We start from the raw sequence: 144,179 nt of genomic DNA, 5'->3' as shown, positions 1-144,179 counted from the left end.
CTGACGCAGCACGACCAGCTGGCTCAGAATGATCACTGGGCGGGTCACAAAAGAATGTGAGACCCACCAGTCGATCTAGTGGCAAAATGTTGAACTTATTTAAATCCAAATTAAGTTCTTCTACCCTGCCACCTTCATCTTCCACTGACCAACCTGAGGATCTCCCAAAAGATTCCTCAGGATCTCTAAAAGGGTTATTAAAATTGCGTCTTTTTAGGCCAACCTTACTACCCAGGGATACTAGTACCCAAGCTCAGCCTTCTGAGACCTCAAAACAGGTTTCAGAAGAAGGTCAAATGGGAAACTTACAAGCAACCATCTCCAAAACTTCTTTAGGAGGAGATGGTGAAGACTTAAGTGTGTCAGCCCAACACACATTAGAAGTTGAGTCTGCACGTGCACCCCCTATAACTTCACAAATCTTACACTCTGTACATGCACAAACTTTTGATGTTTCTCAGGTGATACCCAGAGAAATGGAGGTTTCAACTTCTACGGCCAATGAAGGGATTCTTGGTGACAGCACAAGGATTACTGAGGCGACCCCGGTATCGACTGAAGAAGTACCACCCTTGACTGGTAACGATGCACCTGTTGCTGCAGCTGCTGAACCAGGTGCTGGTTCAGATTCTGGGAATCTGGACCAGAGCATATCTGATCAGATAGTAAATATCTGGGATGACGATGAGCTACCTCAGGGAAACCTTGAGGACTTTGAATTTGATGAGGATCTTCTGAGGGAGAATCATTCGGATTCTGAGCCACCCCTCAACCTTGTAAATCAACCTATGCCTCAACCTCCTTTAATCCAACAAGACATTCCCCTCAATCCCCAAAATATCATTGATCTTGATCCTCCTTATCAACGACCACCAATTTCACACCAACATCCTTTGTTTCCCGAAGGTTTAACTCCTGCCTTTGTCACCTCACCAAGATTTGAACCACCACTCCAATACCTTCACCCCCAAATTCACAATATTCCACCAAGAAGAAACTTTGATCTGCCAGAAGATCATGAGAAAGAGTTGGACTCGGACACTGAATCTGAGAGTCCTTCAGATATGATATTGGAGAAAACTCTGGCAGATATTCGAACTCCACCCTTTGTTGCTTCTGTTTCTATTCAACCTCCTCCACCATTGAGTATTGAAACTCAGTTAGAGAAATCTCATACCGAAGTCCAAAACCTACTTCTTCAGGTTGAGGGCTTATCCAAATCTCTAACTGCCAACACCAAGTCCGTGGCTGATCTGAAGGGTGCCTAAGTCTTTATGGGCACCGAATTTACAAAAATTGCTGGTAATGAAGGATTGGTGGCTGGGAAGCTTCATGAGTTGGTTTCTATGTGCAATAGATTAAGTGGGGCGATTGGTGAAGCCTTCAAACTGACCAAGAGGGATGTTCAGAATTCTGTTGTTGCCAATCTGACATCCTCTATGCATATGATGAAACAATCATTCTTGGCAGTTGAAAAGGAAGTGGCTGAGTTGGTGAAGAAGCCAAGCTTGGATGAGAAATCACTTGGTATTTCGGTTGGTGAGAAGGTGACTGAGACACTGAAATCTGTATTCTCTCAAGAAATCATCTCTCAGATTTCAGTGTCAGTGGCAGAGAAGGTTAAAGAGGAGGTCATATTGCTGGTTTCTGAACTCTCCAAAGAAACAAATGACAAGCTTGACAAGGCAATTACCGAAATGAAGAACTCTCTGTCCAGCCTTGACCAAAATGTTCAGAGCCAGTCGAAACAACTTGATGAAATTTTGGCCCTGCTCAAGAAAGAACCTGAAGTCGTTGCTCCTCCTCCTTCCTCACTCTCTGAAGATGATAAGAAATTGTTAAAGGATCTTCTGGAGCATGAGAAGCTAAACCTGAATTCTACTTTCAGATTAAGAGCTCAGTTTGCCACCATGTCAAAAGGCATTTCTAACAGCATTACACAACAAAATTGGGAACCTCTGCAGGGCATGCAGAAGGCCATTGACTTATATGCTAAAATGCCTGCGGAGATTCCCAAAGGGGGAAGTGATGTGCCAATTGGTCTGCTTGCCAGCTCTCAGGAATTAATTGAAGCGACCGAGAGGCAATCTGAGTCTGAGGGGGAACATCTGAAGAAGCAATCTGAGCCACAGCCATCTGAGCCTACAAAGAAAGATAAAGGAAAAGCTCAGATGGTTGAAGAACCAAAAAAGAAAGGCTCTAAGGATTCTGGATTTGTAGTTGGTGAAATTGTTGATGAACATGGTTATCCATTGCCCGATCTGACTGCCGATGGCAAAAAGCTTGTGGCCCTTCAGAAGCAAGTCTCCAACCAGTTCATCATGTGGAGAGAAAATAAGGAAAGGGAAAGAGCACAACACTTGGCAATGGGTACCATTGATCTGCTTGATGTTGCAGCTCTTGGATTGACAGTTGAACGTTATCAGAAAATCAAGAATGATCCAAGAGTGCAGAAAGCTCTGGGAGAAATGGTTGAGCATGAGTATGGAATGCAATACTCACCTCTTGAACAAAAGCTAGACCATCTCACCTTCAGGTTGTCCAATGAGGACTTGGTGAAAAATAGAAAGAAGGAGATGGAGATAAAGAAGAAAGAAATTATGGCTGAAGTTCAGAAAGTTGAGAGGCAACTGAACAAGCCACCCCAAAAGCCAAAGCTTACTGGCCCAAGATCATCAAGGAAACATGCTCGTGATTCTGACCTTTCGACCTTCATACCAATTTCTGAAGACACTGTTCAGATTCATAATAAACATGAGAAAGATCAATATGAGTATTACATGAAACACAGGTCTAATCCTGCAAAGATTCTGGATGTTGAGGTTGTCAAAGAATATGGTTTGAAGTTGTTTGATTTAATTGTAAGGAGAGAAGGAAGGGCAGAAGAAGAATATAAGCAAGTGTCTGTGCATGAGTTTGGGATCTCTGAGCATAGAGAGATGATACATGCTCTGAAGGGGCCAAAGTCTCACCTGATTGGTGCCTGGATGCTGAAGATCCAACAAAAAATGAAGGCCAAGGTGGAGATGGAAGAAAGAATCTTTGGGAAAGTTGGTTCACCAAAGAGGAAGGCTACTGATGCACCTTCTGGCTCAAGGCCTGCAAAGAAGTAGTCTTGTCTATATTGTAAATATTTGTACTTGTAAATATTTTTCATTTCATCATGTACTTGTAACTGAACATCATCTCAGTATCTTTTATATAGTTGCAAGTTACAACATATCGATAGAAAATAGTTTAAGTTAGAAAAACAACAAGATAATTTCTTAAGGCATAAATGATCTATAAGATGTCCTTAGAGATATTTTACAACTTAAACAAAATCTTGCATTTTTAGACTTACAAACTTGTATAGATAGAAATCTAAAATGCATGTACTATTTTAGAACAAATAGGGGGAATTTGTTAGGTCGAAAATCGACTAAGTATGATTTGTTCAAAATAGTTGAAGTTCAGTGAATGAAACTTGCTCAGGATTCTGAACTCATTCAGAATAAAGCTCACTGAAGCTTCACTTCAGTTTCAGAATCAACCAACACTGAAGACGTTCAGACTAAAGTCAAAGACTGAAGACTGAAGAAGAAGATCATTTCAGAAGCAGAGCTCAGAGAAGATCTTATCTGAAGGTGAAACTGAAGAGGCTCAGTGTAAAAGTATTTACAACACTTTTACACTGATTACGACGAAGTCTTTTTGCAGGCTTTAAACTACCTTTACCCAGTTAATAACTTTATACCTGGGATTGGGATAGTTTTGGCAAAAGGTTGGGAATAAAGTATGTCAAGTCACATCAAAGAAACTTACATACTTTACCTTAAACAAACATGTTATGGATTTGTCCAACAAATCAATAAATACACCCAACCATATTTGTACGACATTTGCCATGTCATCAAGACATGTTTGCCTATAAATATAAGACTTCTCACACTTGCAAAAATGCTTGGAACTTTGGCATTTGCAACGTGTGATACTTACTCTAAGTATTCTTATGAGTAACTCCTCATTGATTAGATCATTTGTATTTCTAGGTTGTTTAGATATTTTCACAACTGTGATTATCTTTTTTCCGCAACAACCTTTGTATTTTGTTTATAGCAATAAATAAAATACTTGGAAAAATACATCTTGACTCATTGTCATAATACTTGATTATATTTAGTATTTATATAGTTTCAAGTAATTGTTCTTAATTATCTTACTTGTTCATATCCATCATCTGGATCGTGATTCTTAACTAGTCTTCATCTAGATTAGAATCACTTGTCAGTCGGGTTACTTGATATAACTATCATTATTATCATATTCGTATTATATCTTGTTCTTGATTAACATCTTGTGTAGGTGGACTCACACTAATATTTATCCAATAGAACAATAACTAATATATATCTAATAAAATATAAAATAAAAACAAATATATTTCATCTACCAATAAACTAAAACAGGGTTGACATGTTCTTGAAACGACACTTGGCGTAATCCTTGATCGACATGTGTCCTTTTAATTTATTTATTTTGTTAGATTAGTTTTTTTTAGTTGTATATAAATTCAACTTTCTTATTAGACTTAGAATTAAACTCTAACTATTAGCTTATTAATATAAAAGACGTTATAACCTTATTTGATTGATCGCTTTCTTATTAATAAATTGTCTCTTTTTCTTTCTCAATTCTTCACCTCCTATTACTTATATTAATTATAATAAGTTATTAATGTGAAGACTTAAAAAATTTGAGTTTACGATCTAAAATCACAAGGCTATTTGTCATCATCCACTATGCTTATAAGTTCCAATTTTGATGTGCTCAAAAACTTTAAGGTAAATCCAAAATTCTAATTACACATATGTTATATTTATCAACATTGTTTATTATATATAGCTTCTATCATTGATTTACTTTAACAACAATTTATTTCATACTCACGAATCATGTATAAGGCATATTCAGATTTATTTATGATACAATCTATATAGCTACCGTACATCGTACAGGTATTAGGACTATTATAACATATAACGCTGTCATATTATAATTAAAATATTATAAATATCTTTCATCTAAAGATAAAATATTAATTCTTATAGTGTAAAATAAGAAAGTAATACACCATGTGAAATAATAAAGCAAATAAAATTATAGTGACCTATTATGATTTTTTAATGTTCAAATATCGCTAAATATGTCACAATTTACAATTTAGATTGACATATTATATTTTGTAATATTCAAATATCGATAAGTATGTCACAATAAAAAACTTTGATGATCATTTTTTTAATGTAATTTCAATATAAAACTCAAAGTGTTGATATATAAATCAATTTTTTATTACTCAAAATAGTATATTAATTTATAAATTTTAATAAATTAACATCTAAAATTGATAACGTTGTAAGCCCCGTGTACTAAACACAGGCCTAAAATCTAGTGTGTTTATATATATACTAGGTCTTTTACCCGCACGATGTGCGGCTAACTAAAATATCGTTAATGGAATATACATAAGAAAACAAATCTAGCTAGATGTGGATATTGATAATTAGTAAAAGTATTTGTGTTAATTTATACAACCGTATCATTCGTTGGCCCTTGTATTTCATATTATAGTTAGCAACAAAACTGGTCAACAAAAACATTAAATAACATGCATTGAGTTTGGACTGGGCTACATAAATTATAAAGAACAATTACAACATATTTTTAGATAAAATATGTAACAACCATGGAACAATTATAACATACTTTTAAACAATATGTTTTATTGTATGTTTGTCAAAATGGTAAATATCACGCATCAAGTTTAATAAATTGTGAAGCACCAAAATAGACACAACCAATTACATACACAATAATCTAAAAGCAAACCAATACTTATTCTAGTAAAATTAAAAAATTGGTAAATAAAATATCTAACTCTAATGTAAAATATACATATGCAATCAAAAGTAGTTATCGGTAAAAATGTACAGTGTCAAAAAACAATTTTTTTCCTAAAATAAATAATTTTAAGATCTATATAACATTTGAAAATTAGGTAAGTCGTAATTTTTATAAAAATATTAAAATAATTAAATTTAAAGAAAGATAAATATTATAAAAAAAATATGAAGATGTCACATACGATAACATCTTATGTAGCAATGTTTTAAGATAGTTTGGAATTCAAGAGGATTTTAAAAGGCTAGGAATCCTACTGTTTACCCGCACAATATCCGGTAGTTTTAAATAATATATATAAACGCTTTTGATATGATAATGGGTTTAATCAATGGATGCCAAACATACTGTTACTTTGGTATATGGTTGTCCCATAAAATTTTTTAATTGATATATATTCTTTAAAAAACTTTGTTTAATTGTTGTATAATCTCAACATAGGGTGGCGACTTCAGCCTCGTTTGCTGCCACAGATTAATGAGGGTGAGATTTTGCATTTGTAAATTAATATATATGATGTTAGGATTAGAATATATTTATTAGAAAAATCATGGCCAAATACATACCTTTTCTTGTTGCAATAAGCGGATAACTAAATAAATAATAACACCATAAGACATAATTCTCTTGTGTGCATATAGACAAACATCCAAAATCACGATGTATACATGTGATACACCACCTAAATACATCATATTTAAAACCCCCAAAATGTTAAAATATAAATATATAGAATTCAAGATCTTAACAATAACATATATATAAAAAAGAATGGTTCGTATTGAGATATAAATAATTAACGAATAACATCAAACTAAAACGCATAACCAAAATAGATCACTTATAATTAATGGAAATTGGAATGGGAAATAAAAAAGAAAAATCATAGAAGATATTGAAAGGAGGAAAAAACCATGAAAAAAACAGATTATATTTAGGCTTAATAAAAATAGGAGAAGGATTTGAAATTAAATAAAAATTTGATTAGTAAACTAAAAGCCTTAGTTAGTAAAGAATAAAGATGAGAGAAGGTTTAGAAATATAGAAAATCACGATTTGCAAATCTCATGCCAAATCATAAATATATGTATTATTGCCTTATTGGATTAGAGGATCTAACATTCGTACAATATAAAATAGATTAGTTTTATTTCAATTTTTTTATTATTATATACATAATAAATAAATTAAATATTGTCAAAAAAATTTATGAAAATGACATGTAGGATAAATCTTATGTGGCATTCTCTAAAGAGAGGTTAAATTAAGATGGATGGCTTAAAAACATTCGTTGGCCCTTGTATTTCATATTATGGTTAGCAACAAAACTGGTCAACAAAAACATTAAATAACATGCATTGAGTTTGGACTCGGCTACATAAATTATAAAGAACGATTACAACATATTTTTAGATAAAATATGTAACAACCATGGAACAATTATAACATACTTTTAAACAATATGTTTTATTGTATTTTTGTCAAAATGGTAAATATCACGCATCAAGTTTAATAAATTGTGAAGCACCAAAAAAGACACAACCAATTACATACACAATAATCTAAAAGCAAACCAATACTTATTCTAGTAAAATTATAAAATTGGTAAATAAAATATCTAACTCTAATGTAAAATATACATATGCAATCCGAAGTAGCTATAACACCCCGACTAAGGCAGAAAACTCGGGATGTAAGATAAAGCACACGCGCACATGGATGTTACATAGGAATACTAAATGAGTGCATAGAATAGGCATAAATAGTCGTTTACATAGTCAAACAAGCATAACAGAAGTCATCCCACATACGTTCAATCGAGCATTCAAATAAAGATAAGATAAGTTCCCACGCAGGGGAAACGGATAGACATATTGCCAACAATCATAAACAAAAGCATGCAAACTCCAAATCCTAGCCTGCAGTCTGCTAAGAGTCCCATGCTACCTGACCTAGCCACGATTAGCTTGAATACCTGAAAGGAATACTTAAACGTTTCAACACAAAGGTTGGTGAGTTCATAGGTTTGAGTTCATAAATAAGATGTATAAAAACGTTTTATGCCGTCAATAGAATTCGAGAGTAAAGTAGTATAATGTGGCTAGAGACCAACTTGCACATAAGTAAGTGTTTGTATAGAATCGTGCACACACAGTCATCAACATGACTGACAAGTATGTATAAAACGAGCACAGACGAGCACACACAATCCTCAACAGGACCGGCTGATATGTATAAGCGAGCACACACAATCCTCAACAGGACCGGCTGATATGTAATAAGCGAGCACACACAATCCTCAACAGGACCGGCTGATATGTAATAAGCGAGCACACACAATGCTCAACAGGACCGGCTGATATGTAACAAGTAGTCAGATAGTAGTAAAAGAAGTTACGGCATATATAAAAACATATGTAGAATTCTTTTCACCCCAAAACATAAGTAAAGAAAAAGGGGCTACGAAGACTCACAGTGATCTGGTACAAGCACAAATTATAAGCACAGAGATAAATAGGTTGTATCTATCGGAGTCCAAGTACGTCTTGATGTAAACCTAATCACAAGTCATTGATCATAATTAAGCACACGTATTGGTTCTTGTGATTAATTTATCATTGGAGTGTTCATGATGAACTGATGATTTGGTCCTTAAAGATCTTTGAACGTTTTGACTTCAAAAAGAATTTGAATGGACTTTAAGTACTTGAATTGGACTCGTTTTGTACGTCTTTGAACTCACACATATGTAATTATAATGATAATGTGTTAAACATGTCTTTAATAATGATCTTTAGACTTATGAACTTTATTTAATTGTTTATGGAACTTGTACTTTAATGATTAAGTTATATGAACATGATCGTTTAGTTTTCTAGATGTACAAGATCGTATTGAGGCACATGAATTGTTAAGAATATGGATTTAGATGAACTAAGATCGTTTTAGAGTACAAATTGGGTCAAAATTGTTCTAGGGTTACTAGCCAAGATCGTCCTAGGTTTAAGTACAAGTTCGTCCCCCTTGGCTTGGTTCAAGATCGTCCCTCTGGCTTGGTTCAAGATCGTCCCTCTGGTTGGTTCAAGATCGTCCCTCTAGCTTGGTTCAAGATCGTCCTAGGGGAGTACTCAAGATCGTTTCAAGTATCAACAAGGTTCAAGGTCGTTTCAACTGCAAGCTAGGTCAAGATCGTTTCATTATGCAAACTCAAGATCGTTTTGGTAGACTTAGCTCAGGATCGTTTTACATTTTGAGAACGAGGACAAGGTCTTTCATTATTCATGAACACAAGTTGAGCGAAACCGATCTTAGAAGATCAGTTACCCAGAAGTGTATCAACACAACAACACACAACACAATTACCACACGAGATCAAACGATCAAACACGAAAGGGAACAAGAAGGCTGCCCTAGGACGACCTTGATGATCAAGATCGTCCTAGTGCCAAGATCGTTCCAGGCACCAAACAAGTTGAACGAGTACGAGAACTAAAGGTAGGTCTAGTTTGATTCCGGGACCTGCTTAGACATAACACTAGTACGTTTATACGCAATAATACTATCCCATAACACCTTTACTGATTACAAGATCCAATATAGCCTAAACAAGTCGTGGCACTCAAGAACAAGTTGTACCTTTGTTTTCAAAAATGGGTTTTGTAGATTTAAGCATGTTATGACCCAAATTTGTTCACAAAAAGGTTACTAAACACATTTAGACACAAACCCATTAGCTATTAACACGTTTTTCATTCAAAAATTGGACCAAATCATCACAAACATAAACTTGAAAAGTACACTTTTAATTTGATCAAAAACTCAAAATTTGTTGTTGTTACCTGAGATTTGATGTTAGAAATATGTTTTGATTATCACAAGGAAGCTAAAAGTACAAATAATTTTGGTTTAACAACCCAAAAACAAAAGATGAATTTTGTGTGTGTGAATGGAGGCTACAAGTGTGTGTTTTAGAGAGAGAGGGGTGAGATGAAGAAGATGAAGGAATGAGTTTCTCTCACTAAGTTCTTCTATTTATAGTTTTACAATAATAATGATTTTAATAAATGTAGGGACTATTTGTGAATATTTTAGGGCTAGAACTTTCATAAATACGATCGTTTGCGACTCAAAATCTAGTATTTTATCATAATAAATTATGAACTCGTCTCATAATTCAAAGTCTAGATCAAATTGACCTTCATATGAACACATATCTTAAGTCTAAAGCACGTCAAGAACTTAGATAAATTTTGAGAAACTTATTTACTACATTTCTAAGGCGGTTGTTACATTCTTCCCTACTTAAAGGAATTTCGTCCCGAAATTCGGATTACACTTCATGTTTCATGTTTCGATTGCACACCAAGTTTACAGGCATTAAGTTTCAAGTACGTAATCACACACAAATAACAAGTAGCATGCTTCACATTGAGTTTCAAGTATTATATCGCATAACAAGTGTCAAGTGTTAAGTTAGGAGCTAAGCTCTTAGGTTTTCTCACTAGTTTGAGGTATCGGGTTAAGCGAAAAGGTGTGGATACTTAAGCTTCATTTGATTTTCTTGTTCCCAAGTGAATTCTGGGCCTCTACGGGAGTTCCAACGAACTTTCACAATGGTATACTTATGTCTCTTGAGCTTTTTGACTTCTCATTCCAGAATTTCAACGGGTTCTTCTTTGAAACTTAAATTACTATCTACTCGTATCTCGTTCAAAGGGACATAGGTTGTTTCATCGGCTAGACACTTCTTGAGGTTCGATACGTGGAAAACATCGTGTACGTTACATAACTCTTGGGGAAGTTTCAAACGGTAAGCTACTGCACCAATGCATTCTACAATCTCAAACGGTCCAACATATCTTGGAGCTAGTTTTCCCCTCCTAATGAATCTGACTACGCCCTTCCAAGGCGAAACTTTAAGCATCACTCAATCACCAACCTGAAACTCTAAAGGTTTCCTTCGGTTGTCTGCATATTTCTTTTGTCTGTCTCTTGCTTTCAGAAGATTCTCCTTTATTTGAGCAACTCTTTCGGTAGTTTCGAGAATGATCTCTGGACCTATTAACTGCATGTCTCCGACTTCGTGCCATGCAAGCGGGGATCGACATTTTCTCCCATACAAAACCTCAAAAGGCGGACACCCAATACTTGCATGATAGCTATTGTTATATGAGAATTCCACTAGTGGGAGGTGAGTATCCCAACTTCCTCCAAAGTCTATGACACAGGCTCTTAGCATGTCTTCTAATGTCTGAATCATTCTCTCACTCTGTCCGTCTGTCTGCGGATGGTAGGCTGTGCTCATATCGATTCGCGTTCCCAAGGCTCGTTGCAGCGATTTCCAAAATCCTGAGGTAAATCGACTATCCCTATCACTAATGATAGATACTAGAACGCCGTGTTTAGCTACAATCTCCTTAAGATACAGACGCGCATACTACTCCATTGAGTAATCTTCACGTATGGGTATGAAATGCGCTGACTTGGTCAGTTGATCTACCACCACCCATATTGCATCCTTACCACTACTCTTTCTTGGTAACTTCGTAACAAAATCTATAGTAATCTTTTCCCACTTCCAACTTGGCAGCTCTGGTTGTGTTAGCAGTCCTCCTGGCTTCTTATATAATATAAATAAATGTTTATTAGAATATCTTATAATTGTCTACTATTTTTTTTTTATATAATATATCTGAACTAAAATACCTGATAATATATTGCGCATAATACTAAAATATGTAAGTAGAATATCTTCGGTAAAAGTTGATAAATATGTGAAGTAAATATATTATATATATACATATATATCTTTTGGTCCGGTCCGGTTTTTGACGGTTTACGTTTTGCTCAAACCGTAACCGGACCAAGGAACACGGTTTTTCAAATATTAAAACGTCAGACCAGGCTTTAACAACTCAATCCGACCAAACCAATCCAAGTACCTCGGTTTCGTCCGGTTTCGACGGTTTGACGGTTTGATGAACACCCCTACTTTCAAGTTTATTATTTTAATCATTTATTTAAGATTCAAATATGAAAAAAACTATCACCACCAAGACACATTTAGATTGTATGGTTTATAAGTTTGTTTCTTTAGTTTTTACAAAATGACGATATAAATAAAACATGTTTATTTAGTGTAATAGTAAAATGTTCAGAAAGACATAATATTTTCGTTATTATACAAAATCATTGATCAGATTATTAAATTTAGGGTTTATGTTTTTTCTATGGCTACTTATTTAAAAATGGACCGGTATAATATGGGTGTAGCCCTTAGTCCAATAGGTGTAACCTGTTCAGGGGAGCTTCGCCCTTATCGGGCGGAGCCATCAAGAAAATATATAAAAGGGTTGGAAGCTGAACGTATTTGAAAATGATTTGAATTTGATGAACGACGATCCGAAGTTGGTGGTGGTTGGATACGATACATCCTCCAGGTTGGTGGTGGTGAGGGTGGTGGGGAAGAAGGCTAGTAGTGGTGGTGGTGGCAGATTGAGGTGTTCAAACGATGATGCTAATGGTGGGGGTAAGAGGATTTGAAGAAGAAGAGGGGGGGGGGGGGGGGAATGTGTGGCTCATAATTGTTTTCGAGTCCTCTTGAAAATAAAAGTACTCAGATTATCTTTTTTCTTCTGTTAATATATGTGTGTGTTCCCATTAACAAAAAATAATAATATAATGTAATGATTTATACAACATCCATCATTCTCAATACCATGTAATATTGGAATATAACAAAAAATAGTAATATGTTTTTCTTTCTGACAAAACAATGACAAAATTTGACACAACACATAAAAGTCATTGCTTGAAAAATTTTGGTTTAGTTTTTTTTTTTTTAAACTCTATAATTTTTAATAGGGAAATGATTAATCCCTCAAATTAAATAGCTTAAAGTCCTCTTAATTATGAGATGATGACATGTGAAAAAAATCAGAGTGAAAAAAGAATTAATGGATACCATATGTCACCTTCTTATAATTTTAGAAAGATTTTTATGTTAATGTTTAGGAGGATCTATTATTTTCTTTCCAAATAACAATTTAATTGTTCACTTATAAAATGTCAAGAAAATATATTATTCATAATCAAAACACAATGGTGAAACAATATAAATGACAAAGATAGGAAGAAATATAAATCCGGGTTACACTATATAAGACTATATGTAAAAGTTATGTTTATTATTATTATTTTTATCATGCTTATGTTGATAAAATAATTGGAGTTGAAAATTTCTTTCAATTACTAACATTGTTACGTTTTAATAATTTACCTTTATAAATATATAACATTATGATTTTATGTTTGTTATATTTAATATACGTGCCGTTTGTCATATGCAAAGATAAAAATCTAATGTACTTATGTGGTCATAGTTATCTTTTTGTCATTTACTCGTACTATTTAGTAATAATGTATGTATTTCCCGTGTAATACACGAGATAAACGTGATAAAAAAATTGAATAATACCATAATTAGTAGTTATAGATTAGACATGGTGAAATATATTAGCCGACCTACACGTGGTTCGATGGCTTTAAAAATTTAACTTGAAACCGTAAGTCATGTGTTCGAGGTCAGCATATTTATAAATTTTAAAGTTGTTATATACATATATGGTATGTTGAAATATAATAGCATTATTAATTTATTCATAAACAAATATTTTTACATTAAAGACGGTTAGTAAGATACGTATGTTATAAGTTTGTATAATGAGGATGTCTGCTGAAAAAAAAAGTAATATTGCTAATAAAAAATAATTTTTATCGTAAATGGTTCGAAAGATATATTTGTTATATCTTTCTACAATGACGATGTAAATTTAGATATTGATAAAACATTTTTATTTAGTGTGACAATAAAATTCTCAAAAAAAACTATATATATATAATCTCTTTTTTTACACAAAATCAACTATTTAAGGGATAATGCAGAAAATTGAAAGCACCTTTCAACCAATTCACAAAAATAGCACTGACCTTTAAAGGTTTTACTTTTTAGCAATGAACTTTGATCTCTTATTGGATTAATCCAACACCAACGACGGCAGTGTTGGAGGTGGAGGTGCTTTCTTCTTCGAATTCTTTAACTAATTTAAAAACCGACGACGGTTTGTTCGAGTTCGAGCTAACCTCTAAACCTCTGCCATATGGATCTATGTCCTCTGCTCATGAACTCTTCTTAAATGGCCAAATATGGCCTATGAAACTCTCGTCTCACCTTGAACATCCTCGGGATCTTCCTCCCGGCGAAAAACGATGACATTTAATTATAGTAAAAAAAATGCCCATGTCATCAGGTACGCGTGTCAAATGTTACTATTTTCGGCGATAAATGAAAGGTCATTGCTAAAAAATAAAACTTTTAAAGGTCACACGCGTGTCAAATGTTACTATTATGTCACTGCTACAGTTATCTCAATATGTAATTACTAACTTTAAACAACTGTATGTATCCATCCAATAAAGCAACATATAATTCGCAGTAATGTTACATTACTAACTTTAAACTACATTATGTATATTTTTTTGGATGTGTTTTCGTTTAGAACGACATGATATATTACTCATACTTTTAAATTACATGAATATCTGAAATGGAACTTAGGATTTTTGAAAAAAACTCCTTATTAATCATCTTTTACAAATGTGGTAGGTGTGATTCGAAGTCATGATGATCTTGTTAAAGTCAAAGACTTTATCAATTAGAAATCAACCCTATTAATTTTATCTTAATTTATAATATCATTAATTTAATCCAAAGGTGCAATTCGATATTTGAAATTTGATAGCATAGCCCTTTGACCGTACAAAATAGTTATAGTAAGATATAATTACATTACATATATTAGATTAATTATATTATATGAAATATATATGTAAGTTTTGGAGTTTATGTATATGATTTGGAAACAATTAATGTTTCTATATAGATGGATCGATATATATAAATTCTTAAAATATTTATGTTATTAATGTTTGTAATTTGATGATGATAATTATGTTATTTTCATCTTGTAAGGAAAGTATTAGGCGTACACCTTTTTTTACCTAATAATTGTTTATACGGATTATTATTTAAGGGGGTTCTTTGTCTAATCATATAAAGTAAAAGTATTAATATTGTCATTTAATAAAGATGAAATAATTAAATTTGATCAAATGGTTATAAATCAAAGATATAGTTCATCTAAGTGTTCTTATTTATTTAGGAATGAATTTAGGACCTTGTTATATATATATTGGTAGATTAAGACCATAGGGCTTCGGCCCTTTTTGCTTTTCTTTCTTTATTATGCAACAAGTCCACGAGACCACCACCGTCACCACTTCTAGCCCAACTTTAATTTGGAATATATTGATGTTAGATGTGGGCTCATGTCATGTCTTCTTTTTGTCTTCTCGGTTTTTAGAGCATTTACAGTGGGTTCGTCCCTACTCGTACTCGGCTAGTTCTCGGAAGAGGGACGAACACACACGGTTAGATGTGACTCATCCCTGGGCTCGTTCTCGGTGATTCGTCTCTCCACAAACGAGTGTTTCACACTTTTTTTTTCCTTTTTACAACGTAACGGTTTGTTTTCAAAATTTAAAAAAGTTTACACTAATGGTCCCTAACGGCCATATTTGATATTTATACGTATTTTACACTTTTGGTCCCTATTTATCATATATATATATAAGGTTTAGTGCGATGGAATGCAACTAACTATGACCAAAAAGTTATAGTGTACACCAACTAACGTTTTTGTTTATTGTATGCATAAATTTAGTAAAAATGTTTATATCATGTAACTTTTGTGACCGACCAATCAAAACCTTACACGTGGCCTGTTTAAAAAAAAATTACACGTGGCAGCTCATATGGGCTGCCACGTATACACATTGCATGATTTAAACATTTTTACTAAGTTTATGCATACAATAAACAAAAACGTTAGTTCATGCACACTATAACTTTTTGAGCATAGTTAGTTTCATTCCGGCGCATTAAACCCATATATATAACACACTCTTCTACACAAACCATTATCATACAAACAATTTATCTATTAAAAAACACACACTTTTTTACACAAATAACACATATTCGCAAAAGAAACATGGCAAATAACATACCAAACATGACCGTTCATGCTGCAAAAATGGGGATGCAGGATCACAAGCTTCAAAATGATGCAAACAGATCTGAAGTTAACAATGTCATTGACAACTTGATTGCCAACAAAGCGGCACTCGCAGCTGAAATTGAACGACGTGAAGCTGCAAAACATGCTCGCAACGCCGTTGAAGTTGAGTACATTATTTATCTTCGGCAGCACATCGACTGGTACACACAACCTATTTTCCAGCTTACGCAACTACTAACACGTTAAACTTCACTATAGACCACGCATTATACTGGCAAGGTGCTATCGGTGGTGGTCGTTCTGATGATTATCTGACCGACCCTGGGGAGGAGTACGCATCTCCGCAACCTAGCGACCGTGACGGGTCTCCTGAACGCTATCGGTACATTCATCGCAATGACGGCGACAGTACTGTGGACTCGGACTACTTTGATTGTTAGTCTTATGTATTGTGTTAGTATTAAGTGTGTTTATTAGTAACATGTTAGTGTTAAGTGTGTTTATGTTTTTATTGATCACATATTCGTATTATGTAGTAATGTTTTATTTTATTGTATTGTGTGTTATTTATTAATGAAATTTTTAATTGTGTTTTTATTAAAAAATTGAAGTTGTATAAGTTAGAGGGTTAAAAGTGTATAAATTAAATAGATGGTAGAATATTGGGTTGAAAAGGTAAAGCTAAATAAATAGTGGGTCCTAGACTAGTTCTGGCATTGTGGGTGTTTTAGGGGATTAGTCCTTGGTTAGTCCTTTGGCTGATGTGGAGCTGACAGGAACTAGTCCTTGGAGAATGAGTGTCACCCACTGTGAATGCTCTTATTGTACACGAACACCACCACCTAGTCTTCGTAGTAGCTTCGTCCGAGTTCAATTATATTAATTTTAATTCAGTCTCATCATCATTCATGTTATATACCTATAATAACAAAATAAATTATTAAGTAGAAAGACATTGAGGAAAAAAAGGATCCATCTCGTGGAACAATTGGTGTAATTTTGAGTTGATGTAATGTTGTTGTGTATAGTTTGTCGTACCACTATTTGGTGTCTACTGACGTTGTGAATAATAGTAAACTTTCCAAAAAAAAAAATTTAAGTACAAAGATCTAAAAATACAATTATTATTTATATATAAAATACTTAAATAGGGTACAGAAAAAGTTTGTGAGCTCGCATTTCAAGACAGCACTAGCAACATGATTAAGAAAAAGTCCTAAGATGGTTCCTCTACTAGCTTTTGGCATGACATATAGCGAGATAGGAAACGCTTAAGTTCGATTCACTCATTTATTCATTTTAGAATTTAAACAATGACAAGTTGTCAACTCTGGTCATCAAGTTGGACATGATATTGGTGGAGACCATTTTGTGCTGGTTGGGCCAAGATTTGCCCGATTATGTCTTCAATGATTTATGTGATGTTAAGATTGAAACAGGATAAGATTAGTAGGCTTGGAACCACCATGGGACGACACTTTCAAAGTCTTTAAATCTTAGACATGCTCTTGGTCGCAAACATCCTACCCATTGAGCAAACACCTATTGTTTGGAACTCTTTATTAGCCATAAAGGTAATTTGTATCGCAGTTGTTAATGTATGACCTAACTTTAAGACTTAATAGGCATTCTAAACGTGCCTCTTTCTTGCCTTGTATGTTCCTCCATCCATCTATGGTTGCCCTTTCCTTCATTTATCTATGCATATCACTGAATCTTATAGTATGGATTCAAAGTCTACAGGGTTTAAGGTCCCCTTTAGTCTTGGGATCTTTGACATCTGTGAGGGGAAGTCTTTCCATGCTAACATACAAATGTTCTTAGGCAGGAGGGAGTACCAGTCGGGTAGAGCTTCAGGTACCTCAAACCCGATCGGGTACACCGTCGCAAGGTCTCGAGTAGCCATCGGGCATGAAAAATCGAGTAGGGAATCGGTTAGTGAAGCCGATCGTCGGGTTCAAAATTGTAACGTTAAAAAGCGTGGGTTCCCCCCCCCCCCTCAACGGCTACATTGACCAGGTTTTTAAAAAATATATATATTTTTTCCCTCCTTTCCTTCTTCTTATATATATATATATATACACCTATATGTATATATTTCTTCTTCACAACTATTTCTTCTTCACCATATACAACCACCATGGAACCACCAAGAGGTAATAAACGAAACTCACCACCACCACCGAACTGGGCACCACCACCACCATCAAATTGGGTACCACCACCAAATCATCATCAAGCACCACCACCACCGAATTGGGCACCACCACCGAATCGGTACTATACACCACCACCACCATCGGCTCACTACTCCCAGACACACCAAAAACAATACTATACACCACAACCTGCTAGTCCAGCCTACGACTACAACATGGCTCCTTCGCCTCACGTCGAACCACACCACTTTGAACTTGCACAATCGAGCGAGTTTCCTGTTTTTGAAGATCTCTCCACTGACGACGTTGTATCTGAAACACCAACTCCAACTCCAACCGCAACTCCAACCGGTTTGTATTATACTTAGACACGTTGAATATACATATATATATACTTATTATATATATACACTTTGTTTTGTAGAAGTGGCCGAAGAAGAAGAAGACGATGAGGTTCAAGAATGTGATGCTCGTGGGAAGAAAAAGTTTGCCGGGAAGAAGCCGCGTGAACTATAGACGGAAGAACAAGAGGTGGCGTTGGCTCAAGCATGGATTCAAATCTCGGAGTGTAAGAAATTTGGGAACGAACAAAAGGCGGAAGGGTTTTGGAAGCGGATTCTTCAACACTATGCTACTACCTTGGGTTCGACTACACGAACCTTTCATAGCCTGACTACAAGTGGAAGGTGATGAATGCGGAGATGGGTAATTTCAACGGGTTGTGGATTTGGATTCAAGCGGTAAAAATATGAACCATTGTTTATGTTCTATATCGTCTTTCCGTTTTGTGTATATTTGGTATATGCGAGTTTCTGTTTATGTTCTATATTTGGATTCAAGCAATGTTTCTGTTTATGTTTATGCGAGTTATATTAACAATACATTTGGTATATATATATATATATGCGAGTTATATATATAGTTGTGGTATATATGCGGTTATATATATAGTTTTGGTATATATGCGATTATATATATAGTTTTGGTATATATGAACCATAGTTTATGTTTCTGTTTTATGTTTATGTAGTTTCGTGCAAAGGGGAGTGGATGCAATTACATGGATATTACGACGACCGCTTTGTCCGATTACTATACCAAAATGGACAAGCATTTTACGCATTTACCGGCGTGGAATGTGGTGAAAGATCATGACAAGTGGAAGCACCAAGAATGTTTCTCTAGTATTGTAGGAATGGGAATCCCGACGTCTAGCGGATCTTCAAAGAGAAAGTCATCGGATTTTGAAGAGGCAAGCAACGACAATGTCCTACCTGACATGATTGAAGACCCCTGCCCGCCCCTGCTGCCAAGAAAGACGGGAAAAAAAAGCAAGCTGCATCATCTTTGAAATGGCGGTTTGGATCAATTAAATCACGATCTAACAACATCTAAGTGTGCAAAATCCACTTATATTCGTCTTTGAGGTTTCTAAATAATTATGAACATATAATCACGAATACACATAGAATAAGAGATAAGAACAGATGTAAAACTCGTGAATATCATTAATCATAAGATTACAATCACCAAATCAGTATACATCTTACTGGCACGGGGTATAGATCTCTACCCCGTGCGATATGAACAAAATCTGTTACAACTAAGATCGTTAACCCTAAATTGTAACCTAAGTCTTGTATATATAGGTTGTCGAATGGGTTGGGCTTCTATCATGTTCGTGGGCTTCGATCTCCTTCACACGAACTGCTGCCTCGTGCTGACGTCATCACGAAGTGATGATGACGTCATCACGACCTTGATGATTTCTTCTTTTCATCATAATCAGCCCTTTGAATTGTATTGCAACGAACAACAATCTATGCACGAAATGTACATCTACAATCTTCCAGCTCGGCGACAAGTGTGGCGGATGAACTCACGAACTACGCACAAAGGAGGACCCGATATATGGAGATAAAGGAGGAGAAAGAAGACTTGGCGAAGCGTTTGATGGCTACATAACTCGAGGGGGAGATGTTCAAGAACCGCCAATGTGAATGGAAGATGTTTAAGGAGCCGCATGATGACATTGTCGACCCCGTTTTGTTGGAATGCATTCTGGAGGAAAAACGCGCCCTCGGTAAAAAAAAAAACGGGTGGACATGTAATTTTAAATTTTTATTTGAAGTATTATGTGTTGAACTATTTATTATTGGGTGGCCATGTAATTTAAAAAAAAAAAACAAGTTTTGAGGTCGAGCATCAACATTCATTATTATTTCCACAACGTCAAAATGTTCAAACTTTTTGTATTTTGGGTTTCGTATGAAACATTTGGTTATTAGTCCTTTTTTAGTAAGAAAGATTCGCATGTATTAAGTATGTGGGATCATCCATAAGATATTTCTTTTTAGCCATACATCACTACTTATTTTTTTTTTTTGATTAATCATGAAAAGACCAACGTACTTTTCTATTTGTATACGCTTACCCATCATACTTTTTTATTGATGAGGTTTACCCACATACTTTTTTTTGTACACGGTTGACCCAAAGTTGACCGGTTTACCTGTGATAGTCGGTAATATTGGTCAACCGTGTACAAAAAAAAAGTATGCGGGTAAACCTCATCAATAAAAAAGTATAATGGGCAACCGTGTACAAATGAGAAAGTAGGTTGGTCTTCCCGTGATTAATCCCTTATTTTTAAGTAATTGTGGTTTGTATTTTTTTTTTTTATAAATTATGAATGTAATGTGTGTTGTGTGTTTTATTTGTTAAATGTTTTAGTATTTATATTTATATAGTTTAATTACATGTAATAAAAAAATGAAATAGAAAATGAAATTGGGTAGGATTGGGTATGTATTGCCAGTGATTTGGGTAAGAATTGGGTAGAATTGGATAGTGCTGAGTTGGAATGTTTTGATTGGAGGATGAATTAGATAGGATTGGGTATCAAAATTGTACTCCCTCCACCCTTATACTTGTTTCATAAGTAGATTGTGTGGAATTCAAACATCCACCTAAAATGTAAAGGGACCGTAAATATTAGCCAAACAATCTAACGAAAAAAACAAAAAGTAAAACACTTCAAGTAAACACAAAAAATGATTCGCTTCCATCAAACAAAACTCTAGTTGCAAAACTCTAGTTGGATCCCCTGCTGTTAGTTTCTCTAACATCCCAACATCAAACAAAATTCACATAACAAAATATATTTACCTTTTATTAGTATAGTATGCCCGGGCACCGTTTAGAACATATCCATATGTGTCGATCAAGTCTATCAACCATCCCTTTTGTCGTCTCCTAAATTTTACTTGGCAAAAGTTTTCCACTCAATTAACAATATGAACTCGATCAACTAATATCAATACCAAGTCAATAAAATACGATAACGTTACCCGATTTTAGTAATAGGCTATTCGTGGTACTAAATGATGCATCATACATTCCATTTTGCATATTTTGCCACATTATATAAATTTCAAAAATCAAAACGTATTAACTTACCTAAAAACCCAATTAAATTCCCAATGATAAAATTATTGAAATCTCGATCTGGGTATAATCATACGGTATTTCAAAGGAAGCAAAACGTGTCTTTACGGAAATCTCAATCATCATTGTCTTATTCATGGAAACTATAACTATATAGAGTAGATTTGTTTGATATTATCAAGTATTATTTATACTTTAGTGATGATAGTTAGCACAATCTTAAAAGTCAAGAATATGAATTTACTAATATAAGGCAAATAAAAAAAAAGAAAAGAAAAGGGGAGGGGGTGTAAGCCAATATCTAGTTATAATGTATATACGAAAATGGGTGTTTATAGTTTAAAGTAAAAATAGATAAACTGATCAGAAAACCCTCAATTGAAATAGATTCAGAAAACTTGCCATTAAACCGGAGAATCTGAAATAGATGCCTTCAAATTTGTAGAAACCTTATGCCCCTGATATCCATTGGCCCAAGTAAGAATGGCTGAGTGAATTTAGTATGCAGATGCATAAACATCCCATAATCAATTTAAGAAAATCGGATCATAATAGCAAACAATCAAATCTATCCGTGATTTCCTGGTAAAGATGACAGTGTTTTGAGTTATGGGAAGCTTCTTAATTATCCCAATCGACCTAGATGACCCAACAACAACATCAATCTTTTCATTTACAACCCTTTCAAGTGTCAACCAAACACGTCTCCAATCATAGGGAAAGAAATTGCCACATATACATTCAAGGGATTCTTGTTAGATATTTTAGTCAACAATTATGTTAGATTAGTGTATATAAGAACTCAAATATTGTATCCTTAAAAATTTTGGTACTTTTTTTGTACATGCTTGACATGCAGTAAACCAAGGCTCATCAGTGCAAAATTCATACTACTCTAGTGTTAAAAAAAGTTTAAAAAAAGAAAGAAAAAAAAGATATTTGCATTGTGTAACCTCAACCCAACCATTTAGCCATCTCGATAAACATCTAACATAAAATTATTTCTTAAATAAACTTTACACCATATCAGAGTAGAAGAAAAAGATAAAGACGCTTACCTCCTCCTCACTCTCTTCAACCCAACTGCATATTCCTAATTCACTCAAAAAGTGGATCAACAACGTAATCCTCTTCATCCTGCAGAACAGTCGCAACATCATTTGGAGTTTGGGCACAACCTCCGAAGTTCACGATTCTTACGATCACTAATAACATTATTAGAAATCCATGATATGAACAAACCTCCTAGTTGTGTACTACTAAAAAGTAATTACACACAAACCATATTATTAAACATAGCCTGCCCTTGTCCGCCCAGTTTGGCACATATGTTAAACATAACAGTATTTGAGAAAACAATGAAAAAATTGTTGGCTCCATTCGGATCATCTCGGGCTCAAATCAAACATGTCCAACGGTGGAGAAGATAATAGTGAGAAGTAGTTGTTCACACGCCAAGGGAATGGCAGAAATTATGAACACAGCTATGGGAATAATAGACGAGGAGGTGGTAATCAGACAAAAGGAAGAGGCCAAGGAAGAGTCATGAGAGATAATAGAAATGAAGATAGTTTCTATAGAAGGAAGAAAAGCCCTGGAGATCAAAACTATGCAAGAAGACAACTTAAAGACGTACAATGTTATAATTGTCAAGATTTTGGACACTTTGCTGCAAATTGTCCAAAACCAAACCATAGAGAAGAAAAAGCAAATCTTGTGTTCGAAGATGACGAACCAACGCTATTGATGGTTACTACTAAGGATGAAAAAGAGACAACATCCTTAAAAGAAGAATAAGTTTTGTATCGTTGTTCGTTCAAGTGAGAACGAGGGACCAATAGTGGCAACAGAGCCAAGGTCGTCAAACCAGAGAGAAGGAGATACCGGCAATTCAAGAGGGATCGCATAAGAGAAGAGAGTGATTCAGGGGAATCAATCAAGAGAGAAGAAAGAGACTAAGAACAAATTGATTCAGGGAATCAATTAAGAAAAGAAACCGAATTTCGATTCAGAAAAATCGAATACAGGGAGAGATACGATTCAAAGATTGAATCAAAGAAAGTATAAGAGAGAAACATACCGGTTGTGCGAAGGAGTAACCGCCGCCCGTGTTGCCGGAGAAGAAAAGTAACCGCCGGCGTGTGCGTGCCAGAGAAGAAAACAGAAGATAGTAACCGTCGATCATTAGCCGAAGAAGTTTGATTACCAAAGAAACCGATTGATTAACCACCACCACTGTTTGATCAGAAGCAGCAAAAAAAACCCTAATTTACGTGTAGAAGAAAGAAGGAAAAACCATAAGCAGTTTTTATTTGGGAATAAGAAGCGTCTTTGGTTTAATAGACCAGAAGTGTGTTTACTTGGGAATAAAAGAAGGCCCGTGTTATTTTGTGGAAATAGAGCCCACCGAAAATAAAAGCCCAACAATATATATCAGGTTTCATCCATTTTACTAAATTTGTGATATTTATTTCATTTATGATTTGTTATTAAGAATTGTTAGGAGAATTGTTGTGGTTAGACAAAAATTTAAGTTCGACTATTGTTAGAAATTTATTGGTTTTAGAAGAAAACCAAATTGAAAGATATGTCGAAGGATAAAAACGAAAACAACAATTCTGTTGTTGCCATACCGTTATCATCCTATCAATATCCAATTCTAAACAATACGAACTATACGTTATGGGCGATAAGAATGAAGAAGATACTTGTGGCAAATGGAATATGGGATATAGTAGAAGGAACGGGTACATCAAAAGAGATCGATATAAAAAAGGATAGTTTTGCATCTGCATATCTATTCCAAGGATTGCCCGAATATTTGCAAATGCAAGTTGCGGGATGTGAAACGGCAAAAGAAATTTGGGATTCATTAAATGTTAGATTTGTTGGGACAAAAGATGTTCAACAAGCGCACTCGCAACAATTGAAATCAGAATTTGAAAGACTCGTGATGAAAGAAGATGAATCAATAGATTCATTTGCCAGAAAATTGATGATTATTACAAAGGCTGCTACATGTGGATTGACATTTGATGAACAAACAAAAGTGCGGAAATTACTAAACGCATTACCAGATAAGTTTATACCAATAGTAGCAACCATTGAAATGGTTGTTGATTTTAAGGAAACAAAATTGGAGGAGGTTATTGGGAAACTTAAGACTTACGGAGAAAGGCTTAAGTTTAGAAAAGAGAGTGGAGAAGACAATAGTGAGAAGTTGTTGTTCACATGCCAAGGGAATGGCAGAAATTATGAACGCAACTATGGGAATAATAGACGAGGAGGTGGTAATCAGACAAAAGGAAGAGGCCAAGGAAGATTCATGAGAGATAATAGAAATGAGGATAGTTTCGATAGATGGAAGAAAAGCCTTGGAGATCAAAATTATCCAAGAAGACAACTTAAGGACGTACAATGTTATAAATGTCAAGATTTTGGACACTTTGCTGGAAATTGTCCAAAACCAAACCATAGAGAAGAAAAAGCAAACCTTGTGTTCGAAGATGACGAACCAACGCTATTAATGGTTACTGCTAAGGATGAAAAAGAGACAGCATCCTTCAAAGAAGAATAAGTTTTGTATCGTTGTTCGTTCAAGTGAGGAACGTGGGACCAACAAAAATGAAGACCTGTACAAACAATGAAGACCTAATCAATGAAAGCTAACCAAACATGCCGACAACATGCATTTTAGTAATAAATCATTCGGTTACTGGAAAGTATAAAGATTTGACTAACAGTAAAAAAAAATGAAAAACTCAAACATGACTATTGATATATCTTGAATAGCCAGTTCGTTTACTAACCTTGGAAAGTTATCTGTCCTGTCATTAACAAACAATCCATGTAGTAGTTCAAAAACAACTTGCCCTTTTGTATGAACTGAGCAACACCAGATGTCAAATCTTGTAATTGCCTATCATAGATGATAGACAAGGCCACCAAAAGTTTTGCAAGGTATAATACATCAACAAAAGTCTCTGCTCGTTGCTAAGTGACCAACACGAGCTCTTTCCATCATTGTAAACATATGAAGAGCTTCTTTTCCAAACTCGTGTGAAGCCAATCTAGGAATTACAGTTGTCCAAGTTATAATACAGCTTTCCTTCATGTTTTCAAGAACCTCAATCGCTTTATGTCCCCTGACTTAGCGTACATGTCAATAAGTGCATTATTAAGAGATACACTTATTCTTAAACTATGATCATGTATATAGTGATGAATTCACTCGCCGGGTTCCAAAGCACCCAACTGAGCACAAGCTGAGAGCGCAGCCAACTAATCATAAGCGGGTCTGCCAAAGTCTGAAACTTTGAGCCTAAACTCTAGGGATACTACACAAGAAAATAACTGAAAGATCCGACCAAAAGTGATTTAGTCCTTTGTCCTTGCACAAGGGTCCTCGCTTTTTGCGGTATCATTTTAGAGTATCTACACGATCAAATCAAACCAGCATTTTTAATAGTCTCGTTACCGTTAATCTACCTAGAATGAGATGCAGTTTAACTTTAATTACACAGTCACTTAAAAAAAAATCCAGGAACTTAGATTAATAACATTAGGGCAAATGCAACTGCTAATTAGTTGAGATATTATCTCAAACACTTGGTGTTCATCAAAAAGAAAACATATCAATAAGTGAATAATTAAGTATATGCGAGATTAAACAGAGCAAGATTTTAAAAAAATAAAAAAATATATAATCAACGATTTCTTTCATACCATTTCAACTTTTAGAAAACTTGTTAACATGGGAGAAAAAATCAGAAACTTTATTCCAACTGATTTTGATCTAAAGCAGCAAAATTACGGATCGTGAACGCAACAACCACTCACCCAACAATCAATCAAACTTTCATGCAAAAGCAACAATCAACAAATTCATCCAACATCTCAATTAAAATAAACATCAAAAATAACAATAGTAAAAGAATGGTACCTTGAATCACTCAAATGAAAAATCTAATTCGTTTTTTATGCCTTTGATAATTTCCAAAAGGGAATCCATAATTAGGAGAAGACTGCTATGTATAAACCGTGAGACAGAGAAAGCATGAAAACACGGGTTGTGGTTTGTGTGAAGTTCGCGTATCATTACTGGATTTTTGGAAGCCATGATCGGAATTTGATTTGAAGTGTGTGCTATATGGTGAGAAGGTGATCGATGGTTTGTTTTTTATAGGAACCAAGGTGGATAGTTATAACTGCCATACGGTTAATAAATTCAAATTCAATATTCAAAATAGGAAAGAGGAGGGAAGAAGCTGTCGCATGGTTATATATCGTTATTAACCGCCTTTATAACTTAACCGTGTGAGGAAATCTGATATACACATGCCACATATATAGGATCTTTAGTTGTAATAATCTTTCCTAAAGCATGTGACATAGAATAGGTTTAGAATAACCCAAGTAGAGATTTATATAGTGTATAGATAGATTTGTTGTTAAAAAATATTTGATTATTTCATACATCACACAAGGACGAGTGCGAGCAATACTAATAGTCCTTATATGAGAGATTAGATTTGAGAAGATTCATGTTTAAGGGGTCGTTCTTGTTTTTTTAGTCATGAATTGCTTATTGTATTAAGTGGTTGAATTTATAAATAATGTTTGTATGTATTAATTAAAAAATACGTAATTGACGGTTAATTTTGTTTAAAAAGTATGAAATTTGACCAAATGCATTAAATTTAATTTCATTTATAAGACAATATTGCATAAACCATTCGTTTTAAAATTCGAATATAGCTTAAAAAAACAATACTAATAGTAATTATGATGTAGTATAATAATTAATTAACTCAAAATAAAATTAAATATCTATAATATAACTAAAAGAGGGAGTTGGGGGTACACTTCCCTTAATCCCCCTCCTTTAGCCTAATACTCTCTCCTTATTACTACTCTATTTTTTTAATATTTATTTAATAAAAAATGACCGACCTTTAATAAAAAAATCTTATTAAAAAATATTTATTATTATTATCTATATATTACTAGATTATTGTCTCGCGTAATACGCGAGTAAGTATATTTTTATACTTATATATATCAAAAATATAATTTTCTTAAGTAGTAGTTAACAAATTAATAATAATTAACGAATTAAAATATTCAATTTCACTTTATTAATATTTGTGTTTTTGACCTTGATAATTTCACAAAAATTTATTATGTTGTTCATTAAGTCTTACTGATTCAATAAATTATTCAATGCCAAAAGTTATTGTTTATCCATGTCATCACAAATATCTTGATGTCATTCGGATTTCAATGTCATATCATAAAAAATATCATACATGACACGTTCTTTAGATGGTGTCAAGACATACAACCTTCTAAACCGAGTTGCAAGATTGCCACCATTAAGCCAATGATCATTCCAGAATCTTGTCTTATTTTCACTCCAACTGATCTTTAATAACATCTTAAGGGGCTAGCAATCGAGTGTGCCTCAGAGAATGAGTAACATATATTTGCCCATATATTATTATCAATTCTTTTACATGGGAACGCAAACTTAGAACCATGAATCACATGAATGATTTTAAACCTCACGGCATCCAAGTTTTGAACCACATGTCATATCCATGCTAAATTTTGAGCCTCCAAACCACCAAAACCTAAACTACCCACATTTTTACCTGACGATTGCCTTCCAATCAATCCATTACATTTCATTTTCCGAGTTTGACCACCTCCCCCTCCTCCCTTTCCCCTTCCACACAAAAAATAAATAAAATGAAATTGTGATATTTATCAATCGAAATAAAGAAAAATAATATATCATAAATACTTTGGATTGCTGAGTTAGAATCCATCATAGGCAACGCATTAGCATTAAGTTTTGATTTTATTCTATAATAACTTTGCAAAATTTATCAAAATATAACCATGGATGGAGTCCGACTCCAATTTTTGTACAATATAAACTTTTTTAAGGGTATATTTATAATTTTATTCCTACAAAATACTAATAAATAAATAATACATACAAATATTGACTTTGTTGTCATAAGTCTCTTCCTTAAAAGTACATCACTTCGTTGGAAATATTAGTCTTAAGATAAACCTCTCTATTGGTAGAGTAAAACTTTTAAGTTGTTTTGATTTTTAATCAAATAGGGGGGAAAAAAGAGGTTGGAAAAATGTTTTTTTTTTGTTTGGGTAAATGTACTATACATTGATAATATAGTTGTATGTAAAAACGTTATTTTTTTTTCCAAATTCTTTTATAATAGTAATCACAATAGTCACACATATTTTCAAGCTAAATTATATATCAATAATTTTGATAATTTATTTTGTTTTGTTTATTAGAGCGCAACTTCTTTGTCACCACATGTTCCAAAATTGCAGATCAATGTTAAAGGTTGATGTTCTCAAAGTTGTCACTCATTTAAACTAAACTCGGCCTTCTCAACACTGTCGTTGATAACTTGACTAAACCGGACATATTATATATATATAATATAATATTGTGATATACAGGGTGTTACGACATTATTAATATTCAGGTTTATTTTATTATGGTTTAAAATATAGCTTACTATTTTTATCAATAAAAAATTGATCTATATATATTAAATGAAACATATCTCACATATTTTAATTTAAATATGTTGTTTTTTTTAATATGATATTAACAATTATTCTATTGGATAAGACATAAGATAAATAGTATTATTTTATTATCATTAAATATATATTAAAGATAAACCTTAATTTATAATTGAAAAAGTATGGACCCTTATATGAGTTTTAACTTTTATTTAGAGTCATTAGATCAAATAATGATGTCATATACCTTATTTAACTTTTTTGGATTTAATCTAACCCTTTAGTCTTTTGATTAGATTAGGAGTCGCGAGAGAAGTATTAGATAAGGAGTAGGTGCGTGAGTCCTCGTTGACCTGAGCGACTTCGATCTAATTTTATTAAATTTAATTTATTATTACTTCCTTATTTAAATTTGTAGACATTAATAATTAATCTTTTTAATGATATAGTTATGAAAACTAACATTTTTATATTTTGCATCACTTTTTATCTATATAATTAATTTTTAATGTTATTACGATAAAATTTTTATTTTTAATGTAATACGTTTATATTAAGTTATATTTTTGTATAGGATTTTTATCATATAACGAATAAAATTTGGTTATAAGGATTTTTGTATATGATTTTTATCATTTTACATTTTTATTAAATCAATGTTTTAAAAACTGGACCGGAATCAAACCGGCCTTCTTAATAAAATTAAAAAACAAATAGGGAGTCTATAGTAAGCTATGACAATTATATATCAAAAAAATAATTGTATGAAAATTGCAATGATATTATGCATAATTTCAAGTTATATTAACACAAATGCAATGTATAGATTGATAATTAAATTGCTTACAAATTTTAGTGTATAACTAAATTATTCGAGCAAAACATTAAAACACAAGTGCAATAAGAATGCAGACATATTCGGATTAATGGAAGACATCCAAAGAAACGAAAATCTTACTTAGCGAGAGATCTAATAGATGACGTATCCATTTTTCAAAACTGTGATTAAATAACACACAAATATATAAGAAACAATGACTGAGGTTTGTCACAAAAGAGAACTTCATGCCTAAAAGCGAACTGTCTGGACACTGTTAAGCGGAATCTAATCAACGACTAATGTAACTTCATGTTTTCCAAGTGGTTTAACTCTTACCTAATTAAATATCTGTCAAGTTATGATATTATAAAAATTTAACATGTTATTAATTATATATGTTTCCTGCGTATTACGCGAGTATTAATCTAGTTAGGATATAAATTAGCTATTAATATAACAATATATTAAAAAAATAATATTAACTATTATTTTATTAGATATATATATAAATATATATTAGCTACTATTTTTGATTTCTTGATTAAAATTATTGGGTAAAAAGTATAAACTTGTGATCGAAAACTAAAAAGTGTAAAATAAATTTATAGGGGTATATATGTATTAGCTATTATTTTTGATATCTTAATTAAAATTATTGGGTAAAAAGTGTAAATTTGTTATGGAAAACAAAAAAAAGTGTAAATTAAATTAAAGGGGTATTTTTTGTATAATCATAATAAGTATAAGTATTTGTATTGACATTTAAGAAAGATAAAATAATTAAATTTGATCTAGCTCTAAATCAAATATGAAATTCATCCATGGAAAACCAAAAAGTGTAAATTAAATTTAAAGGGGGTATTTTTTGTATAATCATAATAAATATAAGTATTAATATTGTCATTTAAGAAAGATAAAATAATTAAATTTGATCTAATGGCTCTAAATCAAAGATGAAATTTATCCAAGGGTTCTTGTTTGTTTAGGAATGAATTTAGCACCTTGTTATATATATATATATAAATATGGTAGATTATCTATATATCTATATATATATACCACCTAGAAAAAACCCTCACATAAAGGTTTTTTATTTATATACTTTGTTCATATTTAATCATTATTATTATTATTATTGTTTAACATTGAATTCTTATGTTATTGCACCAAGAAAAAACTCTCACATAAACGTTTTTTATTTCTATACTTTGTTTATTTATTTATTATTATTATTATTATTATTATTATTTTACATTGAATTCTTATGTTATTGTTATTATTATCTCTTTTAATTTAGCTTGTTGTCAATTTTAGGTTCATTATGGCTTATTATTCAAAAAAAAAAAAAAAACCACATTAGTTCATCTTGACAATTTTAAGCCAACATATGTTGACCATCATCTAATACATAGACTGTTTCGGAGTAGAACAACCTGAACAAAATCAATTGGTATGTATTTTTCCAATTATATACTCTACACTTTTTGTTTTCCTTTTTATTTAACTAAAGTTAAAAATAAAGGAGTAAACTGGAATTAATATTTATATAGAGTTAATTTTCATATGTTTCTTCTTTATCTTTCGTATTGATTAAGTTGTGATATTAGTCATACGATTTTTGTTTCTCATTTTATTTAACTAAAGTTAAAAAAAAATAAGTAAACTGTAATTAATATTTATATAAAATTAATTTTCATATGTTTCTTTTTTAACTTTCATAATTATTAAGTTATGATTTGTCATACAGTTTTTATTTCACACAAGATTTATATATCTTAATATTATAATTTAAGTATTGGAATAAAGATGGTTTGGAAAAACAGACAGGATAAGCACCAATATCAATGCAAAACTTTTGTTTTATTATTGAAGCAAGCATTTTTTTCTTTTCTTAAAAAAAGAAAAATCCGAATTGTAAAACACTACAAAGACCATATTTATGAGTTTCTGATAAATAATCTGTCATAAACACCCAACCCACCAATAAATAAATTAATAATAAAAGGAGAACACACACAGAGAGACGGCGGACAATCAGTCACTGAAATCTGTTTATACGAACACAAAACACAAAGATCTGTTTTCTTTTGTTTTGTGTTTTTGATCTTTTCCAGTTTTTCAGGAGACCCACTTTCTGTTTTTTAATTAATTAAATAAATAAATTGGATAAAGTTAGAGAAGGATGTTTTAGTATATGAATTTGCGAGCTAATTAATCAAAGGAAGTTGGGATCTTCACTTGTTTTTATTCTCGAGCTTTTCTTATGGCGATCTCAGGTAATCAATACCACATAATCACATATATGTATATATATATATTATTTATGTATGTATGTATAGATTCAATTTAACTTTAAGTCTATATATACTGATTTATTACTACTTTTATGTGATTATGTAATTTGGATGACTTGTAGGTATTTAGGTATTAATTAATTGTTGTTATATATTAGTTATTTGATTTGGGTTCTTGTTTCGAGCTGATTCCCTAAAGGATTTGATTAGTTGACCAAATTTGTAATTTAGTAGTTGGCAAGTGATGATTAATTGTGAAAGATGTTGTCATGAATCTTGTGTTTTAGTAGCTTCTTGTTGTGTTGAGAAGGTTTGGTTTGGATTCAAAATCGTCTCTAGAGGAAAACGGATATTGTAGGTAATTACTACTAAATTAGGAAAGAATGAAAGTTGTATATCTGATTAGAAGAAGGGGAGGTTGTTACTATATAAGTGACACAATCATGTTAATAATGCAATGCGGTTTTGTTTGCTTCTTGTGGATAGAGAGTTATTAATGGAGACATGGCACGTGTTAAACGTCGTGTGATCGAGGTATTATATCGATAGATTTTGTGACAAAATGGTTCTTGTCGTCTTGTTGGCATTCCTGTTGTCTGTTTTTGACCTTGCTCGAGTGTTTCTTATATCGTGGTAAGAAAGTTTTACCTGTTTATTTAAGGGAATCAAAACAATGTAGATTAGATTATATGCAATAAAGATTTGAAATAAGTTCATGTTACTCAGTTACTCATATCTAAGTGAAGCCAATATGAGTATATGACAATGGGAATAATATCAAACTATCTGGGACTTTTTGTAGTTACCGTATACATCCTAGATAAATCTAATTAGGTTTGTTCTGTCATTGTGAAACAATTTGTCGTCTTTGGCTTGGCAGTTTTTGTTCTTTTTTGGCTACATGTAATTAATGGTTAAAGTATAACCACAAGGTTCATTTGCGAGACTGTCGTAACATAGTTTCTATGTCATTTATATGTTTGTTGCTTGGAATTTAATAGTGATTTGTGAGGTTCACCTGGTACATTGTTATGGATTTTGTTTGATACCAACTTGTAAAAAAAATAAACACGGTGATACTTGTGATGACTCTGGGTTACCTGCAAACCGCGTGGTTGCCCTGAGCTCATCGGCTCACAAAGCGGGGCGGATACCTAGGTTAACCAAAAAAGAACCTTTAAATATATGAGAACGGCTATAATCATTTTACAGTATCAAGATAGCATCTATAATTATTATTCCCCTATGAATTATGCAAGATCTCTTTTATCCAGTCACATTTATCGAAATTGGTGGTGTATTTATAATGGTTGATGGTTGTTTTCATGGGCTAATATTTCTTTCTTGTTTGTAGGACTGCGTGAAAAGCATAAACAGGAGATCGAGAATTTGACATTAACATCGCAACCTTTCAAAACATTGAAGCTTTTTATTGTGGCTGTTGCTCAATATTTAAGGAGATCATTAGTCTACATTTTGACACATGGTGTTTGGCTTATGATTTTGCTTAGTGTCACTGTTGCAGGGGCAGTCTTGTTTCTTTCTGCAGATGGTCCATATGGAAAGGTACCTCTTTGTATATCAGTCTAAATTTGGAATTCCTTACTTTTTGAATTCTTTTTACCGACTGATCCATTCTATCCAGAATCCTTCTAGTTATTCAGGGACCAAACTATTGATAAGATCATCAAAATTCTGCAGCTGATAATACATATTAGTTTAGGCTGTAAATCATAATTATATTTTCTTGTGATGATTTATTTGTTTGGCACTGCTATTGACGAATATGTGATTTATCTGTTCTTGTAGCATGTTGAAGAGCTTCTTGAATATGCAAGGTTTGGATTGTGGTGGGTGGCACTTGGAGTTGCATCTTCTATTGGTCTTGGTGAGCTCTACTTCATGTCTAATTTCTTTTTAAACTCACATCATAACTATGTGGAATTATAAGCTTGACACACACACACGCCCAAAAAATTTATGTGGAATTATATATCCATGGACTTTTAAATGCTTCCACATCAACCGTCATAGTGTTGTGAGTCTACCCTTCCCCTCTTTGCCTTCTACCCCAAAAGAAAAAGGGTTAACTAATTACTAGTTACCAGAGTAAAACATACAATTTTATGACAAAAAGTATTGCGGAGACAGGATTTGAACCCGTGACCTCAAGGTTATGAGCCTTGCGAGCTACCAAACTGCTCTACCCTGCGCCGAAGAGAAGAACTGAAAACTAATAGACAAGCAAGGAGTGAATGTGCACCCCTCTACCATATCTGTACAAATAGAATAGCCTATTTATACAGAATGGTAAAGAGGCCGTCTACGATCATCGATCATAGAAATGAAATAAAGATATATTTTAATCCTTACCAACTCGATCTTGTCGCCCCTGGCAACTAACAGGCATGAACCATTTCACGAAGTATGTATCCGGATAGTCCAAAGTCTGGATAGTTAGCTCTTGGCCTTCCTGTTGAAAAACGTCGATGAAGGCATGTAGGTGCACTATTCCGCGGTGGGGATTGTAACTTTCCATAAATTTCCCATTTGTCACTCAACGCTCGAACTTTGCTGATTTCTTTTTTTTGAGGATCGACGAATCAAATGATATTTCTGTTCCAATTTTTGCCTCTTCTTTTCCCTCTGAATCAAAATTTTTTTTGCCATACTCGTTAAGTTCCTATTAGTATCCATGATACAAGTCGGATCCTAGATGTAGAAATAGAAGATAAGAAGGTGGATCTCTTCTTCATCGAAAGATTTGAGATTATCGCGGATACAAAACATTCAATAAAAAAAATTAACCAAATTTACCTGATGTAGAGGCAATCAAGAAAGCTGCATAAGTAAATATATAACCTACAGAAAAGTGGGCTAATCCAACCAATCTTGCTTGTACAATGGAAAGTGCCACCGGTTTATCTCTCCAACGAATCAAATTAGCCAAAGGTGTGCATTCATGAGCCCATGCTAAAGTTTCAATCAATTCCTGCCAATAACCTCGCCAGGAAATTAAAAACATAAATCCAGTAGCCCAAACAAGATGTCCAAATAAAAACCCAGACTAATAAAACTATTCACACCAAAAGGATTATATCCATTAATAAGTTGTGAAGAGTTTAACCATAAATAATCTCTTAACCAGCCCATTAAATAAGTGGAAGATTCATTAAACTGTGAAACATTACCTATAAACTTATAAAGTTTACCTATAAACTTATAAAGTTTACAGACATTTTTAATCAGTTGAAGGAAATAAAGTCATCATTGGCAGCAATACTTTTTTCCCCATGACTTACTTCTTCTGCTCATCTTTCATCATATGTTTGTCAGTTTGTGTGTTATAAACACTAACACAACTATCAATTTGTGCATGTATAGTTGTATACACTATACACGCACATACATATATACATATGTTCTATTGAGGACCATATATATACATGATACATATATGGTACGATGTGTGTTAGACATACAAGCGGAAACCTGATTTGGTGACCTTGTATTATATTAATATTTATTTAAACATAGAAACTGATGCTTTCTTATTTCATTTATCTGTTCGATCAGGATCTGGGCTGCACACTTTTGTCCTATATCTGGGTCCCCATATTGCATTCTTCACGTTAAAAGCAATGCAGTGTGGTCGAGTGGATATTAAAAGTGCTTTTTATGATACAATACAATTGAACAGAAGCCCTTCATGGCTTAAGAAGGATTGTTCAGAGTTTGGGCCCTCATTGTTTGCGACCCCAAGTGGTAATCAGGTTCCGCTTACTAGCATATTGCCTCAAGTACAAGTAGAAGCTATTCTCTGGGGCCTTGGAACTGCACTAGGAGAGCTTCCTCCTTATTTTATTTCGAGAGCAGGTATGTCTTCATTGTCTTTTGGTATTTTACTAGATTACTATCACTACTTCCTCTTAATTTCTTGTGTGTGTGTGTGTGCATTACTGCATTTGATATCCTCAATATATTATAGTTGAATCCATGGTCCCTTCGTTGTTAGTTGCTTTCTCTTGCAGTCTTGCTTTTAATTACTCATATTAGGCTTTCTATGTTTTCAGTTATTCTAAATCCCAAAAAAAAAAAAAAAACAAGTGACTTGAAAACATGAAAAAGTGTGGTTGAGAATAACAAGCTACATAGTAGTTTTACTGTCATCTTAGTTATGCGTTGTGAAGCTAGTGTTGTCATCTTAGCAATGCATTTTGAGTGCCCTTTGCTATATTGAAGCTATTTTTGTTATTATAGTTATGCGTTCGCAGGAACAATATTGATTAATTTTCTGGACGTTTATACAATACATCATTTATGGGAAAAACTGTTAATGGCTAGAAAGGCACTTTTTGCAACATCTATTTGTATATTTATATATGGCATGTACACAACAAAACTCTCTGCAGTTGGCCTATCTTGAACTTCTCACTTTAGCTGATTTAGATTTTTTGTCATGATTATTTCTACTTATGGTTGATATATGTTAGAGTGTTAGACCAAAACATTCAAGTATTTACCAAAAAACAACCTGATTAAATGAAATGTATTTTCTTTTATATGAAGCGATAGTAGGCCGGTAGTTGAGATGGTATCTTAAGAGTTCAACATGATAGATGAATATGGATGATTCATGATTCTATATATATGAAAGTTGAGAAAACTATATTTCGTGAGATAGCCATGAACAAATAGGTGATTATGGAGATATAGTTAGGTTGTCAGCGGTTATTGATAGACCTTTGCAAGCCGTTCATCACTAAGCTGACAATTTCTGCAAGTTATTCAACCTGGCTATTTTTTCTTGCTATCTTTATTATTATTGTTATTGTTATTGTTATTGTTATTATTATTATTATTATGCTACATCCACCGTCAATCCTTTGTATTACTTGTGCTTATATTTGCATCTATGGGGTGTCTTGGATTTTCCTTACAAAACTGATTACATGATTTTACCTACTCAAATAATCAGGCATTAAGCCGATATTAAAATACGCTGTGGGGTTGTTTTGGATGTGCTTCTGTTGTTTGAAGGCATAGTCAGATAACCAAGTGTTTGGCAATTCAAACAAGTAAAATAACAAAGTATTTAACAGATGACAATTCATATGTTCTATTGTTGTATAACTATAAGGATAGTTTTTCTCATTATTTGTTATTAACTGAAAACAAAAATTTGTTTAAAGTATGCCAATCTTTTCTCATAGTACGAACAACTAGAAATTCGGATGAAAAAGAATTTAAACTACGGTAACTAAGTGGTTAAATACTTAAATGAGTGTTTTTTACTTCTACATTGTTTCAAAAGTGACAATTATTCTTTGGTTATATGTCTCATAAGGTAAATCTTTTTTGCAGCAAGTATATCAGGTGACAAAATAGACGCTGCAGAAGAACTGGATGAATCCTCATCAGAGAATGGAGTTGCTTCAAACTTGAATCATATGAAGCGTTGGCTCTTGTCGCATGCTCAGTATTTGAACTTTTTTACTATCCTGGTGCTTGCTTCGGTTAGTTTTCATACTTCTATCTGTTTTCAAGCTTTGTTAATTTTATTGATAGATATCGGTTTGTGTTGTCAAACGATGGACGGTGGTTCATGTTTTCGTTAACTATCTTTTATTTTATTTATGAACAGTTAATATACTTAAGAGTTAAGATGAAATCCTATAATTAACTGAGGCAATTTGTAGGTGCCAAATCCTCTATTTGATCTTGCTGGCATTATGTGTGGGCAATTTGGGATTCCATTTTGGGAGTTTTTTCTTGCAACCCTTATTGGGAAGGCAATAGTCAAAACTCACATTCAGGTATATTCCCCTTCTATAAAGCTTGTAGATGTAAAAGTCAGATCTTTTGAGTATTTGACAAAATCTGTTGTCTGGAGGAATTAATAGAAGATATTCCCAAAGTTGACTTTGTTGTGTAAAAAAGTAGGTACTGATTCTGATGTTTAAGTAAAAAAAGTTTAAGATAGTTAAAGAGAAGGGTAAAATTATTATTGTTATATCATCACTAAGGGGTTGGGTATTGTAAAACAAGTATTAAAGTAAAACAAATAAGACAAGATCTTGACCCTTAGATCATGGTTAAATTGATGCACGAAGATTCACGAAACAATTGATGCACAGTGATTTTCACTGATGAAAAACATATTGTTTTACATTTGTTTTACTTTAATACTTGTTTAATTTTACCTAAAACCTCATCACTAAATAGTTGGCTATCTTGTCGCTGGTTTGTAAAACCCTTATAGCTGAAAATTATTAATAACTAATCATTATGACCTCAATCCAAAAAGAGTTAAGATGTTTGATTGCCAGGAAACTGTACGTCTCAAAGTTATATTATCTTGACTGTATTAAATATAAGTTTATAACAAGTATAGAAGTGGCTAGTTTTCTAACTTTAGTATTTTGCTTCAATGTCTAATTGACAAACCTATTGTAGACGGTGTTTATCATCTCAGTCTGCAACAATCAGCTCCTTGACTGGATAGAAAATGAGTTAATATGGATGCTTAGCTTCATCCCTGGCGTGGCTTCTGCCCTGCCTAGCATTGTAGCTAAACTTCACGCAATGAAGGAGAAGTACATGGCTGCCCCACTGCCAGTGACATCAAACGTCAAGGTAAATTGGAGAACTCCTAGTTTATTGCTTCTTTGGTTTCAAAAAAAGCTCTAGATTCTGGCATTCAACTTGATGACACATCTCGAAAACATATAATTTGTGTTGAACCTTCTTATTTTCAGTCTCGCAAGTAGTTTTGTTAGCCAGTAAACACAGATGCACTTATTCCTAACACAACCATCAATATATTCAAAGTACAGACATAGCAGGGACGGTTTGGATCCGTTTGTGAGTAAACTGTATGATATGGGTTATAATTCCATTTAGGCAATAAAGGTTTTAGCTAAGACTATAACAGTTCAGATCAGGTAAATGGATCCAACAGGCTAAAAAGTAGCCTATGAGGTGCTCAAAACGTAATCCCTCTTTCTCTTTCCCTTCCTCCCAACATCGTTTTGTAGCCTTTTGAGCACTACTATTTTATGAACAAAAGGTGAGTTGTTCACAAAAAGTTCTATGATCAGCATCATAAAGGCATACCTATACCATAAGCATCAAATCTATACATTCTTGGACCATCTATCAATTATATGAAGTTCTTTTCTACTTATCTTACTGTGTTTTGTGAATTTATCTTCCCAGGTAAAATCGTGGGATCTATCTTTTGCTTCAGTTTGGAACTCCATTGTATGGCTTATGTTGTTGAACTTTTTCGTCAAGATTGTGAATTCGACCGCACAGAGGTACCTAAAGAAACAGCAGGAAGCTGAAATGGCTATTTTGAAAAAGAAGTTGGATGAGTCACAGGAAAATAGCCATTAGTTGTTTGACGTTTTCTTCTTATTCATCCTAGAGAATAGGTATTTTAGTGACATCCTTCACCTTCCATTGAAGTTGAAGTAAAATCCAAAACAGAGAATCCCTGCTTACATTAACTCATTGATAGAAACAGTTGCAGATTTTTTATACTCTAGTTCTGTTATGTAACGTTTGGAGGGATTGCTGTTTTTGGTGCAAAATATAACCATTGTTGTCTTTTTGAGCCCGTAATTTTATCATATTATATTCTACGTTGGCCATTTGACTAGATTAATTCTGAATGTTACAATATAAGTGTGTGCGTGTGTTTGTATTAATTTTGCTTAGATTACTTGCAATGTGTGTATCAGTGTATGTACACAACATATGATTAAATCACATGGATCCTTGAGCATACCCAAAGTGTATTAATGCATATACAAACTCCGGAGTCCAGAATTGTCTTAATCTTAGATGATTTCCATATTGATCAATAATGGAAACTTATATGCATCAAAACTCCGGAATTGTCCTTTTCATTAATGATTTCCATATTGACTTATACCTGAAAGTTACTATGCACTTCCTTATTTTGTAAGAAAGGAAAATCCAAATCAAAATGGTTGCAGAGAGCCTTACCCGACTGTTTTGCCCCATACTAACCTGATTTAATCGAAGTACTATGCAGCTCCTTGTTTCATACACCATTGGACATGGTCTTGTTTCTATTGGCGGACACCGCCCACACCATTTTTGGTGGAACATGATTAAATAATAATCGATGCCAAGGTCGAATGGCTTATTCATAATAATTACTAGAACGGTACCCGAGTGATACACAAGTGGGGGTGGAGGTGACGGGTGGTGGTGGCGCGTGACGACGGCGGCAGGTGCACACGGTAGTAGTTTAGGTTATGCATGTAATGTGGTTTTAATGAATAGTTAGAAATTTAATTGTTGAAACTTAAAAATTAAACAAAAACCATAATTGCTTTATAAAACCATATCTGCTTGATAATATAAATAAGTATGGTAAGGTTCATGTGATCACTATTTACATATGAAAATAAATAATATTAAATATAACTTGATTCGTTCATGTGTAAATGAATTTGTTTACTTATATCATTCACATATGAATATCAAATTATAATTAAAAGTTTCTCATTTTTCTTCCATTTTAATGATTCTCACATGAACCTTTTCTTTAATAAGTATAAATACATATATACTTCAAGTTCGTATGTGAACGAACTTCAAATAAAGCCTCTACCAACCGTCGACACCTTCCTCACTGCCACATCAGTTTTTTTATCTCTAAATCACCTCTTCCTCACTCACTACCAACCCTACTTCTTCTTCAATTTTTATTTATAATTTAATATATCAAAATAAAAAACACAAACTTAATTTTATTTATAAAAAAAACCATTACATTAATAAAAAAAACACATTACAACTAATGTTCAAACAAACTACATAATTTAAACATTACAAATAAATTAAAACTAGATAAAATTAAACTACATTATTAAAACTACATAAAACTACTCGACGTCCTCATTCTCGTCGGCCTCTTCGTCGTCTTCGACATCGGCATAAAACTTGCTCCCCCACATTTTCTGCAAGAATTTTTGATATGACATGTGAGCCATCAAGTCTTACCTCGAGTGACCCGTTGGAATCAGTTTTGCCAAAAACTTCATCGCATCCCTAATCTGGGCCTATGCCAAAGCTTTCCGTTGCATGCCAACATACGCACTAATAGCTTGGGCCGCTTCCGAACCCGATGACCGGTTAGATGTTGCATCGGACGAACTAGACAACCTACGGCTTACGCCCTAATCGGGTCGTCAGCAAATAACCCTTCAAATGAGGGACCCGTTTCATTTGCAGCCGGGGTCGAACCACGAGGCTTATCATCGGCAGTCAAATCTACTGCCGGAGCCAGTTGCCTACTTGTGAGGCGTTGTTGTTCCAAAAGGTGACCACGTCATGAAGAAGGTCATAGCACCTCTGGTAATGCCAATGTTTCTCCCCTGTCGTTCTCTTGTATAACGCTATGGCCGCGTTAGACACCTGTATGTCATCCGCTCCACTTTGTCGGGCCTGCTCACTAACTCTCTTCAACGCCGCGCCAAAATCCTTAACACCCTTTATTATCTTGTTTCATTTGCCATGTATTTGACTTTTCGTACGGTCGCCGTATCTCGTTTTCTTGTTGAACGTTTCCACAATTTTATTCCAAAACATGGCATCTGATTGATTCCTACCCACGACCGCGTCCTGCGTATATTGCACCCAATATCGTGCCAACAATTCTGTATCGTCATCCTCCCAATTCGTTTTTTATAGCGGTTTCCTGGGCCGCTTTCTTCCCCCCCCCCCCCCCCCCCGCGCACGAATAACCGTTTCGACTTCGAAAGCCATTTGAGCTTGAGCTAACACGAATCGTTGTTGTTCGTTCCAATTATAACCCATAATTGGATTGTAGTTCATGGTGGTATAGAATGGTTGTGAAAATGGGTTCACGCAATAACTTGTGGGAGGACCCATAGGGGGTGGCGGGTTGGAGGAGCCCGTCAATTGGCTTATTTGGCTTTGATTGGTTGATGACATTGCCGGTGCCGGGTACTCGAAAATTTGTTGCCACATATCGACGGAGGTTTGATTTTGGTTAAGGTTTTCATTGTTTCGAGACATGATTTAGGTGAAGAAATTGAAAGATTTGAAAGATGAAAGGATTGTATGTATGTGTGTTGTTTGAAAAATGAAAGTGAAAGGGTTGTTTAAATAAAGAAGGTAAAAAAGAAAAAAAGAACCGTTGGATTCAGATTTAAAATAAAAAAACGTTTTTTTTTTCACTCGGCCACTCGGACCCACTCATGCTCCACTCCACCCGTCGATGGCCTTCGGTGCATGGATGGTTATTGAGGACTAGCCCGTCGACGAGCCTGCTGCCATTGGTGTCCCGGTCGACGAATTTGTCGAAGCCCTGGCAATGACACTGTTGGCACCAGCCAGTATAGATATATACTTCAAGTTCGACGACTGAAATAACATTTGTAGAACAGTTATGTGTTGTTTTCCATGATAAATATATAGTGAAGGTTCATTCCTGACTGTTGGAGAATCACAAATCACTTCTTGTCAAGCTTATATGTTCAGCTATTATACCAATAATGGTCCAAATTAGTGTTATTTTCTTATGCTGATTGAGTTTGTTATATCATCTCACTAAATTGAGCATATGACATTCTTATAGTTGCGTCGTCGACTCATGATCTTCAAGTGTATGGTAAAAAGAATCTAGGATATATATACCTTGTGTTGACTAACAATTGTTAAATTTTGCAATTAAAATACTTTAGATAGTGTTCGCCTGCCAGTGCTATAAACATGTTTCTTTAACTCACACATCAATAATAAACGAAACAAGGGAATTGTATGTATCTTATTGTATATTAATTATTAAGATACATCATATATATATATATATATACTAATTACACTTTGTAACCTTGTATCTCTAAGCATTATAATATCAGTCTAATATTTCCCCACAAGCTAAGGTCGGGTAACGACTCTTAGCTTGGACCGTAAATCAGCAAATCGTTGTGACGAAAATGGCTTGGTGAAAATATCTGCAATATGATCATGTGTAGAAATGAATTGCACAGTGAGTTTTCCATCCGCCACTTTCTCTCTAACAAAGTGAAAATCAATCTCAACATGTTTTGTGCGAGCATGGAATACATGATTTGCAGATAAATATGTGGCACCAAAATTGTCACACCACAAAACTAGAACAGATGCCATAGGAACCTTCAGTTCTCGAAGAAGGGCTTCTAACCAAGAGATAAAGTTAGATCCAAGATGTATAGCATATCCCCTGGTGGACCGACAGTCATCAAAACAACCAGCCCAATCTGCATCCGAGAAGGCATACAGAGATGAATTATGAACATCAGTGTAAGCATGAAGTGTTGTACCAGAAGCCTGTTGGATCAAAAGGCCATAATTCGACGTACAATGAAGATAGTGAAGTATCCGTTTGACAGCAGACCAATGATTCTCAGTAGGAGAATGCATAAACTGACAAACTTTATTAACAACAAATGTAATGTCCGGACGAGAAAGAGTGACATACTGTAGAGCACCGACAAGTTGACGATAACGCACCGGATTATCAAATAAAGGACTGTCGCCAAGAGCCAATTTTAGATCAGTAGTGATGGGTGATGTGACTGGTTTAGCCTGAGATAAACCAGTCCGATGAAGTAACTCCTAAATGTATTTCCGCTGTGAAAGAACCATATCAGACCTCCCTTTAACAACTTCAACACCCAAAAAATAGGATAGAGAGCCCAAATCTTGAATAGCAAAAGTGTGACCCAAGCTGTGAATTACCTGATCAATGGCATGTGGATTGTTTCCTATAAGAAGGATGTCATCGACGTAGACTAACATTTACATGAGAGTGTCTCCTAAACAATAAACGAAAAGGGAAGGATCCGTTTTAGATCCTATAAACCCAAGAGAGTGTAACACCTGAGTAAGCCGAGTGTACCATACACGAGGAGCTTGCTTTAATCCATATAAGGACTTATGAAGTAAACAAACATGATCAGGTCTTTGAGTATCAACAAATCCTTCTGGTTGGCGCAAATAAACTGTCCCGGCCAGGTCCCCATGTAAAAACGCATTTTGAACATCTAATTGTCTAAGTGTCCAGGGTTGTGTCACAACAATAGACAAAACTGTACGAATAGTAGTTGATTTCATAATGGACTAAAAGTCTCATGATAATCCACCACCGGTTGTTGTTTAAATCATTTTGCCACTAGACGTGATTTGTGAAGTGTAATAGCACCTGTTTGATCCTTTTTAAGTTTGTATACCCATTTACAATCAACCACATTTGCATTAGGCACGGGAGGAACAAGAGTCCACGTACCATTACGTATCAAAGCTGCATGATCTTCTACCATAGCACTACGCCACTCAGTATATTTGTTAGCACTTAGCAATATCAAAGGTAGCATGTTCAATATCCGTGGATGTGTGAGAGATATGAGCGGTAGGATCACATGGAACCCGTTGTTTCGGGTTTTGGCGAAGATTAGCAGGTCTGGTACGGGTTGTAGGATTAAATACGGTATGGGTATGCGGTGATGGTGTGGTGACACTTTGTGGTCGGGATGTGGGCTCGATTTGTGTTTGAGTATGTGAAGGGATAACCTGAATAGGTGCAGTTTGTGTTTCAGCACGTGAAGGGACAGGTTGAGCAGGTGCGGTTTGTGTTTGGTTACGGCTAGGTACATCATCTTGAGTGGATAGATTCGGGCGAGCAGAAATAGGTGTAGGTTTAATGGGTGAAGTAAGTATAGATGTAGTAAGTATAGTGATAATAGGTGTAGGGTAGCTGGTGACATATGGATAAGGCGCAAAAGGGGAGGGATGGGAAGTAGGAACTAGTAAGAAAGGAAAAGATTGTTCGTAATATAAAGGCGATCGGTAGTCATGTCAAGACACCGATAACCATGATGAATGGGACTGTACCCAAGAAAGATACAACGGAGAGAACGAAACTCCATCTTATGATGACTATACGGACGAATGTTTGGATAACATTGACATCCAAAAACCTTTAAAAAGGTAAAATTAGGTGGACGATGAAATATATACTCAAAAGGGGATTTTCCAGACACATTACGAGATGAAATTTGGTTTATTAGATAGACTGCTGCTTAAAAGGCAAAGTCACACCCGATTGAGCAAGTAAAGTTAGACCTGTTTCAATGACGTGCCTATGACGGGGCTCAACGATGCCCTTCCGCTCATTAGTATAGGGACAAGAACGACAGTGAATAATGCCGAGAAGAGAGAAAAAAATAGGGAGATTCCTGAACTCACCTCCCTAATCCGTTTGAACGGATTTAAGTTTAGTATTAACCTGTTGTTCAACCATGGCAACAAATTGTTTAAATATGGGAAACACAACCGATTTTTGTGTCAATGGAAAAATCCACATATAGCGAGTAAAATGATCAACACAAAGTAAAAAATACTTATGACCATCACTAGACAAAATATGAGCCAGTCTCGAAACATCACAAAATACTAAATCCAAAATTGCATAGCTTTGAAAGTTAGATGATGACAATGAAAGTTTCGATGATTTCCCTATATGACAAGCATTACAAGAGTTATTCGAACTTTTTTTAGAAACAGGAAGACATTATTTAAAAAGCATAGAATGTAAAAGTTGTGGATGAGGATGCCCAAGTCGTTGATGCCATGTTGTAACAGGGGCACGAACGGCAGTAAAAGCAACTCTGGAGACCAACTGAAATGAAGGAAGATGGATGGTGTATGTAACACCCGTCATTTTAAAACCTGGATTTTAGAAAAACTTTGCCAAACGACGTTTAAACATAGCGGAAAAGAATCACTTAAAAACTAGCTCCTCCGTAACAGATGGTACCTTTCATAAACTGGTGTTACCAAGTGCATCATCGAAACAACATAAATGAAATCCAAGTTATGACACCAACAGAAATGCCAACATTGTTATATAAAACACAAGTCATAAATGAAGTAGCCAAACAACGGCTAAAGGTGAAGTCTAAACATTCAACAATCTATGCTAGTCTTCTTTATTGCATCTACCCCATCTCATCGATCTAATTCTTTCCTAGCTCAGACCTGCTTATCCTGAAGGACACAACATTTTCATAAAAGCAAGTGTTAACTAATAAATTAGCTAAGTAAGATACACACAATTAATAAAACGTTCTTCATTTTACTTTCATAAAACTTCTTCATAATATACTTCTTAAAACATGACCACATTACATATCAACCACAAAAATCGTAAGATAATCTCACCTTTACTTATTCCTACATCCCAACACATTACATATCATATCATCATATACGTACAACTTGGTCAACATGTCACATCTTACATATCTCACATAAACATATCACACTTACATATCTCACATAAACATATCACACGTATACGTATAGCACATGTAGAGTATTTACTCCTAATTGTGCCTATCAACGATTATATCACACATATCAACATATCTTACTTAAAACTCACGTCACATATTCTTATAATCAACTCAATCAACTTAGTTAACTTTATTCTCACGTCTTACATCTTTAATCAACGTGTTCTTTAATCAACTTAATCAAGTTTACATATTACGCACTAGCTTTACAACTAGCATGATTTCCCACATCTTAACTTTTAGGAAAGGCAATGGCATTTCCATAGTATCCCATCATGCTTTTAACATTGGTGGTTAGTCACTCCACCTGGAAATACTAGTTCCACATAACTATACCGCAAAGAGCCACTCAAGCGACCACATACGCACTAGTTTTTCAGCTAGCACGGGTTAAGCTTAACACTTCCCACGTCAATCTCACATATTTAGCTATAGCATTTCCCACGTATTTATATATTTCTTACTTTTTACGCACTAACACTAACGTTAGAACGGTTTCCCATATCTCACATATTACTTTAACTTTAGGTATATTCATTACCTAATAAATACCACATCTACTTTAACGTTTAATCCCACGAATGTGCACAAGTCAAAACATTTCTTATGTGTATCTAGTGAACTAAACATTTCATACATAAGTCTCCCATATAAGCCCGCACATATCAACATTATAGCATATCAACGACATTATCAACAACACATGTCTTAAACATATCATCACAACGTTATTATAAGCATTATACTTGATATGCATATATATAATTCTACTTTAAACATTAACATAACAACATAGGTCTTTTCAACATACATACATTCCTATATAACCTCCCGCATAACCCGGAAAACCCAACACATATAAGATAATCCGATTAAGAGGTTAATGATAGAAAACCACATTTTGTTGTGCCTCCATCGTGAGAAAAGTCATTTATCTTACCTCAATGGAGACTCAACAATCACAATAGAGTTTACCATGCTTGAAAAGTGTTCCCGGAAACCTATGATACAAGAGAGATGGAAATATAAGTCAACTAGACACTTAAACATGCTTATAACCCTTCTGCCAGCTGATATCGCACCCTTCACTTGCAGGCAACTTTTAGACCTTAAGACGACCAAATGAGTCACAACATAGTTCTTAAGAAATGTAGGGAATTCAAATACCTTACCAGAAATATAAAGCTTGACTCTTGAAGTTCACTAATGAGTGATTTATGACGTTTACAAGATAGGCCTGCAGAAATTGTTCGAAATTCAACCACTTTTGCAAATCGACACTTTTCCCTTATCTATGGGAACAATCACCAGAAACTTTATTCATATAGATTTTATAGGACACATAGACCTTTTCAAAAAAATAAGATTCATCTTCTAACTCTTTGTATTGAAAGAGATATGAATTTTGCAATATGACTAAATTTTCAGATCTAATAAACCTTTTGTTTTTCAAACTATTTCAACCATCAAATGGCCATAGCAACCACCACGACCTATGGATCTCATGTACACCCAAGATATGACTCATACGATGATTTCACAAGATCACTTGTTCTAGGTACAAGAGGATACAATAACAATACTTTAGATTACCCGAAAACCCAAGTAATCGATGACGAAACGTAATGAAGTCAACCCTAACCCTTAAGATCCGAATTGATTGGACAAAATCTTACCAAAGAACTTAAATAAAACAATCAAAGAATGATGTTATACCTGTAGGGAAGATAAACGGATCGAAAACCTATGGAAATCACCACCGAAATCACTCGAATCCTTGAAAATCACCTAGGGTTTTGTGTGTAAGAGTTTTCTAGTGTTTGGATCTGATTAAAGGGTGTTAGGGTCGTGAATGGGGACCTATTTATGCTAGAGCAATTTTGAAAATTTTAAGCCCTCGCACTTCTCGACAACTTGTTTTGTCACTTAACTGCTCGTTTAACGCATGTGGGAACACTTAATAACTCTTAAATCCTATCGGGAACACTAAATGACTTTATTAATCATTATCCACTTTAGTTTCATTACTTTAATCACTTTAACATATATTCCACGTTAATCACTTAATTCACACAAACACACGTAAATCACATATTAACTAACGGTCACTAACGATAAGTTTACGGTCAACGTCAAAAATTTTTGGGATGTTACAGTGTAGAGACCATGTTCACTTGGACCCGTCAAGAAGGTGGTGCAAGTAAACTTGTCCTTCACAACAAAAAAGGAATCGTGATATTCAAAGAAGACATGATTATCAGAAAATTTTTTTTGAACAGGGAGTGAATTTCACTTGATTTTGAGGAACATGAAGGATGTCATTTACTGAAAAAGTTTTGTTAGGCGAATAAAAACGTGTTGAACCAGTATGTAAAATGGATAAACCCTCACTGTTGCCAACATGAAGAGACTCCTCACCATAGTACGGCTCGGCAGTGCCAACAGCAGATAGATCTTATGCTACATGACTGTTAGATCCAGTGTCGGGAAGCCACGAAGAGGCCTGAGAATGATAATCGACATGGTTGACAGAAGGTTGTGAACGATAATCAGCATAGTATGGTTGTGATCGATAATCAACATAGTTGGCAGAAGGTTGTGAGCGAGACCTGGCACGGTTTGGGCAATCAGGAGGAGTGTGACCCGGTTTGATTTTTGTTACCCCCAAAACCCGGTTTATTATAATTGGGTTTTCTTCGACCACGGTTGTTTGTAGTGCGACCCTGGCCACGATTGTTTTGATTATAGGAGGTAAAAAAGGCCTCTGATTGTGGGGTGGAGGGTTGTAATCAAAGCCCCAATTTGGAAACAAGTTGAGTCAATGCCTGCAATGTATCAGGTTGTATAGGGCTAGTGACTGGCTGAGTTCCCGTAGCCGAAGTTGCAAAGGATTGGGGTGAAGCAATAACAAGTGCAACAAATTGTTTCATCATGTAATCATAATCCGAAAAAGCTGTTGGATTTTGTCTCCCAAGAATATTGGATTTAAATCCATTATACTCTTCACGAAGATCAAAAATAACTAGCATGACGAGGTCTTTTTCTTTGAATGCTTCCCCAATATTAGCAAGGGCATCAGAATATTCATGTGCCATATCAAGATAAGTAGAAGGGGTTTCATCACCCTTCATCTAAAGTTTTAACAATTGGGCCTTTAGAGTGTATTCCCTAGATGAAGTATGTGGTGCATAAGCACGTTCTAGAGACAACCATAATTCTCGAGAGGTAGTACCTTGAACATAGATGAACGAAGCTTCTAAGATAGTAGAGATAATCAACAAATGAACATGAGCATCATTGGATATCCTAATAGCATAATTCAGGTTTGGCTAAGGTGTTTTTGGTGTATCTTTGTCTTGTGAAGTGGACTGTTCTATCACAGCCAAGGGACACGTGCCATCAACGTAGCCTATCAAGTTGTTTGTGACAAGGAAAAGATGAATCATAGTTTTCCAGAACCCATAGTTGTTAGGGTTTAGGGTGAAAGCAAATTTATGGGAATTGTGAGAGGTTTTCTCAACTGTAGAGAAAGAAGCTATCATGGCCATGATAACTAATTTGGGGTCGGCACTTGTATGTCAGATGGTGGGAAAAAATTGGCGATGATGTGTGGCTAGTTTGTGGCAGTCGAATTAGGGTTAGATAGTGTGGCTCTAATATCACAATAATAAATAAAACAGGGGAATTGTATGTATCTTATTGTATGTTAATTATTTATATATATATATATGTTAATTATTAAAATACATCATCTAGGGTATGATTCATGTAAGAACTATTCACATATTAACATGGGTAATTATAAGTATAACTTGATAGTTCATATGGGAACGAATATGTTCACATATACCATTCACATATGAACATCAAGCTATAATATAGAAGTTCACATGGTTCTTTCAATTCAAATGGTTCTCACATGAACCTTTTCCACATCATCTATATATATATATATATAGGGAAAAGGGAATATAAGGTTGTCCGGCACCTAAGCTTAGGTGTAGAACCCCTCACATACTAATATTTTATTATTTTTTGTTTAATGAATAAATGAAATGCATGGGCCCGCATGATTTATATGGATTAAAAAAACAATATGTGAGTGTTCCACAAACTTAGGTATCTAACAGCCTTATATTCCCATTCTTTTTATGAAGAAAATCAACGACGTATAGTGTATTCATTTATGATAATTTTGTTTCAAGCACTAATGAGAAAAGAAGAACCACCTAATCGAATTTTGATGGGGAGTTAGCAGGAAATGTTTATTTGAACACGACTCACTTTCTCCAACAATTTTTTAAAGGGTTTAATGTGCTGGAATGTAACAAACTATGCCCAAAAGGTAATAGTGTGCACAAACTAACGTTTTTTTTATTGTATGCATAAACTTAATAAAAAAGTTTATATCATGCAACTTTTTGTGACAGACCAATAAAAACCTTACACGTGGCCGGTTCAAAAAAAAATTACACATGACAGTTCATACGGGCTGCCACGTATACACATTGCATGATTTGAACATTTTTACCAAGTTTATGCATACAATTGAAAAAAAAGTTAGTTTGTGCACACTATAACCTTTTGGGCATAGTTTGTTGTATTCCGGCGTACTAATCCTTTTTTAAATTTAACTCTTTTAAGGATAAACGAAAACTGAACTTAAAAGTTTCATTTTAATTAACATGTATGATTAAGTATTAGGTACTTTAAGGTCGTCAAATAGATTTATAAAACTGTAACCTATTTTTTAAAAAATTTTCAGAAAAAGGTAAAGTATTTATGTTTTGATTATTAAAAGGACTATGTTTTTAATTTGTAATAATCGTTAGTTTTTAACGTTAAATATTCGTTAATTGTCAACTTGACATTCCAGATCATAAAAAAAGTCTACGTGACATTTCGTTAAGTCTATGTACCATTTATCTTCGTAATGCACATCCGATCCCCATTTCAATACCCATCCCCGATCACTGATTTTTCTTTCACCATTTTTATACCCATCACAGATTTATATTTATTTCACTGATAAATGATACCTGATTCTTCGAAATGGCGATGTTGTGGTGTCAAAAGTTTAGATCGACCATTTTCTTTAATAACGTGTCCTTTTTTATTGGCGTGACATGTCACGTTTACACTTAACGAACATTTAATATTAAAAACTAATGATGTTACCGCGTACAATTTGAAACATAGTTCCTTTGATAGTCAAAACATAAAATACGTTAACTTTTTAGAAATTTTAAGAATATAGGTTAGTTTTTATGTACTTAAGCCAATAGATTATTCACCACATACTCCAAACACTCGCTGTATCAACAATCTTGCTGTAGCTCTAATACTTGTATTTTGATTTTCATAGCTATCTGTTATATATCCTAAACTGTCATAATTTTTCTTCTCATTATACAGTACGTTTTATCATTTATAAGCGGAGTTTTGGTTACTAACTAAAAGATATTAAAATATATAAATTAAAATGTTCTATAACTTCATACAACTTAAGCTTGAAAACAGACATGAACACTATAGGATCATCAATATGTAAAAGGCAATAATCAGAAAAGCCAATATGATAGATATACAAAATGTTATATGATCTCTTACAACTTATGCTTGGAAACAGACATTAGCAGTACTATAGGATCACCAATATGAACTTAAGAACGCGAAAAACACATGTAATGATTCTTATACTTTAGCACATGCATTTCATTTTATAGATGGAGCTATATGATTAAGAGAAAAGCTCTTTTGCACTTCAACAGCAAGTTCTTCAACACTAAGCTGACATTCCAGTCCTATCTGCACATAACAAATGATTCAAAAGTCACACTTTAGTAAAAAGAAAAAGAATAGAGCAAAATTAGTTTCACAGATTGATACACACAAATTATGTGTAGTCTGCTTGTCTATATATATATAAGTACTATACATAATAGTAGTGAGGCTTCACTTTCTGAAACAAAATGTGTCTTTTTTTTTAATTGTCACGTTAGGCTATGTGCACGGTTTTTAATTTTCTTCTAATCTCAGTGTTGTTGTTGATCCATTTTGATTCACTCATTCACTGTATAAATTTCCATAAGTCCAACATATATGCATATATGGTTGACGTCAATGGATGTTGAATATGTAAACTTGAGTACTTAATTTGTTGATCACCTTCATTAAACATAATCCACATTCTGGCACGTTGTATTCTGAATATATAAAAGTCGCATGCATGAGCTAATTAATTTGTTTAGGTTTATTCTCCAAATTATATGACATACCATGAAGGTCACCAGCAGGTTCTCCATGGCCTCAATCGAAAAAGTATTTACTTCCTAGCTTAATCTTCATTGTTATCAACACGTCATGTATGCAAACTCAAACAAGGTATATATGCCACTCAAAAATTGTAAAAAACCTAAGTATATATGAAGGAGGGGAACCTCACCGTTGAGCGAAACACTTGCCATCCTTCTCTAACGAGAGGATAGAAGTATATAGCCAATGCCTAGCATACAAATTAGTCGTACGGCAATAAGGTAGAAATCAACATAATATACCTTAATGACAAAGGAATAAAGGACTGTGTCCTCCATGCTGCTGATATTTAGATGCAGGATCTCAAAAGAGAGGTTTTCCAATAAATTGATTATCTTCACAACTTGTCCTCGAATTTTTCGTGATACGGTCCTCAAGACAACGTTTGACCCAGACATTTTTGCTTCAACATCAGCGATTGGCGAGTTGCTAGACGCTCCAAGTTCTTTGATACTTTCATGTACAATGATAGATCTTTCGGATTGTGGGGTACTGGGTTGTATTGTTATCGGCTTTGGGCTTGGACCGGGACTAGGACTTATGCTTCTACGTCTTTTCTTGGATTCCAACGACTGTAAAACTACTTGCATTTCTTTGATGAATTCTATTACACCTCCTATGATCGATGCTTGATCACCCTAGAAAAAGAAAAAGACAAAAAATCTATAGATTAACTACAATTGAGACTTTTGGTTCTAATGATAATAAAACTATAAGTTTCATATATATGTGATTATATGTTGTTGGTTAAAACCCTAACCTTTAGTAATTAAATGGTTATGGTTTGAGACATACTTTTTCATACAAGGATTATAATCTTACGATTTTACTTCCTTTCTAGGTATTGCCTTAAAAGATTTATACCACAATATTTACTTTTTTAAGAAAGAAAGTAATCACATGACTTCTTATATACTAAAAACGTATATGCGTGACGCGTTGGCGGACAGGTGTTGGTAGTGGCGACGGCGGCAATTGGTTATGGTGACGGCGGTAATATATAGTGTAGGTTATTGATTTAAAAGGAATATATAATGTAGTTATTTTTGAAGTTATGTGTAGATGATGTAAATTAATGATTTTAATTATTATCGGTATTTTAAGTAGATATTATGAATTTTTATAAATAAATAATTGAAGAGAAAAACATTTTGGGAGTTATCAACTATTTAATTTGGAAAAAAAAAAAAGAGAAAAATTGTTATATAATGTATTATAGATTATAAATAAAGATAGTAAACATTAATCAAAACCATATATACTTTGTCTCCACTAACACTACTTTGTTAGTAACACAACATATGGTTTGTAACATGACAAGAAATTCAGGTTAAAAAGCTTGATTCAATTCGAAAGGGCACAGATCGGGTGTTAAAACTCTAACTAAAGAGAGTAACTTAATTATAGCTGAAGTAGTTACAACTTTATTATCCGGGTTTAGTTAATTTTAAAAGTGTAATTTACCGACCTTTTTAATGTAGAAGCATGGGGTCATAGATCGCAAGACCTTGAGGTGTTCATTCATCTGCCTTCTCCTATTTCTTTCCACGGCTATATGAGACATTTTGCAAACACTAGTTTCTTACATAAATTTTCTTCAATATGTATTTAGGTCAGTTGATACTGCGGCCGAAAGACACACAGCACACACATATAACTCTATTTATATTGATAGATGGATACGGAGATATGTGTATATATATAAGGTATATATGTTTGCGTGTATGGCTTGCGTTTGTGTGCGTAAGTCTACCTGATCAACACAAGTAGTAGTAGCTATAGGTTCTTATAAAATTAATGCTATGTGTTGCACTCTCGTGAGATTAATAAGTTATTTTTTATTTATTTTTACTGCTTCACGTTTTTCTCTCTCTCTTGAATGGGTTTGTGTTGTTTTTGGTGATTCATGTTTATGAGACATGGAAATGTTACGTGCTACCGAGTTTAATTCTTAAATTATAGTTTACTTGTCATGCCGCGAATAATCTGTCATAAACACCCAACCCACCAATAAATAGACTAATTAATAATAATAATAAAAGCACAACACAAATCCATACACACAAATTAAGAGACGGCGGACAAGCACTCACTGATCTTTTTATACGAACACAAAACACAAAGTTCTGTTTTGTTTTGTTTTTCTTGTGTTTTTGATCTGTTCTGGTTTTCAGGAGACTCATTGTCTTTTTTTTTTTTTTTTTTAATTTAGATAACTAAATAAATTAAATAAAGGTAGAGATCGAAGCGTTTTTTTTCATTTTTTTTATACAGTAAATTTCATTAAATGAGACTAACTAGCAAGAGGCTAGAAAGCCAAGAATACAATATCACGATCGAAAGTCAAAACGACACCATTGGTTCCATTGAAATCGAATTAAACTTTTGCTTTACGTTTGATCTAATTATAAGGTTTCATTTCACGCCTTCCAAAAACGACACCATTTGATCCAACTAGCAAGAGAGCGTCTTGATATCCGCACAAAACTTTTGAATGTCTATAGTTTTCCAAGCAAATAAGGTTTCATTTCATGTCTTCCAAATCAACCAACACGTCGTTGAGATAATTCCTTGAATCACTTTACGTTTGGAAACATCCCAGCAAAATAACTAATGAAATTATTTTATAATTTTATGTCTTTCAGCCAAATGTTAGTCACGGGTTCAAACCTATAAAATGCATATTAGGAAGTCATTTTCAATGAGATGGGGCATGGGGGTTTTCTCTAGTATTTAGCCGGTTTTCTCAAGAACGGTAGTGGGACTTCCACTGCCAGTCATGCCCTCGGATTGACTGTGCTGGTGACGTGGTCGATCTCTAACGGACAATGAAAAGACAATGCCGCTGAGTCCAATCACCACCGCTATTCAAAAAAAATAACTACATTATCCCTTTAACATCAATTATTTTTGCATTAATCAAAACCACCACTCGTCGCCGCCCCTAAACTTCGCTGATTATCATTATCACCGTCACATCGCGCGAGTATTCGTCTAGTGTGTATATATATAATGTTTTTTAAGTCCATATTTACTAAATTATTACTACTTTTATGTGATTACGGATTTTGGATCAATTAATAGGTATATGGGTATCAATTAATTGTTTTTATTTGTTGGTTAATTGATTGATTCGGGTTTTGGTTTCGAGTTGATTTCCTAAAGGATTTGCTTCTAGTACGTCGTTGACAAAATCTGTAATTAAGGATTTGATTTTAGTAGTGCTGTTGTGTTGAGAAGGTTTGATTTGGAGTGGAAATCGGGTGCAGAGGAAAACGGATATCGTAGCTAGTTCATTTACTACAAAGTTTGTACGCATCTATCTATATCCTAGTTTGTCTTTTTCTTACCCATAGCATTTGAAGTATATTAGTCATTGCTCATTCATAAGGCATATATCTTTAACCAAGGACATGTTTGTCGAAGTTTATAAAATATTTATCTTTTATTGGTATATGAAATTAATAATGATATGTAAGAATGTTTATAAGATTGAAAATAAAAATAAAAGATTTTAATGATTTGTAAAAATTTTAAATATTTATAATGATATGAGCTAAAAGATGCATAAAAATATGCTTAACATTAGAGATAACCTTAGTGAACCAATAATGTTAATAATGCAATGCGGTTTTGGGTCTTTTGATAATAAGCTAATATGAGTATATGACAGTGGTAAATATTACTCGTATCTATCTGGGACTTTTTGTAGTTACTGTATATATCCTCGGTAGATCTAATTAGGTTCCCTCCATCGTTCTGAAACAATTTGTCGTCTTAAACCTAGCAATTATTGTGCTTTTTTGGCTACATATACAATTAGTGGTCAAAGTATGCACCCAAGGTTCATTTGCGAGATTACTGTACATGTAACAAAGTTTCTACCGAATGTCGTTTATACCAACTTGAAAAAAAAATGAACTACGACTGGGCTACCTACAAACCGGGTGGTCGCCCTGGGATCAATTGCCTCACAAAGCGGTAGGAACTGAAAAATAGATGTAGATGATAGACATAAACAGATAATACTACTAATACGAGAATCATAACGAGAATGCAAACAATCAGATTATAGGTTGAAGAATAAAGGTTTAATAATACAAGAATCAATAGCCAAAAGTGGTATGAACTAAAATAGGTAAAATACAAAATAGATATGTATATGAGAGAAGTGAGTGTATGTTGAAGACAACAGGAGCAGAGAACTAATGGCTACATTTTAACGGCTACATCTTTGGTGTGTTGTGTTATTCTCTCCCAAAACCTTCTTTTTCTTTAAATACTAGCATCCAAAGAAGTTTTGATAGAAAGAGCCGTTGTATCTACTAGTCCATATAGCTGGTATGTCACTTAAGCCCAAATACATAACAACAAGCTCAATGTAGCAGCCCACAAAAGAGAAAGCCCATGTCCCGTGTTAATCACGGTCCTATCACGAGCATCTTTATATATTCAACTCCGTTATATATAACTTCCAATATCAACACAGCTAACTAGTCCTTGTTGACTTGAACACTTTCTATTACAACCAAAGCTAAGATTGAGAATTAAAGTCATTTCTCAACAATAAGTATCAACATCTATACATATTTGGATTATCGATCAGTTATATAAAGTTCTTTTCTACTTATCATACTGTGTTTTGTGAAGTTATCTCCTCAGATGAAATCGTGGGATATATCTATCAGTTGCTTCGGTTTTAAAATCCATTGTATGGCTTATGCTGTTGAACTTTTTCGTCAAGATAGTGAATTCAACTGCACAGAGGTATCTAAAGAAACAGCAGGAAACTGAAATGGCTATTTTGAGAAAGTTGGATGAGTAAGAGAAACATAGCCATTAGCTTGTTTGATGTTTCTACTTATTCATGTTAGAGACTTAGAGAATATTTATGAAGATCTTGTTTCAAGTACTAAAGAGGAAAAATGAACAACTTACCCCCACCTAATCGAATTTGGATAGGGATCTAGTAGGAAATGTCTGTTTAAACGTGCCTCATTTTCTGCAACAATTTTCTAAGATTCAACTCTTGAAGGGAAAAACGACAACCAAATTCTAAAAGTTGGACCTTAACATGTATAATTAAGTATTAGGTATACTTCTAGGTCATACTTTTAGGCATATATATATCGTCACTCAGATACGTTATTCACCATGTACTCTAAACACTCGCCGTGTCAGCTCTAGTTTTCGACAATCTTGCAGTAGCTCTAACTTTTAATATAAATTTAGCATTTCATAGCTATCTGTTACCCTGAACACTTGCAATTTTTCTACTCATTATAAAGTTTTCTCATCTATAACTGCTAAAACATGATCGATATATAAATTGTACTATAGTCTCTACAAGCTAAGCTTGAAAACAATCATTAACACTATATGATCACCAATACATAAAATGAAATAATTAGAAAGCCATCTTACAACTTTTGTGAGAAAAGACCATTCTCAGATGATTACCACAAGCTAGTGAAGAAAAACTGACAAACTACCTACGTTTATAGTCTGCAGGCTAGAATCCAGATTTCCGACCTTTTTTCTGCTTAATCTTAACCTTGACATGTACCCCATTCTTCATCAAACACTGAAGCACGCTTTGAAGCTTCCCCTCAATTTTCTCACCTTTTTTTGGCGTATAAACCACATTATGAATATCATCAGCCAACGCTCTTTGTGCCAGCACCTTCCCAACAGCCTGACAAGCTGCCACGTTCCTAGTTGAACCCAAATCAAATTTCATATCCTTAGAAATGGAATGTGCCACCACCACAACTTTGCTTGTCGCTCGATGAACAATGCACGCACGTACAGACGCTTTCGAGATGTAAATATCCAAACAAAACGGCTCATGGTAAGGCGCAGTAACTTGATTAAACGTCGGTACCCTTTGCTTCTTTTCAATCAAAGTTTCTTTCTTTTTGAACTTATTTTGGGGGGTTGCGTTCATTTTTTTTTCTTCCCTGATCACATCATTTTTCTTCGAATCTATTCTCTCTCTCGTTTTAGTTTTGGGCGTTTTCTTTCTTCTGTGGAAATCATAATTGTATTCTTCATACTCTTTTGAATCTTTGTCAAGTTTATAAAACAGCTTTCCACATATTCTCAAATCATCAATATCATCAAAACCATCATCAGGGTCTTTCAAGTTTCGATCATGAGCAGCACTGTTAGGTCCTTCCCTTGAAATATCAGTGTTTTTCAACATATCAGCAAAACCAGTTGAAACTTGCCATGTTTCATCATCGACAATGTCAATCTTGTAATCATTGGACTGATCACCAAACTTTGAAAATAAATAATCGGGTCCACTTTTCGGTCCGTTTAAGAAATCACGAGCCGTTTTAGTTTGGTTATGGACCGCAGCCCGGATTTGTTTTGAGTGTCGAAAGTGATAATTTGTTACTTCTTTAAAAACGATTGACCTTCTAAGAATCATCCAGATCATCTTTGTTTGGTCAGTAAACGGTTTTCAATATTAGCAAAAGTTAGAAAACTGTATAATTAAAGTGTAATTGGGAGGCGAATTACTAAAATTTTGTAACAGACAAAATATCAAACAGTTGGTGTGCAGGAGCAAAATGTTTGCTTGGGGGTGGAGGAAATGGATCGAGTACTGGAGATGTCGTATGCGGGTGTGATAAGTTCCATATATGATTGCTAAGGGCTATATTGATGCGTTGGTTAGACCCCTCCCAATGATCTAAGCATCACTTCCTCGTCGGCTTTGCGACGATAGTACTTCTATACACCAACTTTACATAATCCTACTAAAAGTTTTTGTTGGGCTTTTTTTAACGAAGGAAAAATATTGATCAACTCTCCTTGAGTAGTCCTTGACGAGAGGGAACGTCAGACAGACTAGGCTGTGCTAACTACGTTTTATATACAGGAAGCTAGAGAAAGACTAAGGTATTTCCTCAACAACACCCGCCTTAGAGCTTGTTTCCTCCCTTCCTTGCTTTATCTTAGAATTGCTTTTTTCTTTTTGTGAGAGAAAAGAAGCCAGGAAGCAGGGAACAAATTTAAGATTTTAAACCATGCTTTAATGACACCATACCCCAAATTACTTTCTTAATCGGTTTATTTTATTTATGAGGAAATGTGTGTTAGGTAAAACAGAGATTATGTAAAATTCAGGGAAATTTATGTAAAATTCAAGAATTCAAGAATTATGTATGTTTATCAAATTTAAAATTTTAATCTGTAACATTTTTTAATTTGGCAGTATCTAAGTTTAAGTAAAGTCTGCGGTTTGGATCATTTTTCCTTTGTTTATTGTATATTTTATCTCTTTTTTTATTATTATTAATATCTATATCTACATTTATATCTATATCTTCTTCTTTTATATTATACAAAAAATACCCCATGTTAAAAGTTACATACGAGAAATGTCTAAAACACCCTTAATGATATATTACACTATCAGTCCTTTATCTTTTAAAACATTTCCATAAACTCTTTACATCAATTAATGTCGTTTGCCCATTTCTACCACCAACAGTCGTCCCCACCACGGACACCGTAGCCACCACGAATATCACCGCATTGCGCAGGTACCATGCTAGTTATATAATAAAGAAAATAGTCTCCATGTTGAAAGTTACATTGGGAGAATGACTAAAATACTCTTAATGAGTATATGACACTATCAGCCCTTTTACTTTTAAAATATTCACATTATCTCTTTACATCAAGGGGAAATGTTAGGTAAAGCATGCAGTACCTATCTTAGGTAAAACAGGGGGAATTACGTAAAATTTAGGGGGTTGGGTTTATGTAAAATTCAGGGGGGGTTTGTATGTTTATGAAATTCAAAGGTTTAATTTGTAATTTTTTAACATGTCACTACCTAAGATAGGTAAAGTGGTGCAGTACGGATTATTTTCCCTTACATCAGTTATCTAACAACACTCGAGTCGCATTTTTCGGGTATCGTGCTAGTATCACACAATACAAATATAACATAAAGTGTAAATGTATATAATGTAGAATATTGGTAGATTTATTGCAACATTTGATACGATTATTCGATTATCACTTTTTCTAACAGGTATAGTGAATTATTAAATACAAAGGTGAATTGCTACGGGGAAAAAGAGAAAATAGTGGTGGCAAGTAGGTGATTCTAATATGAAAATTTTTAGGATCGTCAAATAATAACACGAGTCTCAACACGAGTCGCAGGTATGTTTATAAAGAAAATGCATTTGGGTAACCCATTTTGACTCAATATATCATAGGACAACATGGAGAATATCAATAATACTATTAATTAACATTTATTGTCACTAAAAAAACACAGTTTTTATTCCTTTGATTTTACTCTATACTAGAGTGCAGTCTCGTACGATGCACGGCTTGGTAAAAACATCTATGATGCACTTTTTTGAGATTTCATGTTAAATATTGTTAAATCGAGAAGTAATACAATGTGATACAAATAAGAACTATCCGGTATTTCACATATAGATTTAATTATACTCAATATTTCCTTTGGATCATGTGTATGAAACGCGTTTTTATTTAAAATCCTATATAATAATCCAATATTTAAAACATACTTAGAAGACTCTTTGTAAATTAGTACGGTTGTACTGTCTTGTATGTCATGCATGTGGTAATTTACCAAGTCCCCTCAAAGCTTCTTCATCCCTTAATTTCGTTACTAACTCTATCCACATAATTATGTTTCTTCCAAGTGTAATAAGCCACACCATATAATTCCAGATTTGCAGCCATGAGAAATGTGGTCACCTGTGTCCACTGTGGTCTCTCGTTTTCGGAAACTTAAAAAAAACCTTGGAAAAAGAGTCGGCTTAACCCATAGTAGTAAATGGCACTGCAGATGCCCCCACTCTTGAAACTCAATCGTGTATAGAACTGCGTATGGAGATATAAACAATATGAGTTAACTTACATTCTCTAATTTACATGCTAGTATTAATTAGGCTAAAGAACTGTTGTAACAATCAAGAACCCTTTTCTATTTAAACTTAACCTTTGTTGATGTGTGACACTTTAAACTAATTGAAAACCACTTTTGGTTGACATAAATCTGAGCACATGGCAGTGTACAAACTCATCGCTATGTAGAAACCATCCACATTTTTTCAAGAGCTCAGTTTTAATGGTAATGTCATGTTTGCTCACTTTGTTTATGAACTCTATTAAACCAGAATTGTGATAAACCTAGACATCTAATAAGAATATGAGAACGTGGGTGGCACATCTAAACACTACTTTAAACTACTTGTTTTAGATTCGTAATATCTGTTTAAGAGATCCTCGGTATTTGTAATAAAATACATTTAAAGCCCATACTGGTTACTAATTATTACTACTTCAACGACCCAAGGGATTTGGTCCTAGTGGTATTTGAGATGACCCGTTAGTCAATCAATAAGTTATGGGTTCTAATCCCTTTGATAGGCAACTTGTAAATATGTGTCAATTTAGTATAGATATGCTAATAATAGCCACAAAAAAAAAGCACAAACGCATTCAACCACTCGCCCCAAAGGACAAACAGCCTTTTTTGTTATTACTAACTATTTGCAAAAAAAATCATAATCATTTTCAAAACGCACATTCAAACACTCCTTAAATTTAATAGCAATGTACAATGGAAATTTGTCTACAGGTAATCAACAGATTTCACATAACATTTTAAAATAAATCAGAAGCCACAAATATAACGATTCGTAAGCAATTATATCTATCATAAAGAATTCATAACATGTTGAATGAGTATATGATGAGATGATTACCTTGTCGAACTGCATAAGGCTAGCTATGAATGCGGCTAAGGATAGAGAAACCTCTACCTTCCCAAAACTTCATAACCTTTAAGTGTGTCTTTGATCCACTTATTACCCAACTCGTCTACCTGCCTATGTTGCAACCTCAGAATCTGTCATCATGTAGAACGCAATGTCTCTGCTTTTGTGCAAAGTTAGGGGAAAACATGATTTTGGGTAGCAGTTTAATATATCTATTTCAAAATGTGATGCATATGGGAAGACAACCTATGCCAATTACTTTTACCATTAGCTTTAATTTTGGAAATTTTTGGTAAGCTCATCAGTTAACTTTACTTTATACGCATGATTTTGGTTTTTAGGAGAGAGCTTCTATAAATAGCAATATCCTTTGACTCATGCCTAGAAAAATATTATAGTATAAAAAATGAAAACAAAAAAATATAACAACAGCTAACTTTGTTACCGATGTTTCTTAAGTATTTCCAATAATGAGTCAACAAGGGCTTTTGCGGTGTCATTGATGTAATATTCGTAAATCTTCACTTGTATTGTAACAAAACATAATTTTTTATTTTTTATGGACGCATCAATAAACCTAATATATTTTTAAAAAAAAAGGTAACATAGTTAGATCAGCAATTAAACTAACCTTCCTATCTTCTGTAGTCTCAATTATTCGCTTTAACTTCCCTAAGGATACCAGTAGCATTGGTATCATAGAAAGCTTTCCAGGTGCTTCCAAACCAGAAATGTGTATTTCTGGTACAACCATTTTGGAACAGGGAACCTAATAAAAGTATAACCGATTTAGTATAAACGATCGTTGCCATTATTAAAAGAAGAGACGAAAATCCCTTGTTTAGTTACCTTTTCCGTGCCCGGGGCTTACTTGGCAACACATTTTTTACAGCCAAATCATCCTAAAAAGTTTCGACTCCAAATTGTAAATGTTGTTGCAGTTTTGACAAACAACAATGTAATGATAGTAGAAAAATAAACAACATAAATTTTTAAGTAATATAATCATCTTGAAGTTGTATTTGTAGCTGCTTGTTCTTTGTTGCTGGAGTCAATATGGGGGGAACTTCTTTAAAAGCTTAGACGACTTTGCTGGAGATTCATTCTTCCCATTACCTTGTGGTTCCACCCCCACCTTCAAAAAAAAAAAAAAGGTGCAGAAATATAAAGTGAGGTAGTTTCGTGCATTATAAAAGTAGAATTTCATTTGCATATTACATGACCAAACAAAGATGGTCATATTAACTGCTCAACGAAGACTGTAAAGAGGCAATTTAGATGGTCATATAAAAGTAGAATTTCATTTGCATATTACATGAATGGCCCTGGTTTATGGTTTGTCTCAAAGAGTTCAAAAATTTATAATAAAATTAAGAAGTACCAATATTGGCCATCCAGAAACCATAAACGATTATAAAAGTAGCAGTCATTTGGACGATTTATTTGTGAATGGCCCGATTTTGGTTTGTCTAAAAGTTCGAGCACCTAAGGTAAAGTTAAAGAAAGCCTAAAAAAATGGGTCAAACGTGTATACTTTTTTAAATTCAGAAAACATCCTACAACAATCTGTTCAAAAGAAATACACCATTATAAAAAAAAAATATAAAAAAACTCAAAATCAAAAATGATACGAATCATTATAAAAATATTCTTGGTCAGCCCATCCAAGTTCACATCAACCTGTAACAAAATTTCTTAATTGGACCCATTACCCAATCTACTTGACCTACCCATATTTCACCAGTACTTAAAAGTGATACATGCAATGAAATAGATGCATCAAGTAAAGCATAAGGATGAGTTGTTTAAGCAGGATGATTTCCTCCTTCTGGGGCTTGCCGAGTGAACTACTCGGTTACCAAGACATTTCCAGGTTAGCATTACTGACGGATTTTGAGCTACCGGCTTAAAGTTCAATTATCTGATCATAACAATTTCACTACGGCAGTAGGTTAATCTCTGAATGATTGACATAAAACTAAAGTGGCATAGATTTAGGGAATGGAAAGATATGAACCAAAAAATAAAATCCATAGTTCTAACCTCTTCCGTGTGTTCTATTACTCGTATGTTCACACTAATTCGACCCCAAGATACCAATTCAATTACTTGTATGTATAAATTTGGATTTTCCTAAACACACGCCTTAGGGCAACAGTTTACACATTCATATTTACCCATGTTGTATTAATCTACCTGCAGAGCCATAAAATCTACAAATAAATACATGTGGTCAAATATATATATTCTGAATGAAAAGTGTTTAAGTTAAAGTTTGATGCTATCTATTTTAACTTTTATTTATGGATGCTAACTACTAACATAAAGAAAACAAACCATTAGTAATAAATAGAATTAAAACAAAAACATGCTCTTCAGGTTGAAAATGATGATAACTATATATTTGTACTAAACGTATCATATAAATCTTTAAAATGTTGTAACAAAAAGTTTGATCATGTATGATTATCCAATTTTAAAATTTTGGATGTATACATAATCCAAATATTCATGGAAGATCCTATCAAACACTTATTATACGACACAAAAAGAATAGGTATAAATATAAATATGTAGATACGAAAATCAACAAAAATCCAAATTCGTAAATAACATTGACGCATAAAATAATTTGGGGGTTACCTTTTTCATTTGAAGATTAATACTCATCTGATGGTGGTGAATGCCTACATGTAGATGTATATAAAAAATAACATAACAGAATTATATCATATAACCAAAATCAATGTAATTAGATAATGATGATATAAAGAAATTACAAACATTATGTATGAATGATCCAAACATCATTAAAAAATATATACCTTTTCCCCTTTGATGTAAGTGGCTCAGCAACAACAACACGAAGAGAAAAAAAGAAATAAATGAAGATTAAAACAAAATATAGACATAATAAGAAGAAGGGTTGAGGGTTCATGAAGATGACGATCAACAATCAAGATTTTGAACTGATTCAGTAAAAAGCCCAATAACATAAAAAACATAAACCCCATAATAACATACATTAGATCTAAAATAAAACAAATGGAAAAAATAAGATGAGGAAGAGGGGCATAATATGGCGGTTGGAGGAGGAGAGTCGGTGGCGCAGAAGTGAAAAGAGGAAGAAAGATGTTAAAAACACACTTGAGCTAATGCATCAAGACCCTTGACATGACTCCCATTTTAATTTTCTTGGGCTTTTGGGTTGCATCCGATGGACAACAAAATAATTTAACTAAAGGAAAATATTAACCTTAATCAATGACAATCATAAATAACATCATAAGTGAAGTGTCAAAAAATATCAGGCCTTCAACTTTATATGTTATTAGTTAATTACAAATCTAACTATCAAATTTGACTCGTTTCGAAGTTGGAACCATTATGTTGATCAGACCTATCAATCTCAAACTTCGATCTATCATCTCTATCTCTTTCCTAATCCAGATTAAATATAATGTAAAAAAGGATAAAAAAAAAAATAGGAAGAAGAAGCAAGGATGGGATAAAATGCGGCACCCGTATTTCCTCGTTACAAACTCGTCACTCAATCGAAAGCTTCTACCAATACACTAACTGATAGAGAAGTGCACAACGCATAAATTTAGGGAAAACATCGATCATCAACTGAAGGAACCCATTAAGACCAGTTTAATATATAGTTTTTCTTTTTGAATGTAAGTACTTACTAAGAGTAAAAATTACATGTTGATCAAACTTACATCTTCATCCAAAAATATATATAAATATGTACAAGTTAAAAATACATAAAATTTTCTGAAATTAATAACCGTTACACAATCTAGCTGTAAAATTATAAATATTACTCCTACCTTTACATATTTTTATAAATTAGACTTTGAATTTTTGTATCAAGTGGAAATAGTAGACATTCAATCTTTGATTGTGAACATTATTTAAGATATGAATTTTTCAATTAAGTTTCTTCAAAAATGTAATCCACAGTTTATCCAATCATTATTGGATCTCTAAAGTTAATATGAACTTTATAGGTAAAATTAATGGATATAAACCATTGGATTAAAATATGATTATGATTAAAAAATTATTTTTGAATCTCAACCTTAAGTATTAATTCAAGGGTCAAAATTATCCTAACATTATATATAACTTTAAAAGATCTCAATCCTTATATCCTTCTATAGATGCTTGATAATTCTAATTTCCAAGTCTAATGTAGAAGCTGAGCCTTTGTATTTGGAGTACCCCAGTTGGAAGGCATAGTATTCCCTGGAAGTCTGGAACATTGATTTCATTTCTGGTAGTGCTGAATAGATAGTTTCTTATAATGAAACATCTTTATTGAGTTCATTTAGCTTGTGCAGTTGCAACTCAACAAGAACTTAAAAAACACACACCAAAAGTCAGACAAAAAGGTGTCGCCAATGATGATTACTATTGAACACCAAAACAGTCTTAACACCATCTACAGTTAGTAACACCAAGAAAGTCTTAACACCATCTACAATTAGTAACACCAAGAAAGTCTTAACACCATCTACAATTAACAAAACATAAGAGATATTTGCACCACCAGTTTTATCCATAAAACCACTTTATGTTTAGGGTGTCATACATATGACGGTGTAAAGAATAGATGTACCATGTCTTCTCTTTAGCCCTTAGATATCAAAACACCAGGTAAAAATGTTCAATGCCCATTTTATCGTGAATGTGGGAAAGTCTTCTACACAAGATCTTATATGGTTACAAGTGATATCCTAATTTTTGTAAATATCCTTAAGTCATCATACAAACCCCAACTATATATACAATTTGTGTGCATCCTATAGACTATGGGTACCATTTACCAAAAAGAATGAGGGATTAGATGCAAAATGATAGTTCAAATAATATATGGCTAGTGTTAGTCCAGAAGACCATTTAGTAGCGGAGACCCAGCATCTGGATTCCTTTGTGTCACTCTTCTATCTCCCCGTTGTCGACCCCTGCATGAACATAAAGTCATAATTCAAATAATAGTTTAGGAATTCCCAAAAAATCTCCTTTTTTTTTCCAGTGAAACTTGGTTGATGTTAGACACTTGGATATGAGAATTTTTAAACCATTTGTATGAGATCGGGGCCTACTTGGATTATTTGAAAGTAATAGGTCAAATGAGTATATCAGGAAAAAGTAAAATGGGTAAAACAGATCGTACATGTTACATAAGTCGGAAATCACCAAATGTGTATTAAGATAGATACAAATATACTGTCCTAAATCATTTCACTTAGAACAAATTTTCACTAGTCATTTATTGATATACTTGTAATCACATTTCATATATTAACTACCAATCAAGAGATAAGGTCATCCCATTTTGACTCGCGCAATAAATTGCCCATCTGACCCCCTAGCCTACCCATTTGACCCACTACCCACCCATTTTAGAACCTTTAATCCCCAAATGAAGTTTTTTGCTATCTTGAGTAACCGCATAGCCTAATGGCTTTGTGTTTGGTACAAAATAGAATGTTTATAAAAACTCAGGGCTAGCTGCTAGGCATTACGTTTCACATACATTTAGGTAGTGAAATGCAAGTTTTACAGTACAAAAACTAAATCAAACATAATGCATGTTTACTCCATAGCAGTTAGGAAGATACTCCTAAAACGTGAACTGTACATCACCCTTCAGCCCTGAAGTGAAATGTACATCACCCTTCAGCCCTTAATACTCAGGGTGCATTGGTATAGAATTAGGTTCGAGTATAGATATGGTAATGAGTATAGGCTTTAACAAAAAGGAAAAGAGATAAAATGATGATTTTAAATGAGTGTATATAAAACTAGATGGATGTCCACAAGATGCATGACAACATTAATTTCAAAAAGGAAAAGAGATAAAATGATGATTTTAAATGAGTGTATATAAATTACAGAAATTCATTATTATTTTTCATAATTATAAATTATAAAATTTAAAAGTTATAATAAACTAAATTAGTAACTAATAATTAAATAAGGTAATTGTATAAGAAGTTCTAAACGAATAGGGTATTATATAATCAATATATTAATAGGGATATTATAGGTATATCAAGTAGATAATTGTGAGGGGCATTTTAAGTAGATAAATCATCTTTTGAGAAAGAGATGGAAAAGGGTTCATATGTGTGGAAATGAGAGACGAATAAAGAGAATTGTATAAAAGAGATTAAAACCACCATCCATCATGGATTTGGGTTTTAAGGTATTTTACAATTCTACATATTCAATCTGACTGGCCAAGTAGTATTTAACAATTAAAAGTAAACCCAAATCCAAAACCCTTCACTTATAACAAACGCTCCCTAAATATATGCTTCACCCTAAATATATGCTTCACGTATACTTTAAACACTTAATGATAAAGACTAAAATTCTATCAACCGTTTTCCATCTTATGAAACAATACTCGCTCGTTACTTTTAATCGTTCAAAATCAAGCACTCCAAACTCAATTGAATCAATACTTACTTCTTCCAAAGTTTTTCCACCAACTTCTATATAGTCAATTAACAAAGCCCATGTCATGTGACTATTCCCTACTGAATTATGACAACTAAATATGGAATTAAAGCAGTTGAAGCCTCATAATCATTGATAACGTGTACAGACAAACAATGTCCAATTCCATTAGTGTATTCCCGAGGTACGATATACCCCTAAACCCCTACCCAAGGGTAGATAGACTACTTCCAATGCTTCCAGATCGTATGGAAAAAGGCTAGAAGCCTATGTTTCATCTTACAACTCATATCTTCCACAAACATTACAGAACCCTTAAGAACCCTAATTTATTCATTAAATGTGTTAACTAAAAGCATGGGGGATAGAGAATCTTGATTATTTACTTGACTAAAAGCATGGGGGCCAAACAAGACCACCACTAGTTTAGTAGTATCCTATATATAGTTGCTCAAAACTACCAAATTGAATGTTGGGATTAAATACATCCAAGGTCAACATTACATGAGCCATCGTGCTACAATAATACATCCATACAGAAAAACTCAAGAAATATATCTAAGAGAACCTAAAAATATATATATTACAAATATGGTTAAGGAAAGGTGTTGATATAAGGTTGTAATTATAATTTACGCAGTGCACCCAAATTTCCTGTTTTTGTGATGACACAAAGACATCTGTTATATACGAAAACTTATCAATTTACCTATTCCTTACGCATGCTACAATGGTTCTGTTTAACAAACATCTTGAGTATATCCCTCTACACTATAGAAGTGATGACACGGGCAGGGCGGATGATTTAGGGAATAAGTCAGATGGGTTCAAGTTAAAACAGATGATTTTCAGTGCACGTTGCACTGGGTAAAGTTTGGTTGACTTGAAACATTTACTCCTCCTTTCTAAAAGTTCTTAAACACAGATAATGTGTTAATTTTCAAAACAAATCAGGATATTGTGTGCCTTATGGAAAAACTTTAGAAGACCTTCAACTCATTTAACTAAAAAACACTTGACCTATTTTAGATAAAAACATACCAAATTGATCCATTTACAATTAAATGGGATGATTTGAATCTGTCACCTTGATGAATTAACAGTACGCGATGAAGTGAATGAGATAAACAATAAGATACTGAAATACAGGCATCATAGAGACCTTACACTAGTTGACTGGAGCTCTACAGAACCCGAATCCTCGTTGTCCTGCATATACAAGATTGCAACTCGTCAAAAACTTAACACCATTAATATGACATACACAAGACTTACAAGTTTAGATACCTCAAATAACAAGTCCTTTCTGGTGATCATGCCAATCACACGAGAAGCACGGGGAACTACAAATATATGCCTCAATCCTAATTGACGAAACAGATTATAAACCTGCGCAATGCCCATTAAATCAGTAAGAATATGACACCTAAACCAAGTGTTCCACAAGATCAGGGTATGTTAGAGGTGGCAAAGTAAGAAAGTTAATAGGTATTGGCCAAAACTAGTAGAACTTTGTACAGGTCGGGTTGGATAGACCTGAAACTCATTGTACAAAAAAATTAATCTTGAACAAATTATTAAGTAGTCAAGTAGAATAAAAAAAATATAAACTTTATTTTTATAATAACCTAACTTGACATAACTTTAGGGTGATCTTAAACCCATTTGACCTCTTAAAGATAAAACATAACCCACGTCGACTGAGTTCATAAACACATGGACTGAATTACCACCTCTAAACTTTTAATACTAGCAAAATGTTATAGCTATATTGCAGAATAAGACATTCACCTTAGTTAATGACATATCCTCAGGGACAACATATGGCGATGGATTCACAAACGGAGCTAAATCTATGTACATTTCCAAATCATCAGAACTTAGATGGATATCATTTATTGATAATCCTTTACTAGATACAGGCTTCACAAAGTCACTGAGACTGTGCCTGCAATTCAAATATCCATGAGATTATAACAACCATAAAATTACATTTACAAAAAAGATGCCCATTGTAATTTCATATTACATACCTGATTGGTATGGATTGACTTCTCATGTCAACTGCAAGAGGACTATGCTGAAAATCTGCCTTGGACTGCAGAAGTACCAATAAGTGGCTGTATCACAGAAAAAAAGATTAATATTACTTGTTCAAAACTATTAAAATCCATGTGATACTGTAAAGTTTGGTCTATATAGGAAATGGCAGAACGTGTATGACTAAAATAGGTAATAACAAAACTACATCCATTTGGGAATACAAGAAATGATTTAGTATGCTTGGTATGAGTTATGACTACAAAATTAGGATCAATTACAACAAAAAGACATGATTCTCTATTGAAAGCAAGTTGACTTAATTTTGTTAGTCTATTGATTATTTTCAATAGAAAAGAAAAATACTAATTGGGTCTTATCACGAATATGTACGGCTTATTGCTTTATACCTGCGCAAGATGAGTCCAATGACCATCGTTTCTCCACTTCGTGACTGATCTACAACCTAAATGGCATGCAAAACATAGGATTAAATTTCAAAAAAAGAAAGAAACAAGTGGTACAGGAAACAGAAATGACATACAGGAAAGCCATTGTGTTTGTTAGTCCTCAGAATATTGGCCGCATCAGCAACTTTCACCACACGAGTGAAGAAAGAAACCTATCAAGTGTAAAAATAAAGTATGATTTCATACTAATTACAAGAAGCTGTGTAGTGAAAAGGTTAAAAGCTATGAAGGAGATAGCAAGGTTTGCACATATTTCTGGGTATAGATTTCTTCAGATATAACGATAGAGAAAGATTTGAGTGGCAAAAAGATAGGTAACAGGCCAAAACAGTTAATGTTTTTACAGCTGGACACTGGTTATCTTTACCCAAAATATAATTTGTTCTAAATGTTTAAAAAACTTATATACTTGCAATAAATTTTATTGAATAAAAGGACTTAAGAAGTTATATGCTTCGGGTGACTCCAACTACCACGACCCATTATCCTTATAAGCTGTTACTCTATTAAACCCGTTTGACCATCATAAACCGACCGACCCATTAATCATAACATAGAGCATAAATTTCAAGTCTTCAGAGAACATAATAATAAAACATAACACCACTAACTGTCTAACCTTTTGGTTCCCACAGGCCTCTTTTGCTGTCATTTTTCTCATCAAGTTTTTGGGTCTGGATTCGAGTAAAGGGATGCCCCTCAATCTAGCTTGTTCTTCATATAAACCTTCGTTGAAAGCATCACCAACAGCCTGGAAAAAATTAAGGCTTAAGAAATCGTATAGTAGATCACCAAATCATTCTTCTATGAAAAAAGCTTTACCTTTGATATGAGGAGAACAAGCATGATTAGAGGTAAAAGCTTTAAGTTATTTGTAATTTCAACCATAATAACACATAATGAGACAGTCATTCGCATTGAACCTCCCAGGAAAGAAGCGGCTCCAAGTAAAGCATACCTGCAAATCCCATTGGTCACGCAGATTATAGGAAAATATGTAAATGCTAGCTTAAGCTACAACTTACTATAAAAGTGGCATATCTGACTCCGTGACCGAATAATGGATCAATTAAGGTAGTGTTTAACTTCTAACAATTTATATGCTAAAATTTAAAATATCTTAAAAAACATGTTTGAACCATACTAACGAATAGAACGCAGAACCTGTTTTGACTTTTGACTACAGAAAGAAAGCCATGTGGACACAATAGTCCCGTAGGTAAAAACGAATCACGGGTAAAAACAAAATACTAGGCCTCAAAAACCTTCTCATTTTGCCTTTTGAACCAATAAAAAGAGATAAACATTTTTGAAATAAAAAAAATAAATAAAAAGAGTCAAATAAAACATATGATTGGTCAGTAAAGAGTAAAGATAGAAAAAATAACAAAATAGACCAAATTGATACATTATCAGAGGACAGCAAGTAGAAATGTAAAACGGGTATGTTCATAGCATATAGATAAAGATACGATAAAAAATTAATACAACGATATCAACTCACGTTCCCTCTTCGATGTTCATCTTTTTGTAAAGTCTAACAACAAACATGCCAACAAGGCGTCCATAGGTTGATCCGATCATGATACCAGGAACAAATTGGCCAGCAGGAACAGCAGTACCAAAAGTCACTACGGCTAAGCTATAGAACATAACCTAAAAAAAAGGCTTGCATGAATAAAGTCCAATATAAATCCAAAAGAAAACCAGATTTGAACTATTTAAGATTGATGATTGAAAAAGGAAAGAAAAACTACAAGCAAGTTGTCCATTACATAGCTGACTTTGAAAAGATTTCCTACGTTTTCAAACTTAACCGGTATATTATAAATCTTGCATTAGATTTGTTTGTTTCTATTATCAGACCATACCTTTTCTTTAACTTAGGAACATAAAGTTTGCATCTAAACTCGCCTTAAATGTCAAATATAGTATCTGCAAAGAAAGCTGATAGCATTTGGAAGTGTTGTCTGTTACAATATTGCTTACTATAACAACAGCAATTAGTATTTTCTTATTTCACTATGCACACAGATAGCATACAATATCAATGCATCAAGTTTTAGTTTCCAATTTATATATTTATCTGCTATCCTTCACCCAAGAACATTCCACTATTTTCACGAAATAAATGATTTGTGGCAACTGGAGAATTGGAGGTAACTCATACCAAAAATGTCAGCAGGCTCTGAGCACTATACTCATGAATGGTTTTTGCACTGAACAGATTTCTTATAGCATCATCCTGCATTCAGACAAAGATGCTTAGGTATAAGAACAAGTGATGAAGCTGCACATAAAGATGGATAGTTTGCCCCGTTTACTTATGAACAGTTCAGGTTAGGAAGTGTTATATATCAATAAGCAAATCAAAAAACTTACATGAGAGGGGAAAGTGTCAAACATGTTGAAAATCAACCAACTTAATTTTAGAAAGATACAACCTTCTAAATCTTATAATTCAGATCTTTATATAATTGGTTTCTTAATCATAATTAATGCATTCAAAATGACAAGAAAAACCCCAACTTGACAAGAATACTGATTGCCAGTCAACCAAACCCAGCTGCACTAACATAGAAGCTGACAAAAAGTTTATTCCATCTGCCGAGAGTGGTCTGACCTGAGTGTTAAAGAAGATGGTTGCAAGGTCGTTGTACTCATTGTCCTTGGTACAAAAAAACTGTATACACAAACCTTAAAGTCATCAAAAAGGAAAGAGAAAGAAAAATGAAAGCCATATAACCCGCTATTTGTGGCAACCCTAGCAATATAATAAGCAAAAAGAGGACTTACATTTACATAATTTCCATACATTCCTGGTGGACGAGGACATTCAATGGTGCTATCATCAGGACAGGCACTACATTTTCTAAAAAGAGGCAATCCAAAAGAGATTACTGAAGTTATCACGGAGATAAGGCATGCTTCAATTATCTGTATTTAAAAGTCACAGAATTAATTTAGTAGGTCATATATTCCGAAGACGATTAACAAGAAACTAGACTTAATAAATGAGCAGGTAAGACAAATATATCCAAAACCATTTTACAACAAATTACAGTGTCAAGAAAGAAATAAAACATTATTTTCATACAGGTTTAACCTTTTAACAAAACGATTAGAGGCGGTATTTTTTGTAAAATGATGAACTCTAGGCAACTTTTACTGTTTCCTTTTAAGCTAATTTAATGTTACTCCTTTGACTCCTTAAAGAGTTGAAGATATAACCCAAATCAGCCCATTCTTAACATAACCTTCTATATACATAATAGGATAAAAGCAGATTTTAACATATCTTACTTTGACTCGGTTTCCTTTCTTGTGTAAATAATTCCGACGCCAATGTGTTATATAAAGTGTTAGCTGGTTAAATAAGGCTCCTGATCCAGACATGATTACCGTTTAGATTCCAAGATAGATTGATATTAGTAATATCAAATAAGTGCAACATCACGTACCAAGAAGACCGCCTATGACACCAATAATAGCCATTGGTAATAGCTCGGCAAATGAGTAGTCCTCTTGACCACTGTGATTGATTTTAGTCAGAAATGGATAGAATCAACGAAATAAGAAGGCAAGGGAAGCAGAAGTTCTTACTCCGACAGATCCCAGATAATGAAACCTCCAGAACCAAAATGTCCACATTTGCCGCTTTTACACCACCCCATTGCGGTACGCACTACTACAGCTACAACTGCAGATGTGAAGAAAACACGCCACATCAGCTGACTCCTCCACCTTCAACACAACCAAAGCATCTAATTAACTTCCCAAAATTTACAAAGGGGTTCCGTTTGATATACTTGCAATATGGGTGACACATTATAACCATTTACATACTAATGGGTTAATCCAGATTCTTTACTTATTTTCTATCAGTCTAAACAACTAGGAAGATATGAAACTATAAGATAACAGGTCATATGGGTGACTTTGACAACCCCGGGTTATTCTTTAGCCATCACAGTTCGAAGAATGTTCTAAATATATTGCATGTGTATGCCTAATGTAAGACACTAATATATATATATAATATTAATATGCATATATATATAACATAATGAAGAAGGCGAAAATTTACCAAGATGTAACTTCCTCTAGGGCAAATAATACACCACCAACTGGAGCTCTGAAAGCAGCAGCAACACCAGCTGCACATCCACATGTTACCTTTCAAAGACATTAAAGTCGTAAACATTTTGAATATGTTATGATTAATGAAATAGATTAATATGAACATTCGAGCTTTCCAAAATGAGCTTGATCTTGCATCAAAAAGTTTCGTTGAGCTCAATCTAAGCCTAAAGTAGTTGAGTAGAGCATAATCCAAGACTAAATTAGTTGAGGCAAGCTCAAGCCCTATCAAGCTCGACTTCTTTGTAGCCGTATTCTATGTTCAAATATTAATGAATATAGCATACTATAGATATCAACATCACTTACAAGATCACGGCGATCACGATCACTCTTGAAGATCTGTAGCCATCTAGTGCTCAAGTGATATTTTGTTGATCCACCCTGAATGTCACATTAATTAACAAAAGGATCTTAACAAACGAAGAGAAGGAGATTCTTGGCAACAATATGTACTGTTAAGCAAAAACAATAAACCTTGACAGGAAGGCACAGACAATTAAGTACTCACAGTCCACCAAGGAAAAAGAAAAAAAAAGGATATGAAATCGTTGAAAGTTTCGCTTGTCATGAAAAACGGGTAGTTCACAAACAGAGTTCACTTTCTTGAACATATTGAACTACATTAAAGGCTAATAAACCAACACATGAATAGATATTGCAGCTAAGATACAAAACTACTACAACTTCCAGCAGATAGCATTACATCACAAACTAAGAACCACTATAATTACAAAATAGATAACAATAATAACAATTCTACATTAGATACCATCATAACCCAAGTAATAGGGCATATATGCTTAAAATCATTTCATATAGATAAGAGAAACTACGCAAGGATATATTTTAAATATATCAGCATAGGAGATCAAGGATCAAACTTCCCGCAAGAACATAACCAATCAATCGAAACAAATCATATAATAGCTATTTTGTTAAAAACGATAAGTAGAACAAATATAGAATATTGGGCTTACTTGTCCAAGTAAGGAAGCAATACATGCACCAGTATGAACAAGGGGCCCTTCTTTACCAAGTGCCAGACCACCGCCAACCGATCCGATGCTTCCAGATATCTATAACAATGTAATACAGTTTCCTTTAAAAAATAAAAAACAGTAGAATATATAGTCATAGATAGAGTTGGCAAGATGGGCAGATCAGGCACGTTGGGTTAAAACTGGCTGTCTGGCTCAGGCTGAATCCGATCAGTTTAATCCTCAAGCACGTTTTGTTCATTTTTATAAATAATTCATTGGTCAACTATGCATACAAAAATTATTATTACAAAATAAACCTGATTAGAATGATTTTGGAGGTAATATGCATAAAAAAAAAAACTTCATGGGACTTTCAAATTCTTTAACCTGTTCCCTTTTCACTAAATTCAAGACAAGACCCATCTGACATAGCGCACAACCCTAAATTATGCATCCATATGGGTCAAACTTGCAACCATTAGTCATACATAACCTTCTAAATATCAAAAAGTACAATCACCTTCCCTATCAGGGTTCTAAAAAGAAGAATACCACGAGTATCAATCCCTGTACAATGTTATACAAATTAGTCCATTAGCCATAAATTCAGCCATTACAAAAATGTAAAAACACATACAAAAGGCTTACCATTCAAATAACCCTTGATTTCAGGTATACCAGATCCTGCTGCTGCTGGTGCAAATTGTGTAATGATATATACAGATGAAAAGACTAATGCCAAGTTGATCATGGTATATACAACAAAACCAGCAACATATGAAGTCTGTATTATGCGAAAAGTCCACGAGTACTTCCATCCAGCAAAATTCTCGACAGAGATATTGATTAAAACGGCAGCTAGTCCGGTGCCTAGATTTAACCAACCAAGAAGTTAAACAACTGACATGACTAAAATGACGACCTAATTTTGTTATTTTGATACCTTAATGTATAAGTATAATGATGTCTAAGGAGGTATTTGGATGTGCTTTTCGGAAAAGGTTTGGAAACAGTCAAAAGGATACATCATGGGCTGGACATAAAAAGGTTTAAAAACAGTCACAAGGATACCCTGGTAGGCCACATACATCTATGTCGATTAGACGCCTTCCCAGGGTAACCTGGACAGGGAAAACCTCATCGGTTTTAGCTTTCATACTGTAGTTGGTCTCAGAAACTAATAGCCAAGTTAAATCATTCACTAAGAAAACTCGTAAACCAAGACCAAATACCAAGGCATTAAAACTGAACCAAATAAAAAGCCAAATTAAATTAATTCTTCTCTGTTTGATTCAATAGTCATGGGCTAACAGTTACATCCTAACATGAAACCGTACCTAAAGCCTAAACTAATACCCTATATCAATTGCAAACATGATTGGTCTGACTGCTGCTATAAATATTCTCAAAGTTCTTATTACTATAACCCTCTTTCAGAATTAAAGTTTGAGCTTTCAAAGATGACGGTAACTTCTACTGTCGGAGGATATATATATATAATTTATTTGATCGTCATTTTCAAAGTCACTAAACATCCAGTTATGTCAAAAGCACTAAAACAACACGAACTCTTGAGCTCCACCAAAATGTAACTCGAACAATTTCTATAACGAAAATGCAACATTTCCTTTTTGGAAGAATTTATTTGAAGATCTATCTGCATGACTATTGGCATCCAAACAAGATAAGTTTGAGATTGATTCTGGTCCACTGGGTTTCTAATGTTTGGGGTTGTTGATAAATGGTCAAAGGCTTATATAACATCATCTACCAAATTAAGTCTAATATATTTTGGTAGGGAATGATGACTTATTAGATAACTGAAGACTTCAAAAAGTTATTTGAGCAAAGTCAGCGTTAGTATACGAGATACAGTCATATAAACTTGGTTATTCATTTATCAAATCCATCTTAAGTGCAATGTTCAAGAATTTCTAATATGAACCATCCCATACTAGGTTCACATCGAGCCATAAGCTAGGTGTAGAACTCACTCCAAGAAGCTAATTTAAAGAAGGGCACACCTAGACTTATACTTGGCCAATGTCGGATCGTAAGAGCACTGTTAATGCCTCAAGAATGAGGCTAGGTGATCACCAAGGGGGTGGGTGAGAGGGTTAAGACCACAAGGTGATGACTGTCGATGGTGAGGGGTTGGAGGTAATCATCACCGAGCGCCCATTTCTTCTATTTTAATTTTTTTTGTTTTCTTTTATTTTGATTGGGTATTGGGGTATATTTTGGGGCATATTGGGGAATTAAATTTAAGGCTAATGGATTAAAGGGAAATATAAAAGGTGGTGGTGCTGAGAAGGTGATGCTAACGTGGCTGGAATCAGGATAAAGTGTTGGTGATGGGATGAAGGGTTAGGGTTGCTCTAATAACATCATAGCCTTTCTTTGGGGGTGATATATTCAATACTATAATATTTTTCCAGATACAGTTCACTCTTGATTCTTCACTGAACTATTTGCATCAACACCTTTCAACATGACAAGATTATCACAAATGTATATATGACGAGACAATAAATGGAGGCAAGAAGAATCTCTATCGTGTGAAAGGACAAGTGTATGACCATTTTCAAGACCTTGTGGGACTAATTAATCAAAAATTTAGTTTATTTTCAAGTTCAGGGGTGTTTTAGTACTAAAATAAAAGAACACCCATCATAGTGCAATATAGTATGCAGCATGGCAAAAAGATAACAAGGTTTTAGCAAGTATATTCGATAAGAAATATAAAATACTAGGATGTTGTAATTATACATGATAAAAAGGCAAGTATATTCGATAAGAAATATAAAATACTAGGATGTTGTAATTATACATGATGGTGCACGACGAGCAAAAATTGATAGGATTGGATGAGATATGTACCTATGCCAATGAGAAGAGCAAAGAACCATTTAACTCCAACATAATACCAAACATAAAGCTTCCCTCTCCGTGCCTACAATTATTAAGTAAGTAATTACAATAACAATATCGCTAACCACAATCTCGTAAAATCAGTGAGTCAAGTTCGTAAATCTACGACCCCAATGTTTTTTTGGTGCCTCACTTTGTTGTGCATATGCATATTCAAAAGCCCATCTGTGGATTAATTTTTACAAAGAATCGCAGGCAAATAACCTAAAAGCATGTCTAAGCTCTAATATAAGGCTTAATTTCATCAGTTTGCTTACGAAAGTAATTTAAGATGTTGAAATACTAGACATTGAAAAAACCAAGAAAATTGGAGTGAGAATACCTGTTCTTGACGATAGGCGTAATTTTCGATAACTTCGTAGTCAAGACTTTCAACACTATCAAATCCTCCAGTACTATTATCATTTCTAACTTGATAATCATTATCACTTAAGCCACCACCACCGTCTTCTTCTTCTTCTTCAGCGTTAGGTATGCGTGACCATATAAGCTTGGCGGTTTCCACACCGTTTTGAAGATGGTGTGATAACATTATTATTTGATATCAAGCAATCAATTTATCAATTCCTAAGTTTTACTTTTGATCTCATAGAATTTTGGGGGGGTTTTTTCTGTCTATCAGTTGATCCTCCTCCTCACTGTCTCTATATATATGAATATAAATATATCTTTATATTGTAGATGGATGGATGAATGGATCTGTATTATGAATTTGATTGATTTGATGATGATGATGAAGGAGGTGACGAATTGATTCAGTTGGTGTGACAGTCACCGTGGTCCTTAATCAAGTCGATTTCCACCCAACTTTATCAACCTTAAAATTACTAAAAACACCGTTTATTAACATTAATTACATTTCACTAATATAAAATATAAAATTTTATATATTTGCAAAACAAACTACTCCTCGCTATTTCAGTTTGATTTATAAAAAATCTCAAAATACCTTAACTTCGGATATCTTCTCCGTCCGCAACCAGTCCTGAGTTATTTGATGCTCCGAGTGTCAACGTTAAAATTGCCCCCTATTAAATTTTTTTAGTTAAACTACCTAAAAACTTGTAATATTATCAAATTGTGGGGTTGATTCTTAATAATGTTGTCCTTCAAAAAAATAAATCAAATGGTATAAAGTCAAGTTTGAAGAAATTATATCAAGTTTGAAGAAATTATATCAACTTCGAAAAAATGGTAAAAGTCTTATACTATATATCACCTAAATTGATATATATATATAGGTATATTACCCTCGCGATGGGCGTGACTGTTTAAGTTTTCCACACGCCATTTAAATTATGGTGAAAGAAATTTTTAAAAATTAATCTAGATATAAACATTAATGTCATTAAAGAAATTGCAACAAATTAATCTAGATATAAACATTAATGATCATTAAAAAGTATTTTGTGTTAAATTATATATTATTCCTTGGGCCTTTGTAGTTATTAATACAATCATTTTATTTAATGGAGAATTATATACTCAGTATGAAATATCTAACATGATGTCATATTGTCATATGAGTATTAGAGTAATGATGGTTTTAATTTGGTTATTTTTGTGAACATCTATTAAGTCACATTTTAAACATTACCTCTATAGGAATTATTCATTTTCAGAAATATTTTTATAAAAAACATGAAAACCAATTTGTATGACAAATTTCTTTCAGTTATTAAAATAATAAAATTTCACCTAATTCATCTAACAAATCGTACATTGTTAGACAAAAACAAAATATGGGTATTGTTAAAATTTTGTCATATTTCATTAAAGATGGAACTTGATATACATAAATATAAGATAATTATTGGCAAAGATAAATATGGAGATGACACATAAAATTTAGTGACAAATATGATCTATTTAATTCTTTTCTTAATCTTATCATATAATTTAAATAAATATCATAAACATATAATTAAAAAGATTTACTATATGATTTTTTAGAAACATGTTTTATTATCTCATGAATTTTAAATATTTGAATACATTAATTGGTAATGAATATTTTTATGTCGTGTAAACAGATGTAAAATTGAAAGGACTGGACTCGATAACCGAAAAACACGACTCATTTTTTTTTATATATATACCCCACTGCGTCGCAGTGGGAAATCTCGGACTTGAGACTGGAAAAAGCCCTACTGCGCCGCAGTGGGAAGGAAACCATTTTTGGCCGTGGGTTGCCACTGCGCCGCAGTGGGCAAAACCACCCCCACTGCGCCGCAGTGAGCATCAGTTCAGCAACCCTAAAACCATTTCAACACATGATCAAACTTGTAACCTTCAAATTTTAAAACAAACATCATAAAACACATTCCAGATATTGACAACAACAACATAGACACGTTTTAGCTTAATTACAACATCAACTTGTTTTCAAATCCCATGAACACCATCATATGGGTCATTTACCCATTTTGACACCATTTTTGTCCAAAATGCAACTTCACAAACTTTCGAAAAGCTTTACACCTGATCATTTACATAATTTTTAAAAAAAAGTATGACCATCAAATCAAAATGTACCAAGAGCCATGAGGAGAGAGATTTCTAAGCCTCTAAACCAAAAGTTGTCATTCATCCATGAATGACCTAATACCTTCAAGTCTTCCAAAATCACTTCAAGCTCTAATCACCCCTTTCAATTCAATCACACTAGTTCCTTCTTCCGGAACTATCTATAAAATGGTAAACAAGTAAAACATAAGCAAAGGCTTAGTGAATATACTTGCATAAATTTACGAATACGAAGGAGGGCAAAGTACAAGGACTTTCACATGTAACCTATGACACCGTCATGCCACATTTACATGCTCACCTTGCACACTATCAACACATATATGGATCCATATAAGTTAAACAATCATATCAATCACATCTATCGGGATTCTTAGGCCCCGGAGGTTCTTAGGCATCATATCACAATGCCCCACATGGGCTCATGCCACATCAATTACCACACATGGATTTACAAACTTCAACATGAAATGGTCAAAACCACCATGGACAAAAGGCTTCAACATGATGTGGTCAATTGATCCAACTTATACATAAAGGTATGCAAATATACTCACCTCCTCCGTAAAAAGGACAACAACGCTTAAACGAAAAGCACAAGCAAGCTTAAACCTATAATCATATCATAAAATGCATAAGCTTACATTCACAACTTGACTAGCTCAACCTAGTCATACTTAATCACTAGCCTTTCTAAACCCAAAACCCAACCCATTTGTCATTGAGTTACTTTCATCTATAACAACAACATTAATCCTATCATTTTCATCCACATTTCAATAACTAGCAAAATTCATCTTTTCTAACAAACTCAATTTATCACATTGAACTCATCTATTTCAAAATCAAACACATTATATAACTCAATGACAACTAGGTTAATTAAGGAGTTGGGGAAAAATTAACCATAATTTATTTCCTAGCAAAACTCCCAAATTGGTTCACTCCATGAACCATAATTTCACAAGAAGGATAGAACTATAGTAGGGGAAATCAATACCTCAACAATAGAAGACAATAGATTAGAGTTTTCAAATCACAATTCCTTCCCCTTTTCCTCTCAATTTTCGGCCACCACCACCAAGACCTACAAACCCTAACTTTTGAATTCTTGAATGAAGATTATATGTTGGTGATGATTAATACTATAAATTCTTCCTTGAACTTGAGAGAATTTACCTTTGATTTTGAAAGAATGAGATGGAATGCATGATAGGAAGGTGAAGAAGAAAGAAAATAATAGTGGAAGAGTGATTCATCAACAAGGTGGAGGGCTGGCATTCTTTGAAGCTGCCATGACCCATCCCACTTTTTGTGGGTATCTTACCCGCTATCCGCTAAAGTTCTAACTAAATTAACCTCATATCTAAAAATAAAATACTAGGAAATTAATTTAATGTTAAAACTATGAAAAGGGGTTAATTTCTTTTACCTTAAAATCTTGGGGTGTTACAACTCTCCCCCACTTAGAACGGATCACGGCCTCGTGATCCAAGCCATATGCAAAGATGGATAGTAAACAAGAACGTCATGCTCAAACTCCCATGTGCAATCGGACATCTTACCGTGCTTCCACAAAATCTTATAAGTTCTTACCGTCTTATTTTGCACTCTTCTAAGCTCTTATTCTACAATGGCAATAGGCTCCTCAATGTAGTTCAACTTGTTATCGACCTCGATTTCATTCAAGGGCACATAAGTAGACTCGTCGACGAGGCACTTTCTAAGATGAGACACATGAAACGTAGGATGTATTCCCGAAAGCTCATCCGGTAACTCCAAGCGGTAAGCAACCTTGCCAACTTTAGCCAAAATTTTGAACGGACCAATAAAACGGGGATTTAACTTTCCATGCTTTCGAAACCGTTGAACACCTTTCCATGCAGAGACCTTCAACAAAACACGATCACCCACATGGAACTCAATCGGTTTTCTCCTTTTATCTGCGTAAGACTTTTGCCGATCTTGAGCCGCTTTCAATCTTTCCTTGATTACATCTATCTTCTCAATGGTTTTTAAGACCACTTCCGTACCACCTATTTCTCTTTGACCCACTTCTCCCCAACAAATTGGAGATCGACACTTTCTTCCATACAACATTTCATATGGTGGCATTTGAATACTAGAATGGTAGCTATTGTTGTAGGAGAATTCTACCAAAGGTAAGTGAAGATCCCAAGTGCCTCCAAAGTCAATTATACATGCCCGAAGCATGTCTTCAAGAGTTTGAATGGTTCTCTCACTTTGACCATCCATTTGTGGGTGATAGGCGGTGCTAAGCTTGAGCTTGCTACCCATATCTTCATGAAATTTCCGCCAAAAGTGAGAAGTGAAACGAGTGTCTTTATCCGAAACAATGGAGATAGGAACTCCATGTCTAGCTACAACCTCTTTCACGTAGATCTTTGCCAACACTTCGGATGATGATGCCTCACGAATAGGAAGAAACAAGGCACTCTTGGTTAGTCTATCAACTATCACCCATATTGTATCAAATTGATTTCTAGGGGTCTTGGGCAATTTTGTGATGAAATCCATGGTGATTTCTTCCCACTTCCATTTGGGAATTTCCAACGGTTGCAACATACCATAAGGCTTTTGATGTTCCGCCTTCACTTGTACACAAGTTAAACACTTCTCGACATATTTCACCACATCACGCTTCATTCCGGGCCACCAATACTCTACTTTTAAATCATGATACACCTTTGTAGCACCGGGGTGAATGGAGTACTTGGATTTGTGAGCTTCGTAAAGCAAAACTTGTTTCAACTCACAAGAGAATGGGATCCAAATCCTCCCAAATCGTACGGTAAGGCCACTGGAATCCTTGGTAAAGTATTAAATTTGACCTTGAATTCTTTCTCTCTTTGGATCTCGTTGCAAGGCCTTTTCTTGAGCTTCTTTAACTTGGTCAAAGAAATCGTTGGTGATCAAAACCCAAAGGGGAGAAACGACTATGGCGTGATGAGAGCTCTTCCGACTCAAAGCGTCTGCTACCACATTAGCTTTCCCGGGATGGTACAAAATCTAGCAATCATAATCTTTCAAAAGATCTAGCCATCTACGCTGACGATTGTTGAGATCTCTTTGCTCAAAGAAGTACTTGAGGCTTTTATGGTCGGAATATATAGTAAACTTGACTCCATAAAGGTAATGGCGCCAAATTTTCAAAGCAAAGACCACCGCCGCTAACTCCAAGTCATGGGTGGGATATCGTTTTTCATGCTCTTTCAATTGCCTTGAAGCATAGGCAATGACTTTACCCCGTTGCATAAGAACACAACCAAGGCCATTAGACGATGCATCGCAATACACCACCATATCTTCTAGGCCATCGGGCAATACGAGGACCGGTGCTTGACTTAGTCTTTCACGAAGTTGTTGGAAAGCCATCTCTTGTTCGCTCTTCCATTCGAACTTAATATTCTTTCAGGTCAACTTGGTCAATGGGGAAGCTATTTTCGAGAAGTCTTGAATGAAACGACGGTAATAGCCCGCTAGACCAAGAAAACTTCTAATCTCCGACAGATTTTTGGGTTGTTCCCACTTCATCACCGCATCAATCTTGGCCGGATCCACCATAATTCCTTCACTATTAACCACGTGACCAAGAAATTGTATTTCCCTTAGCCAAAACTCACACTTGGAGAACTTAGCATAGAGCTTCTCTTTCTGTAAGGTTTCCAACACCTCCCTTAAATGAAGTTCATGATCGGATGAATTTTTAGAGTAAATGAGAATGTCATCAATGAAGACGATCACGGACTTATCGAGCATAGGGCGAAAGTCACGGTTCATGAGGTCCATGAAAGCCGCAGGAGCATTAGTAAGGCCAAATGGCATGACAACAACTTCGAAATGATCGTAACGAGTCCGAAAGGCGGTTTTAGGAATATCTTCATCACGTACTTTGAGTTGATGATATCCTGATCGAAGATCTATTTTAGAAAAATATGAAGCTCCTTGAAGTTGATCGAATAAATCGTCGATTCTAGGCAAATGATACTTGTTCTTTATGGTGACTTTATTGAGTTCGCGATAGTCGATGCACATACGCATACTTCCATCCTTCTTCTTGACAAAAAGTACCAGTGCACCCCATGGAGAGTTACTAGGTCGAATAAAACCCTTGTCAAGTAATTCTTGTAGTTGTTTCATCATCTCTTGCATTTCCGTTAGAGCCAAATGATAAGGAGCTTTAGCAATGGGGTTGGCTCCCGGAATAAGATCAATTGAGAATTTAACTTGCCGTTCAGGAGGAATGCCCGGCAAGTCTTCGGGAAAAACATCGGCGAATTCATTAACAATAGGGATGTCTTCGATAGATAGGGGTTGCTTTTCAACATCTACGATGTGAGCAAGATAAGCATGTGTTAGAAATCCAAAAATAGTGATAATTGTAATTTAAATTAGTGGACTTAGTTGTTGTTAAGACATGGTGAAATGATTTCTAAGGTTGAGGGACTAGGAGTGTTAATTAGCTTAATTGTAGATTTAGACTATAAATACCCTCAACTCTTTAAAAATCATAAGCCTTTGATCCATTTTTACATACATTTAATCCAGTTCGTTCGAATCTCTCTCTCTCTCTCTAGAAATCACACACACACTAAACACACCAAGAACACACACAATTGATTCGCCATTGTTGAGATCAAACCCAGAGAAGAAATCGTGTTATAACATGTGGTATCAGAGAAAAAAATCACTTTGATATCGATCCATAACTGATTATCATCTCAATTTTCATCAAAATTCATATCAAAAACCGTTTTTCATACCGTCCCCTGTTTCATCATTTTTCATCGATTAAAACACATAAAATCATCAATTTTTGTTCACCAATAGATTCCTCATAACTCAAAACATAATTCTGTCAAGTTTTACGTTCCAATTCAATTGAATTCTCGAGATTGAATTTTTGGTTTTTGGCGCTCAAAATTTGGATTTTGATTCTGTTGTGTTATTTGCTGAATTTTGTTCAAGGATTTGTTGCGGACGTGATTACAAACATTTTGCAAGTGATTTCAAGTTCTAACTCCAAGTAATTCGAAAGATATTGAAGCTTTAAAAGTCATCAATGGAGTTTTTGCAAACTGTTGTGATGAAGAAGATGATCTCCAGACGATCTTCACTAGGACGATCTTTCTCAGATCGTCTTAGTGTTTGATTATTCATTTCTCATACTTTGTGCTTTGTGTCTTGTAGGACGATCTCCTCAAGATCGTTCTAGCAAGTGGTTGTGAGGTTAAGTGTTTGTTTGTGGCTAACTAATCCGTAAGGATCGGTTTGGTCAATTCAAATACTTAAAAGTATTTGAAAATTGTTAAGTTTTGTGACAGAAAGCCAAGACGATCCTGACAAGATCGTCTCAGCTTCTTGAAACACAAGACGATCCTGACAAGATCGTCTCAGTTTCTTGTGCAAGGTGTTGTGGTTTGGTTGAACATTTGAAGTCATTGTGATTGGGAATCACACACTTCCTGGGTAACTGATCTTATTGATTGGTTTTGCTCAAATTTCTTTCGTTCCATTTCATACTAAAACTCTGTCCAATTTTCTCACAAATACTTAGAAAATTTTCACAAGTCATCAAAACCCAAGACGATCTTCATTAAGGCCGTTTCATTTCCAAATTCCAAAACGATTCTCTCAAGATCGTTTCAATTCATTTCATTTCATTTATTTTCAACAAATTAACTCAATTTCAATTTCATTTTCAATACTTAACCAAATTTCACTCAAAGTTTCCAAGATGATCTCATTCAAATCGTCTCAACTCTCTTTCACTTAAGATGATCTCTTGTCAAGACGATCTTCTAGGACGATCTCATCCAAGATCGTTTCGTTTCCCAGTTTCTTCAAATCTTAATTCAAATCTCTTTTCAAATCAAATCAATTTCAAATGGCTTCCCGTGAAGCATTGGCTTTAGGTTCAGATACAAGACCTCCAGTTCTCTACCGTGGTTCTTATGGACTATGGAAGAAAAGATTCATGGACTATGTGGAATGTCAACCAAATGGTCACTTACTTAAAGATTCCATTCTTAATGGACTTGCAGTTCATCGTCATCCCACTACTGGTGCAATACTCACTCTTGATCTTTTGAATGCTGAACAAAAAGATCGAACAACTGCAGATAACAGAGCTAGATCATGCTTATACAAAGCACTACCAGATGAAATCTATGGTTCTGTTGATTCTTATGATACAGCCAAGGAGATATGGGATGAGGTGGCAAGACAAATGGAAGGATCTGACCTAACTTCAACAATTAGATTGACAAATGTGTTGACTGAGTTTGACAACTTCAGCAAATTGCCAAATGAATCTCTAGAGGCTGTCTACTGTAGATTTTGCAATGTCATAAATGAACTTAGGAAGAACAATGTCAGGAAATCAGAGATTGAGTTAAACATCAAATTCATCAAAGCTCCTGGTCCTGAGTGGGAAGATTATGGAACTCAGATTAAGCAACATCAAAATCTGGCCAAGTTCTCCATCCATAATCTTCATGAATCCTTCAAACTCAATAAACATCAAGTCTTAAACAAAGCTTCATCAAACAAAATGCCAGAAGTTGTATCTTCTGATCCTTTGGCATTAATTGTTGAAAAGAAGGTTTCTGAAGCTCTTAAAAGGCAAATGGTAGTTGTTTCTTCATCTGATGAGGAGGGTGATGATATGTTAGCTCCAAGAGATGGTGTTTCTGACGAATTATATCAAGCTCTTGCCGCAGTTACCAAGCACTTCAAGAAAAAGTTCTACAAAGTGAGGCCAACAAACAATAATCTTCGCACTTCTTCCACAAGTGCATTTCCCAAGAAGGAACACTATCATTCTAAGAATAATGGTCAAGGTAAATCAAGTGGATCCAAGAATGTTGAAAAGAAAGTTGAAGGTTATGACAAACAAGTTGTTGAGAAGGGTAAAGCTTCTGATAAAAAGTGCTACAATTGTGGAAATCCTGGTCATTTTGCAATTGATTGCAAGCAACCTCGTAAGCGGAACTATGAGTACTACAAGCAGAAGATGTTGTTGGCCGAGCAAGTGGAAGCAGGTCATGCATTACTTGCTGAAGATGACAAATGGCTGTTGCTCTCGGATGATGAAGATGAAGATCTCTCTGCAAATGTGTGTTTCATGGCGAGGTTGGCCAAGGACAAAGCTTTTGAGGCTGAAAGCACTGATGATGAGTACCCGGATGATGAGGTAAATCTACACTCTGCTTTTTCAATAGTTAAAGATAAAGAGTCGTTTGATTTAGCTTTATCAAAATTGACAACTCATATCACGTCTTTAACCAACAAAAATAAGAAGTTGAAAAATAGTATTTCATTTTCTAAAAGTGAATTTTCAAAACTCTTTGAAGAACATTCAAAATTACTTTTTGATTATGATACTATTAAACAAGATTTTCAAACATACAAAGATCAAATGTTGGTTAAAGAATGTGAGTTGAATGTTTCTCCTGCTTCTAAGTTATTACATAAATGTCACAATCTTGAAAAGACCATTCATGATCTTGAAAAAGCCAATCAAGATCTTGAAATTCAAAAGACCAATGAGTGGCTTCGAGCAAATGCTAGACAAATGGATGTTGATATTCTTAATAAAAAGCTTCAAGAATCCAAACCAAACAATGTTGAACTAGAAAGAATGATTTTTGATTTAAATCATACTTATTTTTTGAAAGGTGTTGAGATTGAAAATCTTAAAAACCAAATGAGGAATTCAAAAAGAATATACTTTTTTATCATGTGAAGTTATATAAAGTTGAACAAAACCCTCTTTTGGATTTTACCGCCTATTTCAACAAGTCGAAAATTGACAAATCGGAACTTCTTTATGGGTTGGGATTTGTGGATATCACTCCATTACAAAAGGCAAAAGACCAAATTGAACCTCTGTATGATGAAAAATTTCTTCGTCTTGGTATGGTACAACAATTTATTTGTCCACTGGATGACGAATTTGACACTGATGATGTTGAGAAAATACCTCAAACTGAATTTTTGGTTAACTATGATGCTATAAATGCTTCCTGTAATTTTATAGAATCTTCAATTTTCAAATTAGAAAAAATTGCATCAAATTTTCAAAACCAAGAGTCAATTGGTATTTCACCTAAACCTACTAAAATGTATGTTCCATCCACAATTTTGGAAAAACAAATAGAAGGTTTACAACAAAAGGTGAATTCTCAACAACAAGTCATTGATCATCTCAAGTCTCAAAATCAAAGTTCAGAGAATGAATTAATTGATGTAGACACCAAGAAAGTTTGTGTGAATGTTTCTACTCAGACTACTTGTGTTTCATCTACTGATTCCTCCACCCAGATCTTGACTGATTCTCTTGAGTGTTCATGTCAAACTGCTGCTACTATAGCTGATGATTATGTGCAAATTGATTTATCTACTGACGAACTTGCACATAGTTTAGTTTTGATATGGTACTACTATAGGTTTTTCACTTGTGATTCTCTTGAAGAGTTAGTTGTTCACCCTAAGCTTAGTGCTAGTATTGGTGTTGATACTTCTACTCTAATTTCTTGTGAAACCAAAGATGTGTCAGTTCAAGTTGATCTAATTCCTGAGACTACCCATAATGTGAAGTTGGATACCAAGATTCCTGATTTTTCAAAAATCTCTTCGATTAAACCCTTCACAAAAGATGATTTTGATAAATTCATAGAGGGGGAATATGCTTTTGATTCTGAAACTGAGAAAAAGATTGAATCTACCAAAATCAAAGTTGAATCAAAAGAGGAATCTTCAAAATTGTTTTCCAAAGATCCAACTTCATATTATTCAAAGAAACGAGTTATTCCAAAACTTGTCAAGACTGAACCAAAGACTGTCAAAAAACCAAGAATCAATAAGTTAAAAACAAAGTGGTTAAAAACAAAGTGTCCTACCCCGAAAAAGCATGTCAAAACTAAACAAGTTGAGACCATTCCCAAAATCAAATACAACAAAGTGAAGCTTCTGGAAATCAATTCAAATGTTTCTTCATCTAACTCTCAATCTAGTTCATTGCCTAAAGTGTCTAAATCTGGCTTAGTTTTGCTAACTAGGGATGCTTCAGATGGTGCAAATAGGTATAGGGATAGATATGGATGGTTTTCTCATGATAAACCTAAGAAACAAGAAGTTTCCGCACCTCCAAAAGAGTCTAAAAAGATAAAAGTGCTTCAAAATCTCGTTCTAATCTTCTTAGTGTCAATTCGACAGGTGGAAAGAGCTTAATTAGTGAGACTAAATGGGTAGCTAAGTCATTAGTACCTAAGTTCACTAATGTTGATAAAAAGAAGAAAAGGCGAAGGAGAAAAGTTAGTAAGAAGAAGCATGTTTTTGTTGAGTCAAACAATTTATCTTTTAAGTCCTCTGTGTTAAACAATGTTAATGGTGCCAAGGCTAGGCCTTGTGATGTTGTAAACAATGTTAATTCTTGTTCTCTTATGCATGGTTTGAATGCTGGTAGACATGTTACTTTTGATTCATGTGTTAATGTTCGTTTGTTTAATCCAAATGTGCTTGTTGATAATGTGCTTTTTAATGCCTATGTTGATTCTAAAGCATGTTTGTATGCGTACCCTAAGTTATATACCCTGCCTGTTTTAACTAACCACAAAGGACCCGTCTTCAAGTGGGTACCTAAAGTCAGTTAATTCTATTTGATTGCAGGAAATAACCATTTGTGTTTGGATACTCGATTCCGGGTGTTCAAAACACATGACTGACAATAAGCATTGCTCAAGAACTTTATCGAACGATTCATGGGAACTGTTCGATTTGGTAACAACAATTTCGCTCCTATCTTAGGCTATGGTGATATTGAACGCAATGGAATTGTCATTAAGAAAGTTCACTATGTTGAAGGATTAAGTCATAACTTGTTCAGTGTTGGACAATTCTGTGACAACAATCTTCAAGTTTTTTTTCGACAATCTCTTTGCAAAGTTCAAACTCGAGATGGAGTTGACATTTTGTATGGCGACCGCGATGATAATCTTTTTACCATTAATCTCGATGATAACCAACCAACCGATAATATTTGTCTCATTTCGAAAGCTACATCAAAGAATTCTTGGTTGTGGCATAGAAGACTTTCTCACCTAAATTTTCCTACCATCAATACTTTGGTCAACAAGCATCTTGTTGAAGGCTTGCCAGACTATAAGTATGAAAGTGAGCATGTGTGTCCTTCTTGTGCTGTTGGGAAGATTAAACAAGCTTCTCATAAACCTAAGAAATCTCCAAATTCATTAGCACCTCTTCATTTGCTTCACATGGAACTTTGTGGGCCGATGAAAGTACAAAGCCGAAATGGGAAGAGATACATCTTGGTTATTGTTGATGATTATTCAAGATATACTTGGGTCAAGTTTCTTGCCTCCAAAGATGAAACAACTCAAACTTTGATCGATTTCATTACTTCTACTCAAGTAAATCTTCAACTTCCAGTCCGTTACATCAGTTCGGATAACGAAACTGAGTTCAAAAATGTCGTGTTTGATGAATTTTGTAAATCCAAAGACATTACTCACCAATTCTCTGCGGTTCATACCCCACAACAAAACGGTGTCGTTGAAAGGAGAAATCGAACGCTTGTGGAAGCTGCAAGAACCATGCTTGCTTATTCTAAGTTACCTTCCAACATGTGGGCTGAAGCTGTTGACACTGCTTGTCACACTCATAATCGGTCCATTGTTAATCAGCGTTTTGAGAAGAATCCTTATGAGGTTGTTAACAAATGGAAACCCAACATCAACTATTTTCATATCTTTGGGTGTGTTTGTTATACTCTGAATGATCGGGAAAAGCTTGGAAAGTTCGAGAAGAAAGGTGATGAAGGTTACTTTGTTGGTTATTCCAAGACATCGATTGCCTACCGAATCTACAATCGCCGAACAAATACGATTCAAGAAACAATTAATGTTTGGTTTAATGAGATGTCGGGCATGATCTTTGAGCAAGAAAGTTTGCTACCAACAAGTAATGATCCAAGTGATTCAAGTACTTCATCAAGGACTTCTACTTTGGCATCTAAATTCAAGAAGTTTCCAGCTCCAACAAGTGATGAGTTAGATATTCTTTTTGAAGAATTCTACAATTCTAAACCGATTCATGATGAAGAACCTCAAGTCATCGTTGAACCAGTTTCGAACCATGATCCAGTTCCTGACAACCATCATGAATCATCATCAAGTACTTCTGAGCAAAATGCTACTTCTTCAAGTAGTAGTTCTTCATCCTCTTCTAATGATTCTTCTTCTCAATCCTCTCCTGATAATTCTTCTCCAGTGAATGTTCAAGAACAACCTACCCAATATACCCATACTACCAATCCGATGAACACTCCAAATGTATATGTGCCTCTTGATTTCGATCATCCATCCTACGAGGAAGCTATTCTACCAAGCTATGATTCCATATCTCAGCAAAACTCTGGTTTTAATGATGATGATGTTGATGTCAATCAACAAGATCCTCTTCCTCATGATAGCAAATGGTCTCGTATGCAAAAAGATCATCCTACAGATCAAATTATTGGAGATCCACAAGCCGGAGTAACTACTCGTACTTCGGTGAATGAGTGTCTTGTTGCATTTTCTCTTAGCAACATTGAACCCAAAACTGTTTCTGAAGCTCTTCGAGATCCAGAATGGGTTAAAGCTATGCAAGACGAACTCGCTCAGTTTGAAAGACTGAAAGTATGGAGATTAGTTCCAAATCCAAGAAAAGATGAACCTATTGGCACAAAGTGGATTTTCAAGAACAAGAAGGATGAGAATGGAGTGGTAGTAAGGAACAAGGCTCGATTAGTTGCAAAGGGTTATTGCTAACAACCTGGTGTTGACTTCGACGAAACTTTTGCTCCAGTTGCAAGAATGGAAGCCTTTCAGATTTTCTTAGCTTATGTCGCATTCAGAAACTTCACTGTGTTTCAAATGGATGTGAAGACAGCTTTCTTGAATGGTGATCTCAAAGAAGAAGTTTATGTTGAACAACCAGAAGGTTTTGTTGATCCCAAAAGGCCAAACCATGTCTACAGGTTAGACAAGGCTCTCTACGGTCTTAAGCAAGCACCCCGAGCATGGTATGATTCCTTATCTACTTTCTTGATTAGAGGTGGCTTTACCAAAGGCACAATTGACCCTACCCTGTTCATTTGCAAACAAGGTAAGCATGTTCTTCTTGTCCAAATATATGTTGATGACATTATCTTTGGGTCAACCAGTCAAACATTTTGCCGAAACTTTTCATCTCTAATGGTTAATCATTTTGAAATGAGCATGATTGGGGAAATGAACTACTTTTTGGGTCTTCAAATCAAACAACTACCAAATGGTATTTTCATATCACAGGGTAAGTATATTCATGACATGTTGAAAAAGATTGATATGACTACTTGTTCTTCAATTTCAACTCCAATGGCTGCTCGTACAAGTATTAATGCTGATAAAAATGGGAAACCATTTGACCAAAAGAGATATAGAAGTATGATTGGTTCATTGTTGTATCTTACAGCATCTCGCCCAGATATATTGTTTGCAACATGTATGTGTGCTAGGTATCAAGCTGCTCCAACTGATTTACATTTTCAAGTTGTGAAATGAAGATTTCGTTATCTGAAGGGTATACCCAACTTAGGTCTCTGGTATCCTAGGGATACTGGATTCAGTTTAACTGCCTATTCAGATGCAGATCATGCAGGTTGTAAGCTTGATCGCAAGAGCACTTCCGGTACTTTACAATTTTTGGGTGATAAAATTGTGAGTTGGTCTTCCAAGAAACAAAACTGTGTGTCACTATCAACAGCCGAAGCTAAATATGTGGCTGTGGCTAGTTGTTGTGCTCAAGTGTTATGGATGAAGACTCAGCTTACTGATTATGGTCTGAAATATGATCATATTCCTATCTATTGTGACTCTCAAAGTGCCATTGCTATTGCAGTCAACTCAGTAAACCACTCTCGATCAAAGCATATAGATGTGAGATATCATTTTCTCAAAGATCATATTGAGAAAGGTGACATCGAACTCTACTTTGTGGGAACTGACTACCAACTTGCAGATTTGTTCACTAAACCATTGGATGAGAAAAGGTTTAACTTTCTTATCTCTAAGCTTGGCATGTTAAATCTTGAACCTTAACTTATTTTGTTCTTGATACATTCTTGAAAAACAAAATACAAAATTTGAAAAGACAAAAATCAAATACAAAAATATAAAATTTTGAAAAATAACAAAAAGATTTTCTTTACTTTTTTTCCCTTTATTTTAGTGGCTTACATATACTCTGTATGTAACCCGGGCTTTATAGTGTTATTTATATCTTAATGGTTTACATATACTCTGTATGTAACCCGTGCTTAAATGATTTATTTATTTCAAGGTGGCTTATACATACTCTGTGTATAACCCGTTCTTAAAAAGTTTTATTTATTTTCAAAAGAATTATTTTTCTTATCAAAAGATTTTGTTACTCTCAATTGTTGATATGAGAAGCGACGGATTGAACGCCTTTGTGTACTCTCTAGTTGTCTCATCATGAACAATTGATTGAGTTAAATATGCTTAAATGTTTTATTTGCATCCAACTTGTTGATGTAAGATGCGAAGGATTGAACGCCTTTGTATACTCCCTAGTAGTATTACTATGAACATTGTTGTTGACGCAAAACGTTGTGTTTCTTAAAATCTTGTTCACTTTTAGACTCTCAAATTTTTTTTCCATATATATATCAAAACAAAGATTTTACTCGATTTGACTTCACAAAAACCAATTTTTGCTCTACCTTTTTATGAAAAAAATTTTTTGATCTACCTTTGCATAGATTAAAGGGGAGTTTTGTGATTTCAAATTTTTCAAAAACTTCAAATGTTTTTTCAAATCATTTTCATACACACATTTGATGATTTTCAAATGTTTTTCAATCAATTGAGGTTCGGTGTTTAGTTTGCACATGAGCGATTCATTCACTCCATGAACTTCATCATCGCCGATGAGATCTAACCCCGGAGTATTCACTTCTGTCATTAGTGATGATGGTTTCGTGCAAATAGGATGGAGGGAGTAAAGTCGAAAAGTGAGAGGTTATGGTGATATGTTGTGAGAAAAGGGTTAAAAGAAATGATACCCTTCCTTAAAACTTTTAAAATCGCCGGGTACAACACATTTCTATCGGATGTCATTTGTTGATATCTTGATAAAGACTTCATGAACCCAGTGAAGCGATACACATCTTTACCTAACCAATCAAGTGTTTCTTAACAAATACTTGTTTCATTTCTCACAGAGTTTTTTCACATTTCTATTGACTCTTCATTTGGAAGATGTTGATATTGAAAAAGGGAGACATTCTGCTCCAGTCCCCGACTTCATTTGATCACATTGTGTCCAGAGCTATCTTGATTGATCATTAATTTGATCCTTATTCATGTTCTTAAGACACATTTGAGTTATATCTTTGTGATATTATTGCATATCTATGTGATATACCGGAACATTTGTAGTGATATCTTAATTGATATTCCACAATGATCAAATGGAAATCCTACCAATGCTAATATCTTTTCCAACATTAAACGTAGGTCTCATAATTACATTTATGTGATTATTGAGTAAACGAGAAGTCTATCAGTGACCTCGGATGTTTTCTAAAAGTCTTTAAGGATAATAGATTATGGTTATCGAACGCCTTAGGTGACACTGACCATGATTTCTATTCTTTAAAGCAATCTCGTAGTTGAAAAGCTACAAGACCAAACTATGTTAGAAAATTGCTTTGTGCATAATACAATGATACATAGGAAATCCGAAAATGTCATACATTTCTATCGGTCATTTCATTAATCCTTTTGATTTTTGAACATGTTAACAGATCATCCTTATCCGGTTTTTTCATTTCTCATCTCACAAACACAAAAACCACCAATACCATACTATAACATTTGTACCAACAACTTCAACCTTACATTTTAGTTACCCTTATCATTCTTTGGGTTAGGACTATTGAATTGGGTTGATGTGTTGATGTTTGATATTTCTCCATGCAAATCTAGTTTTAACTTGTGATATTTCTTTTCGTATTCGATCAATCAATGTTTGCATAATGACATGGAGAAAGAAGGTTGTAGTGAGTGTATGGAGGTTACGGATAAGAGAGAATATTTAGTGTATGGGATTGATAGGAAAACTTGCAATTAATGGAATTTCAGTCAATTGAGCTCAGATCTTCAGATTTGAGTTGTTCATTTTCAGAATTGAGTTCTTGACTTACAAAGATAAGGATATGATGTCCAAAAATGCTTCAAAATGCTTACACTCATGAATTGAGGGGGAACATGATTAATTCAAGTTTTGTTCAAAAGTTTACTCTCCAATGTGTTTAAGTCAAAATGACAAAGATCAAAGCTACAAAAGTTGAAAGATTGATTGGAAGATTCAAGACAAAGAAGTAAAGCTTCGAAAGAGTCTTCATCAACACATTTCATTCAAGATCTTCAAAGTCATATAATAATACTTGATCAAGAAGCTTCAATGCATATATCAAGGGGGAGAGTTTAAGTTTTATATTTCATTCCAAGGAAACAAATTTTCATTCAAGAATTGAAGATTGAAGAACCAAAGCCAAATTTATACCTTCCACACTTCAAAAGACAACTCTGATTCATGGTTCAACAATTTTCAAAGATTCTAGACTCATTCATTTTATTCTCTGTTCAAAAAGAACATTGAGAATTTCATCATGTTTTAACTTTAAGAAGTCCAAGACTAAGATTGATTCAAGTTCTCCAGAGACGATGAGAAAGCTTTGAAGACTTGTTTCATCACACCAATTGTCTTCACCATCGGGCTCATCAACTTAATTCCTACAAGACAAAATAACACGTACTTCATTCATTACAATATATCACTAAGGGGGAGAATGTTAGAAATCCAAAAATAGTGATAAATTGTAATTTAAATTAGTGAACTTAGTTGTTGTTAAGACATGGTGAAATGATTTCTAAGGTTGAGGGACTAGGAGTGTTAATTAGCTTAATTGTAGATTTAGACTATAAATACCCTCAACACCTTAGAAATCATAAGCCTTTGATCTATTTTTACGTACATTTAATCCAGTTCGTTCCAATCTCTCTCTCTTTCTAGAAATCACACACTCACTAAGCACACCAAGAACACACACACTTGATCTGCCATTATTGAGATCAAATCCAGAGAAGAAATCGTGTTATAACAGCATGACATCCATGAGATATGTAACATTTGGCACGAGCAAAAGTACACACGGATATAGAACGTTTATTCCTATCACCGTAAACCACCAAGTCTTCGCCCTTAGAAGTCTTCAAGTATACCGCTTTTTCATCACACGCGATCTTGGCGTTACAAGAGCTCAACCAATCCATACATAAGATTATGTCAAACTCTCCCATTGGAAAAGGAATTAGATTAGCTTGGAAGAGTTCCGAAGAGATTTTGATTTCACATCCTTTATACACATCTTTCACTAATTCCATCCTACCATTACCAACCTCAACTTGCAAAGTATTTTCTAGTGTAACATCCCGAAATTCTTTTATTCATTTCGTTGACCATGACCGTTAGTCAAAGTTGACATATCGTTAGGTGACCTTATATTTTAGGCGAATAATTATGGTATTAATTATTTTGTGTTTATGTGGATAAATATGGATAGGTGTTCTATTAAATGTGATTAAAAGTGTTGATAAATGTTTACCATTAATGCTTGTTAAGGCAGTATGTGTTCCCTATAGTGTTGAGATAATATTAGACGATGTTAAAAGAATTTAAATTATAATTATAAAGTTTAATGGGCTTAAGTGAAATCATAATATTAAGATACTATTTGTGAGGCGGTTTAGTCGGCCCAAAAATATTGAAAGGCCGAAAAGCCTTTATGGCTTCTAGTTACATGCGAGACTGCAAAAGTAAACAAAAAAAAAAGGGTTTTGTTAGTCGTTTTAGAATTCGTGCGCAGCAACAGAAAACTTGTCCAGCTCTTGTAATTTGGGCTCTTTATTCAAGGGAGGGATATTACGTGTGGTTTCTTCTGTGGCCGCCTGACAAAAGTAAGAATTTTGAATTCGTCATGTTGCTTTTTTATCCGTTTGAAGTGTATATATATAATAGAAGGAGGTTTAATTTCGTTATTGTCATTAGTACTTTTAGTCAATAGTTCTATTACTGTCAAGGATTAAAAATAAAATAAAATATGGATTGGTTTTGCGGTAGGCAAACGAAAAGAGTGAGTCCCACTTTAGATGGGTGTCATAAATATGAATCTAGAAGTCAAATAATTTATTTACTTTGCCTTTTTACATGGTCTAATAAATAGAAAATATATATATAGCCGATTATATAAAACATGATTGTGTAGGGTGGGTGCATAAAGAAACATATAATTATAATATTGATTCTTGAGTCATTAGATTTTATGAAGTTTGTGTCTGTGCTATTTGTGTTGACCAAGAAAGAAATTGAGGAGAAGTGAGAGTTGTATTTGTCCTTCTCCTTGTGTGGTCCTAGACTCTTAGGGATATTTGCCGAAAAAAAAATATATATAGAAAATAAAAAAGAGGTTTCATTTGTAAGTCATGGAGCAAGTGGAAAAAATTAAAATATGAATTGTCCTTTTTCTGGCTAACAAATAAAGTCAAGGTCTATTTTTGTTGTGTCATTGAGTTGTAGTAATAGAGAAAGAATGCAGATTGAAATATGAGTCATTATTTATTTTCTTTTAGCATCAAATAACTCTTTAATATAAAATAATAGTTTGTTGTTTTGTCATGTGGAGTCGATAAAAAGATAAAGCTATGCAGGATGTTATTTACTCATTGTTGTTGAGTTTGGTCGAATATACTAGAGCATTGAACAAACATTATTATGTTCAACTTTCATTAGATAACAAGTAAGCAATAATAATATAAAAGTATATGGTTATGGAATTTAAGAGTTAGTAATTTTAAATGTTTATTCTTTTTATTGACCTATTGTAATTATTCGTCATCTATATAAGTCATTGGGAATACATAACATGTAATACCCCGCTAAAGCGGAATATACGGGATGTACAGATAAGCACAATTGCGTACAGTTAAGTTCCAACACAGCCAATAACATTAAGAAGATAAGAAGTATAATAGTTATTACAGAACATGGGGTATACCCAGAATAGATAATATTCAAAAGACAGAACAATTGTCTCAAAGTACTGAGTCTGGAATTGAATTAGCAAGGAAAGTCTTCACAGCTCCTGGTCTTGCATGCTCGAACAGTCGACAATTGAGATGAGCTTACAAGAGGAAGACTCCTATGCTAAAAGATCTACTAGTCTAGCCTGAAAAGCATGTAAGTTAACAAGGTCAACTACGAAAGTAGTTGGTGAGATTCACATAAAATACTATTTAGTATACATATAATTTATATGTAGAGTAGAACAAGGTCATAAGATCTGTACATTTAACAAAAGTACTTTGCAATAGTAAGAACAGTACAAGAATAATTAATGAACTATAGATGTATTGTCACTGCTAACCCGATTGGCCAGAACTGAACTGTAATGTGACGATATGCTCATAATAATCAAGTAAGTTAAGTAAGGTCTAGATCAGAACAAGAACAGATAATATGCATCCTCCAGAACTACGGAGAATGAGGGTGGGCCTACTCTAAACAGCGCTGTCCATAATTACCTACGGTTCAATCCCTGAACTGGGGATACGAACTGATAGCAGTGAGTAAGAACTGAAGAAGAACAAGTAAGAACTAGAACATGGTAAAGAACAGGTACAGTAGTATAAATGTATTTAAGGATCTTGCCCATTCAAGACTTAAATACCCTTTTTAAATAGTTAAGAATCATATCATAAGTAATTCATAAGATCATAAACTAGTACGCAAAATAGTTCAAGAACATATATATCAGTACAAAATAGTTTTCATGCTTTTCAGTCCCCGATAAAAGAATTTGAACAAATGTACGAAAGGGGGATTAGTGAACTCACAGTGATTTGGTACAAGCACAGTTTATAAGCACAGAGAACAAGCACAGAGATAGGTAAGTTATATCTATCAAAATCCAAGCACATCTTGATGGAAGCCTAAGTACAAGTCATTGATCATAAATAAGTACGCATATTAGTTCAAGAACAATCGATTGAGCAAAACCTTTCCAATGGAATAGCTACCCAGGGTGTATGGTTCCCTACCACATACCAAAACAACATCACAATAACAACACGAGATTCAACAAGCAATCACAAGAGGGCAGCCTAATACGATCCTGGCTAGGATCGTATTAAGCTCAAGACCGTCCCAAGCTCAAGATCGTCCTGAGCTCAAGATCATCTACAAGATCGTTCAAGCCTGAAGAACAAGTTGAACACGCAGAAGTACAAATATACGCAATAACATTTTCTAATAACACTTTTACTGATTTCAAGATCATATATAACATGAACAAGTTGTGACTTCAAGAACAAGTTGTACCTTCATTTTTAAAAATGAGTTTTGTAGATTAAAGCATGTTATGACCCAAATTTGTTCATACAAATGTTATTAAACACATTCTGACACAAACCCGTTAACTTTTACCACGATTTTCATTAACAAAATTGGACCAAATCATCAAGAACATGAACTTGAAAAAGTACATTTTTTAATTTGCTCAAAAACCCATCAAATGTTGTTGTTACCTGAGAAATGATTCAAGAAGTGTGTTTTGATTATCACAAGGATGCTAAAAGTACAAACGATTTTGATTAAGTGTTTCAAAATCAAGAGATGCTCTAGTGTGTTTACTTATGGTGTTTTGGTGTGTGTTCTAGTGAGAGAGTGGAGAGATGGAGAAGATGATGAACTAGGGTTTTCTCTCTCTAACTCTCTATTTATAGTCTTCCCATAATAAATGAGCTTAATAAGTGCAAGGACCATTTATGGACATTTTGGACTAGAACTTTTATGAACATAAAACGTTTTCCGAACCGAACTTTAGTATTTCATCGTATTTGATCATAAACTCATCATATAAATCAAGATTTAAGATCAAATTGACCTTCACATAAGCACATAATTGGGTCTAAAGTACATCAAGAACTTAAATAAATTGAACTATCTAGCCGTTCTAATGGCAAAAGTACGATTCGAGGAACTTATCTAGAACATTTCCAAGACGGTTGTTACATTCTCCCCTACTTAGAGGATTTCTTCCTCGAAATTAAGAGTCTTGTTGATCAAAAAGGTGAGGGTACTTCTTCTTAATGAAGTCCTCGCGTTCCCAGGTGTCATTATATCCATGATTAGCACTCCAGCGTACACGAACTAGTGGTACTCTGGTCTGTCTAGCTTGTTTAGCATCTCTGTCAATGATCTCGATGGGCTCTTCAATGAACTCAAGCCTTTCGTCGATATGAACAATCTTAACAGGAATGACGGTCGGATCGTCAGCCAAGCACTTCTTTAAATTGGACATGTGAAATGTGTCATGAACATTGCCAAGTTCTAGGGGTAGTTCCAGTTTGTACGCAACTGGTCCAATACGTTTAATTGTAAGGTGCCCTATTGTTACGTGGATCGTAATAAGACGTGATTCGTTATGTCAAGAGTGCGGAATCCTCTTGAGATAACTAGATTACTATTGCCTTTCGTTGATTAATGAGCAATTAACCAACCCAAGGAGATGCACAAGGCTTGTGGTTCGTGTAGGAGATCACACGAAGGAACAAATAACCTTAGATCGTTAATTCGTGAATAACTCTCTAGAATTCGTAAATCATTAACCTAATTTCGTAGATTAGGTCTTGTATTTATACTAGTTACGTATTGGATCGTGTGGGCTTAGGCCTTAATTACGTATTAGGCCCGAAACAATTAACAACCGATCTGCCTCGTGCTGACGTCAGCACGAGGTTGTTCCTACATGCTGATGACGTTAGCACGAGGGACGACCCATTGTTCTTTGTTTGACTTCGTTTGACTCGTACATAACATCCAATCACCGTTTAAGTGTTCTACGACACTTATAAACCTTGATTCTATGTTCTTGTACCTGCAAAACAATATATAACACACAAACACAATACAAAACATAAACAGATATAATATTGAAGTTCAAACGTAATCATTAAATATCAACACAAGTTCTTATTTAAATGATTACAAACAAGTTCCTAAAAACATAAACGATAATCAAATCTATGTTGCGATTGTCACAACGAATTTGTATCTATAGACTCCCCCTTGACGATTGCAACTAGATCTCTTTAAAGTTTTCAAAACTTGAACTTTAAAATTATCCGTTAAACAAAAGTCTGATGCTATTCGCATGAACTCTCTCTTGCAAATAGTGTGCGAGAATGTTGCGATAGCGTCTTTCCTCTACTTTCCAAAAATCCACAGCTGAGCAAGGTGTATCCAAAAGTCTTCTTTGATCACATCTTGACAAATTGACAACCTGCATTGGATCATACATGCGTAGCAACATCTGTTTCTTTGAATCATCAACAAACATCTGTGCTTCGCCTGACTTGATATCTATCTGCCAAAATGTCATCTCCGTCAGCATATCTTGATCCCATCTGATAGCGGGAACCTTCTTAACACATTTAATCCTCTTCTGGACAAACCGAAATGTGCCATCTGGATTCTTAATCTTCTTCAAAGGTGTTGGTTTTATCAACCTTTCTTCTGGCTTCAGACCTCTATCACTGAAATACTTAATTCTTTCATCTCTGAATCTATTCCAGTAGAAATCTGCAAGTCCATTATTCTGAAGATTAACGAACCAGTGTCTTCCCAAATCTATCATGTCTGGATCACTGAGAGAGTGGAAATGTCTTCGACTTATTGACATATACTGGCAACCCTCCTTTCTCTTGATAATAAACAATTTGATTCTGTGATCATAGAACCAACTTTGAATCACTGAGAAGTATTTGGGTGCATCCTTGTCCGAGACATATTCCCAAAACATCGATGGTTTATACGTATCACGTATCATCAAACCAGTATGTCCTCTATAACCTGGAATTAGTCTATCAATAATAAACTCATGATCTTGCTGCACCGGAGGTATATTAAATCTTCCAAGGTTAACCTCTCGTGTAGCATCTATATTCCAGTATAGATCAAAAATATTATTATGTCCTTCATCGACTATGTTTGTATATACAGAAAATCTTAACCTTGCAGCATTCTTAGGTTCATCTGGACTATCTCTGATTGGATTGAGATTGAGATGTTCTACTTCAGCTATTGGTTCAACTTGAATGACTTCATCTTCATTAAAGACACGATCAAAGTCATAAGGTGTCTCAAGCAACCTTTGTCTATCAGCTTCCGAAGTAATGAACTCTCCTTCTTCCAAATCTTCATCATCGATACTTTCTAGATCTTCTTCAGCATCAAGATCGTCCAATGCACCTATTCTTTGAAGCTTATCTGCAATTCAAACGATTTACATATACAAAGATAAAGAACATAAATCACAAGTCAAGACATAATAAAATAGTATAAATACATTAAAAGAAATTAAAATAAATAATACTATATCATAAATATAATGTAACAATGTAATCAACACGATTTTCTTAACCGAATTCACATCAACAATGGTATTTGGTTAGTGTGTGTGTTCTTGGTGTTTGTGTGTGTTTTGAGAGAGAATTGGAATCAAGAGTGTAATATTCAGGTGTAATTGGTATGAATAATGTGTTGTTAATCTTCCAAGTTATAATTTCTAAGGAATTGAGGGTTATTTATAGTCCAAACTATCTAACTATGCTAATTAACACTATTAGCCCCTCAACCTTAGAAATTATCAACTCATGACTTAACAACAAGTAAGTCCATAACTTAAATTACAATGTATCACTATTTTTGGATTTCTAACAAACAATTACATTAATATTTATCTTATAATCTTTATCTATTTTAACTTACAACAATAATATTATATCATAAATATAATGTAACACATACATTCATATTCATCTTATAATCATTATTGTTTATTACTCGAGTATTTTAAAATTACACTGTCAATATGTTAAGCCGAACAGAATAATTCTTTGATAACTATTCTAAGCTGAATAACACTTTGATTAACACTCTAAACTGTTATTATAACTCAAGTAATCTAATGTACACACATTAATTAAAAATACAAAATCAATAGCACTAAGGTTAATAATCCGAATCTGAATCCGAATCTGACTCTGACTCTAAAGATGTATGAGTTAACCCTGACTGTCCTTTCATTTGATCCCTAAGTGATCATGGATCATAATAATCATCATAATCCATAATCTCAGCTCTAGCTCTCATATGAGCTTGTGGATCATATCCCAATCTCTTTTCTAGTCTATGCACAATTAAAGAGTACTAGCACCACCTGTACCAGCATTCTCTGACTCTCTTTGTCTTGATGACTCCCCCTGAATGTTTGCAGTCTCTGTATCCATAGCAGCATCATCAACATCTTGACCCTGATTCTCTGGCTCACCTGGTTGTGTTTGATCTTGACCTTGAGCTGAATCTTGATCTTCATGATCATCATCTCTAGTCTTCTTTGCAAGCTCATCATCTCTACAACCATCTTTATCTCCCCCTTGAGCCAAGAATTGGTCAAGTCTAGATCCAAGAGAATGAACAAGAGCGGTCATCATGTCCATCTCTTCCTGATGCTTAGCAGCTTGGAGCTTTAGCTGACTCTCCAAAGCTGTAACCCTCATCTCCAACATCTTATTCTCTGAAAATAAACGACTCAGCTGCACTTGAACAGGTACAGGTGGACGTGAAGTAGAAGAAATGTCAGATGTAGAGACCTGAGGGGGCATCGCAGCTTCAAACGAAGGCATACGAGCACTAGAAGTTCCTGTGGGAGGCATCTGTGGTCTTTGCAGAGGAGCCAACAGACGTCCCATAACTATAGAAACAGGAACTGTCGCCTGAATGGGAGCAGATGAAGGCCTAGGAGCAACAAGTGTCGGAACTGTAGACTCCGGAACAGCAGGAATCGTAACAGTGGTAGCTTCAGTGACAACTTGTGCGCGAGAACCAATTCCCCTTATAATAAACTTTGGTCTCGACCTTTTCTCCCCAACAGTAACACCAGCAGAAGGAGCAGACACAGACGCAGGAATCTCAGAGACAGAAGCTCTTAAAGCAACCAATAGAGTATCACCAACAACAGGTGCATGAGACCTCTCCATGGCTTCAGAATAAGCAGCAAACTCTCTATCAACTTCAGCTTGAGATCTTGCATGTCTTCTTCTTCTCTTTGGCAGTCTTTCTTCCTCTTCTTCATCTTCTTCATCTTCTGAGTCCTCAACAACATTAACCGGGACTTCAGAAGGACCTACATCAACATCAACTGGAGCAGAGGTAGAAGTAGAAACTCCAGTAGATGTAGAAACAAGATTTGCGGGATCATCAACATCCTGCATAAGAGCGTCCATATCTGGATTATCCTCCAGATTTCCAGCATAAAGAGGAACATCATTGAGCCCCTCAAATTGATCACATCGCTCTTCTTGAGGATCTTCCTGAGCCTGATCATCTTTGTATCACTTGTAATCTCTGTAGAAGCAATTTCTGAACACCTTTTGTTGTCCGTTGCAATACAATTCAAAGGGCTGACAAAACAAGCGAAAACAATTCTGCCTTCAATAATAAAAATTTTGATATCATATATTATGAGTTTATTATCTGTAACCTGCACGCTTAACAAACTTTATTAATGCATCAAAATCAACAAAGTATCATCAATATGCAAAACAACCAAAAGCTTATCCTATAGATGAAATAAAATCTAAGGCAAGTCAAATCTTTGTCAAGCATATTTATCTACCAAAAACAATTGAAATTTCAAAAATTTAAATGAAACATATTCAAAAATATTTTGACTTTTCAATCTCCAAAACATTTCATTTTCTAAATTAAGCAACTTATGTATTAATTAGAAAATCCATCTTTTACACATTTATACCGTAAGCAACAAGACTTATATAATTCACTAAGAATTATAACTTTTAATGCTTATCAAATCTCTCGTGCAATAAGAACTAGTTTGACACATAAACTGACACTTATTCCAAGAATAAAAATAAAAAGAAACAAAATAAAAATAAAAATAAACTAAGCTACTTTATTTATTTACAAGAAATTCTAAGTTTCTGCAGATTAGATCAGATTAGCATATACCTAAGTCTACAAATGAGAAATAATTCTCTCATTATTAATTATGAACAGTGATCCAACCACGATTACCGGTATATTTGTCCTCTTAAACACTCGGTACTTTCAGTTTCCTTTGAGTTATGACACTTTCGACATACCCTGGCCAAGGACAGTCACCATATAACCCGAGTAGCGTAATATGCCATTGAATAGTTTGCGAACTTATGTGACCCACATTCAGATATACTTTCGTAATCGATACTAGCACTAAGATAACAAAAATTCAAAGTATATTCAAAAACATCCTTAACAAATCATGAGACACTTTTTAGATAACTGAAATTAATTACTTTGTGATTTAACGTATTTGCTTTTTCATTTCATTATTTATAAGGAACCCGTGATTTTCTATGAGACCCGTGTAGCGAACTTTTTGACAACCTATCCCAAGTTGGAAGCTTTAGGTAGGCTAGGTATACGAAGACACCCCGAGGACATACTTGTCCGAATCTCAAAGACCACATTATCCCTTAATTTTCATTCATTTCATTTGCATAACAATATCAGATTTTTGCCTATATATTGAACAAATCTTATAGTAATGCTAGATCTTTCACAAAATTTAAGGACCAGATCAATTCATTACTGAAAAGCAAGCATTCTCAGCCATATATCTGAGTATGTTTCCTACAAGAACATTGTATAATTTAAGTTCAGATTAAGGAAACCTTGCTACTTTGTGTCTACCAATATATCCCAAATTGTAATCACTGAACTAAGCAGTTATATTACGATTAAGCAGACTTAAAAGCTAAGTATCCTCACTTCTAATCATCTTACAACATTAACTTAAATCTCGTCATATTTTTGTCATTTTCAGATTTTTCACATTTTTATGAGTTTTTATGACACTAAGAACTCTTTTTGTATTTTTACGACTCTAGCTATTTAGAGACACAAACTTACAAAATTAGTTCTTTGAGAGATTTAATACGAATCAGCATTTTTCATCCCATTGAGAAGAATTAGCTTCTCAAATCGAGTCTTATCAAATGCTTTGGTATACAGATCAGCTAAATTATCATCGGTTATAACCTTTTCCAAATGAATTAATTTCTTTTGGGCACAATCACGCAAGAAATGATGCCTAATATTAATAAGCTTGGTGACCTTATGCATGACAGGGTTATTTGTAATGTCTATTGCTGACTTATTGTCTATTCTAATAGGAGTATCAAGAAAATCCATACCGTAGTCACGAAGTTGTTGCTGAATCCATAATACCTGGGAACAACAGCTACCAGCAGCCATATACTCTGCCTCACATGAAGACTGAGCAACACATGTCTGCTTCTTGCATTGCCACGATACTAATCTCCCTCCTAACAACTGACAACCTCCAGTCGTAGACTTTCTGTGATTGTTACGACCGCCAAAATCCGAATCAGTATATGCGACAAAATCAAACGTTCCTCCCATTGGATACCATAGACCAAGCCCTTGGTTTCCCTTAAGATAACGTAGAATACGTTTTGCTGCAGTCAAATGTGACTCTTTCGGATTAGATTGAAATCTAGCGCAAAGACAAACAGCGAACATAATATCTGGACGCGAAGCAGTCAGATACATCAATGGGCCAATAATAGCACGATAATAAGTTGCATCCACAAGTTCATCTTTCGGATCAAGCACTCCTAAACCATGATTTTGTTGAATAGGAGTACCATATGTCTTGGACTCTAGCATTTGAAACCTCTCCAAGATGTCATCGACATACTTAGACTGGTGAATAAAGAATCCATCTTTCCTTTGATCTACTTGTAGTCCGAGGAAAAATTGTAATTCCCCCATAGCACTCATTTCAAAGACATTTTTCATGCTCATTTCAAACTCTTTGCACATTTTATATTAGATGAACCAAAAATGATATCATCCACATAAACTTGTACAATCAGATAATCTCGCTTCTTCCACTTGATAAACAATGTGCTGTCTATCGATCCTCTTGTAAAACCATTTGTCAACAAATGTGTCGACAAATTTTCATACCACACTCTGGGTGCTTGATGCAATCCATAAAGAGCCTTATCCAAACGATATGCTCTTCTTGGAAAATTTGGATCTTCAAACCCCGGTGGTTGGTAAACATACACTTCTTCTTTGACTTCACCGTACAAGAAGGCACTCTTAATGTCTAATTGATACACCTTTATACCTATGAAACTTGCAAAAGCTAAAAATAACCTTATAGCTTCAATCCTAGCAACTGGTGCAAAAGTTTCGTTATAGTCATATCCTTCTCGTTGTGTAAACCCCTGAACAACCAAACGTGCTTTATTTCTAGTAACGATCCCTTTGTCATCTCGTTTGCATTTATATACCCAACGAGTTCCAATTGGTTCATTACCTCTAGGCACATCTACTAACTCTCAAACCCCAAGTTTTTCAAATTGAGCTAATTCTTCTTGCATAGCTTCAACCCAACATGGATCTTGAAGTGCTGCCTTAACATTCTTAGGTTCTACTTGTGAAATGAAACCAGAATATAAATACTCAGTTATCAATCCAGTGTCTTTCACTTCACAGAACAAACTAGTTAGATCCTTATTCAATTGATTTCTAGTTCGAACAGGTTCTGTAGCATTTCCAAGAATATTTTCAACTGGGTGATCCTTATTAATTCGATATTGAGGAACCGAATCAACATTCAAACTGTCTCCTAAATTTGTTCTAATCTGAAACTCAGGAGAGTTGAATCATCTTCCGATTCTTCAGAAATAGGATCATTATCAGGCAGTGTAACCTTCGATGGAGTAGGTGGTGTAGTGTTTGCGGGTTCATTATTGTCTGAATCTGGTGTCTTATCCTTGTCCTTACCACTTTCATCAACATTGGTAGTAGACTGAATGTTAATTGGAGCAGTATCGACATTCCGAGTAGGCGGAGATATAGGAGTATTATCCATGTGATCTCTTAAAATAATCACATCGTCAACTGTCTCAGGATCTGAATAAGAATCAGGACCATGTAGTGAACTAAACACACTATCATAATCGAGGTTTTTGCCACTTCCAGAATGTATAGCGGGCTTGTGACTGACAATCTTTACATTTGTTCCCAAATCAACTTTGCCGGTCTGTTTGTTGTAAACCTGCCGAATTGATGTTCCCGGTTTATAACCCATGAGAAATCCCTCTTCAACCTTTGAATCAAACTTTGACTGAGGTAGATACTTCAAGAAAGTACACGGTACACCGAATGGTTCAACATTCTGTAAATTTGGTTTCTTCTTATGTAGAAGCTCATAACAAGTCTTATTATAACGCTTAACTACTGTAACCCTATTTAAAATATGGCAAGCTGTATTCACCGCTTCCGCCCAAAACATAGTAGGAAACCCTGAATCTGCAAGCATAGTTCTGGCTGTCTCGATTAGAGTCCTATTCTTCCTTTCAGCAACTCCATTCTGTTGTGGTTCATACGGAGAACTGTATTGATGTTGAATTCCCTTTGACAAACAAAAGACATCCATCACATTATTCTTAAATTCAGTTCCGTTGTCACTCCTGATTCTCTTAACACGAACTCCATAAATGTTTTCAGTTTCGACAAAGAAATTTATCAAAATCTGCGGAGTTTCATCTTTCAATTTAAGAAAGAATACCCATGAGAATCTTGAGTAATCATCAGTAACCACCAAATAGTAATACATCCCACCGATACTTCTTACATTTACTGGACCAAATATATCCATGTGAAGTAACTCGAAAGGATTGGCAATAGAATTTTCTTGTTTCGGTTTATGGGCAAACTTTTGCTGTTTACCTTTCAGACAAGGTACACATTTGTCTTCCATTCCAAACCGTTTCATGGGAACGCCGTCAACCAAACCATGTTTGACAATGTCATTCATCTTTCGGAAATTGATATGTCCCATTCTTCTATGCCATAATAATGATTCAGATTCATTTGCTTTTGATAACAAGCAAACAGACTCCTCTGGATTATCAACACCTAACACAAGGCCATAGATGTCTCTCTTCCTAGGAGCTTTTAGCAGGATCTAGTCTTCAGGAATAACATATCCCGGTTTCAATATAAGTGCTTCTTTCTCATGTCACAAATCTGAGAAACACTTAATAAATTATGTGATAACTGTTCCACATAATTGACTTTCTCTAGCTTAATCTTCCCATTGACAACATCACCTTGGCCCGAAATGTTGCCGCCCTTGCGACCAGCGAAACTAACGTACGAACCATTTACATCTTCATAGTTGAACAAAACGTTCTTGTCCCCTGTCATGTGCCGAGAGCATCCACTGTCAACATACCAAAGACTAATAGGCTTCCTTGGTTCTCCCTGCACATTTAGACAATCAGATGGTTAGTTTCTGAATGGAACCCAAACTTTTTGAGGTTTAGGTTTGCCGAATTCATCTCTGATGATTAATTCGGTCCAATATCCATCACTCTTTAATGGAGCCTTGGATGAAGATGGTGTCATAGACTGTTTCTTAGGTGAGGTGAAACGAGTCTTAGGAGGAGAATTCCTTGGTGAGTGAGTACCAAATCTTGGTTGACTCCCTAATCGATCATAGAATTTAGACGAACTATTAATTCTAACAGGAGGGGATCGATTTTGTTGAGTCATCTTCCTAGGTGAATTACTCCTTTGAGGTGTACGAGAACGACTCGGACTTACACTACTAAAAGTAGTATTCTGTGAAGGTCCCTGTCGTTTTGGAGTCTTAGATCTATTATTATGAGCAACAATATTTGAGTCACTAGATCCACCAGAAGACATACCCTTATCAGGACATCTCTGTTTCCTATTTGGACAACAACTATAAACATGTCCTACTTCATAACAATAGAAACACGATTTTTTAGCTCTTGTTTTCTTAGCTTTAACATCAAACTCAGCTGAAGTCATACCCAAACATTCCTTAAGTTCAATTGTGGCCGACTCCTCTTTTGACAAACCAGTTGACTCATTTTTAGCCGAAAAATGTACTTTCTTTTGAGAATTTTTATGAGTCTTGTATGAAGTTAAGGGACTTCACTAGACGTAGATTCATCCTTATTCCATACTTTATCAATCTTGTCATGATCGATCTTTTCAAAATCAATTTCATTTGATGTAAAAACAGTATCACATCCTTTCATTGTAAAACATTTAATGTTCTTATCAACAGGACAAGTTGATTTTACTTGATTAGATCCTTTAGAAGTACTAGCATCATACTCTCCATTCTTAGGATCTACTGGTTTAACAAATGAACTTTAAACTTATGTTTCTTGTTAAGCTCTTTAATTTTATCAATTGAGCTTTTAGAGCTTTTAGGGGTCTTTGGATCAACATTTTGTTTTTCTGAAGTTATTGGATCAACTTCACCACTGTCAATCTTTTCAGTAAGCTGTGTTTGAGATTCTGTATAATTATCATTGAACGGACCTCTAACTTCATTATAACTCATACCCAAACCACTTTTATCCTTTGAATCCCTTGGTACAGGTTTTTGCATTTGCATTGATCGTATTAAATCAGATCCCCTAATTTGATCTAGTCTTGTATTAAGCTTAACTATCTCCAATTTTGCGTCAACTAATTCTTTCTCCTTTTTAGAAAAATCTTCAGTTAGTTGAGCATATTGTTCATTTCCTACCTTTTCCATTAGAACGGACTCCTTTAGTTTTTCTTTTAATGCAAGAATATCCTTATCAGATGCACGAATCTTATCTTGATAAAGACTTTCCTGTTTTACCAAACCAGAATTTTTGGCAAACAAAAAGTCGTTTTCCTTTTTAAACATATTGTTCTGACTAGTTAAGTTAATAACTGACTTATTCAAAATAAACACCTCAAGTTTTAAGTCTGACACCATTCTACACACATCAATTATAGAAGATAAAGAACATGATACCTTCTGATCTGCAGCCTTGCAATCTGCCATGTATGCAACGAAGTCTTCAGTTGTCATACCTTCAGGTATCTTAAAGTTCTTCATCTGTTCTTCAATGCTCTGCATAGAAATGTCATCAACAGGATTTGATGACTCTTTCTTTTCTTCAGATGCTTTTATTGCAGTCATTTGTTCACTCTCAGATCTTACTGTTTCAGCAATATTACACATATTCTTCTGTACTGTGTCAGATGCACTTTCTTCACTTGAGTACACAGCATAATCAATCGTTGCGGCTACCTCATCATATCTACCATATAGGCATGATTCGAGGTATCATCGGATTGTGTATCCCATTGATAAGTACCATCTGGATTTTGAACAACAACAACCTTTGAATCCGAAAATGGTGACGAAACAGGCTGCTGTGGAGTAACAGGATATGTAATCATTGCTTGCGTCTTATGATTATTTGGTGTAACACCGCCTTGATTATAATTTTGACGACCAGCAACAGTATTATCAATGCTCTTAGGCCTTTGACACTCTCTTGCAAAATGACCAAATCCATCGCAATTATAACATTTTACCTTGGATTTGTCAAAACCTTTAGTGCCATTACCTATAGGTCTACCAGTTCTCTGAGTGAATCTTCTCACCTTAATAGTAAGCATAGCAAGCTGCCATTGTAGATCCATTTCTTGATTGTAATCCTCATCAATTACTGCAGGATCAGTAACCTTTCCCCCAATAAATGCTTCATGAGCATTACAAAAGGCTGAGTAAATACTCATTCTTCACTCTGCAGAACTCATACTCATTGGCATAGAATGGAAAGATTGTGCATTGCTCTTAACATTTGAATTTGTATTGTCATAAGCAACATATCCGGCAATACCATCAGCATCTACTATTGGTGTAGCTTCTGCACCACTTAGAAATGCATTATTTTCTGAGCTGGAACTTGCTAAATGAACAGACTTAGCATGATATAAGCCTTGTGTAAAATCTGAGTGAGTGTCCTTAATCCTTCTCTTCATATCTCTGTTCTTTAGCTTGGAGACTACCTTCTCAAAATCCCATATACTGTATTCCTGATCATCTTGAAGTTGATGAATATAATCAGTCCAAGTTTTAGGCAGTGAATCCAGAAACTTATAAACTAGCTCAGTTTGAGGATAAACAACTTGAAAGTATGACAATTCAGTGGTTAGATGACTGAATCGAATAATAATCTCATCAAGAGATTCCCCTTTCAGTCCATTAAAGGCTTCATATTGACGCTTGAGAAGCTTGATACGGTTTTTCTTCAAAGTTACATCACCCTCACAATACCTTTCGAGAGCATCCCATAAATCCTTTGAAGTAGTGTACTTTTTAAACAGATGTACAGTATCTTGAGGCAATGCCATAGTTAGAGTTGACAAAGCCTTCCCTTCAACAACATATCTTTTACGTTCTTCAATAGGCATATCAGCATAAGTATACCTACTGATTACTCTGTTCTTCTTATATGAAGGCCAATCAAAACCTTGAGTTATTACTAGCCACATTTCCATGTCAGTGAGACGAATGTAGTCTTCAAAACGTCTCTTCCACATCCAATAATTCTCCATACGGAAAACCTTTTGAGGTGTATTACCCTGACCAACCTCATGATCATGCATGATCATCTGGCTGATAAGTAAGGCATTAGGTGAGTTTGCGGCAGCTGGTAAAGTAGTCATTTCGAATCTTTTGTTACCAAATTAAACGAAATAAAACTAAGTTCGTGTGAGACGAAGTACACGTGGCACGAAGAACACGAGGTCACGCGAGAAGCACGTGACACGAAGGACACGAGGTCACACGAGAAGCACGTGACATGAAGAACACGAAGTCACACGAGAAGCACGTGACACGAAGACACACGAGGTCACGCACCTGAGCACGAAGATCAGTTCGTGCAGACGTGGCGCGAAGCTGACACGAAGTCAAGTTAGTGCTGACGTAGGCACTAAGAAAGGATCACCTCGTGCTGACGTAAGCACGAGGTCGCGCGAAGTTAGACACGAACACAAAGAAAAACACGAATTTTGAACGAATTTGTAATCAATAGCAAATCAAACAGTCTTAAACCTTCTGGTAATCAACCTTAGGGCTCTGATACCACTTGTAAGGTGCCCTATTGTTACGTGGATCGTAATAAGACGTGATTCGTTATGTCAAGAGTGCGGAATCCTCTTGAGATAACTAGATTACTATTGCCTTTCGTTGATTAATGAGCAATTAACCAACCCAAGGAGATGCACAAGGCTTGTGGTTCGTGTAGGAGATCACACGAAGGAACAAATAACCTTAGATCGTTAATTCGTGAATAACTCTCTAGAATTCGTAAATCATTAACCTAATTTCGTAGATTATACTAGTTACGTATTGGATCGTGTGGGCTTAGGCCTTAATTATGTATTAGGCCCGAAACAATTAACAACCGATCTGCCTCGTGCTGACGTCAGCACAAGGTTGTTCCTACATGCTGATGACGTTAGCACGAGGGACGACCCATTGTTCTTTGTTTGACTTCATTTGACTCGTACATAACATCCAATCACCGTTTAAGTGTTCTACGACACTTATAAACCTTGATTCTATGTTCTTGTATCTGGAAAACAATATATAACACACAAACACAATACAAAACATAAACAGATATAATATTGAAGTTCAAACGTAATCATTAAATATCAACACAAGTTCTTATTTAAATGATTACAAACAAGTTCCTAAAAACATAAACGATAATCAAATCTATGTTGCGATTGTCACAATGAATTTGCATCTACATTAATGATCTTATAAGGTTCAATTTGCCTTTCTTGCCAAAACGGGCAGTACCTTTCCATGGGGAAACTTTTAATAGGACTTTATCGCCTACTTGGAACTCTAAAGGTTTACGGCGTTTGTCAGCATAGGACTTTTGTCTGTCTTGAGCAGCTTTAAGCTTTTCTTTGATAACAACGATTTTGTCAATAGTGAACTACACGACTGGGAGCTTCATCCAGCTTCTTTCACCGGCGTCTAACCAACAAAGTGGTGATCTGCACTTACGCCCATATAAGGCCTCAAACGGTGCACACTGAATGCTAGTGTGATAGCTGTTGTTGTACGAGAACTCGATCAATGGAAGATGTTTATCCCAACTTCCTCTGAACTCTAATGCACAAGCATGGAGCATGTCCTCCAAGGTCTGGATAGTATGTTCGCTTTGTCCGTCTGTCTGAGGATGATAATTGGTGCTCAAGTTAAGTCTAGTACCTAAAGCTTCTTGAAGTGACTGCCAAAACTCAGATGTGAAGCAAGGATCTCGGTCTGACACGACTAATAAAGGGACGCCGCACTTGGTCACAATATCTTTTATGTACATCTCAGCGAGTTTCTACAATGAGTAGTCATCTCGAATTTGAAGAAAACAGGCTGATTTCGTCAGTCTGTCTACTATCACCCAAATGGAGTTATGGTTGTCTTTTGTATGAGGTAGTTTCATGATGAAATGCATGGTAATATCTTCCTACTTCCACACCGGGACTTTCAATTGCTTCAATAAACCGGAAGGTTTCTGATGTTCGATCTTAACTTTAGAACATGTCAGGCATCTGCTCACGTACTCGTAGATTTCTTTTTTCATCCCAGGCCACCAATAGTCTAGTTTCAGGTTCTTGTACATCTTATCTGCACCCGGATGGATCGAGTACCTTGAGCTGTGAGCTTCCTGCATGATGATCTCTCTAACACCATTAACTGCAGGGATCCAAACTCGGTTCTTGAACTTCTTGACTCCTTCGTCATCAACATCAAATTCTTGGGCGATTGGGCCTAACCGTTCTGCCTTTAGGTTTTCTGGCCTCAATCCGATCTCTTGATCTGTGATCACACGTTGTCTTAAGTCTGTACGATTTGCTCCTTTGATAGATAAGATTTTGACTCATTTTTTTCTGCTTAGAGCATCAGCTACTACATTTGCCTTTCCAGGATGATACTTGATGTCACAATCGTAATCACTTAGTAACTCCACCCAACGCCTTTGTCTCATGTTCAGCTCTTTCTGATTATACACGTGTTGCAAACTCTTATGGTCGGTGAAAATAGTACATTTAGTCCCGTACAAGTAGTGCCTCCAAATCTTTAGGGCAAAAACAACTGCTCTAAGTTCTAGATCGTGGGTGGTGTAATTGTTTTCATGCACTTTGAGTTGTCTGGATGCGTAGGCGATCACTTTGCCTCTTTGCATCAGTTCACAGCCTAGTCCTTGATGTGAAGCGTCACAGTACACGACGAAGTCTTCAGTGCCTTCAGGTAAAGTTAGAACGGGTGCTTCGCACAATCTATCCTTTAGGGTTTGGAACGCTCGTTCTTGTTGTTCACCCCAAATAAAGTCCCTGGTCTTTTGAGTCAGTTGAGTCAAGGGTAGTGCGATTTTAGAGAAGTTCTCAATAAAACGACGATAATAGCCAGCTAGTCCAAGGAAACTACGAACTTCAGTAGGAGCTTTCGGAGCCTTCCACTTTTTAATTGCTTCATTCTTAGCCGGGTCGACATGAATGCCTTGTTCATTTACGACGTGGCCGAGGAACTGTACTTGACGAAGCCAGAACTCGCACTTAGAGAACTTAGCGTACAACTTCTCATCGCGAAGAAGTTGAAGAATGGATCGTAAATGTTGTTCATGATCAGTCTTGTCTCGAGAGTAGACGAGTATGTCGTCGATGAACACTATGACAAATTTGCCTAAGAATGGACGACAGACACGGTTCATTAAGTCCATAAAGATCGCTGGAGCATTAGTCAGACCAAATGGCATAACGAGAAATTCGTAATGACCATAACGAGTACGAAAAGCTGTCTTTGGGACGTCACCATCCTGAACACGGATCTGGTGATAACCCGAACGTAGATCGATTTTAGAGAAGTACGAAGCACCTTGCAATTGATCAAACAGATCGTCTATGCGAGGTAGGGGATACCGGTTCATAACGGTTAATTTGTTCAGTTCACGATAGTCTATGCACATTCTCATGGAGCCATTCTTCTTCTTGACGAATAAGATTGGTGCTCCCCAAGGAGATGGACTAGGACGAATAAAGCCTTTGCTCAAAAGTTCTTGTAATTGATTGGACAGTTCTTGCATTTCAGGAGGAGCTAAATGATACGGTGCTTTAGCGACTGGTGCTGCACCGGGAACTAGATCAATGTTGAACTCGGCTTGTCTAACAGGTGGGATACCTGGTAAGTCGTCAGGAAATACATCTGGAAAGTCCCGTACAATGGGGATGTCTTGAACTTTCTCTTCTTTAGCACTTTTATCGATGACGTGAGCTAGGTACACTAGATAGTCTTTCTTGTCCAAGTACTTACGGAATTTCATGGCTGTGACGATCTTAATTTCGTTCGTGGATTTGTCGCCTTGCACCATTAAGATCTCACCATTTTGAAGCGGTATATGAACTGATTTCTCGTGGCAACAAATAGTCGCGAGGTGTTTTGATAGCCAATCGATTCCCACGATAATGTCAAAGCTACTAATCTCGACAGGGATTAGATCAATTGTAAAGTTCTTGTCTACTAAGGTCAAAGGACAATCTAGAGCAATTTCGTTGGTACCGTACTTTTGGCCATTTGCATACTCTACCACATATTTGTCATTTAGTTTGCCAGTTATCATGTCAGTCTTAGCTTTAAAGTCTAATGCAACAAAGCTACGTTCAGCACCGGATTCAAATAGTACGGAAGCATAATGATCGTTCAGAAGAAAGGTACCTGTCACAACCCGAGGGTTCTGACGAGCTTCCTCAGCGTTCAAAGCAAAAACACGGGCGTTAGCTGGGCCTTGCTGGTTTTGCTGTTGCTGATTGTTCTGTTGGTTTTGGTTCCTTGGCCCGCGTGGATAGCAACACGATGAACTTGGGTGTTCTGGTTCTGGTTCCTTTGAACTGGGGCAGCAGGTGGTAGTGGAGGTCTAGCAATTCTGACTGGTGGATTCTTGTTGACTGGCGGTGGGTTGTTCCTGATCAGATTTGCTGCAATAGCACTACAGTATTTGGCCAATTCCTTGGCACTTATAGCAGATAGGACAAGCACCAGTGTGATGCAGATTGCAGCGAGTGCACTTGGGATAAGCTCCAGAGTACCTTGTCAGTTCAGTCGCTGTGGTCACCGCATAGTTCTTCAAGGTCTCCCCCTTCTTGTTCGGAGGTTCAACTTTCTTCTCCACTACTTCTTCAGCCTTCCTTTTCCCCTTATCAGTATTTTTAGTCAAACCTCCTGATCTGATTATGTCTTTGGTCAAGGTCTTAGCCAGCACAGTTTCTCTTGACATGGTCTTAGGGCCTTTACTAGTGAGGTCACGGCGAATCTCCGGAATCAAACCCCAGATGAAACGATTGATTCTCTTCTCTTCAGTAGAAGCCAAATGTGGTACAAGTCTGGCAAGCTCATTGAACCTCAAAATATACTTCTCAATCTCCAAACCTTCCATCTTCAGATCCCAAAACTCTTGTTCCAATTCTTGCAATGCATCCTTAGTATAGAATTCAGCTCTCATCATCTTCTGAAGTTCTTCCCAGGTGTAAGCATAAGCGGACTTCCTGCCAATAGTGGTGACGATGCAAGTCCACCAGGACCTAGCGGCTCCATCGAATTGGCTGGTCGCGTGCTTCACCATCTTATCCTCAGAAGTTTCAGTGTGGTACAGGGCTTCTTCCATATTCTCGAACCACATCAACAGATCTGCAACTCCTTTCTCCCCTGTGTAGATTGGGGGTTTGCACTGAGTGAAGGTCTTGAATAGACACCCTCTGCTTCGGGTAACTCTGCCTTCAGTGGTAGCTCGAGTGTTGATCTGACTAGCTCCATCGGACTCACTACTCACTTCTTGGTTTTGTTCAGGTTCTTCTTGAGTCCTCCTATTCTGAATAACTCTGGTAGCTCTGGTAGTTCTAGTACCTTCAGTTAGTGGGATTTCCAGAATTTGAGCAACTTGAGTAGCAAGATTTGGAATCATTGCATTCATGCGGTCATTGATGAGGTTTGCTACATCTTCCAAGGTAAAGTTGACAGTAGCATTAGCACTAGGTTCAGTAGGTTCAACAGTTGGTGCGACCGTAGCTTTTCATCCATGTTTAGCCAGCATTCTTCGTTATGCCTCCTAATAAGATAGAAATATGAACTCGATTACGTTTCGCACAAGTCTATAGCTCCAAGCACGTAGTACGTTAATAAATGATCGTCGTTAGTACAATATACGAACAAGAACAGTCGTCGGTCGCACAATAAAGATCTATAGTTGTATAAGCTCTAAGACCTATAATCCAAGCACCAGCACGTTTGTCTTAAGAGAACGAGTGAACTAGAACTGATATGACCGAAGAACGAGATTGCATGAAGTTCTTAGTAGAGCTCTTAGAAAAGGATGATGCCTTTAATGACACACTTTGAGTCCTAGGTACTCTATCCGTAATTAGATGTAGTTGATCAGGTTACATCTAATTAGGGCAAGAGTACTTACTACTCAAACCGGTCATGTAAAGGGTCACCTCAGAGTGGATACAAGTTATAGCTCGAGTTTTCGTTAGGAAAAAGCTCGGTTTTCACTATAACCATGGCTCCTGATACCAACTGTAACACCCCGCCAAAGCGGAATATACGGGATGTACATATAAGCACAATTGCGCACAGTACAAGTTCGAACACAGCCAATAACATTAAGAAGATAAGAAGTATAATAGTTATTACAGAACATAGGGTATACCCATAATAGATAATATTCAAAAGACAGAACAATTGTCTCAAAGTACCGAGTCTGGAATTGAATAAGCAAGGAAAGTCTTCACAGCTCCTGGTCTTGCATGCTCGAACAGTCGACAAATGAGATGAGCTTACAAGAGGAAGACTCCTATGCTAAAAGATCTACTAGTCTAGCCTGAAAAGCATGTAAGTTCAAAAGGTCAACTACGAAAGTAGTTGGTGAGATTCACATAAAGTACTATTTAGTATACATATAATTAATATGTAGAGTACAACAAGGTCATAAGATCTGTACATTTAACAAAAGTACTTTACAATAGTAAGAACAGGACAAGAACAATTAATGAACTATAGATGTATTGTCACTGCTAACCCGATTGGCCAGAACTGAACTGTAATGTGACGATATGCTCATAATAATCAAGTAAGTCAAGTAAGGTCTAGATCAGAACAAGAACAGATAATATGCATCCTCCAGAACTACGGAGAATGAGGGTGGGCCTACCCTAAACAACGCTGTCCATAATTACCTACGGTTCAATCCCTGAACTGGGGGATATGAATTGATAGCAGTGAACAAGAACTGAACAAGAACAAGTAAGAACTAGAACATGGTAAAGAACAGGTACAGTAGTATAAATGTATTTAAGGATCTTGCCCATTCAAGACTTAAATACCTTTTTTAAATAGTTAAGAATCATATCATAAGTAATTCATAAGATCATAAACTAGTACGCAAAATAGTTCAAGAACATATATATTAGTACAAAATAGTTTTCATGCTTTTTAGTCCCCGATAAAAGAACTTGAACAAATGTACAAAAGGGTGATTAGTGAACTCACAGTGATCTGGTACAAGCACAGTTTATAAGCACAGAGAACAAGCACAGAGATAGGTAAGTTATATCTATCAAAATCCAAGCACGTCTTAATGGAAGCCTAAGTACAAGTCATTGATCATAAATAAGTACGCATAATAGTTCATGTGATTAATTAATCATTGAAATGTCCTTGATGAACTGATGATTTGGCCCACGATGATCTTTGAACGTTTTGACTCAAAATGGGTTTGAATGAACTTAGGTACTTGAACTGGACTTGAGTTGAACGTATTTGAACTCATACACATGTAATTATAATGTAAGTTAGTTGAACATGTCTTTAATAACGATCTTTAGCCTTAAGAACTTAGTTTGGTTGTTCATAGAACTTGCACTTTAATGATTAAGATGAATCATGACTTTAAGGTACTTTGGTCAAGGATTGAGCAATGTTGTTTGTACAACCTTTGGCGTATATTATTGCAATGTAATGAAACTAAGAACCGGTCTAGTGGTTAAGTACAAGATCTAGTCGATTTAAGTTCAAGTAGGTCAAGTTATAGGAGGAAGATCGGTCTAGGTTTCACTAGGATAAGATCGTCCTAGGGTTTCATTAGTGACAAGATCGTTTTAAGGCATACCATGACCAGGATCGTATTAGCTCAGGACCAAGATCGTCCTAGCTCAGGACCAAAATCATTTCATTAATCAGGGACATGAACAAGGGTACATGATTATTTCTAGTTCAAGAACAATCGATTGAGCAAAAGCTTTCCAATGGAATGGCTACCCAGGGTGTATGGTGATGTGTATATTCTAGTCTTAGATTTATAAACACAAAATACCTAGCTACTGACTACTACACACTTGCGGGCAGTGTACCCGTTTGTATGCAATATAGTGACTTGGTAAGTACGAGGTCGAACACAAGGACTTATTAATCAATTGTTACAATAAAGTGATTTAGATTAAATGTGGGGTTTTGTGGCCGAATTGCCACTTTGCAAGAGTTAGCAAGAGAATATTTGTTGTTGAATTTCGAACAATAATTTAAAAGGACACCCACTTGGATCAACTCACATGCCAATCATCGGATCTAACCATTACTTGCATTTGTTGAACGACTCAAACGATAGACAAGACGAACTTCCATTATACTTGACACTTTAATTGCTCCAAATATAGTTATCGTTTCCGCGTTTAATTTCTATTCAAAACAATTAAGCCTTAAGGTCCTGAGTTGATTTTTACGATTTAACCTATAAAAGCTTTCTTCTGAACTGCTTATTCACCTAATCAGATTCCTCTATCATAAGTGTTTACACATTCAAAATGAATTTAATCGTTTAAAATCTTTGTCGTTAGTTTCTTCCGAACTCCAACGACTTTAGGCTAATTATAGACCGATCAACCTTTTCATAAACCAATTGACAATGACATAGATTTCTTCTGAACTTCTAATTATGATTATCAATCAATAAATATAAAAGATGAAAACAATATTTAAACTCAAATAAATATGGATCTTCGATTAAACATAAAAACCTTGTTCAACGTTTGCAAGTAACATTCACAACGCCCCTATGACATGTTCACTACTCAAGCGGGTGCACATAAGATTTAGCCACTCATAATAACCAAGGAAACACAAATAATATTAAAAGAAATCATATTGTACCGATAATATTGATGAATTCGGAAAGAAATAATGAATCCTTGAATATAATTTGATATTCTTGAACAAATAGATGATAGAAATCGACCTACAAGAGCTTTTTTATTTGTTCTTCACGTTTCTAGGGTTTTGAAGTGCTAAAAAGTGATAAAATCCGTCCATAAGCAATCAAAGATGTTATATATATGAAAGCAGTGACTAACGGCCATTAGGGAGGTGTAACGGCCGTTACACGGGTCAACTAGCAAATCTGTGCACTTTTGGTCCTTTTTTCTAACACCCGTTAGAATTTTGTTGCACCATCAGTCCTTTAGTGACTAACGGCCGTTAGTCTGACCCCTAACGGCAGTTAGCGAGAGCTTGTAATCCCGCCTTCCTCTTAACGGCAGTTATGATTTGGCTAACGGGAGTTAAGTGCTGAAATGGTTATACTTGGTCCTTTTAACGGGAGTTAACCATTCTAACGGGAGTTACTCTTCTTCCATCATGATTTCTTCACTTTAACATCTTTTTCCACAGCTCCTTCACCCGTAACTTCCACAAACATCATTTTATCCTTTCTAAAGTCGTTTTTAGCCATTTTCATCCGTTTTACATGTCATGTACCTGAAACCACTCACGCATACCATAAAGCAACGAACATACACGCAAATAACCAACAAACGTGCATAAAACGAACTAAAAACCATGTGGGAAATATGTATATATTTAGTCACATCATATGGTTCCCCACCACATACCAAAACAACATCACAATTAGAACACGAGATTCAAAAAGCAATCACAAGAGGGCAGCCTAATACGATCCTGGCTAGGATCATATTAAGCTCAAGACCGTCCCAAGCTCAAGATCGTCCTGAGCTCAAGATCATCTACAAGATCGTTTAAGCCTCAAGGACAAGCTGAACACGCAGAAGCACAGAAATGAATGTCTGGATCGATTTCAGGACTTGTTTGGACATAGCATTAGTACAAATATACGCAATAACATTTTCTAATAACAATTTTACTGATTTCAAGATCATATATAACATGAACAAGTTGTGACTTCAATAACAAGTTGTACCTTCATTTTCAAAAATGGGTTTTGTAGATTAAAGTATTTTATGACCCAAATTTGTTCATACAAATGTTATTAAACACATTTTGACACAAACCCATTAACTTTTAACATGATTTTCATTCAAAAATTGGACCAAATCATCAAGAACATGAACTTGAAAAAGTAAATTTTTAATTTGCTCAAAAACCCATCAAATGTTGTTGTTACCTGAGAAATGATTCAAGAAGTGTGTTTTGATTATCACAAGGATGCTAAAAGTACAAACGATTTTGATTAAGTGTTTCAAAATCAAGAAATGCTCTAGTGTGTGTTTTATGGTGTTTTGGTGTGTGTTCTAGTGAGAGAGTGGAGATTTGGAGAAGATGATGAACTAGGGTTTTCTAAAGTTATAGTGGCGCGTTTTAGTGTTAAGGTGTTGTTAACTTTCTAAAGTTAACATGTGTCTTCCACTTAAAAGAAAAATCTGATATATATGAATCAGATTAACAACAACAAAACACAGAACACTACCACTTAAAAATATTTACCTGGATCATCAACTTTTTTCTTTCACTTCTCTTCAAGTTGTTCTTGAAGGTAAATTTCGGGTTGTTGGTTAACTCCGGCAGTACATACTGCTTTGGCTGTTGTACCCTGGGAAACTGACGGGTTTACTTGGGTAGCCCGAAATTAGTTTTAAGGGCCCTCTGTTTAACAGAACCCTCAGCCCGTTTTGCCTTCTTCTTTTCTGTTTTATGTTTCTGTTCTTTTTCTTTCTTGTATTGATTAGTTAATAGTTAATTTACTTGTTATATCTTGTTGTGATTCGAATTTGTTTATCAATAAAATGTTCGATTATTGAATGGTGTCCAACAATTACAACAAAATCCATATTCACATCTGCATCAGTTTTTAATGAAATCAAACAAGCAGAAACTATACAACAAAGAAAGAACAAGAAAACTGTACAAAACAAAGACAAAGATCAATGTAGATGCAGATTCGGTGTGACAATCGCAACATAGATTTGATTATTGTTTATGTTTTTAGGAACTTGTTTGTAATCATTTAAATAAGAACTTGTGTTGATATTTAATGATTACGTTTGAACTTCAATATTATATCTGTTTATGTTTTATATTGTGTTTGTGTGTTATATATTGTTTTGCAGGTACAAGAACATAGAATCAAGGTTTATAAGTGTTGTAGAACACTTAAACGATGATTGGATGTTATGTACGAGCCAAACGAAGCTAAACAAAGAGTCAAAGGTCGTCCCTCGTGCTGACGTCAGCACGAGGTAAGTCGATTGACTTATTGTTAATTCGGGCTTAATTACGCGATTAAGGCCGAAGCCCACACAACCCAATATCAACTAGTATAAATACAAGACCTAATCTACGAAATTAGGCTAATGATTGACGAATTTTTGAGAGTTATTCACGAATTTACGAGCTAAGGTTATTTGTTCCTTCGTGTGTTCTTCTACACGAACCACAAGCCTTGTGTATCTCCTTGGGTTGGTTAATTGCTTATTAATCAACAAAAGGCAATAGTAATCTAGTTATCTCAAGAGGATTCCGCACTCTTGACATAACGAATCACGTCTTATTACGATCTACGCAACAATAGGGCACCTTTCAATTGGTATCAGAGCGGGGGAAGCGATTTTGCTTTCAATTGCGATCTTTATTGAAGATTTTCTGTTGAATTCGTGTGCAAATTCGTGAAGATGAAGAAATTCGTGTAACTTCGTGCTTACGTCAGCACGAAGAGGATTTAGCCTCATGCTTACGTCAGCACGAAGTGGCTAGTATTTGCATGATATTTCCTTTGACTTCGTGCTTACATGAGCACGAAGTGGATCAAGTTCACGAGGACGTCACGACGAGTTCATGGACAAGATATCACGAATTCTGATTAAGTTCGTGTATACGTCATCACGAAGAGGACTTTCCCTCATGCTGACGTCACCACGAGATAATCACATTTTTATGATCAAGTTCGTGTATACGTCATCACGAAGAGGACTTTCCCTTGTGCTGATATCACACGAAGATAATCACATAATTCATATCAAGTTCGTGCTTACGTCATGCCTTAGTATTCCTTACTTCGCGCTGACATCATGTTGAAGATGATATGTCGATCTGAAGCAAGTTCGCGCTTATGCCATCACGTAGAGGTTTGTCCCACGTGCTTGCATTAACACGAAGATGTCTACTTCCTTGTTTGAAGATAACAAGAAACAGATCGAGTAAAGAGGTTCCAAGTTGTGTGCATCCATATTCAAAGAAGCACACAAAACAGGGTAGTAAAAAAAATAATAAAAAAAAAATTTACAAAATTTTTGCCCATGGTCTTAAAATGGTATGATTCATGGAGATTTGAAGTTTGGTAGCGTTCAAAAAGTTTTCAGTCCGTTTTTGTGCATTTTCGGAACGTTTTGGATGAAAATTTTCGGCAATTATCAAAATTTTCCCACAACCTTATTAATAAAAATTTACATGAATATCAATATTTCATGTAAATGTGTTTTCCCATAAAAATTTGGAGGGAAAATGGGTATTCCCTGTTTGGCGAAGAGCTTTAAATGTCGTGAGCTCTAAGCATTTTGAAGAACCTCAAGAATGAGAGATACCGTAACCTATTATAGGCTGATTTTCAGAGTTTTTGTAGAGAAAAGGGGGGAATAAAAATTTCAAGGTTGTTCTTCGGTGGAATAAAAATATCAAGGTTGTTCTTCGATGAGATTTCTTCAGTTTTCTCAGCAAAACTCTGCAGGTTGTAGAATTTACGCAGAAATAAGGGGGAATATAACGATTCTTTCGAATTTCTCAGAACAATTTTGCAATTACTCGAGTTATATTAGCAGCAAGGGTGTTACTCAAAGTGTTACTCAGCTCAGAGTTATTCAGTTCGGCTTAACAAATTGATAGTGTCATTTTTAAAATGCTTGAGTATTGAAGATCATAGTGTTTTCAGTTTTGATTGACACTGTTTAACAAATGATCTTCTATATAGCAGTTATGGAAGCTTTTGTCGAAATATTAGAGCAATGAAGTTGATCACTTGTGGTTGAAGTACATGCAGATTGTACCTTAGTGAGATCTCAGATAGAAAAGACTCCGAGTGATTGATAAAATTGTGAAGATACGAGACATAGTTACAACTTTGTCGAAGTATTGAGATGATGAAGCTGGTTATTTGTTGTTTGAGTATTTGAATATTGAACCTATCTATATTCCATGATGTAAGGATAATGATCAGGCGACATATAAGTTTCATTGCGAGATTAAGATCTTTATGTGATTGGCGGTTTATATAACTGAAGGGGAGATCCAATAAGAAAGACTTTAGGTGATTAGTAGAGTTGTGGAGATACAAAACGGAGTTTGATGCTGCTATAGTTGAGACAGGGTCTATGGTATTACATTTTGTGATGCAGGTTGTAGAGTTTCTTATCTTTGTGATAGCTGGTTGATTTGATGCTGATTGTTGGAAATTCAACTTCTCTATTATATGCCGATTAGGCAGGGAGAGCGACAATCCTAAGTGGAAGGTGGCAATGCTTAATTCGGAGGTGGCTAACAGTTGAGGGGGAGAACTACAATGAGATGTGTTGGGTTGATTGGTTGTCATAGAGGGACAGGGACTTTGCAGTTTGAAGATCAGGATGCAATGTCAGAAGATCAAGTTTCAACAAGAACACTCGATATCATCAGTTAAGGGAGAGCTAGTGGATTCAGGTTTTTCGGTAGCTATTGATTATCGGAGTTTATCTAGAATTGATTGCAACGGAAAAAGGGGAGTTTGTAGAAGCAATTTCTGAGAGGCTTTTATTGTCCGTCGCAATACAATTCTAGAGGCTGGTCGTGATGAAGAGAAGGCTTCATCACTTCGTGATGACGTCAGCACGAAGTTGCTAGTTCGTGTGAAGGAGCTTAAAGCCCACGAACGAGATTGAAGTTCAGCCCGTTTAGCAGCCTATATATAGAACACCTAGGTCTAGGGTTTCGATTGATGATTTTAGTTGCAACAGATTTCGTCCAACGGATCGGTGTAGAGATCTATACACCGTATCCACCATCTAAGTGCGGTTTTCAATACAGATTTATCATTGTATAGTATTCGAGATGACTAATTAATAAAGGAATTCGTTTTATATCTCTTGTTCTTTGTTCAATTCGTGATTATATGTTCATAATTTTACAGAAACTTCAAAGACAAATCTAAGTGGACTCCGCACACTTAGATGTTGTTAGATCGTGATTTAATCAGTCCAAACCGCACTTTCAATCAACAATACAAAGATACTTTGCGAGGAAGATCCAACATCAAATCCGATCAAAAGTGTGTGCATGTGTGTGTCAGATCTGGCCATCCAAGAACCACCACTACCAACATCTGACAAGTTGTCTGAGATGGTTGTCTGAAGCTGTCGGCGGCAGTCAACAGTGAAAACAGGTGGTGGTTAACAAACCCTTTTGAACCCACTTTTTACATTTACACCAACAAACACTATATAATTCCAAACCAAATAAAACTTACAATTGATGGTGCCGATAGTGGCCTGATAATTTTGTGCGTAGAAAGAGTTAGGAAAGCCAATAATTAGGATTCTCTATTTACTTCCTCAAAATTTAAAAGAAAGGATAGTAATAGTGGTTTCTTTGATATGAAAAAGAAATATTTGAAAAGAAGAGCTACAGTTGAAAGAAAAGGTGTTTCGGAGATAAATGAAGTGAATGAAACTTTGTTGAAAATAAGGGTAAAATCTAATCCACCGGTTTTTAAAACTAGCACATAGTTTTGACATAAATATAAATATTTTACACTAGAGTATTATACAATGGCTGCCTTTCAAGAAAAAGTTAGCCACGTAAAGGTGGACTAACTTAGTCAATTGATTATTTTAAGAAAAATTAATTTACATATATTTTTCTTTGTTCATCAAAATATTTTTTACTATAAAATTTAAAATATGTTTTACTAATAATCCATTATCCTTAAGGCATCTTTAACATGAATCTAACAATAATCAAGATTACACTTTTATAGCTATAATCAAACAATAATTATTGATTTTGGTTTTCAATATCATGACGATGTATAAAGAGGTTGAAATTATAGACAAAAACGTTAATATGTTGACACCACGATGTATAAAGGGGTTGAAATTATAGACAAAAACGTTAATATGTCGAGACCCGTAGCGAAGCGCGGGCTATAATATCTAGTTGAACTCACATCTCCAAAACCTACCATCGATATTCGATATCTAGCAGAGATATCAAACTTGTATGGAAGATTATTATCAGAGAGAGTATTAACGGCTGTATAGTGCTTGAATTTAGAGTTTTGTGGGCTGGTCTAGGCTGATCTGGGCTGGGCTTGATGTTATTAAAAGAGAATTAATTGAATCGGGCTAATGTTGGCACTAGAACCAAGTTACTTACTTATATTTGGTGACCTTTTATAAACGAGAACGAGGGATTAAATGATTATCAAACATAAGATGACACAAAATATAGAAGCTTTCATTGTTTAAGGATGATTTTTATTTTTTTTAAAGCATATATGTACCTGAACCCGATGTTTATCATTTTATTAGTGCTTAGACCCCGTGCGATGCACGGACAACCCTAAATATTTTTTCTTAAACTTTATTTTAAGATTGTATCAATGAATAAATATAACTGAGTTGGACATAATAAAAATATTCTTATGAGTTGATTAATTTAAAGAAAAAGAATGCTAAATATACCTTGGGATTTATTAATAATACACGAGGGCTTAAAACGCGTACATTGTATGCCGGAGAGAAATTATAAAATTGATTGCCCATAGTAGGCGCATATAAGAAGGATTATGTTGGTTACCTGGATGTGATAGGTATTATGAATTTCCCCCTACTTTGATATATAGACCCACGTAGATACGCTATAACCTTAAATAATTTCTTTAACACCTGTTCAAGCATGTATGTAGCGAAGTAAATGTACTCCTATTACAACTAATGACCATTTTAAAAAAAATTAATGACTTAAAATGCATAGAAATATCTTATTTAGCACTAAAATAAACCAAATATACCTCATAATTTTCATCACAAATTTGATAAGCTGTTCTTTGTATAAGATTTGAAATTTGTTGATTATTCATTTTAACTCCAATAGCACCAATAGCATCTACAATCCTAATTTGCACATTAAACCTACCAAAAAAAAAAAAAAACAGAGATACAATTTTACCACACAACTTAATGATTATAGAGTTTTAATATGAAATATAAATATATACCTAGGATTGATGAGAACTCCTTCCTTGTTACATGAACAACAAATCCACATTTTGTTGTCCCTTAAAGCATCAATAATGTCGACTGCATCCATGTAAAGATCGGTCAACTTAACTTCTTGAGAATAGTTTACACATTCCGTTGAATACCATAACTGGTCGGTTGGAATAAAACCGATTGTTGCAGCAACAACCACTTTATCAAGCTGTCAAAAATGAAAATGTTTATACATTAAAATGTCAAAAAGCTAGTTATAAATTCGAAAGAAAGTTATGTTAAAAAGTAATCTAATCAAAAAAGAAAAATTCACAAACAATGAATACTTACATATTCGTCCGTCAGGATCATCTCAATACTACCTATGTTATTAACATCTCCATATAGAGGTTGCTTCCATAGCCACAAATTCTAACCGTTATCGTACATGGCTTATTATTTGGACGCAAATTTCTAATTGAAACATGGTTTAGTGAAGCCATGCTAAAATTGATCTGTTATGTGTTTACGTTTTGAAATGCCTTAAAACTGAATGGAAGTGGCCTTATATAGACATAGACATGCAAGGAAGTAACCGCCACAAGCAAGACACGAACGGTTACACATTCAAATTTTTGAAAATTTGAACTTCTTCAAAGCATAACTAATCCGTTTTCGAAAATTTGAACTTCTTATAAAAGTAACTAATCCGTAGACCTTCCAAGGAGCAATATTGTAATGATTTTTGGGCTTTCTAGTATTTTTAAGCATGCCACATAGGCAATAACTAACAAATTTTGAAGTGAGATTTATATAATGTAGGGATATGCAAAGATAAAATATATCTATACTGATTAAAGAAAATACCCCCCATGTTGAAAGTTACATGGGGGGAAATGTCTAAAATACCCTTCCATGTAATATTTTCATATACCATCCTTAAAATATGTAATATTTTTACTTACACTACCCCTTAACATTAATAATTAAGCTATACTATCAACCCTTTATTTTTTAAAATATCCCTATTAATAATCTACATCAATCGACGTCTCATCTACCACAAATAGTCGCATCTACCACCACATTGTCGCCGACACGACTACCACCGCATTGAGCGGATAACGTGCTAGTTTTTGTTAAACAAAATACTATATCATGGATAACTATATTTTAAATCGTACTGTACCTTTTTTTTCGTTCGTAAACAACAATAATGATATTATGGAAACGCTTAGAGCATTATAAAACCCCAATAGGCTGACAGAGCACTGATATCTTAAATCTTTAATTAAGGCTTGTTTTTTGGGCAAGTATGGTTGGAGTTCAAGGAGACGCATGTTTTACCCCAAATGACATTCAATGTCGTAGATGTCATGTCGTTTGGCGATTTTAACCAAAGGTTTACTCTGTGAACTAATGCGGTGACATCTTGACCGGTGGGTATAAACTCCACATGTAGGAAAACAAAAACAAACGCTAAGTAATAAATTATAGTTTTTTTTTTATTTAATATTTGTGATCATAAATCTTAATTATACTAACATTAGTCTCTCACTTCCATTAAATTGTTCATTCATGGAAACAACTATATATCCCAAATCCCAATCCAAAACGGCTTAAGCCCATATAAAAATCTTCGCTTAAACTTCTCCTCTCTTTATATATATTTGGAAACTCAAACCCCCTTTTTTACGATTAAATTAAAACCCTTTTCTCTATTCATAATTTACGTTTGATCCCATCACAAATTTTCTCTGAATTCCTCCAACCCCACTAAATTTTCACCACTTTCACCAGAACTTCGCCGGAAAAGTGTCGCCGGGCACCGGCGATACCCACTTCACCGGAAAATCAAGATTCTTCCCCTGTTTGTTTTCTTTCAAAAAATTGGTGTTTAGGTATGTAAAATTTTCAAACAAATATATATATATATATATATATATATAATATGTATATGTGCATTTTTCTTAGATCACATTGTTACTAATTTTCATATATTATATTGCATTGTTTCTATATTACTGTATTTTGTGTTTTCTTGTTTCTAAGTTACTTATATTTGATATAGTGGCGCGTAAACACATTTTGACACAAACCCATTAACTTTTAACACGATTTTCATTCAAAAATTGGACCAAATCATCAAGAACATGAACTTGAAAAAGTAAATTTTTAATTTTCTCAAAAACCCATCAAATGTTGTTGTTACCTGAGAAATGATTCAAGAAGTGTGTTTTGATTATCACAAGGATGCTAAAAGTACAAACAATTGTGATTAAGTGTTTCAAAATCAAGAGATGCTCTAGTATGTGTTTTATGGTGTTTTGGTGTGTGTTCTAGTGAGAGAGTGGAGAGATGGAGAAGATGATGAACTAGGGTTTTCTCTCTCTAACTCTCTATTTATTGTCTTCCCATAATAAATGAGCTTAATAAGTGCAAGGACCATTTATGGACATTTTGGACTAGAACTTTTATGAACACAAACGTTTTCTGAACCGAACTTTAGTATTTCATCGTATTTGATCATAAACTCGTCATATAAATCAAGATTTAAGATCAAATTGACCTTCACATAAGCACATAATTGGGTCTAAAGTACATCAAGAACTTAAATAAATTGAACTGTCTTTCCGTTCTAATGACAAAAGTACGATTCGAGAAACTTATCTAGAACATTTCCAAGATGGTTGTTACATAACAAGCTTGGTAAAATATTATTGTTTGTGGTTTGTGAAGCGCAGAGGTAAGATAACTTACTTTTAACACATGAGGGACACAACAAAACTCAATTTTGATAGTTAAACCCCATTTTATGTTGCTTAAATTATCTCATGCATATGTTGGGTGTGGGATATATGAGAGAGGTTGACTGGGGTATTATTCATGCATGTTTATGTAGTAATGAGATGTTTATTGCATGATTTACTTTTGTAGCTTGTCGTATGAGTTGTGAATATTTTGTGTGGACTTGTTGACATAAAACACTAGACGTTATTTAAGTTGCCATGTCACGTGCACGATAAGGGCCCCAGTGTTGATGAGTAGATTTTGTTGCAACCTATTTGTGTAGATAAGTCTCGAGCATTGTGTTGAAAGAGTTAAGCTTAACCCACAGTTAGCCTATTTAGGCTAGTTGTGCTGCGTTGATCATTCGGGGGCACCGTACATGTTTCTCGTTTGACCCAATTAGCCTTGGTAGAGTAATTCCGGGTGAAGTGATTGACCACCAGTGTAGTAACGGGTTACTCATGGATTTGGTTATGCCTATCCATAACGACAATGATGGACCCCGTAAGGTCTACCCATCTAGTCGGGTGTGAGGTTTCCTATTTGGTCATGTGGCCGCCTCATACAACTTATTTGTGCAGATTTTATTTGGCATAACCTTTGCGTTGATTGTGTTGCTTGTGCAGTTAAGCAGCTAGTGTTGATATGGAGGATTGCTAGGCACATTATAGGATTTAATATTCCTACTATGCAGATTGTGTTGATATTGTTGTTGTGCCTTTATATATGGATGAGTTGTTTTATAATTGATTTAATTGGCAATCCTTTTCATTAAACTAACATGTTATCTTACTCAGCTTTAATAGCTGACACTGGTTTTTGTGAAAAATGTGTTGTGCTCTCAGGTTAGGCATTGATTGGCGACTTGGTAGCATGCTTCTGAGATGGGTAGCTTTTACTGGAGCTTATGGATGTTGGCTTTAGTTACCCATAGTTGCATTTATTTAAGTAGACTTTATTCAGCCATTTGGCCATTACTTTGTTGGTCAACAAATGATCTATTCGCCCCCGAATCAAAGAGAATTCGCATAGGCACATTATATACAAGAAATGTACCTGTGACAACATCATCCGTGTCTCTTGCTTGCTCCACCGTGAGTTGAAAAGATCTTCAACATGGGTTTCCCTGAACTTGGGTGTTCTTCCTCTCTACCCCCCTTCTTCTCTCTTCGAGTCTCTCCTCCTCGGTCAACTTAGGGCATGAAGTTCTCATATGACCCTCTTCAAAGCATTTGAAGCATATAATGGGTTTTTGAGGTTTAGACCTACATTCCTGACTAGTGTGCCCCGGCTTCCCACAAGTATAACAGCCCTTATCCGCCGCCCTACATACCCCCGAATGATTCTTCTTGCATTGGCGGCAAAAAGGAACATTTCTTCTATTTGAGTGGTTACCGGAACTACCCTCTTGTCTAGGCCGCTTGCTTGGAGAATTTACATCTTCATACCTTCTTTTCAAAACACCTTCATCAACCCTCAACATCTCAATTTCATGATCTCGGGCCACATCCGCCAACATGGAGAAAGACTCGATTTGACGCAAGCTAATCTTCTCCCGAAGATTCTTCCTCAACTTCAAATAGAATTGCTCCTTGAGTAATTGGTCATTTTCAAGAAATTCCGGACAAAATTGAGCCTTGTCCAAGAATTGGGCTCGAAATTCGTTCAAGCTCATGTTGCCTTGACAATCATTGAGGAACTCACTCCTCAACTTAGTTACCTCGGCCTCCGACCGGAACTCCTTGAAGAACATTTCTTTAAATTCGGGCCATTCAACATTATCTAGTGCCCCCTTCTTAATAGCCAGCAAACCATCCCACCATCTTTCCCCACCACTTCTTAACATACCAACCACGAATATGACCTTCAAATGTGTAGGGCATTGACTAGTACGGAATGCTCCTTCTATCTCCGATATCCACCGAGTACAAACAATGGGATCACGATCACCGTGATACTCCGGAGGGTGGCATACTTCAAAATCTCGGAAAGTGAACTTCTTCTTATAGATTCTTTCCCCGGTCACTTCCACCTCCTTTTCATCTTCGGTCTTCTTGCCTTTATCTTTGGTATCACGCTTCTCGAATTCTTGCTGCACGTTAATTGCAACCTCTTCCGTGATCATTTGAGCTATATGGTTATTCATAGCCCCTTCCATCGTTGCATTCAACCTTTTGAGTAAAACGGGAGTGTACTTTTCTAAAGCTCTCCCTATTTGATCCGATATATCCATGCTATCCTCGTCAAATACGGGCTCTTCTTCTTCATTTTGTCTATGGTGCTCATCTTCGTCATTATGATGATCGTCCATACTATAATAAGAGTAGATAAAAGCCGTCCTAAGGTTTATACTAAATATACAACCTATCTCTCTCTACGAGCTAAAAGCCAAAACCTATAACTTTATACTAAACCGTCCTAAGGTTTGATGACGTCAGTTTATAAAATTGTTAGTATTTCAACCACAATAAGGCCGACTTCTTATTGTGCTTTAAATACTAGCAATTTGATAAACTAGTATCATCAAACGCATCTTTCGGTCCCATATAAAATTTCGGTCACCTAAGGTCGAGTCTCAACTAAGGTTTAAATCTAGGCACTCTCTACATGAGGGAATACCTAAATCCCTTAAACCTCGCCTCTGATACCAACTTGAAAGGACTGGACTTGATAACCGAAAAACACGACTCATTTTTTTTTATATACCCCACTGCGTCGCAGTGGGTTGAGCCCTCCCCACTGCACCACAGTGGGAGATCTCGGACTTGAAAATGGAAAAAGCCCCACTGCGCCGTAGTGGGAAGAAAACCATTTTTGGCCGTGGGTTGCCACTGCGCCGCAGTGGGCAAAACCACCCTCACTGCGCCGTAGTGAGCATCAGCTCAGCAACCATAAAACCGTTTCAATACATGATCAAACTTGTAACCTTCAAATTTCAAAACAAACATCATAAAACACATTCCAGAGATTGACAACAACAACATAGACACGTTTTAGCTTAATTACAACATCAACTTGTTTTCAAATCCCATGAACACCATCATATGGGTCATTTACCCATTTTGACACTATTTTCGTCCAAAATGAAACTTCACAAACTTTCTAAAAGGTTTACACCTGATCATTTACACAATTTTAATAAAAGTATGACCATCAAATCAAAATGTACCAAGAGCCATGTGGAGAGGGATTTCTAAGCCTCTAAACCAAAAGTTGTCATTCATTCATGAATGACCTAATACCTTCAAGTCTTCCAAAATCACTTCAAGCTTTAATCACCCCTTTCAATTCAATCACACTGGTTCCTTCTTCCGGAACTACCTATAAAATGGTAAACAACTAAAACATAAGCAAAGGCTTAGTGAATATACTTGCATACATTTACGAATACGAAGGAGGGCAAAGTACAAGGACTTTCACATGTAACCTATGACACCGTCATGCCACATTTACATGCTCACCTTGCACACTATCAACACATATATGGATCCATATAAGCTAAACAATCATATCAATCACATCTATCGGGATTCTTAGGCCCCGGAGGTTCTTAGGCCTCATATCATAACAACTATCGGGATTCTTAGGCCCCGGAGGTTCTTAGGCCTCATATTAAAATGCCCCACATGGGCTCATGCTACATCAATTACCATACATGGATTTACAAACTTCAACATGAAATGGTCAAAACCATCATGGACAAAAGGATTCAACATGATGTGGTCAATTGATCCAACTAATACATAAAGGTATCCAAATATACTCACCTCCTCCGCAAAAAGGACAACAACGCTAAAACGAAAAGCACAAGCAAGCTTCAACCTATAATCATATCATAAAATGCATAAGCTTACATTCACAACTTGACTAGCTCAACCTAGTCATATCAATTACTAGCCTTTCTAAACCCAAAACCCAACCCATTTGTCATTGAGTTACTTACATTTATAACAACAACATTAATCCTACCATTTTCATCCACATTTCAATAACTAGCAAAATTCATCTTTTCTTACAAACTCAACTTATCACATTGAACTCATCTATTTCAAAATCAAACACATTATATAACTCAATGACAACTAAATTAACTAAGGAATTGGGGAAAAATTAACCATAATTCATTTCCTAGCAAAACTCCCAAATTGGTTCACTCCATGAACCCTAATTTCACAAGAAGGATAGAACTAAAGTAAGGGAAATCAATACCTCAACAATGGAAGACAATAGATTAGGGTTTTCAATTCACAATTCCTTCCCCTTTTCCTCTCAATTTTCGGCCACCACCACCAAGACCCACAAACCCTAACTTTTGAATTCTTGAATGAAGATTATATGTTGGTGATGATTAATACTATAAATTCTTCCTTGAACTTGAGAGAATTTACCTTTGATTTTGAAAGAATGAGATGGAATGCATGAAAAGAAGGTGAAGAAGAAAGAAAATAGTAGTGGAAGAGTGATTCATCAATAAGGTGGAGGGCTGACATTCTTTGGAGCTGCCACGACCCATCCCAATTTTTGTGGGTATCTTACCCGCTATCCTCTAAAGTTCCAACTAAATTAACCCCATATCTGAAAATAAAATACTAGGAAATTAATTTAATGTCAAAACTATGAAAAGAGGTTAATTTCTTTTACCTTAAAATCTTGGGGTGTTACAAAAATGTTTACATGGAATAGCAAATCACTAACTATCACTTGGGAAATCTCTTAGCAAAAGCTAGATGCCGTTTTTAAAGAAAATATAGTACAAAATCTATATAAGGGGAAAAAATATTTACCAAAATAATATTTAACATTTAATAAAATCCTACGTTTTTTATTTTACTTCATATTTTTCTCTATATATATTTAGAAATTTATTGTTAAAATATTTTAAAGAATATATAAGAATGCCATGTAGGATTTAATCATATGTGGCAATGCTATAAGCTAGCTTTAACTTGCAGATGCTCTATAATCATTCGGATTCCTACTGTTTTAATAATTATATATATATAAGGAAATATAAGGTTGTCCGACACCTAAGCTTAGGTATGGAACCCGTCACATACTAATACTAGCTAATTAGCCCGGGTTCAACCTGGGTATTCTAAACGAGTTTTGTAAATACATGTCTATTATCATAATGAAGCATAGAAAAACCCGTAAGGTAAAAATATCTATATTTTTAATGGCAAGTTATCAATGTTGCTATAATAAAAAGAGAAGATTCAACCTTTACTACATCATTAAAAAAATGTTATTATACATTAGGCTTATTTTACAATAGGCTTGATAGTTTTAAAAACTTTTAAATGATGGGACTAAAAAATAAAATTCATAGATGATGTCATAATTAGTTAGATATAAAATAAATAATTAATACAAAAAAGCCTAATGATGTCAAATAAGATTTTCTTAAAAATTATTGATGTCATCCCATTCTTGTTTTATTTATATAAGAGATTTTATTATTTATTGTTTAATAAATAAATGCATAGGCCCCCATGATTTTTATGGATTAAAAAAACAATATGTGAATGTTCCACACCTAAACTTAAATATCTGACAGCCTTATATTCTCATCCCCATATATATATTTATATATATATTGTTAAAGTAAAAACATTAATTAAATTTTAAAAGTTAATATTAACTAAACCTCTTTCAATAAATAAAAATTTGTAATGCATATGTTTCTCTTGACTCATTATATTTTGTACTGTAATAATTATCAACAAAACCAAAATCTTTTATTGAGTAATGAACTTTTCTTTTACGTGTTTTTGCTAAAAACAATCCTTAGGTTTACTGTTAAGGTTATTAAATAGTTATACATTTAACATAAAATTAAGGGTGAACCTTTAATATAGAAGCTATAATTTTTTTATATAAATCTTTTTTGTGTCTTTCTTATAATATATGAATAAGAGCAATATTTATGTGAAATATCTTTTCAATAGTTAAAGTATATTTTCATAACGATCCATTAGATATATTACAAAAAAGAGAATATGGTTAATTACGTTTTTAAAAGTTAAGATTGTATTAGAAAAGCTGTTATAAAATTAGGAAGAAAAAAAAAGATAACAATCGGTAATATAAATTACCATTTTAATTGAAATTGTGGGCTAGTCAAAGACTTCAATGACTAATATAAACTTCTAAATTATCAAAGGGGCTTTAAAAAAGAAAACCTTAAAAAGAAATAATAATGGTACTTCTGGTGATCAATTAATGTATAAACTAAACACATGAATTAGGGATGTGTACTTAATCATCCAGAAGCCGTAGAGGGAAGACTCGGTTGAGGGTCGGGTTCCCATTTAGGGTATGCGCTAAGGATGGGGTTTAGGTGACAGAGATCAGGCCACAAGAGTTTTGAGAGAATTTAGAGGGGATGATTTTTATGTTATGTTGTTAGGCCCCTAGTGATCTCTATATATAAGCACACCCAAGGGAAACTCTAATTAATAAGTATGGTAATTACGTCCATTAAATAATTACCCACTGTTGTAAAACTCACCGAGTGGAGCCGAGTACTCTCTGAGTACTCGCTACAGGGTAGGGTGTTGAGTAGGCCGATTACTCCGAGTACCCCTCGACTTGGCCACTTTGACCCCGAGTACTCACCGTATACACCAGAGTACTCCCTTGTCAACCGACCTGGGAACGATTAGCGACTTCCGCAACCTTGTAATTACTTATTAATTATTTAGGGTAATTAGGTCATTGATCATTATAATTAGATAAATGACTATAAGGGCCACATATAAATATATATAAATACATGAATATATATATATATATATTTATTCTAACATTCTCCCACTTGGCCGAGTAATCATTTATTATGAATATTAGATTAGTCTGATCATAAGTTAATACTCATTTTAGTTTTAAACTGGAATTGTAGCAAACAAATACATTCATTGAGTCAGTTATTCAACCCAGGACCCCCATTAATCATATCATGAATATATTCAATACGAGAACTTAGTTTCCTCTACTTGTTCAAACTATTACTGTTTGAGAACAATAATCTCGTATTGAAATTCTAATGCAGCTCCTCTCAAACCGTTACTCTTCGAGAAATTAAGGTAGCTGACTTCACAATAAGTCTTCAATACACTACTAATATGAAGTTACTTATGAGTCAACTGATAAATTTCCAACAACATTATGTCATAATGACTAAGGTCGGTAACAGTTCCTTATAACTCCTCCATGAGATAGTTATGTTTGCTGACATAAGGATATTGCCCAGAAGTTGACATCATGTTTCCTTTGAATAAGACAACATAATAGTTCAGAGTAGTCAACCAGAATTAATCTTCTCATTTCCTTTTATAGTTCAAATTATAGTCTTTCACTTCTTATAGATATTGATGTACTTTCTAAGATGCTTTTATCATAATTTAGACCAAAACTATACTTATATCGGTCTAGTGTTCCAACAATGTAGAAAATATCTAAATGAGTATAGACTTGAACATACATAAGGCTTATAACAAATGAAACATATATAAGGCTTCTAAGCATAAGGAAGTAATCTCATTTATCGTATTATCCTCTAAAGGAGAGCAATATTGCATGTTATACTTATAAGGATCTACTAAGTACAAAAACTTATGGGAAGAAAATAATATCCCATCTGATCGATTATGTCAAATATGAGTTAGCATTGTTTTGACATTATATAACATATACTCGTCAAAAGAATGTCATCTATATAAGGACAGGTTTACATTATTTGCTCCCACACATCTTTAGGTAGGTACATTCATCCACTTGATTATTGACGTATAGAATTACATTACAGTTTTATTAAAGTTTACTTACATCAACCCATATATGGATTTTTATCGACTTACAGACTAAGTCTTCTTCACCTTCGGTTAAAAGTTATAAGGTTCCTTTATGAACATGTAAGTTATGAAAGTTTTAATATCTATCTATTGTAGCTCTAAATCATAATAAGCTACTAGAACAGTACTAATCATCAAAGAAACCTTTGTAAGACAGACAAGTAGGTTCTTTGATAACTAATATCCTTTTGAGTGAAGCCATTATTATAACACCCCACCGTTGGCGGAAACATGAGGTGTCATGAAAAGTACAGCATGACATGGAATTACATAGATACTGCTAAATGAAATAGAATATAATAAAATATATTCCTAAAAACATGAGTTCAAAGTCATAACAGTGCTAATATAGCTTATTACAACCAAGTCCATAAAGAAATAATCCAAGGCATGTAGCCTTAAAGTCTAACAATAAATAAAGGAGCACTAATCTCCGAAGTCCCTAGCATAGCAGTCTTTATCTCTGATTAGTTTGAGTACTTGAAAAGTATACTAAAATGTGTCAACACAAAGGTTGGTGAGTTTGTAGGTTTTAGTCAAAAAGTCTAATCATGAAATAAGTCTTTTGTCGATCCTTTTAGGTCAAACAAATATTTGTTCAATATAAAATGAGCAGAGTTACGCTATATCAAGTCACCAGTCTCAAGTCTCAAGTCCCAAAGTCTCAATGTTACAAGTCTCAAAGTCACGAGACCCAAAGTCTCAAAGTCCGGCCTTACGGTACTTGCCTTAGTCCAGGTCTCAAGTCTCAAGTCCAAGTCTCAAACTCACACAATAAGCATGTCCAAAGCACAACATACAAACACATAATCACACACATACAAACAAGATCAGGGCACGACAAATAGCACAAATAACTCTATACGCACAGGCTCAATATTGAACATAAACAGAAATCGACAAAACTGTTTAAAAAGCACAAGTATACTTTCCACCCCAAAAACTTGTAAAAAGAGGGGCTACGAAACTCACCTGAAAAGTGTTATGACAGTATAATGAAAGAGCACGACAAGTACAATCAAAGTCCACGACAATCAACACCTATCAATAATACATGATAAGTCAAAATGAACGTCTTTTGTCTTAAGTCTTAGCCTATTAGAAATGCCTTTAAGTCCATATGTCTTTATTTTATTTTTGAAACGAGGTTTGTTAAAATTTACGAGACTCGAATAAACCGAACAAGAGTCTAGATTTGACACCAATGACCTTTCTTAAGTTTAAAATACATTATTTTATCAATACAACCTGGTTTAAAATCATTACATAGCCCAAAATAAGTTTTACTCGAATTTAATCGAAACTAGATAAAACCGAAGATTTTAACCGAAAAGCTTACGAAACCGAAATGAGTTGAGGTTGAGCTCAACCTTATGGTTGAACTCGACCAAATGTAATAACCGTCTTAGAAATGTTCTTATTAAGTTCTTAAAAACGTACATTTGCCATTAGAACGGCCAGACAGTTCAATTTATCTAAGTTCTTGACGTGCTTTAGACTTGAATTATGTGCTTATATGAAGGTCAATTTGATCTTAAATCTTGATTTATTTGATGAGTTCATAATTATGTGCAATGAAATATTAAAGTTCGGTTCATAAACGTTCATGTTCATTAAAGTTCTAGTTCAAAATGTTCACAAATGGTCCTTGCATTTATTGGGTTCATTAAATATGGAAATGTATATATAGAAAAAGATGGAAACCTAGAGAGAAGTCATTCACTATTCATCCTCTTCTTCTCTCTACTTTCTCACACTAAAACACCTTGCAGCCACATTTTTCCACCATAAATTCATCCTTTGATTTTGGATTCATCCTTTCTCACTTGTACTTCTAGCATCCTTGTGATAATCATAACGTATTTCCTGAATCAAATCCCAAGTAACAACAACAAATTATGAGTTTTTGATCAAATTAAAAGTGAACTTTTTCAACTTTATGTTCTTGATGATTTGGTCCAATTTTGATATGAAATCGTGTTAATGATTGATGGGTTTGTGTCTAAATGTGTTTAATAACATATATGTGAACAAATTTGGGTCACAACATGTTTTAATCTACAAAACCCAATTTTGAAAAAGTAAGGAAACTTGTTCTTGATGTGCCACACCTTATTTAAGTTATAGATGATCTTGAAATCGTTAAAAGTGTTAATGGTTAGTGTTTATGTGCATACTGTACAAGTTTTATGTTCTAACATGTCCCGGATTCGATCTAGATCTTTGTGTGATGTTCAAGTTCCTGTTCAGCCGTGTTTGGCACTTGGGACGATCCTGGTGGGGCAATCTTGAGCCCAAGATCGTTCTGGCCAGCCTCCTTGGTTCATAGTTCATGCTTGTTCGATCTCTTGTGGTGTGTGGTGTTGTTGGTACGTATAATGGGTA

General features: G+C 34.7%; 6 protein-coding genes, 1 long non-coding RNA gene and 1 other non-coding gene across 8 annotated transcripts; 2 read left to right on the top strand and 6 right to left on the bottom strand.

The window, feature by feature from the left end:
* Positions 1–18,222: 18,222 nt before the first annotated feature.
* On the top strand, positions 18,223–18,757 carry LOC122601213 (extensin-like). Its single transcript, XM_043773977.1, has 2 exons — positions 18,223–18,592; positions 18,666–18,757. The coding sequence occupies exons 1-2, from the start codon at positions 18,223–18,225 to the stop codon at positions 18,755–18,757; spliced, it is 462 nt and encodes a 153-aa protein (XP_043629912.1).
* Positions 18,758–32,031: 13,274 nt separating this feature from the next.
* On the top strand, positions 32,032–40,057 carry LOC122600516 (vacuole membrane protein KMS1-like). The gene is made up of 8 exons (XM_043773247.1): positions 32,032–32,353; positions 33,726–33,937; positions 34,181–34,259; positions 35,948–36,247; positions 37,736–37,887; positions 38,071–38,187; positions 38,828–39,007; positions 39,590–40,057. The coding sequence occupies exons 1-8, from the start codon at positions 32,341–32,343 to the stop codon at positions 39,767–39,769; spliced, it is 1,233 nt and encodes a 410-aa protein (XP_043629182.1). The 5' UTR covers positions 32,032–32,340; the 3' UTR covers positions 39,770–40,057.
* TRNAM-CAU lies at positions 34,511–34,584 on the bottom strand. Its single transcript has one exon. It is a non-coding gene; the product is annotated as a tRNA-Met (tRNA).
* A 12,290-nt stretch (positions 40,058–52,347) lies between the features above and the next one.
* Positions 52,348–54,738, bottom strand: LOC122602203 (transcription factor MUTE). Its single transcript, XM_043774916.1, has 3 exons — positions 54,554–54,738; positions 53,328–53,723; positions 52,348–52,578 (listed from the first exon to the last, which is right to left on the bottom strand). Exons 1-3 carry the CDS (start codon positions 54,647–54,649, stop codon positions 52,486–52,488), a joined length of 585 nt encoding a protein of 194 aa, XP_043630851.1. The 5' UTR covers positions 54,650–54,738; the 3' UTR covers positions 52,348–52,485.
* A 3,716-nt stretch (positions 54,739–58,454) lies between these two features.
* On the bottom strand, positions 58,455–60,067 carry LOC122602046. The gene has a single exon (XM_043774778.1). It carries the CDS (start codon positions 59,528–59,530, stop codon positions 58,598–58,600), a length of 933 nt encoding a protein of 310 aa, XP_043630713.1. The 5' UTR covers positions 59,531–60,067; the 3' UTR covers positions 58,455–58,597.
* A 1,524-nt stretch (positions 60,068–61,591) lies between these two features.
* On the bottom strand, positions 61,592–63,015 carry LOC122598876. Its single transcript, XR_006323767.1, has 2 exons — positions 62,856–63,015; positions 61,592–61,968 (listed from the first exon to the last, which is right to left on the bottom strand). It is a non-coding gene; the product is annotated as an uncharacterized LOC122598876 (long non-coding RNA).
* Positions 63,016–67,518: 4,503 nt separating this feature from the next.
* LOC122599269 (chloride channel protein CLC-d) lies at positions 67,519–80,703 on the bottom strand. Its single transcript, XM_043771754.1, has 23 exons — positions 80,231–80,703; positions 79,858–79,930; positions 77,626–77,847; positions 77,498–77,544; positions 76,975–77,073; positions 76,304–76,378; positions 75,942–76,030; positions 75,458–75,598; positions 75,316–75,386; positions 75,158–75,237; positions 74,651–74,791; positions 74,478–74,537; positions 74,025–74,099; positions 73,359–73,510; positions 72,677–72,812; positions 72,474–72,605; positions 71,929–72,006; positions 71,795–71,850; positions 71,378–71,464; positions 71,136–71,292; positions 70,632–70,733; positions 70,507–70,553; positions 67,519–67,840 (listed from the first exon to the last, which is right to left on the bottom strand). The coding sequence occupies exons 1-23, from the start codon at positions 80,438–80,440 to the stop codon at positions 67,759–67,761; spliced, it is 2,412 nt and encodes an 803-aa protein (XP_043627689.1). The 5' UTR covers positions 80,441–80,703; the 3' UTR covers positions 67,519–67,758.
* Positions 80,704–135,052: 54,349 nt separating this feature from the next.
* On the bottom strand, positions 135,053–136,252 carry LOC122601212. Its single transcript, XM_043773975.1, has one exon. It carries the CDS (start codon positions 136,250–136,252, stop codon positions 135,053–135,055), a length of 1,200 nt encoding a protein of 399 aa, XP_043629910.1.
* Between the last annotated feature and the right edge of the window lie 7,927 nt (positions 136,253–144,179).

This window comes from Erigeron canadensis, chromosome 5 (assembly GCF_010389155.1).
Source record: "Erigeron canadensis isolate Cc75 chromosome 5, C_canadensis_v1, whole genome shotgun sequence".
NCBI classification, from domain to species: domain Eukaryota; kingdom Viridiplantae; phylum Streptophyta; class Magnoliopsida; order Asterales; family Asteraceae; genus Erigeron; species Erigeron canadensis.
Note: the sequence above shows the minus strand (reverse complement) of the source record. Positions and strands in the feature narration are given on the sequence as shown.

Coding starts and splice junctions, on each gene's coding strand:
- LOC122601213 (XM_043773977.1), top strand. CDS start 18,223: ATGGAACCACCAAGAGGTAATAAACGAAACTCACCACCACCACCGAAC. Junction 18,593..18,665: donor TCCAACCGCAACTCCAACCG/GTTTGTATTATA, acceptor TTTGTTTTGTAG/AAGTGGCCGAAGAAGAAGAA.
- LOC122600516 (XM_043773247.1), top strand. Junction 37,888..38,070: donor CTATCCTGGTGCTTGCTTCG/GTTAGTTTTCAT, acceptor GGCAATTTGTAG/GTGCCAAATCCTCTATTTGA. Junction 39,008..39,589: donor CAGTGACATCAAACGTCAAG/GTAAATTGGAGA, acceptor TTATCTTCCCAG/GTAAAATCGTGGGATCTATC.
- LOC122602203 (XM_043774916.1), bottom strand. CDS start 54,649: ATGTCTCATATAGCCGTGGAAAGAAATAGGAGAAGGCAGATGAATGAA. Junction 53,724..54,553: donor CATGCTTCTACATTAAAAAG/GTCGGTAAATTA, acceptor TTCTTTTTCTAG/GGTGATCAAGCATCGATCAT. Junction 52,579..53,327: donor TTTATTCCTTTGTCATTAAG/GTATATTATGTT, acceptor TGTTATGTGCAG/ATAGGACTGGAATGTCAGCT.
- LOC122602046 (XM_043774778.1), bottom strand. CDS start 59,530: ATGATCTGGATGATTCTTAGAAGGTCAATCGTTTTTAAAGAAGTAACA.
- LOC122599269 (XM_043771754.1), bottom strand. CDS start 80,440: ATGTTATCACACCATCTTCAAAACGGTGTGGAAACCGCCAAGCTTATA. Junction 74,538..74,650: donor TGTATGGAAATTATGTAAAT/GTAAGTCCTCTT, acceptor TTGTGTATACAG/TTTTTTTGTACCAAGGACAA. Junction 72,813..73,358: donor ATGAACATCGAAGAGGGAAC/GTGAGTTGATAT, acceptor TGGGATTTGCAG/GTATGCTTTACTTGGAGCCG.
- LOC122601212 (XM_043773975.1), bottom strand. CDS start 136,252: ATGGACGATCATCATAATGACGAAGATGAGCACCATAGACAAAATGAA.